At 40.3% G+C, this 144,179-nt stretch overlaps 1 protein-coding gene across 1 annotated transcript; it reads right to left on the bottom strand.

Annotated features, from left to right (window-relative positions):
* Nucleotides 1–41,774: 41,774 nt before the first annotated feature.
* On the bottom strand, nt 41,775–143,658 carry GAP43 (growth associated protein 43). The gene is made up of 3 exons (XM_004761397.3): nt 143,361–143,658; nt 88,792–89,401; nt 41,775–42,479 (listed from the first exon to the last, which is right to left on the bottom strand). Exons 1-3 carry the CDS (start codon nt 143,388–143,390, stop codon nt 42,391–42,393), a joined length of 729 nt encoding a protein of 242 aa, XP_004761454.1. The 5' UTR covers nt 143,391–143,658; the 3' UTR covers nt 41,775–42,390.
* Nucleotides 143,659–144,179: the final 521 nt, after the last annotated feature.

Here is a 144,179-nt window from a genome sequence, read left to right as displayed (position 1 = left end):
TGATTCAGCAGGGCCAGTAGTCAAGAAGGGATGATGGAATGGGTAGAGGCTGCAAAATGGGTAGAGCAAGCACAAATTGGGACCTTGCCTGTTTCTTACTACCTCCATGGGAGTGACTTACAGGATAAGCTGATCTGTTCATCCCAGAGCTGCCCACCCAATTGCTTCAGAGAAGCTGACAGGAGCTGGTAGAACCCTGGGCCAGCAAGGTGAGCCCTGCAGCCGTGTTAGGTTCCACATCCAACTTCAAAGCATAAAGATGGCTGGTGTTTCTCTTCTGCTTTCCAAATCTCATACACTTTTCTCTTGTGACCAGCCCTAGCCTAGAAACAAAGGGAATTCCTGGAATATGGTTCCAGGTCAGCCAAGTAGACATAGCACAAAGCCACTATATGTACACAGGAATCTTTACAAATGTAGCGTAAAGGTCACTGTATTATATAAGAGAAAGCAGTATATTTTGAATATTAAAAAATAAATTAAAGCTCTAAAGTCTCAATAATATCCTTTTAGATATTTATCAAATAACTTTCCCAGTTGGGGGCCATGGGAATTCAATGGGATCAGGATCAGGAAGGAGAGAAGTACTGTGAGTGATTCTATAGTGTGGACTCCAGGAGAGAGGACAGGCTACTTTGGATAGAGCCACACAGTCCAGGCCTTTTTGCCAGAAATTAAGACAAGGGAAATTCAGCAAGGTCTTACAAAATAAATGAAAAGAACCTTCAGGAGTTACAAAGAAAACTAAGATGCAAAGAAAAATTGCCCATTCCCATCTGTCTGGCATAAGTACCAAATACAGAAAAGGCGAGATACCAACAGTGATGCTGGATGATGCTTAACATGTTTGAAGACTGTACTTTCAGTTCTGACCCTCGCAGCCCACCCCTCCTCAGGACTTCTCTACTTCGAGGACTGACCCACCATCTACGCAACTTGTTAAGGCAAAAATCTAGGAGTCAACCCTGACCCTTTTCTTTCCCTTAACCCATCAACTAGCTTTGTCAACTCTATCACCAAAATCCATTGTGAATATTTTCAACTCTACTGCCACCACCAGAACACAACTCTGATCTATTGCTATAACTTTCTAATTGGTTTCCTGCTTACATTTTTCCTTTTCTAGTTCATTCTCCATACAATATCCAAAATGCTAATAAAAAAGATGAATCAGGGGTGCCTGGGTGGCTTAGTTAAGCATCTGACTCTTGATTTTGGCTTAGGTGATGATCTCAGGGTCATGGGATCAAGCCCTGTGTCAGCTCCACCCTGGGCATGGAGTCTGCTTAAGATTCTCTCTCTGCCTCTCTCTCTGTCCCTCTGTTCATGTTCTTTCTCTCCTTCCACCAAAAAAGATGAATCATACTACATATTAAATGCATAATATCTATATTTATTATATTTCTTATCCTGGATATCAACATGAGGTTTGTGGGACAGAGCTAAATTATCAGAGAGGAAATGTGCTATAGTGGAAAGTGCATGGGCTTTGCAGTCAGAGGGATGGGTTCAAATCTTAACTCTACCACTTACCTGCAAAGTGACCTTATAGAGACAAGAAATCTGCCGCTCTTAAAGAAGGGTGACGTCTAATTTGGGCAATAACACCAATCTTACAGGATCTTTGTAAGAATAAAATGCAAAGTGCTCACTTAAATATCAGTGCCCTTCCCTTCCTATACCCATTGTTCTCTACTTTCCATCACCTCACTAACCACAGGAAGAGTCATCCTTGAGTCCTCTTTGATCTCCAGCCCCATCCAGTTCAACAATCATTGTCATTAATATGACAGCAATACATATTAGGAATTGCAATACACATGGAGGACCTATATGTTCTAGGGCATGTCATATATATTATGTAATGGAACAGTCCCAAGGAACAGATGCCTGCATTTCTGGTTCCCTGGTCAAAAGCACATTGTTTTGACAAGGATCCCAGAGAACTTTAAGCTGATAGAAGCTGATGTTCACCCTGTGGTGATCACAGACTTTTTGTTTCAGACTTGCTGATTCAAAATTAAACACATAAATAAAATACCATAATCCAATCTGCCTCCTAGGTTTCATACCAAATAAATAATTAAATAACGAGTGAGTGGTTTGAAAGCATAACATGCTGAATAATGTAATGTGTTAAGGGACCAGGTCCTCATGAGGAAGTTAGAGCCAGAATTGGCCACAGGCCCAAAATGGGAGCTGCTAATCTTTATATAGATATAAAAACCACAACACCCATTCATTGAGACTTCCATACCAATGGGCTCCAAACTTTAGATCATGTACCCAATCTCGAAAAAATCATTTGAGCATGTACCCTCAAACATATATATTTATTTATAAAGTAGGTACTTGCATTTCTGTATGAATGTAATTAAAACCATACACAAATAATACATATTTTTAGAGGGTGAAATAAAAATATATAAATAGAAATCTAATATTTTCTTTTTGTACTCTATTGGATCAGCTCACACATTGGCCTACTTTAGAAACCACTGGTTCAATGAACAGACCTATTTATTTTTCAAATATGCCAAATGTTACAAAATATGCAATTAAACAAGTAAATTATCTTGGATTTTGGTATGACCAAGGAGGAAGGATGAGAAAGGAACAGTGGGTGTGTGACCCTTCACCCCATCCCCGCCCCTATTAGCCACCCCAGTTAACCAGGGTGGGGGCGAAGTCCTGTGAAAGGGTAAGATAAACAAAGACCGCACACAAATTCCTTTCGGATATAAGGCACTTCCTCTTTACATAATTAGACCATGAAAAGGGATTCCAAGTTTGGAAAAATGGGCTAAAGACTTGTATTTGATACAAGTCTGTATCAGTTAGGACTGTGGCTACTCCCACTGCTTTGGGACTTAAGGTGAAGCTAGAGTACAGGGTCTGATTTCTAGCAGCTACTAAGCACCTGGGTAGCATGCACTGGAAGTGGGGGGTAATTAATACTCTATGGGGCTAATTTTGACCAAGGACAGACAGAAGTTGGAAGGTGCCAGCAGATAAAACTCTCTTCTTCCCCCCAAGAGACTGTTCTGAAAGAGTTTGGACCAAGCGGCCCAGTCTAGAAGACATCCCACATGAACAAGCCTTAAACTGTTTTCTTAAGAAGAGTGGCTAGCTCAGTAATGTGCCAGTTTGGAGTGACAATCTGGTCATACTTGGAACTTCCCCTCACATAACAGCTCTTATGCTGAAGTATCCCACCTAAGATCTGTATCAAGTGTCCCCACAACTCTAGCCATACTCTTTGGACCAAAGGACACTGTTTTGTTTGTTTGTTTGTTTTAAAGGTTTCATTTATGTATTTATTTGAGAAAGCAAGAGACAGAGAACACTTGTGGTGCAAGGGCGGGGGGTGAGGACGAGGGATGAGATGGGGGCAGCCAAAGGGGAAGGGGATGGAGGGAGAGACTCTCTCAAGCATTCTCCCCTCCGAGGGCAGAGCCGACACAGGCAGGCCCGAGTTCACAACCCTGAGACTGGGACCCCTGCCGAAGCCAAGAGTTGGACCTTTAACCAACTGAGCCACGCAGGTACCCCCAGCCCGCCCCCACCCCAATAGGACATTTTTGATTCTTTTTCCAACGCTGGACAGCTGCCTATGGTAGGTCAAAAAGAAAAGCTAGGTCAGGTTCCTTTCCTGGGAATTCAGGTTTGGGCAACTCAAGTGAATGATGTTTATTATCTGTGGGTGCTGAGTTGTTAGTCCTGAGGGCTAAAGTGGATGTCATGGTGGCAAAGCCTCCCTCGTGAGAAGAAAATAGCAGACACATAGTGACAGAGGTGTAGGGATGCCAGAGGGAGCCCAGAGAGAGACAGATAAATCAGCTGCCTTTGCCTCTTTGCAGTTCCCAGACACATTTCCCCCAAACTCCTGCTATTCTTCATTTCTTGTATTTAAATTATGGGAGTCATCTCTGTACACTTTTTTCCTTGCACCAATATATGTGGTTCTCTGTTCCCTCCAGTGAACAATGCCCCTGACTAAAGCATGACTGCAGCACAGTATCTGTCATAAGCTTAGCTCAGGGAACAAGTGAAGCCTGATGGGTCTGCAATACATTCATTTCTCCAGACACTATAAAAAAATCTGCCTCTGGATTCAGTCAAGCCAGCAGACAGCTGCTAACTAGATGAATTTTGTATTGCCAAACCCTCTCCAAGCCTTATCGGATAGTGTTTTCTGAATTGTGTCTAGTGTGTGATACTACCAGTCTTTTTTTGAGGGGCTCTTCATGAAGCAGCCTTATGAAATGCTTTACTGCAAACTTGAGAATGTTGTTGAGGAATTTGTTCAGGGTTGCATGTCTTTTTCTATAAAAAACCCTCAGGAAAGATATCTTCATAGTCTAAGAAATAAACATATTCCTTGCTTAGAAAAATTTGTTTGCTAAGACCTTATAGTCTAAGAATTTATATAAATGGATGCTGGATAGCTTGGAATAGGAATCTATTTTTGCATTAGTTTCATTTTTGATTCTAATTTATGTCTTGACCCACTGACTAATTTTTTTTTCTCATTTGCTTCTAATATATGTTATTTTGATGTATGACATATAGCCATGAAGCCACCTTAAATCTTTTTACGAGTAATGCAGATATAAAATACAGTATCCCCAATACTGGTAATCCAGAAAGCAAAACCTGTGATATTATTTATGATAGCACACTTGAAAAAATTAGAACGATTAAGATCACACAAATTGTTAATAATTCTTAATATGAGATGAGCATTTTTTTTTTAAAGATTTTGTTTATTTATTTGACAGACAGAGATCACAAGTAGGCAGAGAGGCAGGCAGAGAGAGAGAGGAGGAAGCAGGCTCTCCGTGGAGCAGAGAGCCCGATGCAGGGCTCGACCCCAGGACCCTGGGATCATGACCCGAGCCGAAGGCAGAGACTTTAACCCACTGAACCACCCAGGCGCCCCATGAGATGAGCATTTTAAGGTAACAAGTCCCATGAGTTGGCTGAGTTTCAAAATCTTATATTTCTACATTAGGGAGCTATCAAAGGCAGCATTCAATACACAGAGCATCATTACGGAATAAGCTCATGGAAAACATCAAGAAACCAGTGACAATCCATTATAGTCGGTGTCACATTGATCTGCAATGTTAACATTGGTCTGGGACTCCCATAAAAAGCGTGGTGGCATTCAGTAATAAAAAGAAGACAATGTAAAATTACCTTTATCAATATGGTCTGCTACAAAGCTATGTTTGCTAATGCAATTGAGTGACTTTAGGAAACCTTGTTAACTGTTAATGTGAGCACCCTTTTTTTCTTTCCAATGCCTAAGGGAAAGATCAAGGTGACCTTTCTGAAGGCTCTGTAAATTCATGGCAAAACCATGCTTTTTATATTTCCTATCAATTTGTTAAAATCCTTCTGTGCTTTGCCAATTTTCCTCTCTGGTTTTTTCTTCTTTTTTTCTGTCTACAACTATCTTCAAGTTATTTCAGTTCATGATACAAGGAAAGGAAGCTGTTCCACCTACCCATGGCAGACTTTACAATAAGGTGATGGAGCCTAATCTTGTATGTTGAATCTGATTAAAGAACAAACCCTATTATCCTTTCAATGCAGCTATGTCCAAATTTGAGCCCATAATCTTCCCCGATATACCAACCCTCTTCTGTCCCTTCCCCTATTTTTGATCTGAGACATTGGAAACTCAGGTTATGAGTGTGATTTCATAAGAGGAAAAGAGAAAGTGGTCTCACAGGGATAGATTTTGGACTAACCTGTGAATTCTGAAGTCTTCTAGGTACAGGGCATAGAGAGAATCAATCTACCAATTCACAGAATTTTAAAGCTTCCTGAGGAAGAAGGACATTAGAGACTACCTAATGTCCTTTTAGGGTTAGAGATACAGACTCTAAGAAGTATGACAATCCCTCCCTCCATGGCAGTTTGTTGCAAACTGAGAAATATGGGCCACGTGGGCAAAGGTCCAAACACTTGAGCAGAGAATTCAAGGCATGGATGACTATGCCCCTATATCTTCTTCTTCTTCTTCTTTTTTTTTTTAGTTTATTTATTTGACAGAGAGAGAGAGAGATCCCAAGCAGGCAGAGAAGGAGGCAGAGAGAGAGAGAGAGAGATGCAGAAGCAGGCTCGCTGCTGAGCAGAGAGCCCAATGCGGGGCTCGATTCCAGGACCCCGAGATCATGACCTCGGCTGAAGGCAGAGGCTTAACCCACGGAGCCACCCGGGTGCCCCGCCCCTATATCTTTAAAGACTCATTTCTCACTTTCTCCACACTCAGTCTCTCAGAATGCAGTATGCATATCCAGACTTCTGAGGCTTTGCTGATTCTATTCCTTCAGCTGGGAACATTCTTTCACCTCATTTCTGCCTATTAAAATCTAACTTTTTTAAAAAATATTTTACTTATTTATTTGACAGAGAGAGAGAGAGAGAGAGAGCATGTGAGGGATCTCAAGCAGAGAGAGTGGGAGAAGGAGAAGCAAACTTCCCACTGAGCAGGCAGGGAGCCTGATGCGGGGCTGGATCCCAGGATCCTAGGATCACAACCAGAGCCAAAGGCAGACGCCCAACAGACTGAGCCATCCAGGTGCCCCTAAAATCTAGCTTCTGATTCAGATGAAATGCCTTTTTATCTGTGAACATGTTCCTGATTCCCCAATAAGATTATTCTGCTTAGAGAAAATATAGAATGATGATTAAGACCAGATCCTTTGTTGAGAGGAAACAAGATATTTGTACAGTCTCAAAGTAAATATCCAGAATATTAATTAACTAATTGCAAAGGAAATTTTTATGTTAGAGAAACTTAGCAGACACCACCTTAACCAAGTGTTCAAAAAGCAAGTGTTCACCGGTAATAAGATATATTGGCATCGTGCCCTCCCTGAAATGAGGCTCTGAAAAGGACACACCATCGCTTACATGATATTCACGTCCAAAATGCATAACTTCCACCTACTTGTGAGAAAACATCAAGAGGCGTTTTACAAAATGACTGACCAGTGCTCTTTGGAAGCACCAAGTTGATGAAAGGAAAGAATAAGGATCTGTCACAAACTGGGGGAGACTAAGGAGACACAAAACCTAAATGCAATATGTGATCCTAGACTCAGTCCTGGACCAGAAAAAAGACATTAGGTTAAAATTGGAGAAATTCTAATAACGTCTGTAGGTCAGTTAAAAATATTCACCAACATTCATGTCCTGGTTTCTCCCAAGGGCACTGTAGTTATGCAAGATGTTAACATCAGAGTAAGTGAAGTGAATATGGGGATTCTTTGTACTATTTTTGCATCTATTCTGTGAGTCTAAATTTATTTATAAATGAAAAGGTTTTCAAAAAAATTTTAAGGAAAAAAGGGGAAAAAGCACATTCCCTGAAGCCAGTCGGCCTGGATCTAAATCCTGGTTTACCACATATTAGCTGTATGACTTTGGGCAAGTTATACATTGGGGTATTGATATCCCCACCCTTAAAACAGAGGTAATAATAGTATTTACTTTACAGAATGACTGTGAGGACTAAATGAGTTAAAACAAATTAGTGCCTTAAGACAGTGCCTGGCACTTAATAAACGCAATAAGTGTTGGTTATTTTTATCATTTCCCCTGTATTATATTTGCTTTCCTCCATGCTTCCATAATATTTTCTGTCATAATCGGATCATTTAACACACAGGTGGCCTTACATTGCAGACTATCCCTAGTTTTTAGAAACAAGCTTACCTGAGTTCTGATTTATGCTTGACCATAAATTTAGGAAAATTATATATAAAAATGGATATGAATATAATCTCCATAGGGTTTGTGACATTGTGATAAAATGTACATGAAGTGTCTAGCAAAGCCCACTGATTCGTAGAAAGCATTTAATACACGTTAGCTGTTTCCACTTTCTTTTCCTCTAACAAACTATAAATATATCTTACTCATCTTGACAGGCTTCATTCATCCTAGAACCTTCTCTTCCAATACACACAGAAATACACAAACATACCATATACACATCACATAAATAATACACACACAAACACCCCCCCACACCAACTAGCACAACAGTATGCACACAGTAAATGCTAAATTCGTGCTTTTTAAAATGAGTAAGTTTACCAGTATTTGGAATTGCTCCTTAACCCTACACTCTTTTTTTTTTCTCCCTAGGAATGTGACCCACATTTAGTCCCAGAGGCTACAGTCCTACTGACAATATGATTTCCACCTCCCTGCAAACTGTGGTTCTACATTAATAGAGAGGAAGGGAATGCCAGGGCGAAGATGGGGCCATCAGACAAGCTCCTGCAACAAATTACAATATGGAAACAGAGAGATTGGGTCAGTTAACTCTAGAAGCTGGATCGGGAGTATTCTGTTACTCAGACTGAGAGCCCCTTTTTAGAACAGTGATTATAGATTATAAGTAGAGCAGAGAAAAGCCAGTCTGCAGGGAAGAGAAGAGAGCAGTAGAAGTGAGAGATTGAGTCCCTCGAAGGAAAGAGAAAGAGAGAGAGAGGGAGGAGAGAGAATGAAAAAGAGAGAGAGAGAGAGAAAACAGCTTTTTTGGCTCCTGAGAGTTTGTAGTTCTTGCTACATATCCAGGGGAAAGCACATTCCGCCCTTGTTAGGATATGAGGACGTAGAAGGAAATGCAATACACTCTCTCCTATGCTTATGCTAGTTTGAGTGAGCGTCAATTCTTTCTAACATAATATCCTAGACCAAGATAAAAGCAAAAGTAATAGCTTTCCTAAATATCCAGCTTTCAGTTTGGTAGAAAAATGCATTTACTTATTTCTAGACCTGTCTCACCTTTACTCCAGTGCGGGAAGATAATAAACTATGTCTATAAAAATCATATAAAGATTGACAAATTCCAATTTTAAAATGTCACAGTAAATGCTTGTATAATCCACATATGAATCAGGGCCCCAAACAGTCCAGCCTCATGTGGAGTGGTATTCAAAGGAACCATAAATCTAACTCTACAAATCTTGGAAAATGGTGTAGATTTTTTTTGTGGGTTTTCATATAGGGCCCAGTCAAGGGGTTTTATGTAAACTACTCTCCAAACTGGGAGGTTTTTGAAAGAGAGAGATTTCTCCTAAAAATCATGCTGAGTCAAACAAGCATAAACCAAGACTAACTCAAGCAAACCAGATAGATGGTCATCCTAGCACAATGCCATCCAACACAGAGACCTCTTCTCAAATATTCTATTTCGTTATGCTTTTCTTTCCCCACATGTGCAACATCACAGCAGGCTCCACATCACTCCTTCAGTCCAGCTGCCTCTCCCTATGCTGCTCCTTTTACCCTCTTTCTTTGCCCTCTGCTGCCCCAGCTCCCTGTGGGAAGGCCCTGCCCCCATCACCACCCCGGGCCTTCTACCCTGACCTGTACCAAGCCAGCCTAGAGAGCCTGGAGCACAAAGTCACTGCACATACCAATTCCTCCCTTGCTTCCTGACAAGAAAGGCTACTAGTACCCTTGATACATTTAGTTTCTGTGGGTGATATTTTACAAGAAATATTTAATTAATAAAATTCTCAACTTTGTTACATTTTTCTTGTACTTCACATTTACACTTCTCTGCAAGAGAAAGATCAAATATTGGATCTTCAAAGAGACTTTTCTTGACTATCCTTTGACCTATTTTATTTACTTCATTGTTTTTAAAAGTATGTGAAAATGTTAAGATTTAGTATGCTTATTTATTTCTGATTTCCCTCCACTAAAATGTAAGCCTTCTGAGGGCAAATATCTTGCCTGCCATATTCTCCTCTGGGGCCTTGGAACAGAAGTTGTGCACAAGGTCCAAGACAAAGCCTTCCCTGGCCTTTTCCCCACATCATTAAAGGGGGAGGAGAGTCTCATTCTTTTGATATCACACCCAGCTTCCACAGCACTCCTCCAGTCTGTCAACAGGGTTCATGACTGGCCATGTACACTCACAGAAAAATAATCTCTCCACCAAAAGGGATCAAAAGTAAATTTATACAGTAGGCCTACAGTCAAAACTTTCCTCAGCCTTCCATCCCAGCATCTGGAGTCAAGAGAAATGTGAATTGAGACCAAACTCATGATACTCATTAGGTATTCTAATTCCATCATTATGGGGGGGGGAGTGGACCCTAGAAACATACTCTTCCCTTCTCCATACACACAGAGCCTTGTCACCCCTGGGATTAATTTTAGCAGGTCTTTCATGTCTCTTTATGTCTGTAAAAGAAAAAGAAATTTCCAGAATCCAGGTCATTCCTCATCTCCTGAACACTAATTCATATTAGACTGTGTACATACCCTAGTCAGTCCCCTTTCCCCCTGACTTCCTAACCGTATTAGTCAGCTTTCTTTAGAGAAACAGAACTACTAGGAGATACACATATATAAAGAAATTTATTTTAAGGAAGTGGCTCATGCAGTTATGGAGGCTGGCGAATCCATAATTTGCAGTGTAGGCCCCCAGATGAGAGATCCAAAAGTGCCAAGAAGGCAAATGAAGACTGAAGGCAGTCTGTCAGATAACTCCCTTTTGCTGGAGAAAGTCAACGTTTTTGTTCTATTCAGGCCATCAGCTGATTGGATGAGGTCCACCCATATCATGGAGGGCATTCTACTCAAAGTTCACTAACATAAAAGTAGATCTCATCCAAAACACCCTCCAGATTGACACAAAATTAATCATTGCACCACTTCTCCAACTTCTGAAATCCTTTCACAGGTCTTCTGGAATTTGTGGTTATTATTAACAGAAGTTCAGAAGTTCCTTACCATAAAAGTGTTCTATGAATATCCCTCTCTCTTTTTCCTCTGATGTAAACCCTACTCATTCTTGAGGATTCTGCTTCATCTGCTGCACTCTCAAGTTCTCCCCCAAAGCTGGTATCACTGAGACAAGTCTGAGTAACTGTTCCCCATTGCTTGCCACTTGTAGACCATTCTCCCTTTCTTTTCCCCAACCTCCCCACACCCCGAATTTCAATTACATGACACTAGGTTACAACCCCCTTACCAACACCAAGCCATTTCCCCTCATTTCTCAATGATTTGCACTCTTGACTCATTGTAATTCTAATAATATGAATGCCTTTATTCCTTTATGATTTCAATACACACTAGATGATCCTTCCAATACTCTCACCTCTCAGGTTTTTTTTTTTTTTAACTTCTTTTAAGAACATCTTGTTCTTCCCCAAACTCAGTCACTCCTACATTATCTTTCATTACCAATAACTGTAGACCCTCTATAATCATTTCCTTGCCTCTTAGGCTCTATAATTTTCTTAATTTCTGCCTCATTCTCTCTGGTATTCCAATCTGCACTACACAGACTACTAGGTGGTCTCCAAACTTTGATCCTACCACCACACTATCGTTTCTTGCTCCCTTGATATCCTTACTCTTCTCCTTACCCAGCAAAATTCTGCAGTCAGTCACAAAAATCACTCCCTTAATCTTACTTTTTTGCTTCCGGGTACATGCTTACCTAAATTCCATGCTGGACTCTAACTCTTTGCCTACCCCAACTGCACCTGTGCCATTGAACATAACTGGAGAAAAATACACAACCTCACTAACTTGAAATTTATGATCTTGAATTCCAAGTGGATCCCTATTACTAGTAGGCAGTCAAACTGTATAATTCACTTCCCTCTCCCAATGCATGTACAACTATTCAGACTTTTTCTTCTCTGACTTTCAACATTTCCTTACTCATTCTTACCTCAGATGATTACATCACTCCCCATTTTCCTGAAAACATTGAATCAATCAACAGAGAAATACCCAAACATTCCCATCACACTATCACATACACCCATCTACCAGCACCTGTACCTACATACACTACTTCCCTTCCTATTACAATGGATGGCAGGTCCATACCCTTATACAAAGCTAATTTCTCCTGTATAGGGTCTAGATCCTATGCATTCTTGTCTACTCAAGGACATTGATCTAGAAAGTCCTCTTTTCTCTCCTAATTCATCAAATTATTTGCTCTCTGTTGAATTGTTCCCATAGCCAAATAAATATGATGCTCCTACTCTTGTATCCCTCAGTTCAGATTCCCAAAAGAACAAAGATAAATGGTCAAGTTTAGATTGACTTTCCAGCTATGGCAAAGGAAATAAGGTCACAGAATTGAAAGCTGGCTTTTAGAAGACTAGGAAAAAAGTGTCTGCTTAAATGCCATTAATGTACATATCATGTGACTATTTTTCAGCAAGAATTCAGCATAACAAATTATGGGAAGTTCAGGAACAGGATGATTAGGAGGAAACAGAAAAGGGATAAAGAGAAGGTACCACAGGAATAAATAGATAGATTCCCAAGTCCAGGGAGCCAAAGCGAAGTATTTAAGAAAGACATATCAACTCTAGACCAACTGGCAAGGGTCAGGATCTATGAAGGTCAGAAACGGCCCCTAAGTAGAATAAGAGGTAGAATCATATCAGAAATCCTGGAAGAGAAAGATAAAAATAAAACTGGAATTAACAAATACATAAGTAATTTTTATTTTTTTAATTTTTAAAAAGGGTTTATTTATATAGCAGAGAGAGAGAGAGCACAAGCAGGGGTAACAGGAGGCAGAAGCAAACTCTCTGTTGAGCTATAAGCCCAACACAGGGTTCAATCCCAGGACCCTGGGATCATGACCTGAGCCAAAGACAGATGCTTGACTGACTGAACCACCCAGGCACACCTATAAGTGATTTTTTAAAAGTAAGTTCTAAACATAGTGTATGTTGGAATAATGTTTGCTATCAAATGAGATTTCTTCAATGGAATCACCCAATGAAGAATTACTACCACAATCAGTTTCAAAACTGGTTCAGATTATTACTGCAAAGCTGTCAGGGCAAAGGTAGGGCCAAAACCTTTAAGCACACAACTCAGTAAGCTTCTCTAACACACAAACTAAAAGATACAAAGAAATTGTCCTACAGTACCAAACAGGATCTGTGAAAATAGGAGGAAAATGAGTTTCAGTTTGAATCAATGCTAACTAGGTCATGTGCGGAAAATACTAGAAGTACCATATAGTGAATGATCAGGCACACATATAACGATGATAATGAAAGAAACCTTGAGGTGTCAGTGGCAGTCAGAATTGGCCAGTTTGAGCTACATAACCCCAGAGGAGAGGAAACTCTGTGCTTACCAGGCAATCGAGGGAGGTTGGGTTTCAGAAAGTGCACTCTCTCCAGAGCTTTAGCACTGCTGAAGTGAGATGGAATTACATCATCAAAATAAGTTGAGGGACTCCTGGGTAGTTCTCTCCATTAAGCATCTGCCTTTGGCTTAGGTCATGATTCCGGAGTCCTGGGTTCGAGAACCTTGAGAGCCCCGTGGGGCTCCTTGCTCAACGAAGTCTGCTTCCCCTTCTGCCTGTGGCTCCCCCTGCATGTATGCTTTAGCAGTCTCTTACTCTGGCAAATAAATAAAGTCTTTTAAAAAAATAAAATAAAGTCGTGTTTTGGCTGAGAGGCAGTGGGTAGAGTCAAGACATCAGCAATTCAGGACTAAAGACAGAAGCTTTGGTTCAATACCCCCAAACTCTTCTCATTTGTTAAATTCATGTGTCCCTTGTTTCTTCTTCTGAAACAAGATGGAGGATTATCCTCGGTTTTTTCTCCTTAACTGTTTACGTGAAGATCCAATAGATCAGAAGTCAATTCCTGATATTCTGTTACCACTTTCAGATTGTGGAATTTCTGAAAGCTGTTTTATCTTCGAGAGGAGGCTGGTTATGGAAGTGTGGATAAAAGAAATGGCATTGAAGCGAATGCTGAAGAATATTAGGAAATGAAGTTGAGGGAGGGCGTTTCTGACAGATGTGAGAATGGGCGAGATGTATTTCAGGCCTGACAAGAAGGCTGATATGGCTGGCCCTAAAGCATATTTATTAGTCAGGGGCTTCTTAGTTGCAAGAAATATAAATTCACTCAAACTAGCTTAAGTTAATATGGGTTTCTTCAAAGAGCTAGAGCAATTCATGAAACCCGAGGTCAGGAAGACCCCTAAGCTTCCTGTTTGTGTAGAACTGAGACAGACAAGATGTGTAGATGAAGAACCAAGGCATCCACTTTTGTTGTTGGTGTTGTTAAGAGACAGACAGAAAGAGGGTGTGCGTGGGCAGGAGCAGGGAGTGGGGAGGCAGAGGGAAAGGAAGAGAGAGAGAGAATCTTAAGCAGACTCCATGCCAGTGGGAACTGGTGGCAGGTCCCAACCTTAACGACCCTAAGTTTACGAGCCACAATCGAGAGTCAGAAGTTCCACCTGCGGAGCCACCCAGGAGCCCCAAGTCATCTAATTTTCATCTCTCTCTCTTTCTAGGTGGGCCTCTGTCATACTTTCCTGCATTTTGGTTCCATTTGCCTGCTTCTGTCTGCCGAGCATCCTTTCATCCAGCGCTCAGCATCCAGGGGCCCTGAAAAGCTGAGGTGAACTGACAGCCTCACACCCCTCTATCAACATTACCATCTAGTGGGTAATACTAGATAATCAACAGCGTAGTTGCTACCAAATCCAGATCCCTTGGACTGAGGATGTGATTGGTCCAGTCCAGTCAGTTGTCTGCCCCTTGTCCAATCATCTGTGGTCAGGTGGGTGGGGCCATGGGGCTAATCCGGAAGACTCAGCACAGAGTTTTACAGAAGGAGGTATAGAGGCAAGTATATAGGAAATGGTGAACAAAATGAAAGTTTTTTTTTTTTTTAAGTAATTTGAGCCTTTTTCAATGAAGGCCTTGAATGCTAGACTGAAGGCCTTTCATTTTTGTATGACAAATAATTTAATCCACTTATTTAAACCCATAATTTAAGCCGTTTAAGCAAAGAGAATTAAACAAAGGATTGCTATTATACAATTACTCCAGCAGCAGGAGAAACTGAAGAAGGGGATGACTGAAGCCACAAAGACCAGAGTAAAGATGGCAATAACCTTAGCTTGGCATAATAAGATTTTAAGCTGACTGATGGCAGTAAGAATAGAAACAGAAAGAAGGATTTGAGAGGATCCTGATAGAATTTGTTGCAGCCTCGTTGTGGGAACCAAGATAATGTATATGGATGCATGTTAAGAACAGAAAGGGACAGCATAAATGTAGCAATAAATGTGTCCAAAAATAATGAGAAGCATGCAGACGATATTTTGATAACAGACAAGCATTTGAAGAAAATCCATGTGATAAACTCTGGCAAACTATTGGAAAAGCAGGTCTGGGGCTGAGGGGAGACTACAGGTAAATGACAGGGAAGAATCCTCCTGGACTTGATCATTAAAAAAAGGGACTGCGTTTCCTTTAAAAACACTGGTAGGAAACACAGGAGTGTCTAAGGCGAGTAAAATCATTTTCATCTATTTATTTAAAAATTGTAAGACTCCTTTCTCTTACTTTCTGTTCCCAAAGAGCATAGGGTACCTTTTCTGGCCTTATCATGAGAATTCGGCTAGAGCTGGGAAAAAGAACTCTGTCTTGCTGGCCTTAAAGTGATTCCTCTTCTCTGCACAAAAGAGGAAGAAATGGGCATGACCTCATATAGCTGCCTTTCATGGTCCCTCGCTAAATTTTTGATTGTGTAATTTCCCTATTGCAGGATGATTATGCATGGCAGGCTGATTCAGGGGCCATTGTCTGTTTTGAAATGAACCCCTAGAGTGCACTAATGGGATTTTATGCCATTAATGCTGAATAGAGTGGGATGAGAAATCACTTTTCTGATATGTCTGCTTCTTGCTCTCTGGGCTCAATGAGAACACAAGTAGCTACCGTGAGAAAGAGAATTTATGGAGACCTTGGCCCCTTCTGTCCTCTCCCTAAGCTCCTGCAGTGAATTAACATAGCCTCACCTTTCCAATCTTTTTACCTTTTCTGGCTTACTTCAGGATATCAAATCATCAGCTCCAGTTTATCAGGGCTGGGCAAGTCATCCATCACCTTCTCTAGAGCCCACTTTATCCAGAATAAAAAGCCTTGTGCCATGAGGATATTTTAAACCAGAGACAATCAGCTTTGTACATCCAGCCCTATACCAACTCCTTTTTGAAGACTTTCCTTTGCAGATTTTCTTTCTCTGGTCCTTCTAACTCTGAAGAATCTGTTTTTGTGCCCTGTGGTCAAGGAGGAGAGATGAGCTAAGCCATAAACTGAATTCTTTCTACTTCCTTTGTCTTGCTCCCATGTAAATCACCCTCCAACTTTACCTGACAAGAGCAAAACCCGAGAATGTGACTATCTTTCCTTCCCTCTTTTCTTGTAGTCTAAGAGCGTGTTTGTTTTCAGTGGGTCCACATTAACAGAATTCTTTTGTGACAAAACAATCCCATTGCTTTGAAGAGTTTCCTCCAAATTGGTTTTGTCTGTATCATCACACCCACTTGGTGTGGGGGGGTGGGGAAAAGGCAAAGGGGTGATTCTGCACTACCATCCAGAGCCATTTGTAAAAATTAGTCCTCTACTGAGAGGAAGGAGGAGTTGAGAATTGCAAGGCTAGAAGGTCAGCTCATGTGAGAGCTTCAGAGAGTGTGCTCCTTAGAGCAAAGGAGAGATCCTGGGCCTAGCTAGGACCTGAAGAATCAAGGATGAAGCATATGGCTATTACTGTTATTGGCAGAGCTCCTGCTGTATGGACACAAAGGCCATCTCTGTCCTGCAGCTGTCAGTTCCTGCCTCCTAACATCTATTCCCACCACGCTCAACGGGGGGAAGATTCTCTTCACTCTTTCTTCCACGTCCCGGGAAAGGTGAGGGGCTCCCAGCTAACTTCTAGATGGTATTTAATGTAATCCTAGAAACAACTTGAGATGGAGGCAGAACAGAAAATAAAGCTAAAAGCTGGAAAGTAACTCAGCCAAGGTCACACAGCTCCTGAATGGGAAAGAAGTTTAAAATCCAAGCATTGTGTGACTCATGCCCCTTTTTACTACTCTACACGGATTTCAAGCTTTTAAAGTTAATGTAAAATTTTATGGGTAAAAATGGAAAACCTGATGAAGGGATACATTTTAATTATATACATATAACAAATGCTAATTCATGGAGATCTTTAATTATAGAATTTATACGTGCAGTTTTCTGAATTTTATAAAATAATAGTGCTAATTAAGCACTCAATTGTATAGGCAATGATCCATGTTCAGGGGGAATTTGAAATAATACTAATATTAAGACAATTCTATTTTAGGGTGGGATGGTTGGTTGATAAATTGAGGTGGCAAGTAGAAATAAAACTTGTCTCCCTTCTCTGTATGTTTTTCCATATCCAGAATATGGTGAAACAAAGGTAATATATTTCGTGCCTATAGGAAATTGAACTGAGGAATATGCGTCACCACAGAAAATCTAAGTCAGGAATAATATCTTTATAAGATATGTATCAAATGCCACCTGGAAGTGGTCGTTTCCATCCTGTGACAGAGGCATTGCAGCAGTGGTGAGAATTTACACTGGTGTTCCCCAGGAACGTTCCAACCTTCTGCCCGATTTTCACTTCCCCTGGATAATGGCTGAAATGATTAGGCTTCTGGTTGGCTCTGTGAATGTGGAAGGCAAGAGGGCAGAAACAAGACGCCTCCTCGATGATGTGCCCCTGTAGAAGAATCTGTGGGAAGCAAATGAATACCTGGTAATTGGGATGATTCTGGGCACATTAGGACGATCTCATGGTAGCATGGCACCATCTGTGAACACTCTGATAAACATTTCACTCCTGGAGAGTGTGCAGGCCATTGGATAAATATTTTCATGCTCTGAATAAATGTGTGACTGCTATGGCCTCTGTCCTCACCCCGCCCCGCTACCTATTAGCCATGCTGGGAGAAAGGGAGGGGGAAACATATATATGTTCGTATGTATGTGTGTATGTATGCTTATATATGTACATAAATGTATATGTTATACATTTATATGTATATAATACATATACATATATATGCATATACATATATACAATATATATGTTTTACATACCTAAGTATAGGTATGCATGTGAATATACACACACTTCCACATATATGTAAATATATTGTTGTGCCTACAAAAAAAAATGGAAGAAAAGAAAAAGACTTTTATGCTCGAAAATAGAAAAAGGCTCTGAAATAGATCTCTGAACTTGTGAGTTCTGGACTCTACCTGCAAGTAGGGCATGCTAAGCCACTGGACAGCTCTGCAGATATGAATTAGTCTGCTTTTGCTGATAAATGTCATGGAGGTCATGTTTCAGACAACCAGGTGGGAACTTTAGTTGTCCCAAACAAGTTTCTGCCAACACCACCATCCCCTCAAATATTCTGCGTTGAGTCTTGTTGTCCCTAAATGTCAGAGGATGACTTCTAGGTACAGTAAGCAATTTAAGCTACAGGATTGTAGCTCAGGAGAGATATCTAACTTCAAGACACCGTTTTTGAACTCATCGGCATGCTGGAAGTGGATGAAGCAATAGAAGAAGAGGAGACTGTCAAGGGAGGATGTATAGACCGGGAAGGAATGAGAATTGCAGACAAAATCTGGAAACATTAGTGCTGAGAAAAGGTAAAGGAAAAGAATAATGAAGAATACTGGAGCACCTGGGTGGCTCAGTGGGTTAAGCCTCTGCCTTCGGCTCAGGTCATGATCTCAGGGTCCTGGGATTGAGCCCCGGATTGGGCTCTCTGCTCAGCAGGAAGTCTGATTCTCTCTCTCTGCCTACTTGTGCTCTCTTTCTCTGTCAAATAAATAAATAAAATATTTAAAATAAAAAAGAATAATTGAAGAATACTGAAATGATCTTTTCAGAGGTAAAATGTAATTAGAAGAAGTCAAAAAGAAAGAAGGTTTTAGGAGGGTATATGGTAGAGATCAAATATATTTTTTATTCTTCTAAATAATTAATAAAGAGAGAAAGCATCTCAGTAAAAATGCCAAAGGAGATACTAATACTCTTTGGGTACCTCCTGTGCATCGAGATAATCATTTTGCATATGTGTTGGAACATGAAAACGTTTCCTGAACTTGGGTTTTATGGATAATAATTATAAAAATTCAAGATTTAAAACTTTTTTAAAAATGTGGAGCCATATGTATATTTCCTGAGGTATCGCGGATCCTAATTTTTTGACTGTCAGAAACTTGCACTATGACCTGGAACAAATCACTTCACCTTTCTGGGATTGTGTTTTGTCATCCTTAAAATAAAACAGAGGGTTTGGAAATATCTCTAAGTCTCTACCCAACTCTACATACATTGATTCTGGTAAGTGCCATTATAGAACATTGCATGCTACAGACAGAAATATAGTCTAGTAGTTAATGAGTTTATGAGCTAAAGATCTAATACATATGCCAGTGCATTTATTTACTTATCTGTTGAAGGACCTTGTGGAGATTATTAAACTTTTCTGTGCTTTAGCTTCTTCATACATAAAAATGTGGGTAATAATAATAGCTCCTGCCTTCCAAGGCAATTGGAAGAATTAAATTAAATAAGCTAATGCTTATAAGGGCCTTAACATTGTTCTTAGAACACAGTAAGTGCTCAATAATAATTTTGTATTTGCTGGCAGTGATATTATCATAATCATCACAGATAAGGCAATTAGGAGCACTGGTAACTTTAAATTCTATTTCACAATCAGGACTCAGCAGGAAAGAACCAGGCCAGTAGAAGAAGAGCTGCTTCAGACTATGCTTGATTGAGTAATTAAAATCATAGTTTTAAAAGTGCTTAGTTAACAGCCAATGAGTAGGCAAAAATTTTAAGCATTAACGTTTGTGCCATATTCTTTCTTTCCCTATCCTTGCATATGTTGAGAAATCAATCTGGATTTCAAGTAACAAGGAAAGAAGGTAGTAAAGACCTGTGCATTACATCAACACCCTGTATTAGTGATACAATTGACAATTTAATCAAGGTTTCTACTCATGATGGTGTATGTAAACTTGGGCCACAACCCAGGCTAAAACCACTCAAAGCTGTGGCAAGGTTTCTCTTTGTTCTATCAAAGATTTGTCATCAAATATGAGCTCCAGTCAGTTCCTGACAGTAAGCTTAATGGTGAGCACCTGTACTGTGAAAAATGCTTCCCAGATAAATGCATATTTTAAAAAAATATGTGTATAATATCCAACTTCCAAATCATTCAACCCTGTGGGAGAATTTAATGTTTTTGCAATTTAAGAAGGATCTGCCCAGATTTCTATGTCCCATGATTCCTTCCATTCTAAATCTATTTTAGGATAAGACAGGCTGCTGATAAATGATGTCAACAAACCTACCAAGGCCTCCTGAAGAGGAGGTAATTTGGACCATCAGAGGGAATCTTCATGACACCATATACACCTGTTTTATTTGATTTATCTTTTTTATTCTTTTTCCCCATTTAGCTGGGAATGGTACTGCACAGCAAAATTTAGAGTTGTGGTTCTCAAAGTTGATTGTGTATTAGGATCATCTGGGGATGTTTTTAAAATATGATGTCTCCAGGCTATGCTATATACCAATTAAGCAGGAGTTTCTGGAGCTTGAACTCAAGCCCAATAGTTTTTAAGGTTACCCAAGTGATATAATGTGCAGCCAAGCTTGAGAACTAGGGTCTTTGAACATTGCCACTCAACCTGACGAAAATCTGATTCATTACTTTGTGTATACAATGACATATGTTTGCAGGGACACCTGGGTGGCTCAGCTGGTTAAGCATGGAACTCTTGATTTCAGCTCAGGTCATGATCCCAGTGCTGTGAGATTGAGCCCTGTGTTGGGTTCCTTGCTGGACACGGAGCCTGCTTAAGATTTTTCCTGACCCTCTGCTTCTGCCCCCACTTAAAAAGAAAAAAAAAGAAAAAGAATAATTTGAGGAGCTTGTTATATAGGCCAATCCCAGGTTCCTCTACCCCTAATTCCTGGTTCTTTCTGGGATAGATCCTAGAAGTATAAATTTTTGTTAAAAGATTTATTTATGTATTTTAGGCAGGGGTGGGGCAGAGAGAGAGAGAAAGAGAAGGAGAGAGAACATCTTGAAGCAGACTCCCCACTGAGCGTGGAGCCCAACATGGGGCTCAATCTCAGGACCCTGAGATCATGACCTGAGCTGAAACCAAGAGGTGGTCACTCCACCAACTGCACTACCCAGGTGCCCCTAGAGATGTGCATTTTTTAACCAAAGTCACAGGCTTGGGGTTGGTCTATTTTAAAGTTACAAAAGCCTGGGCTTCCCCCCTGGGTTTTCTGATCCAGAGAATCAAGGTAAGTCTTAATATACATTAGTAAGCTCTTGCTTCATAATGAATCACCTCAAAATGTAATGACTTGAAACAGCAACCATTTATTCCTGCTTAGAAGTATATGGGTGCTGTTTCTGGTCACAGCTGGTTTCACCCATGCATCCACAGTAATTGAGTTTTGGCTTTGCTGAAGTTGGCTGGAGTCTCTTACATGTTGGGGACTAGCTATCTATTGGCTGTCTGTTTTTTGGTTTGGGATAGTCTTGGTTCTTCTCCATGTTTTCCCTACATCCCTCTGCAAGGCTGGCCCTGCTCTTCCACGGCAGAAAAAGGGCAGAGCAGTAGAGAAAGCAGAAGCTTGCAAGACCATGCATTACAGTACACATACATGAGAAGCATCTCTTCTACCATATTCTATGCTTGCTGTCAAAGCAAGGGTAAGGCCAGTCCAGATGTCCAGATTGAAAAACAGATTCTACCTCTTAAGAAGAGCACCTCTAAAGTCATATTACAGAGATCACGGACACAAGGAGAGATCGAGAGCGGCAACCATTTTTGCAGAAGACAGACCAAATATAGGCATCTATTTCTTTAACACTATTCCATGTTATTTCATGAAATTGTCACAATAATCTGATGAAGTAGGTAGTATTAGCCTTGCTTTACTGGAAACAAGGGACCGCAGGCATCCCAGAGAACAGTGAAACCATTGTGAATGATGTGTTGGGACACATTTCAGGTACAACTTGCAGATAAATATTTTAACTTAAATGGAAAGCAGAAGAATGAAGTCATTACCAGTTTGGCAGGGAGAAAGGATTAAAGTGTAAATGTGCTGATTTTGTGAGATGGAGCTATTTTATGGAAGAAGTGGTTGCATTCCAGATTCTGTTTCATTTAGTCTCACAGCCCTCTTTTGAGCCCTAATCCTGATTTACTTTATCAGATTTGGACGCAGTGGGACATATGCCCTTGATGTAGCCATGATCAGCTCATACGTTCAGCTCTGTCTCAGGCCTCAGCAATGGGAACCTGGAGGATTAGACTCATTTGACCTTTGGCGAGAAATTGCCCTGTGGTCTAGTTAATTGAGTTTGCAAGGAAAACTATCAAGTTCTATCCCAGCTAGAATGATGATATAATATTGTTCTGTGTTTCAAAGCCTCTGTAAGAAAAGTTAACTTTTAGAAAGGGGGAAAAAAAATACATAGCAATGAGGGACAAGAACTATGCTTCTGGCTCTGCACCAGCCCCATTTAACCTGCTGTGCCATTTCCCATCTCTGCCTCTCTTATCTTAGTAGTTAAAGCAGGAAGCTACCCCCTCCTTGTAGAATTGAGGGGGGGAAGCTCTATTTTTATATGGCCAAGCAGAACTGCCTTTTCAGCATAACAGGGCAAGCAAGCCGAATGGTTTCTCCATTCGGAGCCAGCTAAAATCATGGCTCATGGCTCATTTTGAGACGTAATGTCAATTTTTACTTTTCTACCTTAGAAGTTGTGTTATAGAAGAATGGTGTAAAATAATTTAATGCTCTTTTGTACTTATCTGACAAAAGTATTTTATTTATTTATTTGACAGAGAGTGATTAAAAGTAGGCAGCACGGTAGGCGGGGGGATGAGCAAGGAGCCTGAGGTGGGACTTGATTCCAGGACTCTGGGATCATGACCTAAGCTGAAGGCAGATGCTTAATGACTGAGCCACCCAGGTGCCCCCTTATTTGACATTTTTTACACAATTAATTTGGTGGCAACTCCACATTGGCCTCTTGTGAGAGAATGAACTTAATTTTTCTGGTTTCTGGGCCTGTTTTCACTGAGATAGCAACATAGCACTGGATATTTGGGGGGCTTGGGTCAGAGGTCATAGGTGAGAGGCCTGTCCAGGCTTCATTTCCTGTGAAACTGTGAGATCCTCAGAAAAGTGTCTTGTGTCCCTTATTGTCTCATGGCCTAGTTCAGTGCCTGATACTTAGGCGAGGAGTGTAGGACACTGGATCAGAGATTGCGATCTGGAAATGGACTTCCCAAGTTTGGTTTCTGTGTCTTTCACAGGTTGAGAACTTCAGGCAAGTTACATAACCTTTCTATGCCTTTCTGTGTTCATCTAAATGGCAATAAAAGTAATGTTTACTTCATATTATTATGAAGATTAAATTTGGCCATATATATAAAATACTTAAATGAATGCCTAGAGCACAAGTACTCAATAAATACTAGTTATCATTGCTCAGTAAGAGGTGGTCTGTGCTCAGTAAATAGAAAGAAATGTTATAATAGTATCATATCATTTAACTATACATTAAATTAAATGGAAGAATTTCTTGGGGAAGGGAGGACAATTTTTAGAACCTAAAGAAACAGTATTAATAAATAGTTCAGGGAATTTTTTTTTCTCCCCCTGGATGCTGTTTTGCTATCTTGCTTGCTACTCTACCTTCAAGTTTTATGTAGTTTTTCCTTTGTGCACATAAATGCAATTTCCTAGTTTCTTCCTGCAGGAATTCTTCCATATCACATGATTTATAGTCTGATTTCATGATATTTATATAAGCTTACAGAGAGCAATTAGTATGGTTTTTACTTAATTTATGCTCTTAATTTATTTTTAACTTATTTGTTTAATTGGGGACTATCATGGGTTCTCCAAGCTTGCCATTAGAATATGTATATTCTGCTTGCAAAACACTTTTTTTGGTTCACTTTTTAAAAAAATGATATTAAGGAGTGGAACTCTCAAACTTCCTTTAGCAGGAGAGGAAGAATAATAAAAGGAGCTTGCGCTTTGGAATCAGAGTGGACTTCAAATCTCAGCCCTTCCAAGAGAGGCTTAAAATTATTTCATTTCTCTGAGCCTCCATTCCTCCATCCCCTTCTCTCTCAGAAAGGTTTATATTTACTTGAAAATCTCAAGATCGTTAGGGTCCCTGGCACATGATGGGTACTCTGTAAAGGACAGCTACTAAAAGGGGCTGGCCTTTATTCTAAAAAGAAATTCATGTTTGGTAGATAGGCAGTAGCTTTTAAGTGAAAACACTATATATAAATTGATCAGAGTATTGATTGATTGGTTGATTGATTGATTGATTATCTGCTTCCACCTCGGTAAGCCAAGATTAAAATCCCTGGGGGACCCTGCTATGCTCCTATATGATGGCTTTGTCACTCCTACGACTGAGAGGGGCACATGGTTTGTAGTAGGAAGAACTGGACGAGTGGGTGTGAAGGTAGAGCAGAGGTCCAGAGGCTACCCATGAAGGTGCTATTTTGAGAAATGTGAGGTCAATTCCTTTTTTATTCTTGTTTGCTGACCCTTCACCAAGCCCCTTCCACGGAGACAATCGCTTAATCTTCTTTTGAGCCTTGGAAAACTCTTATCTAGTGGGAAAAGTAGACATAGGCCGAGAAATGACAATCACATCCCTTGTCCCAGAATGGGCCATTTCCACACTCCTTTTCTTTCAGATCTGGGGAGAGCAGGCATGATTCCTGGGGAGACAGAGCACCTTCCCTCCCCTCCTGGAGCTGAGACTAAGCACCCGCCACACCCACCAACCCACACATCTTCTGCACCTGCTTCCTCTCCTTTCTCTTCGAGGTCTCTTTCCTAATGGAGGAAAAGGTGAGCATGGAAGAAACTGCTAAAGGCCCATGAATATTTCAAAGGGAAAAGCCAAGGGACTCCATTAAACCTTGTACACTCTTCTGTAAATGGGGAAAGAGACTGAATAATGAAATGCTCAGAGCTGCTAAGGCGATTTCAGAGCAAGACAGGCAGATATGAAATAAAATGCTTCTCACCATGACAAATCCTGCATTTCCTCTCTAGCCTTCCCTCACAGCCAGTTCTTCTCAGACTTCCCACGTTCATGTGCCCAACCACACAAAGCGGTGTGGGAGGTCATATAGGACAGTGGTTAAGGACAGACCTTTCCAGTCTGAGAGTCTCAGTTGGAATCTGTTTTCTCACATTGACTGGCTGCATTACCCAGGACGGTACTTCACTTGCGTGTGAAGATGAAAAAAATCAGAATCAGGGGGACAGTGATAATGATGCCCACTTTAGAATAGAGTGACGAGAATCACGTATGACAAAGCACATACACCTCAGAGCACAGATTATTCACCTAGGAAATGATTTTCCTTTGAGTCAAGTATTCCTCTTCTACATTCTTTTCCTAAGTGCATAGAAACTGTCTTCTCCCAGCTTCTTAACCAAACTCCAGCTGTGCAAAACCTCTGCCCATCGGTCAGGTCAGGGGCCAGCCCTGGCATTTCCTGGAACCAGCAGCCTGTCTGCCTGACAGATGCATCTGTCGCAGCAGACCCAGTCCTCTGTCTAATGGCCCTAGGGGAACCAGGCTTTTAAGCCTACATATGCATGCAACAGGCTGGACAACCTTCATTAATAGCGTCTGCGCTGTCAGAAATGGTTAAATCAGCAGGTGCAGAACAGGCGATACCTTCTGCTTTCTGGTCTGGTGGAAAAATAAGCCTCTCTTCTTCCCCTTTCTTGAGCTACGTCCACACAATGTAAAAATCACTTCTGAATTGTCCAACCATCCACATTTGTCATTATCAACTCAGAGTCCAAGTGGGTATCTCTTTTAAAGGCTGGCATTGCTAGAGTAGAAGAAATGGGAACTATGTTCCCAGTGATGAGCACAGATACTGACTGAGCTGTTTTGGAATCAGTTAATCAGTAAAGCAGCCTTCAGATTCCAGAATTTTCTCCGAATCATTGAAAAATACTGCGGTTCCTACTCACAAACTGCTTTCATCCCATTCACGCTACCAGAATACCACAGACTGGGTGGCTAATGAACAACAGAAGTTTATTTCTCACAGGTCTGGAGGCTGGAAGTCCAAGTTCAAGGTGCCAGCATGGTCAGGTTCTGGAGAAGATGCTCTTCTGGATTGCAAACTGTTGACTTCTCGCTGTGTCACTACGTGGCAGAAGGGAGCTCTTTTGTAATAGCACTGATCCCATTCCTAAGGGTTCTCCCTTCATGACCCAAGCAACTCCCAAAGGCCCCACCTCCTAATTCCAAAACATAAGATTTTCAACATAAGAACTTTTTTTAGGTGGGGAGTGTGGCATAAGCATTTAGTCCACAACACAAACATTATTACATGACTATTTATAGTCTTGGTACTGGAAGCTGGCAATGCAAAGAACATTTTAGTTGTCCCTGCCCTTAATGTCTTGGAGTCTAACAGACAACTGAATTTAGTATCTAATGGGCAACTAACCAGCAGACAACAAAGCAGGTGATTATAATGTGGTGGAGGGCTAGCACAGAAGTTATGGCAAGACATATGTGGGAGGCCCCCTAAAAGTGGATGGGAGAGTCAGGAAAGACCTCTCAGAAGTAGCAGTGGTCGAACTGAGTCCTGAAATGTGAGTATGAATTAATCAATTGTTTGGTACATGGCACAAGTTTCCACTTTCTTCAAAGAAAGTTCTTTCAAATAAAAGACTACATACTTGATCTCCTATCTCATCTTTTTACGAAAATTCCCCCCAGCTCTTCTATTGAAAATTAATCTCCACTGTTTTTGATCTTCTGTAGCTGATTCATGTATATCTATAGTTTAAAGCTAAAACTGGTATGCAATTATTTCAGTTCTTTTCACTCCCATTGGAATTGTAGTCTTCTTAAGAGTAGAGGTTTTAGCAAGGTGAATTTTGCATTTCTAATACTTCCTGTAAGATTTTGTCAAAGGTTGCCCATCTAGAAGACAAAAACCATGGATTCTACTTCCGGTTCTGAAAGTATTGGCATGACTTACTGAAAATCTCCTGAATAACAATTGCCAATTTCAGGCGCCCCATCCATAAAATGGGGATGATATCCCTCTTTTACCCACCACATAAGATTTTGTAATGTTAAGGGTAGAATACTTATAAAATGCTTCTTAAATAGTAAACTACTATAAGATTGGTTTACTGAGCATGTCTCTTGATAATTGCTTTTTATTTAATATAATGGTAGGCATTCTGTGCATTGTTGTCTGCATTACTCAGGATAGGTGAGATTAGGCTGAGTAATGAACTTCTCCAAAAATCTCAGTGACTGAAACCAACTAAGGAATACCCTTAGTTATTTAACTTGTTCCTCTAGGCATGTGTGGGAAATGCTATATAGTTACTCAGGGACACAAACAATTGCCCAAATACCTTGAATGCTACCAGTTGCAGAGACATGAAAGAAAGAATTTGAGAGTCTCCCGGTGGTGCTGGGTATAATGGTCCACTGCCTTTTAGTAGCTCAGAGTGTCTTGAAGAAGATGGACAAATACTATACCATGACTATAAAAGAAGAGGTGACTTCATGGAGCCAAAGGGCACAGAGAGTAGACTGATTCATTCCTTCAAGAAACATTAAACACCTACACTGTGCTTGGAACCAGGGATCCCAAGAACCCAATTCCCGCCTTCAAGCATCACCTGGTCTTGACTAGATAAAGAAATAGACAAGAGCATGAATTAAGTGCCACTTTTGTGCCAAGCTCGGGGGTATATTTCTGATTTAATCCTCATCGTGATCCTATAGAATTGCTAGTATCCCCACGTTTCGTGAAACCCAGCCAACCCCAAGGTCTCTATGTTATGGTAACAGAGCTGAAATTGGAACCATATCTGTCTATTTCAAAAATAGTGCTCTTCTACCACGGCATATAGACTCACTGGTCAGAGAGAAAAAAATGTGTGAGCAGCAAATTACAGCATGGGAAATATAACAGCAGGAATAGTGTATGTAGTGTGTACTCTGTGGGTCCTGGAGAGGCAACTAAATGCCTGGGGAGTATCTGAAAGGTTTCTCCGTGGAGGTGACATTTTAGCTGGGGTTTTTGAAAGATGAGTCAATATTTGTCATGCAGAAATCAATTCAGTCTAAGTAGTAATAAATGGGGCTTAAAGAGGCAAACAGCCAAGTTGTTTATCTAATGTCAAATGTTCCTACAATCACACATTTCCATCTGTTTTCCTTGCCACCAGCATCCTTCTAAATTATCAGATTCATAACCCTACAGCCACCCTCCATTTCTCTCTCTTTTTCACCCTTTCCATCCCATTGGCAATCTATCCCCAACTTTGGATAAATTCTTCCTTGTGTTATTTCTCAAGAGTGCACTAAAAAACCCAATCTCCAAGAAGGTGGTTGTCTGGAAGACAGGAGCATTGGCTGGTGTAATCATGAACATCCTCTCTGCTTACCTTGCTGAAATAGACATGTTTCCCCATCGTCTTCAGAGCTGAAGTCAATGTCATGGAAGCAGGGCAAAGCAATTTTTCTTATGCAGCTTCAGACACTGCCAATTTAGCCCTGCCTGGCGCCAGCACAGGGAGAAGGAAGAATGAAGTATGATGGTTTTTCTGAAGGTATAAGATAAAGCTGGAATAACAGTAAAGAGAATCCTACTCATAATAACAATGCTTCAGCATTTCCCCACACAGGTTTCCCTCTTTCAGCTCCTCATAAAAATGTAAGGAAAGATTTTTTTTTAAATTCCTTTTTCTTTTGCTAAATTAACCAACTTAATGTAGAAGAGATGGAGAAGAATAAGTACAATATGAATATATATTTTAAGGGATCTGGATTTATGCTCTACTCAATCTCTTAACTTTCCACTGGTTATACCAATCAGAATATGCTCTTTTCTTTTTTCCCAGTGGTCAGCATTATAAATTTTATCAGTAACAGAAAATCCAGCTATTCTTTCTTTTACTTATGAAGAAATATGAAATAGAGACCAAGCAATGAGAAATGATCTTGAAATTTCATCAATTATGTATGATTTAGTTTGCTAGTACTTTGTGTGACTTGAGAATCTCTTGGGTTAGGGCTTAACCTGGTTAAGAAAGATTTAGCCAGCAGGAGACCAAGGATGTGGAGGGAGGTGCCATTCTGCAGGTAGCATTATATTTCCTCAATTTTTTAAAAAGATTTTATTCATTTATTTGACAGAAAGAGAAAGAGAGAGAGAGACCACAAGCAGGGGGATTGGAAGAGGGAGAAGCAGACTTCCTGCTGAACAGGGAGCCTGATGCAGGGCTTGATCCCAGAACCCTGGGATTCTGACCTGAGCCAAAGGCAGACACCCAATGACTGAGCCACCCAGGTGCCCCCCCGTTTTTATTTTTATTTATCTTAGTTAAAGAAGCAGTTATTTAGAACTATTTTATTGGTCTTTTGTGTAAAATGTCTGTTCAAGTATTCTGGCCAGTATTTAATTGAATCATATATGTATTAAATTTAGATGATACAATATTATATATACACATATATATGTATTTTAACCACTAATCGTAAGAATTTTTTGTCTATTCTGGATACAGTCATTTTTCAGGTTATATTTTTATGTATCTGAGTATAACAATGAATTCTTATAACTCAATAGTGAGAATACACATGAAATACATAAAAATATATATAATATATAAAAATTTTCTCTCAATCTTCAGCTTGTCTATTCATTTTCTTTATACCATCTTTCAAAGATCAGATGTTTTGACGGAATTCACTTTATCAATTTTTTTCTCTTATAAATCATACTTTTTGTGTCCTGTATAAGAAATCTTTGCCTATTCTACAATTACAGAAATTTTCTCCTACATTTTTAGGTATTTTATAGTTTTAGTTTTTACCTTGCATCCTAAAATGCAGTTTGGATTAAGTTAAATTTTGTATATGACTTGATGTAAGAGCTAAGGTTTATTTTATTCTATACAGATATCTATCAGTCTAGTGCCCTTTTTTGAAACAACAATCCTTTCCCCATTGAATTACCTTGGCTTTTTATAAAAAATCAATTGAATATATAAGTGTGGGTCTATTTCTGAACTCTATTCTCTTCCTTTGAGATATGGTAACACCATACTGTCTTAATTACTGTAGCTTTATAGTGAATTTTAAAATCAGGTAGTACAAGCTAGTTCTTTTTCAAAATTACACTACATTAGGCCCCTTGCCTTTCCAAAAAAATTTTTAAATCAGCTTGCCAATCTTTCCTTAAAAAAAAAAATTTGCTGGGATTTTTATTTTTAATCATCCATGAAAGGCAAATCAAAAGTATAGTGAGCTACTTCTACACACCCAATACAATGGCTTAAATATAAAGACATAACATCCATCGTTGGTTGGCGAGAGAGGATTTGGAACAAATGGAATTCTGCCAACGCTGATGATTAGGATGAAAATAGTGTAACCACTTCAGAAAACAGGTCATCAGCTCCTTAAGAAATGAAACTTCACTTCCGACATGATCCAACAATATCAGTCTTAGTTATTTACTCAAGAGAAATGGAAACACATGTTAACAAAAAAACCCTGTACATAAATGCTAATAACAATTTAATTCATAATAGTCTCAAACAAGAAATAACTCAAATGTCCAACAACAGGTAAGTGGGTAAACAAATTATACTGTATCTGTACAGTAGAATAATGTTCAGCAACAGAAAAGTCTGAACTACTGGTACATCTGGTACACTAAGCGACATGGATGAGTTTCAAAAATATGCTGCTTGAAAGAAACCAGACACTATGCAATTCAGTTTATGAGAGAATCTAGAAAAGATAATTCAAATATATAGTGATAGAAGAAGGATCCATTGGTGTTGGGGAGTTGGGATAGGGTTGGAAATGGACCAGGAAAAAGCTAAAAAGGAATTTGGGGGGGATAATGGAAATGTTATATATCTTGTCATAAGGATTACAAATTACACAGGTGTACACATTTTTCAAAGCCAATTGAACAGTAAAGAGTTAAAATATGTGCATTTAATTACATGTATATTATACATCAGTGAAATTGCTTTTATAGTTAATATTTTTTATTTTTTTTCCTTCTTGAAACACTCTTCTTTCTCAAGAATTTTACACCTTCATGGTTTTTCTCCTGCCTTTCTGGCTATTGCTTCTTGGTTTCCCTTACTCATTCTCACATGTGAATGCTCCGGAGCTTGGTCTGAGGCATCTTCTCTCTTTCTCCAGGTCAATTGAATATTCTCTATAATACTTAACTTTTATAGCTCCTGCTTAGCTCTTTCTTCTATGTTAGAGACTCCTAAAACTATTTGGCATCTCCAATTAAATGTATCATAGGCATCTCAAAATTAACATATGCAAACTAAACTCATTTAATCTTTCAAACCTGTCTCTCCCTCGCTCTTTGCTTTCCCAGAAAATGGCACCATTGTATGCAGTCGCTAATGACAAGAGTTTGAGAAATATCTTTTATACTTCCCTTTTCCTTACTCTCCAGATAGTCTGTCAGCAAGCTTTGTTGAATCAGCCCTTAACCATATCATATGTACTGATCACCATTCTCCAGAGAAATAGAGCCAATACGGCACGTGTACAGAGAGAAAGAGATCGATGATAAAGAATTGGTTCACATGGTTGTGGAGGCTGACAAGTCCAAAATCTGCAGGGTGGCCTGGCAGACTGTAGATGCTAAAGGGCCAATATTCTACTTTGAGTTTGAGAGCCATCATGCTGGAGGACCAGGAATAGCCAACTTTCCAATTTGAGTCCAGTCTGTTCAGACCTTCAACTGATTGGACAGTAGGTTGAAGGTCTGAACAGATAAAAAGCTTGACCCTTCCCTAAGTAAGAGAGAATTCTCCAGCAGACAGACTGATATTTACAGTTTTCTTCTTAAACCACAAATCCAGTCTCTAAAATTTCTGTAGGATAAGGTTCGTAAACATTTTTGTTCCTTAGATCCTTTGGCAGATGACTAAGCATATGCATCTGTTATTCTCTTGTACACTGAGGTCTGTAAAGGTGGCTACTCTAGGAAGGACTTCTTTCTTCTATTTCTTCACCAACAAACTTCCACATCACTAAAGACTAAATGTCTCTAATTTCTCCCCCTCCTCCAGGAAGCCTTCGTTATTGTCTACACAGTTTGAGTGCACCTCTGCCTGGTTTTCACAGCACTGTTCCTCCACAGGAGGCATCACAACCTTGCACTGCCCTTGTTTTACCTTGACACCCTTTGATTTTCTGGACCACATCTTATTTCTTGCAGTATCTTCTTTGTTTGGGCAGTACAAGTGTTTAACACATTTCTGTGGAATCAACCCATGAAGACTTGAACCTGGAGTAGCTTCTAGACTGAGCGTGGAGAAATAGAAGAAGTGATCCCATGTTAGTTGCCCTGGTAATAGTGTTAAAGTAACAGATGGGGTCTTGCTTAATACTACACAACATGATGTGGTAGGTCCTACTTGGGCCTCAGAAAGACTATTTGGAGAAAGTCAAGCTACAGATTGAGCTAAAAGGGGGAAAAAATAAAAGCTAAAAGCTAAAAGGGGGGGGGGAACTTGACTTTGTCTTTTCAAATATACAAGAAAGCCCCCTTCCAGGCAGGCTTTGGGTGCTGGCTAATCAATCCTATTTTAAGGACAAAATGAGCTCTTCCTCTTTCCTAATTCCTTTGGAAGAGATCCAGGATAGACACTAATGGCAACTGATTCTGTATTATAGCTGTTAAACTGAGCCTTCTGTGTTTTTGTTTTATTTTTGTTTTCAATTTTTAGTTTCTTATCTCATTTTCTACATATTATCAAATTATCATATACATGTGTATATATATATGTACACACATACATATTATATTTATGTGTTGTATGCATACATACATACATATATTCTACTCTGGGCAAGAAAAATATACTAATTTTTATTTCATTCAACACCCACTCTATTTCAGCATAACAGTAATATACCCAGAGTAAATGTTTTAAAATATTTGTTCAACTTAGTTTGTTAATAGCAAAGGAATCATGTTCATTAAGATAAGTAATTACTTTTATACCATATGTTGTTTTGATATAAATTAAGGTTTGATATTTGAGAGAGACACCTATGATTTCAAGAGTAGATCCCATTTGAGATCCTGTTCTTCTAAGAATATAGCATGTTTTATGACTCTAAGTCAGAGTTTGGGGCTGGAAAAAGTATCATCGGCATCCCGAACCTCCCTTCCCATCTCAACTCTACATTATCATGTGTTCCTCCTCTGTAGACATAATGGTGTTCTCTCTCAGCATTTTCAATTTATGCATTAAATCTTGAAAATATGTGATCAACATGCAGTGGGGGGAGTGATATATTATATACTTGGATAACAAATCACCATGTTTATGCCACAGATGCGAAAATTTCCAGGGGCCAACAGAAACCAGGAGCATCGCCCAGGGGGTTACTTACATGGAGGAGGTAACTGGAACTGGGGCAAACATAGAGGGCTTGGTATATCAGGAATCTTCTAAGTTGTACATGGCAGAAATAGAATTCAAACTCACGTAAGCACAAAAGGGTATTAAAACAGATAACTGAAAAGTCCAAGAGTAGTACTTGCTTCAGGCATTGTTAGAACTAGGTGACCAGATAATGTTACCAGGACTCTGTCTCTTGCCATTTCTTGGGCAAGCTTTCTCCACATGATGAACAAACAGCCATTTATAAGAGAAAAATCCCAGAGGAGGACTCTGGTCATTCTGGTGCCTAAGCTAATTTCCAAAAACAGGAGATGTGATGGGCTGACTGGCTAGGCCTGGTTCTAATATCTATTCTCCATTGAGGAGAAGAAAGAAAAGATCCAGCATCAGCTGCATTCAAATTAAGTAGCATAGATTCAATATAAGGAAGAGATAATCTATTACAGGAAGAGTGTGAAAAGGTGTGATGGAACATTGGTTCCACTACAAATGATGTGAGAAAGTGGTCCATGGATGAATGCTATAGTTAGGAGAAACCAGTTTTAAAAGTGAGAAGGTCAAAAAGTATGTGCTAAATTCAGGGAGCAAATAAAAGACTTAAGTAAATTTTGTGGTTGCCATGTTGAGAGCGATAACTCATTTGCTGTTTACTGAGTTTCTATGCAATGCCCTCTTGTATTAAGAGCTGAAGACAGAAATAAAACAGTGGAAGTTCTTAACTTCATGAAGCTTACATTGTAATGATGGGAAACAGGTGAATAATACAATCGAGTAAAGGATATCGTATTTATTATTATTGATTGATTGATTGATTTTAGAGAAAGAAGGCATGAACCTGAGTGGTGGAGGGCTGGGGAGGGGCAGAGATAAAGGGCAGAGAGAGAGAATCTTAAGCAGGCTCCACATCCAGCATGGAGCCCTACATGGCACTCGATCTTACAACCCTGAGATCATGACCTGAGCTGAAATTAAGAGTCCCGTGCTTAACGGACTGAGTCATCCAGGCACCCCAAGGAAATAGTATTTTAAATGGAGACAAGACTTGTCCCCACCCAAAATACTTTCACAGGAAAGGGTAATAGAAAATATTGAGTGAGCTGGGCATGCAAGGCTTTGGTGAGAAGATGCTGTTTGAGAAAAGACCTGAAAGTAGTATCGGGGGAAAGGACATTCCCAGCAGAAAGCGACAGCAAGTGCAAAGACAATGATGCAGTAGTGGAGGGCCAAGATGCAAAGTCAGGTATGGAACAAGCAGGGACAGGGGAGAGACTGTAGCCAGAACCTCTCAGCCATCCATTATTTAGTGCCTGAATTGCAACTTGTAAGATTGACAGGGCCATTGCTGCTCCAAGTTCATCCCTGGGTGTGATATGTGAGCGTGCTGAATTCTCAGAGAAGTACTTCTTCCTCTTCTTAGACAAGAGCTTTACTTGTAACTTGGAGCTCCTATGGGAAGTTTACAAAACTAAAAGAAGGGAAAGGGAGGTAGAGACTGACAGGCAAGAATCAAAGTCTACTTCTTCATTTATTTGTTCACCCATTTGCGTGTTCTTGAAGCATTTACTTGATAACCACTTGCTATTTTCAGACACACTGGTAACCAGAGTATAAAACTGAGTAGAACAAAAATCCCACACCTAAGCGGTCTATGGTCTGGCAGGAGTCGTCTACACAGACAGGGTTGGCTACCTTGGCAGGGGGTGGGGGAGGAAAGCAGGATTCATTGGCCCAGGCTGATAGGAGGTCAGAAAGTCAGCAAGGGCAGCTCTGCAGAGCACTGTTGGTGATCTCCCGTGGGAAGGCGGGAGCTGCCTACCCTCCCGGGCTGGAGGTGTGGTTTTCTCTGGCTGCCTGCTAGGCATTCCCCCTCACTCGCTGAACCCCCTAGCATCTCCAGCCTTTTCTCTGCCTCCACTTACTCGAGGTAGAGTGGAAGGGCTCCAGAGGGTGGGAAAACAAGGACAGAGAGACACAACATTTCTCCTTTTGTTTCTATCCTGCTTCTTCTTTTTCCAACATGGTGGAAAAGAGTTTTTTTTTTTTTTTTAAGATTTTTTTTAAAAAATTTATTTTTTGACAGAGAGAGAGAGAGAGGTCACAAGTAGGCAGAGCGAGAGGAGGAAGCAAGCTCCCTGTTGAGCAGAGAGCCAGATGCGGGGCTTGATACCAGGACCCTGGGATCATGACCTGAGCCCAAGTCAGAGGCTCAACCCACTAAGCCACCCAGGTGTCCCAAAAAGAAATTTTTAAAAAGCAGTGGTCTCCCTTCTATGCTTAAAAAAATTCCAAACAAGAGAGATACCTTTTTTTTAATCCCTCAGTATAACATGAAATATTCCTCTTTTTATCTACAGTTTAAACATATATTTGGGGACGCCTGGGTGGCTCAGTTGGTTAAGCAGCTGCCTTCGGCTCAGGTCATGATCTCAGCGTCCTGGGATCGAGTCCCACATCGGGCTCCTTGCTCCACAGGGAGCCTGCTTCTCCCTCTGACTCTTCCTTCCACTCTGTCTACCTGTGCTCGCTCTCACTCACTCTCTCTCTGACAAATAAATAAATAAAATCTTAAAAAAAAAAAAAAAAAAAAAAAAAAAAAAAAAAAAAAAAAAAAAAAAAAAAAAAAACATATATTTGCACTCATGGTGAGTTAATAAATGATCATTTAGTTCTCACAACACTTAGTAACCATTAGCTCCAGGTTCTAAGAGGCCCTATTGGATCAGCTTCTCTGCCAAGACCAGATTTGAACCGACCAAGTCTAGTTTCAAGGCCCAGCGCTTCCAAGGCAGTAAGGGATGGTGAAAGCTCAGCAAGCATCGCGAACCGGGGGTTTAGTTTGGCAGGCCAGCATTCTTCTCCTTTACTTTTTTTAAGTTTATTTCCAGAGTATTTAGGTAGGGCATGAATTCTTCATTTTGCCACAGCCCCGACCAACTTCAGACCACTTTATATTGCCTATGTCCCCGTGTTTTACCCTCTCTCTACTTTCTCTTGAGAGTGAGGAAACATTGTAAAGTAATTCTATTCTATTAACTTCTTAGGAATATTAGACCTTTAATTCTGAAGTCTTCATGGCCTCATCCGCTCTCAAGCCTTACAGTCCCTGTGTGTCCCTAACAGCTCACATAGTCACAGCTGCCAGTCAGCAGGAAGTGTCTGTTTAGAAAATGACAATTCCAGCATTCCCTTTGGGAGCCTCAAGCCCAGGATCAGGCTGAGGCAAGTGAGGTGTTTCCCCCAAGCGTGAAAAAAAAAAAAAAAAAAAAAAACCCTCCATAATTAAGATAAATCACATTTTAATGCAATATTTGAAAACTCAAAATGAATGCAATGATAAATGCATTAGGGATAAACAAAATATCAAAATTTCAAATAAAGATGGGTTTCTGTTTGTATGCTCACAGCCCTGCATTATTGCAGGAGGACATCAGTTCTTTTCAATTAACCCCCGTTCCTTAGCCTGACAAGGGAAAGCAGACCATGGTCACGCGCAGGCAGGTTAATGAAGGGTGACAATGGTGTGCCAACAGATTGTGCAACCAACGTGAGACTTTGTATAAAGTCATGTCCTTGATTGTAGAGATTTATTAGCCTTCGCCCTTGGTTCAAAAATATAGGAGGTGCCTGGGGTGGCTCAGTCATTAAGTGTCTGCCTTCGGCTCAGGTCATGATCCCAGGATTCTGAGATCGAGCCTCACGTCAGGCTTCCTGCTCAGCGGGAAGCCTGTTTCTCCCTCTCCTACTGCTTGTGTTCCCTCTCTCACTGTCTCTCTCTGTCAAATAAATAAACAAAATCTTAAAAATTACATAGGATAATGTTCTAATAAGTGTATATGTATAGAGCTGTACATTTCCCCCTTTACCTCAGGCATCCATAAAGCACTGGGAAGCAGCAGTGGGAACCAGGGATTTTAAAGTCCTCTGTCAGTCATTTAGCAATCTGTCTGAAAATGTCTGTCTCATGTGAAGTACGAATTTACAAAATATGTGCAGCATGAGCCCATTTTAAATATATATATACATATATGTATATATATAGAGAGAGAGATAAATTGATACGTGGATAGAAAGGGAAGAACACAGATAAGCAGGCAGACATTATATAAAGCTGTATCTCTAAAAGTTAAAATGCTCAGTTGTGGGTGGAAAACTGGTGAGTATTTTTATCTTCCTTTTCTTTTTAATATTTTTTACCTCTCTACAATGAAACAGTATTATTTGGGTAATTAAACAATAAAATTATTTTAAGATTCTTTTGACAACCCCATGTACTTTCACAGTCTGATCACATGTGATACAATGTTAACCTGTAATGTTTTTCTTGGTATGGAAGCATCTCGTCTCAACAAAAAGGTACTTATGAAGGTACCATCTGCAATACTAAGTATGCTGTAATTACCAACAGTGACCCATACCTGTAAAATAACAAATCAAGTAATCAATCCACTGGAAAATGTACACTCAAAATACATTTGCCGCCTTAGTAGAATTCTCCAAGAGCATTTAGTAGCTCATCATTCTCATAGCTATACTCTTGCCTTCATTGCTGATGATGGTGAATATTTTTCCAGGAAAACAGGACAGAATTGCAATTATGTCAGAGTAAATATGTGACTGAAAGAGGTGGTGGGTGCGGATGCAAGCCTTACCAACATGATAGGCAGGCATGAGTTTTAATCCCCTAGGAAAAAATTTAGGTGGAAGTTTTTTTTGGGGGGGGAGTGGGGGTTGTTTTGTTTCATGTTTTTGAAATAAAGAAAGCCCACATTTCTAATGCTTATTAGCTAACATTTAGCTAGAAGGGTCACCAATCATTAAATTATTTTTATAGGCAGCTTAGCAGAAGCTGTGTTTCCATGACAACAGACAATGTATGGAAAGGTTAAAAAAAAGTTAATGGGATTTGTGGTGATCTCAATAATACTCTATGGAAATCATTCATTAATCTGATTTTCCTATTTCTCAGGCTTCTATGCCAACCGCAGAACTGGATTTTCTGGGCCTGGCTGATGTTGGAAATGACACATTTTTGAGAGCTCCAAAGTGTCTTTTTTTTCCTTAGAAGTTGAGACAGAGTTTAAGAATCCCTCCCTGATCTCTCTATGAGCTGAATATGGGCTGGGACCACTGTAAAAGAACCCCAGAACACCTAATACTGACCAAAAAAAGTGAGGGTCTGGTTGGAGCAGCAGGCACAAGTTTATCACATAATTTGCTCATAATTAAATATTATATGAGAAAAAGAGATACCAGCCTGCTTTCCAAATTCCTAAACAAAGTCATGGATGGATGATAGAGGAGAAAGAGTGAATGCTGGGCAAAGTGTGAGTAGAATCATAGGAATTGTATTACATCATGACTGAACATTTTAGACCCAAATAATACAGCTCAATCAAAAGATTACTTCATGTAGACACAGCCATAGTTTTGCTCTCGGTAGAATATTGGGAATAGTGCCCACAATATGGTTTTATTACTATCTGAAAGATTCACCTGTTGATGTTGAGGCTTTTCTACTTGTCTTCAACCTAGTTTTAATTTTTTAAAAAGATTTATTTATTTTGGAGATAGAGAGAGCACACAAGCTGGGGGAGGGGCAGAGGGAGAGAGAGTCTCCAATAGACTCCCAGCTGAGTATGGAGCTCAACTCAAAGTTCAATCTCAAGACCCTGAGATCATGACCTGAGCCAAAATCAAGAGCCAGATGCTTAAGTGACCAAGCCACCCAGGTGTCCCTAACTTTCTTTTAACAAAAGTATGAGAACAATTCTATACCTTTATTAATTTACTTTTCAGAAAGTTTAAATCCTTGAGAGGTACAACATCACACAGATTCTGTGGCCAGTGGCTTTAGCAGGAAGGTTGTTTTGGAATTTGGCACGAACCATGCCATTCTTTCCATGAGCACAAGTTACTTTTCCCCAGATTACTCTGGTTTTGTTTATTTTGCCACCAGGAGTCACTGTGCTGTTCTTTGCTTTGCATACATAAGCACATCTCTTGCCTAGATAGAATTTGGTTCCATTGAGTATAATCACCTTCAATTTTAAGACAAGCTGTGTGCTCCCTCTGGTTCCAGAGACCCCACTTATAGCCAACAAAAAATGTCCTTGAACTGGACTTCCAGACATATTTGTTTTTTTTTTTTTTAGGAATCCTGTTCCCTGCAGGCCTCCACAGGTTGCAAAATGGGGGAAAGAGAAAGGCCAACCTAGTTTTAATTTTTATTTAAGTACTCCTTTAAGTACTCCAGATGTAGATGCTTTAGAATCAACAAATTATGTTGCTTTCTGACCAGAATTTAGCACCTATTTATTTCTGTATCTTGGTCTGTACTAGTCAGTATCACCCTGACTTTGTATGCATTATGGTATAAGTTTGAGTCACATTGGTTTTGTGTCAGTGTGAGGACTGCAATTATCCCTCGTATATCCTTTAGGATTATTACAAGCTTCTCTGATGTATCCTCCCCCACCTTGAAAATTCTACTAAGGAACCAAGAGTTTATAAAGCAAAAAATAGATATTCACATGTGAAAAAACAAAATCCCAACTCTGACACAACCAGTAAGATCACCAAACAGTGTATATTAGTATAGACTTAAAATGCAGGGTGACCATGGATTCAGGGGAAGAATTTTAAAATTATGCTTTGAAAAGGAAGTTGAACCATGCTAAGTCACAAGGATGTTACTTTTAAGTATAGATTTGAGGAAGAACTGAAAGCATTTATCCTACCAAAACAATTTGAAGGTAAAAGAGAATGCCTCAGTAATATACTGACAATATGACTCCAACCAATGGATGACCTTCTCCAACACTTCATAATCTCACACCTGTTGAGACCTTAATGAGATTATGATTGAGTCCCAGGTTCTTGCTCCAAAGTCTTCTGTGGAAATCACACCAACTCAGAATGAAGTAAAAAAAAAAAAGCTCTTAAGTTGTTAGGATATGCTTTTTGACCTTTTTCTGTGTGGCTGCTTCTCCCAGTGAAAATTTCACTCATTATCAGTGACAAAAAAAGACCCCTTGATCCAGTGAGGACTCAACCCTTATGTGACATCAGCTTTCTTCAAATAGGTTCCAGCTCCACACAGAGCTGAGTAAAGTTACCAGGGTGTAGGTTGTTCCTCCTAAAATCATTTATTTCCATGATCTCCATTATCGTAAAGGCTTTAACACAATTTTCTTTTCCTTGTCAGGGATTTCTATGTGTAAATAAGTATAGGAAGCTTAAGGGAGTCCACTGGCCATGACTGTCTATGAGAAGACTCAGGGTCAAGGCCAGGTAGGACTTGTTAGGAGTTTGCTCTGAGATTGATTTGGGAAATTTAGAGGGAAAAAGAATAGCAACAGACACTTCAGGATTTAGGAACATTGCTGTTTCTCATGAGAACTGTTTACCTTCTGATAGAGAGTGCTTAGAAAATGGAAACTAGGAGATTTGGAAAGGATGGATGTGCTAAATGTATACCTTTTCTTTATATAATATCACCACTGCAGGAACAATGATTATAAATGATCGAGAATATGGCAGCTGCCTTGGGAGCAGAAGTATTAACTTATTAAAGCTGAAAAAGATACAATGTGCTATCAATACTTGGATTAAAATAACTCATCTAAACAAAAGTCAGGAGTTTTCAAAGAGTTCTATCTGTCTCTATAATCTTCAATTTAGCAAAACCTAGAATAACCTTCTACTGGATACTTCTCCAGAGTCATGAAAATACTCTAGGGTGATTTGAGTAGAAGCAAACCTTAGTGCCTGTTATGGGTTGAATTGTGCCCCTCTTCCCCCAATGCACATGTGACCTTATTTGGAGATAGGGTCTTGACAGGGGTTAATAAAGTTAAAATGAGGTCATTAGGGTGAGCCCTAATCCAATAAGGTTGGTGTCCTTAAAAAAGGGTAATGTGCCCATAGAGATACCCACTAGTGATGCGAAGAGACACTGGAAGAAGATCGCCGTGTATATGTTGAGGAGAGAGACCTGAAACATTCTTCCCTCCTCACCCTTAGAAGGAACCCACCCTGCCAAGACTTTGATTTTGGACTTCCAGTCTCCAAACTGTGAGAAAATAAATTTATGCTGATTAGGCTACCCAGGCTGGGATACTTAGTGATAGTGCCCTAGCAAACTAACACAGCCTCCAACAATCCCATCAAGGACCAAAGCAATTGATCCTGACCAGAGTCTAAGGCTTGGTCCTTCTTTTCGTTATCAGGGTCATTGATGTCAGACTGGGAGGACAGAAAGAAGATGAAATGTGAGGCACCAATATGTCAAACCAGCTAATGAGAAGGTGGAACAGAAACACAGAGCCACTGGAGTTTGCTTACTCTCATGATTTATTAATATTCAGATTGAAAAAGGAGCCTTAGAGCCGCAAGTTACGCTAATTGGCACATTTGCTTTATTTATTTATTTGTTTATTTATTTATTTTCAAAACAAACTGGGTTTTTGATTTTTTTCCTTTTTGTTCATTCCATCACATTTAAAGGAGGAAAAGAAAAATGGTTTTGAATTCACTCGATATTTTGGACTCCTCAGATGAACGGAACATTGCACACACACTTGGAACAGAGAGAGATAGAGAGGAAAGTGGACTCCCACAGGGCCACACGCACCAGATCAAAAAACTTGGATACAGTGCAAGAATTTCCCAAAATGATTGGATCATCATTACCAAAAACTCGCCATAACAACACCAAGAAACAAAAAATGTTTAAGCCACACTGTTTGACTTGGGATCTTTCCTGCTTTTTTTTTTTTTTTTTAAATGTTTGCCACACAGAGAGAAAGAGGGCTAGTGGGTAGGAGAGGACAGACTCACGGATGTGAGCAGGACAGGAAGGGAAACTTCAGAGTGGAGTTGAGAAGAGGGTGGGGAGAGACAGGGCTCAGGAGAGGGGAGGGTGGGGACGTGGAAAGCCATTTCTTAAAGTTCAGGCATGTTCTTGGTCCGCCTCACGTTCTTCTCCTTTACCCTCATCCTGCCGGGCACTTTCCTTAGGTTTGGTTTCATCTACAGCTTCTGAGGAAGAAAACAAGGTGGGGAGGGGGAAGAGGGGGTTAGTATTTTGTCTCATCCGTTCATATGATAATGCAATGCATTTCTCCTTTTCATACCATTTCATAAGAGATTTAAGATAAAAAGAGATTTTGCTACCCCAGTAATATAATGTCCTAGTCCAGAAGATGGTACCTTCAGGAGGCTATTCAGTGACTAGTATGAATGAGCTCAGGAACAAAGTTATGTATTGGGGGAAGGAGCCACTGAACAGAAATTCCCGTGGTCTTTAATCTCTCAGCCTTGCAATCAAGATATCCATATGTAGGCTCTTCAACTAAGGAATCGGCAACAATCTTGTATCTCTTCTCCATCAATGTCAGGCTAACTGTGACAGAGTTTTTGTGGATCACTGACAGCCATCCCAACTCTCTTGCCTCTTATTTGTGGTGTTATAAAGGATGGGAGGTAAAATAGTTGAATTTCCAGATCCCCCTGAAGCTAGGGTGTCCATGTAACACAGTGATGGCCAATTATATAAAGACAGAATTCCTTAGGGAGGATCCCAGAGGATGTGGTTACCCTTTATTTTCTGCTCTTCCTGATGACACAAATACCAATCAGCACCAGGTAGTGTGGCAGCTATCTCATAATCATGAAGACAAAAACTATACACTAAGGATGATGGGGCAGAAAGATGGGGGAAAATACTGTCACTGAGTGACCTATCACTCCTACACATCTTTTCCTCAGACTTCTTCTTCTTCTTCTTATTATTATTATGAGAAAAATAGCTGACCTCTAAACTAAACCATAGTAGTTTCTAGTTTCTTGCAGTAAAGAACATTCCAACTGAATATACTTATCCATAAGGCAAGGTGCTTGCTTTGCTTAGCAAGGAAGCCTGCGTCTTTTTGAAGCATAATTTTTCCTCAGGAAATAAGCAAATTTTGGGGGCGCCTGGGTGGCTCAGTGGGTTAAGCCTCTGTGTTCAACTCAGGTCATGATCTCAGAGTCCTGGGATTGAGCCCCATATCGGGCTCTCTGCTCAGCCACGATCCTGCTTCCACCTCTCTCTCTGCCTGCCTCTCTGCCTTCTTGTGATCTCTGTCTGTCAAATAAATAAATAAAGTCTTAAAAAAAAAAAAAGAAAGAAGCAAATTTTCTAACTCTTCTGCCTTGTTTCCTGATAGAGTCAGTCAACAGATTTCATATTACAGTCACTTTACTAATACGCCAGCTAGTAGGAAGAGAATTCCTTTGCTTCATAATCACCTGTGTTAGCAACCTAAACTCCCCGTTGTTGGGTGTCCTTCAGACTACCCCCAGGCTCAATAATTTGATAGAAGGACTGACAAGATTCAGTATATAGTCCTATTCATGTTATAACTTATTACAGTAAAGGATATAAAACAAAATCAGCAAAGGGAAAAGTTGCATGGGGTGAAGTTTGGAGAAAATTATGCATAAGCTTCCAAGAATCCTTTCCCTATGGAATAATCCAGGATGTGCTTAACTCCTCCAGCAATGAACTGTGACATGTATGAAATGTCATCCACTAGGGAAGCTCTCCTGAGCTTAAAATACTGAGTTCTTACAGGAGGCTGGTCATGTGGGTACCCTCTACCTAGCATGTCCCAAATCCAGACTCCCATAAGGAAAACAAATGTCCAGCATAAACCGCACTGTTTGCAAAAAGAGTTAGGCACAGTAAAGACTCTTAGGGAATGGTGAGAACTCTCTCAAAATCCGAGTTGCTAGATGCTGGCCAAGGATCAACTTCACAAGCAGCCTTACTAAAAACTGAGAAATGTTGAGATTAGAGAAATCAGAGCCTTATAGGAGACCATTAGAAGAGTTTATATAAATGTACGTCTCCTTCAAATCATTCAGCTATATATTTATATTTAGATAAAGCTCAACATCCACATTCAAATAAGACCACCACTGGAAATACATTTTTGGAACTCATTCTTTGCAACAAGCATCTAACGATATTCTTTTAAATCCTTCAGTAGCAGAAAATGTTTCCCTCCTTGAAAATAGATTTGATTTTTAGAATCAAATGAGGCTGGTCTGTTAAATAAGGGAGCAGCTATGATGGATTATTTTAATGTTACAATGACTCATTTTTTTAAAGATTTATTTATTTATTTGAGAGAGAGAAAATGCAATTGAGGGGTAGGGGCAGAGGGAGAGGGAGACAAGCAGACTCCCCACTGAGTGGGGAGTCCAGCGTGGGGCTCAATCCCAGGACTCTAAAATCATGACCTGAGTCGCAATCAAGAGAATGATGCCTAACTGGCTGAGTCACTCAGGCGCCCCTATAATGACTCATTTTTTAACCAAAGTTTTTAAGTCTGATTTATTTTGGGGATTTGTCATTGACCATAAATTATTTACAAAATGTAATTATTACAGTTTTAAGTCTACCTACCATTACTCATAAAGATATTTTAAGGCTATAACCTTCTAAGTTGAACATTATTGGCATACCAATCATATTTTCCAGGAAAATTTTTGTATGAAGACTAACTCAGTTCTGATCTTTTTAATACTCTATGTACCAGCATTGTTTCCCACGGATTACAGAACTTCGGTGCACTAATGAATCAGCTGATTTTCTGCTGGAAGAAAGTTTTCAGGTTTATTTCAATGAGGTTCATTTATAGCAATTTGGAATTCTTTTAGAGAATTTACTTTGTTCCCGAGCGCTGCCCAATATGCCCAAAATGGTTCATTATCCTTACCACCCAGAGAACAATGTTTTTAATGCCCTCTTCCAAACTCAGAAGACACAGAATATTGATTTAAAGTGGCTAGAAGCATATAGAAGGTTCAGTTGTATGAAGAAGACAAGACTTTAAGCCTTTCTTTCTAAAATAAAAACTTGGAGCTATGAGGTCATTTTGAGTGAGATTTAAAAACTTGAGAGGAAAGGTAGAACCAGGAGAGGGAAGGTGAGAAGTACTGTTTGTAGAATAAGGAAACATTCCAAAAGGGAAAGCAAAAGAACAAAGATTCAGGAATCCTGAGAAGCAGCCACACTTTCTGTCCTCTGTTCGAGTGGAATCAGGTTAAATCCTCCTCAATTCCCATACTTTCTCCTGTCACCCTTTGTCCTGGCCTGGGAGAGAGGGTAAAAGTGGCATCCATCTGTTTATGGTGACAGCAAGGGCTGTTGTCCACCCACTACTAAAAGAGCTTCGATATCTACATGTTCTTTCTTCCCAAATCTTCAAAATATTTGAAATATAATTATTTATTCATTTACTTGTTCAGTTGTTTTTGAACACCTGCAATGTGTCATACATTCTTCTAGATGTTAAGAAGAAGAGGTGAAAAAAACAGCAAATACTCTTGCTCTCACTTAAACCTTTCAACAATACGCCTTTAACAGACAATAAAATCCATAATCATAGAGCTGGCAGGGAGAAGGGTCTCAAAGAACATCTAGTCACTACACACAACTCTTCAAGGCTAACAACAATATCATTTTGCTCAACTTTGGACTCCCCTGTGTTTAGCACAGAACCTAGTGCAGAAAGGGCTCTCAGTAAACATTTTTTGAAAGACAGAATGAATGAACATCCTCATTTTATAGGTGAGGAAACAGAAGTCCAGGTATTTCCCTAAAACCATAATTCTATGTTTTTCTCATAGCCTACCCAGGACTAAAGCCTAGAAGTTCTACTAATCTTGGTGTCCCCATTTTATCGGGTGGCCAACTTGACAGAGGAGGTCAAGATCAAATCAGTTTTATCAATTCAGCATCAGAAACGAGTAACTAGGGTCCACAGGCTTTTAGTGACCTATGAAATTTCTGAGATTAAAAATGAATTATTGGCTCCAAAATTTGAAATAAAAACCATAAAATTAAAACTGATGAAGTTCAATTATTTGACTGCAAAAGGGAACATGTCAGTTAGCTGGAACTCAATTTAACTGAATACATATAATCACATATACATTATATTTTATATGAGATGAGAGGGTTTTTAAAATTTTTATTTACTTGATATTACTGAATAATGAAAAAAGAGGTCATCTTTGTGTTAGACGGGATGACTGGCTGGTAGAAATAAAATGTGTCAAGTCAGTGGATTCAGAGAAATTTATATAGGCCAGAAGGAAATTATGAGGAGAAAAATATGGAGGAAGGAAATAATCTAAACTAAGAATCTTTTACAACCACAAAAGTAAGGCAAGCTAAGAACTCATAATAATATTTTTTAGGACCCACACAAAAACAGAAACAAACAAACCAAAATAAACCTATACCCTAATAAAGGAAATGGTAATCAGATGTGGAGAACAGGCCTGTTCTAGCTAGATTCACTTTATGGGAGACTGTGTATGAGTTTGGGCAAGATTTTAACTTTGGACAAAAGGGAAGTTATTAGAAACAGAATCCGAGCTATGCATAAATGGGTCCATTTGAGCCTGAATACCAGGAGAACAGGATATTGTGAACTTGTTCCTTCTCTTTCCGATACCAACTCTAAACAAGTCACTGTAGTTAATAAATCATGTTGACCATACACTTGCATATCTACAGTTTCATACATGTTCTATTCAACAGCCTCACTGCCTGGAAAGAAATGCAAATTATGATTTTGCTGACCCATTGTATCAAGTGTTTAGCTAATATAGTTGAGCTCTTACTATATGCTCACTCAAAGCAGTTCTGTAGGTAGTTGTGTCATGTCATTGAATGACTGCAGCTCTTTAATCATCCCATTTGACAGCTGGGGAAGCTGAGGTACCGGGAAATGAAGCAGCTTACCTAAGGGTGGACTGTTTGTCAATGGCAAGCAGTAAATTTCAAACTAGGACAGAGATATCTAGGCAGCTTCTATTTTAGATTGCCTCCACCACCCTTATCTTTACCCAAAAGGATGGGTGGGCTCAGAGTGGAAACTAGAGTGGGGGGTCCACGGGTACCTACGCCTGCAGCCTACAAAGTCCAAAAATTGGCCTTAATAAAAGCAGCTCAGAATGCAGGGAAGAATCTTGATTAGTCTTCAACAATATGAAATCTGGTCTTGGCACTCTCTGGCACTAATTACATAATTGTAAATGCTAGAGATGAGTTTATACGTAATCTTTAGTATTTTGTGCAAAAACTTTGATCACCATGGTGAGTGTCAGAGACAGATGAATGGCTGAGGCCAGCTGGTCACTCCAATTATCATGATCCAATTAGGGTAAATAATCACATTCCCCATCTAGAGGATCAACCTCCCTCTGAGACAGTTACTGCTTGAGAAGAGGCTGCGGAAGCAAACGATTGTACCGGGTGACACAGAACAAGCAAGTGGAAGTGAATGGGCCCGGGGCTAGCAAATAAGGAAAGCGTGGAGTTGTTCACATGATTGTTGAAATCCAGAGAGTTAAAGGATAGAAAATGGTTTCTCTCTTTTGGGTTGGCTCTGAAGAGCATTTTTGCTCATATTAAACATGGAAGCCCAATACTATGGTTAAGACATTATAGGAAAAACAAGATTAAAGGAATTACAGGTCATTCACAGGAATCACGGGCATTTCAGGTGACCAGTAACTTATTCTCATTAACAGACATAACTATTTTCTACCTAACGATGGCTTCTTCCCCCAAATCAGTCTTCACTGAGGGAAATCAACTCCATAAATTCAGTTTTATAGTAAGGCAGAATGTATCCCCCCCAAAACAAACAAATAAAAAACCCCAAACCAAAAATTGGTGATGCATTTTAGCAGTCTGGTCTAAAGGGGGAAAAAGTGGTTTTAAAAAAAAAATGAAATTGGAAAATTTTTTATAATTATTGATATTAAATATATTAACTATTTAAATTCTCAAAAATTACATATAGTCAATTTGAACAGATGACATTCACATCTGGTAAAGAACTGTAACCTTCTCTGGCATTGCCATTTTAGCCTTGACAAAACCATTACTCCCTTTTTTTTTTAAAGATTTTATTTATTTATTTGACAGAGAGATCACAAGTAGGCAGAGAGGCAGGCAGAGAGAGAGGGAGAAGCAGGTTCCCTGCTGAGCAGAGAGCCCAATGCGGGGCCTGATCACAGGACCCTGAGATCATGACCTGAGTTGAAGGCAGAGGCTTAACCCACTGAGCCACCCAGGCGCCCCCAAACCATTACTTTTCAGACCCAAAGACCTCTTAGAAATGATATGTTCATTAGGGAGCTCCATAAATTTTACCATGTCTGTGTTAAGAGGAAAATTACATCACGGACAGTAGAGTCATGTATTCTTAATATTCTAGAGTTGGAGACACTAAAAAAAGGAAGAAAAAAAATGTTTTTATTCATTCATATATTCAGTGAAAGGTCCCGAGCCTCACTATGTGTCACACACCATTCCACGGGTTGCAAATACAGCAGTGGCGCTACAGCAATGAAAACACCAAGTAAGAATTTCTACCTTCCTGAGATTCATATGCTAGTAATCACTAGCATATTTCCACGACAGTAATTACTCTCATGTGTATTGCTTGTTGCAGAAGGAGTGGTAAAGGATAAAGTTGTAACTGGACAAGAAGAACTCAGCCCAAAGGGGCATCATTTCTCTTGGATTTGAAAAGTGGAGTATCTTTAATAAGTCACCTAAGTTTCAAAATATGGAAAACCCTGACAGTTTTCACATTCTTGATCCGTAACCACCATTCCTGGGAAAGATCAAGACCACATTAAAACAGCGAGAAAGAGGGAAGTCATTTGTATATGCACTTGAAACAGTGTGGTGGTGGCCTTAAAAGACTAAGGGGGACCCACGTGGATGGAGTCTCAGTAGTCCTTGAAAGACATGCCAAACTGGTTTTCTGATCTTTATCAAAATCCAGTCTAGAAGACACTCTTGACTTTCGCAGCCCATTCATTCCTCGAAAGGGTTGAGAGTAGCACGTCTGCGTGCTGTTGGTGAGCCAACAGCAGGAGCAGGTGCGGCCGCCTCTGCCCTCGTGCTCAGCCGGGCGGCCGGCTGCAGGCTGCAGAGTTGCTAGAGGGATGGCGGTGTTCCCAGCTGCCATCGCCTACCCTCAGCTCTAATGGCCCTGTTTACTGGCTCAGATCCAGGCCCCTCCACAGCCCTACATTACTGAAATTAGGTTGAGTGGATTTCCGAGTAAAACATTATCTCTTGGGACCTGCCCAGCTCTCCCCAGCCTTGTCAACATTGATTAAATAGAAGCTGCTATCATCCTGGGGCCATGCCCACAATTACTCTACCAATCACACTGGGCTGCCGTGTTTGCTTTCCCTTTTTATTTTCACTTTTCTTGAATATTAAACATTACCACCTCGAAGGCTCAAAAGAAAGTAATTAAAAAAAAAACATTCTGTAGCTAACTTGCATACATCCCTTTGTTGCTCACATGGTCTCGCTAAGAGCAAGAGCTATGGACCAGATGTCAATCTGGAGCCTAGGATCGTGGCTTTGTGGTCACTTGCATCCACATTTTGAACAACTTTTTAAAAACTATATTTCACAGTTTAAATTCCTTTAAAAGCAGAGAGCCAGTATACACCAGCAGAATGGTGTAAATATTACCTATGCCCCCATCTCTTGTTTTTTGACACTTTATGAAAAAGAGGATAGTTCTATTGCTTATAACACTGTTCACTTGAGGGTTTCAAAAAATAACAAACAAAAATTTAACCAAGGAGAATACTCAAAGGCAGCATGATGGTGGGGTCCCAGTAAACATACATACACATGTTTACGTGTCTTAAAAGTTTAGGCCTAGGATGAAGCTGATTTGTATTCCAACCTTGACTTTGCACCAAAAAGCCACAGGATCTCAGAGAAGTTACTTTTTCTCTCTTTGTCTCAGTTCCCTAACCTATAAAAAATACAAATAATATTGGCTCCCCCACCTTATTGCAGGTTGTTTAGAAGTTGAAAGAAAGCATTTGAGAAGGCTTTATAAAATGTAAAGGGTAGAATGCAGTATGTTGAGACTTTAATCCAAGCTGTAAGATTCGAGTGAAAAACACTCATCAAGTTTAACATTCTCATCTCAGGAGGAGGGAAAAATTTCCCAAAAGGATAAAAAACTTCTTTCCCAGAAAAAAGATTAAGAAAATTCTCCCCTAGAATGTTCCTGTAGTCTATGACTCTGATCAGAAAATAAGCATACAAGTGGGGCGCCTGGGTGGCTCAGTGGATTAAGCTGCTGCCTTCGGCTCAGGTCATGATCTCAGGGTCCTGGGATCGAGTCCCGCATCGGGCTCTCTGCTCAGCAGGGAGCCTGCTTCCCTCTCTCTCTCTCTCTGGCTGCCTCTCTGTCTACTTGTGATCTCTCTCTGTCAAATAAATAAATTTAAAAAAAAAATTATCAAAAAAAAAAAAAAAAGAAAATAAGGATACAAGTGACTGATTATTTAAATAGCTATTTAGTTATAGAGGTTGGGAAAGAATCTAAGACATTTAACATTTGGAGCAAAAGTTATTTTTTTAGCCTGCCTTCCTTTCTTTTTCCTTCCTTCCTTCCTTCCTTCTCTCCCTCCCTTCCATCCTTCTTTCCTGAAAGAAAAATGACCCCAGAAACTTTTTTGAAAAAATTTAAAACAAACGTCAAAGAACATACAAGTTGACTGGCTTTGAAATCTTCTTAAACATTTTCTCTATAAAATGTCTGCCAAACAATCAAAATGAGTGCTCTATCTTCTTCCCCCATTAGGAACATGCAGAAAGATTTTTATTTTTTTTAATTGTAATTTATGTGGCTCACATAGTTGCCCTTAGTCATTTCTGGGACAAGATGGAATAAATATATAAAATTAAACAGTGTTAACATTATTTCTTACTGTTTTCACAATGAATGAGTCAACTTTTTTTTTTTTAAAGATTTTATTTATTTGTCAGAGAGAGAGAGGGAGAGAGAGCGAGCACAGGCAGACAGAATGGCAGGCAGAGGGCAGAGGGAGAAGCAGGCTCCCCGCTGAGCAAGGAGCCCGATGTGGGACTCCATCCCAGGACGCCGGGATCACGACCTGAGCTGAAGGCAGTCGCTTAACCAACTGAGCCACCCAGGCGTCAACTTTTAAAGGTTAAAAATGAAAACAAAAATTGAGGGGATTTTCACTCTAGCAAAACCATCAGGTAGATTCACCCCTTCATTCTTCCCCTTAGCTAAACTATGTGCTGAGCTGGCAGTTGAATCTGGAGATCCAGTGAGACACTCTTTTCTGTTAGACCATTAGTCGGAGGGAGGAGTAGAAGATGGGGAGTCAGCACAAACAATGATGGCTCCTCTGACACTGAGAAATTTGGAGAAGGGCCATGTTAGGAATGAAAAGGTGGATGTTGTGCTATTGGGTGTTCCTAATAGTGATGATCAGAAACAGGTTAGCCTAGAAACGGAGTTTTTTCTCTCTTCTGTAAAATTGAATATTTTTTAAGGAGTTCAAAATTCCATCTGATAAGAGTTCAACTCTCTACTGCCCCTTTTCACTTTATAGTATCCCAGGTGAGGAGCATCCTAGCTGGGAGAAAGGCTTAGTTGTGTCTCTCTAGCCTTTACAAATTCAATGGTCTTAGAGGCCAGGCAGATAACATTAATGTGAAAAATCTGGCCACTGGTAAAACCAGTGGTGGTCAAAAGGCATACAAAATTTTTAAGACACACTCACTGGAAAAATAAAAGAAGGCAGGGTATCTAGAGTAAGACTTTTTAATTGTACTAAGAAGATATATTTGTGGACTCTGATTTCAAAATGAAAGAGGTTCCCTTTAATCAGAATAAAAGTCGTATTTGTCTTCAAGAACCAACTTTAAATCAGGAGTATTGAAGAATAATGCCTCTTCCATTTTGCTAATCTTACATTGCAGTTTTTGACTTACAATGGGGTTGTGTCCCCAGAACACCACTGTAATTTGAGAGTATCATAAGTCAGGCTTGCATGGGTGGCTCAGTCAGTTAGGCAGCCAGCTCTTGATTTTGGCTCAGGTCATGATCTCTGGGTCCCAGGGATCAAGCCCTAAGCAGGGTTCCACGCTCAGTGGAGGGAGTGTCTCCCTCTGCCTCTCCTTCTGCTTACTCCTGTAGGTACTGTCTCTCTCTCTAAAATAAATAAATTTTAAAAAAGAAAGTATCATAAGTAAAAAATGTATTTAAATACACCTAACCACCTGGGTGGCTCAGTGGGTGAAAGCCTCTGTCTTCTGCTCAGGGTCCTGGTATCAAGCCCGGCATCAGGCTCTCTGCTCAGCAGGGAGCCTGCTTCCCTTCCTCTCTCTCTGCTTGCCTCTCTGCCTGCTTGTGATCTCTGTCTGTCAAATAAAGAAATAAAAATAAAATCTTTAAATACACCTCACCTATTGAGCATCCTTAATTATCCTTGCCTATCAAAAAAAAAGCTCAGAACATTTACACTAGCCTACAGTTGGGCAAAATCATCTCACAAAAAGCCTACTTTATAATAAAGTGTTGGATATCTCATGTAATTTACTGAAGGCTGTGCTGAGAGTGAAAAACAGAACGGCCGTGTGGGTCCAGAGTAGTGGGAAGTGTATCTGTTGTTAACCCTTGCGATCTCCTGACTGGCTGGAGCTTCAGATCGCAGCTACCGCCCAGCATCACGAGAGAGGATTGTACCACATACTGATAGCCTGAGGAAAGATCAAACTTCAAAGTATGGTTTCTACTGAATGTGTATCACTTTCACACCATTATAAAGTAAGAAATTGTAAGCCAAATCATCGTAAGTCGGGGACCATCTGTATTCATATTTCAAGATTTTTTTTAGTGAATGAAGTAAAAAATAAGCCATGCCTATTTCAGATTTTATAAATGGCCTACCGAAGCAAAAAGGGGTAGCAAAAAATTAATTCACAGCGTTATCTCTCCCTTTGCTTGCCATTCAAGTTTTTGCTACATCTCTATACCCCTACTTAGGCCTTCCAGATGTCCTACGTTCCTTGGACCCTCTCAGATCCCCTTTGCCATCTCCCAGCTGCTGGGGGTGTTGGCTGCCAATGGCCCACTCTTCTTCCTTGAGTAGAGGTATGAAGTGCCTGAAAGGTGATGCCCCGTTTGCTCCCTATGACTCTGTGCCCTTGTTTTTGGACAAAACAGTCTGGCTGTGGTACAGTTTGTACTTCAGAGCTCTCTGTAGGATCAGGTAGAGACTTCACTTTTCATGAACCCACATCTTTGACTATCTTCTTCTTTTGGTATCTCCTCTTTCTCACTCCCTTCCAGATTTCCACCAACAAAGTATTCATACAACAGTTGCATCGCAGGTTCAGATTTTACAGAATGGGACCAAAGTTACTCCTTTAGCTAAAACGTAAGGAGGCAGGCCAATTATCCCAGTCAGTGTGCACAGCCAAGTCCTCAAGATTTGAATCAAAGTTTGCTGTTTAATTTCCCCTCAGGACATAGCTCAAATGTTGTTTCCCCACCTCCAAAACAATCCTAGGCATAATTAGTCAGTTCCTTCTCTTTATTTATACAGAAATCATATTGCTTGCATTATGTATCAGTTTGTGGTATCCTTTAAGTCTTCTTGACTACGTACTAACTTTTCAAAGGAAAAGGATACATTTGCTAGAATTTAAACTTCACAAAGGCAGAGATTTTTTTTTAAGTTGGTCTACCTTTTATTAAAACCATGTTCAGACAATTATAAACAAAGTAAATAATAAAGGACTTCCCTTCATCAGAGAAGACCACTCCCACCAACCCACACCCCTCTTGGTTTTTTTAGGTTTTAGCATCCAGGTTAACTTCTCAAGAAAGTCATTCATGATCCTGTAGACCAGTTCCTCTGTAATGATCCTCAGGCAGAGATTTTTTTAAAATTTATTTTATTCACTAATAAGTCCTACATGCCTAGAAAAGTACCTGGCACATATATACGTTTTAGTGAATCAATTCTTTTACATTAACCCCAACTTTTGGTATCATACTTATCACAAGATACACATTTAATACTTATGGGGAAAGAAAATATGGAAAAAGGGAAAATCCTAAGAATGCTTTGTGACATGGAGATAAAACCTGTCTTGCCTCAAGCAGAAAACTCTGGACCTGTAATGTTTGAATTGCAGGGGCCTGTCTGAATTTCAAAAACATTGGATTATGAAAAAGAACCTCAACATTATCCTGGCTCAGAGCCAAGGAAAGCATTATCCCATCGTCCTCCTCTTCCTTCTTCTTTTTTTTTTTTGTTAGCTTTAATTTTATGTTTATCTTCTAATTTTATAACAAATGACTCATGTTAAAAAAAAAAACCCAAATGTAAAAAATAGATATGTACTAAAAGCATAATTATTTTTAGATGATGGCGTAGAGTAGTGAATAAGAAATCTGGTTGTAGAGTCAGATATTTGCATTTCAATTCTCTGACACTTACCCTGACTTTAAGTGAGTTACTTCACCTTCTCTAGCCTCATTTTCCTTGTCTGTAATTGGTGGTAGTATTGTTATCCATCTTACAGGGTTGTTATAAGATTTAAGTAGGTTAATTATTTAAGGTATTTAACAATGAATGTCATATTTCAGTAAGTGCTCATTAAGTGTTGACTATTATTACTAGTGACTGAACAGGAACTAACATTGGTTTAAGGTTTACTATGTGTCAAGCAGTATATTAAGGGGTTTCACATATAGGTATTCAATATACATCTTCCCTGGCTTTTCTATTTTCTCATCAGTGGAAATAATAGTAATACCTCTCTCATAGACTTGTGATGTGCATTAAATGAGAGCAAACGAGACTCTCTGCCACTACCTTGCTTACCTACATGCCTAAGAAATGAAAGTTACCGTCTCTCTCTCTTCACTAATTCATGCTTATCTTATCTTAGTACACAGATCCATTTTTTTTTTTTTTTCCAGATAACCCAAGAAAGGGAAGGAAAAGTCTGGGACTTATAAAGTTTTTTGCTGGTAGAGTGGGAAAAAAAAATAATTCTTTGAAAAAAGGCTTTGTTTTTTTTTTTTTTAAAAGATTTTATTTATTTGACAGACAGACATCACAAGCAGACAGAGAGGCAGGCAGAGAGAGAAGGAGGGGAAGCAGACTCCCTGCTGAGCAGAGAGCCCAACATGGGGCTCGAACCCAGGACCCTGGGATCATGACCTGAGCCGAAAGCAGAGGCTTTAACCCACTGAGCCACCCAGGCGCCCCTGAAAAAAGGCTTTGAAATCAAGGGCCAAAGTCCCGAAATGATTACAACAGCAAAGATGACAACTGATCAAACTTGAAGGCCATGATTCTATGAAGAATGATGAAGGAATCAAGGCTGCTAGATAGTAATGTTTCGAAAGTCAGGAACTTCTCTGCTATTGCTTCTGCTTAAAAACAGAGCAATCTCCTAATTTCATACCCAAGAATAGCAGCTAATTGATTTCAAAAGGAAATAACCTTATCTTTGGTTTTAGCTCATTTGATTCCATAAATTTTGTAGCAAAAGTTTACTGCATTGAACAAGAACTAAGTCATCTCCATCCCCCAATGTGTAGAAAATCTTGCCTCCAGTAGGCAACTTACAGAGGGGATGGCAATCCTCCTGGCACAAGACATCATACCCAATTTTCAGAAAAATTTCCTCATTTGGTAATGATCACCAAATCCAAGACTTGAAAGAAGCCTAAAATTTTTTGTCCTTTAACCTTAAGGATATAATTAGATATAGTGAGATTTTTCAAAATTTCATTATGAGAAAGATCTTTTCATTTCCTGGAAGGCTTGTGGTCATCTGGGGACAGGGCATATGTTGGGTGATAAGTCCTTGGTGGGGAGGCTGTGTAGAGACTGTTCTGATGGGTTTTTCTTCTTACCTATGCACAACATTCTCTCATTTCTGGACCTTCTAAAGCAAGGAATTATAGCAGACTTCAAAGGATAGAGTAAAGATGGAGTAGGAAGGGCTGTTCTCTTTTAAAAATTCTAGGCAAGGAAATACTGTACTTTACGGAATCTTGTTAAAATATGGTTAACCTAGTATTCCCCCACCGAAGTTTATCTATAATTTCTCCTGCTGCATTCTGGAGAAAGTTTATAAGTTTTAAAAAATCAGACCCTTAGGTATTTGATATTAATTATTTAGATCCCTACTTAGGAGATGGGAAAAATTAAAACCGGCTTATCATTTGTTGGTCATTTTTCATGAGTCTACTTCTCAGCTTTTCTTTCTCACAGCTTTTCATTTTCATTCAAACAGGTTGCTTAGACATTGTAGCAGTCTTTTCAAGTTTGTTTTTCCTTAGGCATTTCTCTTATAGTCACCAGAGATCTCATCTAGTGATCAGTTATGCAAGTAGAGTCATTTGTGTCTGTCAAACCTTAAGAAATGTAATGAACACTCTTCTGGGCTATACCGGTTTTCATTCAAAAATTCAGCTAATCAGGGGTGCTTGACTAGCTCAGTCAGAAGAGCATGCAACTCTTGATGTCAGGATCGTGAGATTGAGCCCCATGTTGGCTGTAGAGATTGCTTAAATAAATAAAATTTTTAAAAAATAAAAATTCAACTAATCATTTGTAATATTTTAACACAGGCTGAGGTAATATGCCTATTACAAAGATTATATTTTCAACATTTGACTTTAAAAACAAAAACGGATCCTAGGTTGTCAAATTCCAAGATCTAATATTTGATTAAATGATTTGATTATTTGACTCCAGGGTTAAAATACAGGAACCAAAACTAGACATAATTGTAGTTCTGTCAGAGTCACTCCAACAATGACTATAGCTGCCTAAAATTTTTCCTACTTGTGAATATCTATTGCTTAGGTGACATTTAGATTTAAAAAAAAAAAAAAACACTACTTTTATGAGTCATATTAAGCTTGTGCCTTGCTGTGCCTCGCTATGATGTGTTTGGGTGGTACTTGAGATTAGCTAAACCATTATTTAACTTTGTTGCTTAATTTTCCCTTATGGCTGTAACTATACTTTAGAACTTTAGAAAATTAAAGGCATGGCAGTTGCTAACTTTATCAATGCAAGTGCATCAGCCACATAATTCAGGACAAAAATACAAAATCTCTATATATATTGTCATAGCGTTAGCTTGTAACTGTTCATAAAATTACAGCATAGTGGAAGGTGAAGGAGGTCTCAGAGGTTATCTGATCGCAGTCCCTCATTTCCTCTGACAAAAACTGACCATGGAGAGAGTCTCTGTGACTTGCCCAAAGTCACACAGCTAATTAGAATTCAGACCCTGCCATAATACCATAGTACCTCTCACAGCCTTTGGGGATGAGTGGATTCAGCTGCTAAATTTTAACTTGCATCTCTCCCCAGTGGTCCTAAATGCACTCCATAAATCCATTTCTCCGCCCCCTCCCTAATCTGCTTTTACCCCCTTCCCCCTTTCTCCCTCACTTCCCTTCACCACTCCCTACCTCCATTCCTTTTCTCTTTTGTGAAAGGAAAGGCAACTCAATATAATTGCTTTAAAGGTTACCAGAAGTACTTTTAGATACTCTGGACATTTTCAGAACCAGGACTAAGGATTACTGTTGTATCAAACTTCAATAAATTATGTACCAATTTTGAGGGGCGAAGCAGATACTCTATGCAGAGAGGAATAACATGGGGACCTCTAAAATTAGTAATAGGGGCTGAAAAGTTATCATCAACTAGGGTAGGTTTCATAAACTAAATCACTAAAGAGTTACCAGACAGTAAAATCTAGAATTGCTAAAATTACTACAAATGCTGCCATATCTAAGAACCTGTAAAAGACCATTACTATGTCCTGAAGAGGAAAAGAAAATCCATGTCATCCCCTCACCTATTACCCCCTTCACTTCCCAATAAAAGCAGTGTTAAAAAACCAACTGAGAGGGCTTTAACTCAATCTTGAAGTTAATTTTTAAAATATTATTATAACAAGAAAGCCCAATAAAAGGTGTTTGTGTTATATGCTTGCATGTGGGTAAATAAATGCAATCCCCATCCCTTACTGGGACAATTTGTTTTGCGCTCATTGTGTGTGTTGGCTTCCTAGGGCCTGTCAAATTACGGCACTGCCTTTGAGTGAAAAATTGCTTTAAAAATCAATAGCACTCACTGGAACACAACCAGAACTATATCGAAAAAGTAATATTTGTATGTGTACTGATTTTTCTCTCTTTAGTCAAAGAGCTGAAAGTTCTCTACTTAGTGGCAAAGAATGTAATAGCTTTGTCTATTTGAGGACATTGGGACAAGAAGCAGTTAAAGAATGAAGATTCGCAGTGAGCCTCCAGTTTGCCTGGGATAGATATACAATCATGTGTCCTGCCATCATATAATTCTCCCATTTGAAAACTCAACCCACCAAAGGCGTTTCTCTCTTTTCTCTACCCAATGTTTTTCTCTAAGAAAGCCATTTTCCAAGGCACATCTTATGTCTAAATTCTACCTTCTACTCTCTTCCTTCTTCCAAAACCCTATTTATCTGAAGGTAATCAGACTACATACATACAGAAAATGTTGAGTAGAAAGGGGCTTTGGAGACCCTCCAGCAATGCCTCACCTTAAATACAAGAATCCCCTAAAACACTCCTAGCAGATGGATAACCTCTGCTTCAGCAGGCCATTCCAATTTTAACAGTAACTTATTGCTGATATCCAGCTAAAATCTACCTCCCTTCATGGAGCTTTCTATTCTAGAGTAACATGGAACAAAAAATACATATATATGTAAATATATATACATATGCACATTATATATAATGTACAAGACATTCCAAAAACAAAAAGATAACAGCCTCCTTGTTCGAGAAGTTGACCAACCTGTTCTTTTCCTCCTCGATCAAACTGTATGAAAAACCAAGTTTTAGTTATGCTATCATTTCTTCATATCATCTTTTATTTTTCTATAAGCTGTCTTTAACTTTATCATTTTTCTGATAGTACTCTCCTCAAGTTCACTAAAAAAAAATATTCTAAGTCATAAGGTCTTTTGTCATTTACCATTGCTCTAGAGCTTTTTTTGACAACTATTTCTTTTGACAGTGTTGACCTTTGAGATTCATGCTCCAGAATATAGTGACAGTTAAGGAATTCCCCCACCCTTTTGTTTTCTGAAGGCTTCCCACCCTTTTGTGATCCAGAAAATGGCCCACTGCAAAACACCCTTCTCCCCATGATATGCTGTACACACCTTCTCATGATTCCCAGAAGATGCATGGGTGACTCCCTTGTTTACCTGTAATAAGGCCATAGTTCTTCCCCACCCTCTTTGCCTGTACCTGGTAACAAAGCCAGACACAGACCCTCCAACTGCCCCTTTTTTGTCTCATGAGTAGCTGAGATTATAACTGTTTGTCTCTTTGAAACAAGCTACACACAGAGATAAACAAATCCTGTTCGGCTAACCGACTATATTCCACAGACTGCACAACAACCCACGTTGTAAATCACCCCACCTGTAACTTGACTAGACTATAAGTCTAAGGGAAAACTATTCTCCACCAAACCACTAGGATCTTGGGAGGTAGAGTATCTACTGCAACAGCTTAAATACACTAATCTCTTTAATTGTTGATGCACTTTTGTTTCTTAAAACATTCATTTTTTCTTAACTTTAGTGAACACTGTGTTCTAGATTTATTTCTGTTGTTTCCTAGGTTTCTCTTGCCATGATGGGTCTAGTTTTTATTCCCTGTCCCCTAACATGACTGCAATTCAAGAATCAAGTCTACATTTTTCTGTAGACTCTGCAACAGAAAACATTCTAATGACTTCAACCCTAACCTCATAACCAGGTAAATGCCGAATTTATAACATAACCATCATATTACTAATCTTTATATATCATTGAAAACATATAACAAAATTTTAATAACACATGGCCTTATATACATTAAATTCCAATTTCTGCTGCCAAATATTTCTCTATGTCCTTGGATCTACTCCTGGTTCCAAACCTATATCTCATTCTATATTGGACATCACACAATCACTATTACTACAAATATAACCAGTTTGGCCTTATCATTCCTTAAAATCTTCTCTTTATATGGACCTATTTATATCTGTTGATTGTTCTTTCTTGCAACATTTCTCTCTACTTAAGACTGTGAAATGGAAAAAAAAAAAGAACAAAAACTGCATTTATACTTTTTTTGGGAAAAATGTGCCAAACTCAAAGGCAATAGAGACTAGTCATGTAACTACTGCTTGGACATGGAGCCAGTAGTAAGGAATGGAAGGGAGTACATGTGGGTAAGAGTAACACAATATTTGAAGTATACGGATAAAAGCAATAGTCAAATAGGAGGTCAACAATAAAAGTACTCAACAAGTGTTGGAGGCCAGTATAGATAGACCATGAACATGTGGGGAAGTTAACTAGCCAGCAATGGGTCCCTCTGATCATGGATCCATGAACAAGTTTCCCATTTCTAAGAGGATAAATGAGAATATGGCAGAGACTTAGTCTCAAAGGAACCAGAATACAAATGAGATGAATGAGACAGGGACTTAGGTAAAGCACACCAAGCAGAAGTCTAGTTAGTGGAACTGTTCCCAAGTAGGAGACCAGTTATTGATGTTTGGGCAAACTTGACTTGATGCTAAGCTAATTAGGTATAGTGCTCTTTAAATTTACCTAATCTAGGAATGAGAATGGCATCAATTCCAGAACCAGGCATAGAACTCAACCTGAAAGACAGATGATGTAAGTGATGTCATTAGTGAGGCCCTGGAAGGGTATATGGCAGTGTACCAGGCTGGCATTTCAGGGGGCAGTGGAGATATTAAAGTCTGAACCAATGCAGTCATCTCTCAGTGTCTTTCTGTTTCCAAGGTGGCCCTCTTGAAAGTATCTTCCCTACCACTGATAGTGGTAGCTAAAATCGTTACTTAAAGCCAGCAAATGATAATGTGAAAGGGAGAAGAGATGGTTCCTGCCCCAACAAACTATCTGACATCATGGAGTCTGAAATAGGGGACATGTCTTTCCTCCTGTTTTATTTATTTTTTATTTTTTATTTTTTAAAAAATTATTTGACAGACAGATCACAAGTAGGCAGAGAGGCAGGCAGAGAGAGAGAGAGGAAGAGGCAGGCTCCCTGCCGAGCAGAGAGCCCGATGTGAGGCTCGATCCCAGGACCCTGGGATGGTGACCTGAGCTGAAGGCAGAGGCTTTATCCACTGAGCCACCCAGGCGCCCCTTTCCTCCTGTTTGAAATAAGAATGTACTAAATCAAAATTTTTTTTTGGTCATAGTCTCACTATAATTTTGTTTAAACATGTTCGATGTTTGCGCTCTGACCCATGTCCTTGCCATCACTGCTGCTTCTGGTTACAAAATTTTCAAAGAGTAGTACGGAGGCTTTTTAAAAAATATTTAAATTCAATTTAGTTAACAGAGAGTGTATTATTAGTTTCAGGTGTAGAATTTAGTGATTCATCAGTTATATATAACACCCAGTGCCAAATGCCCTCCTTAATGTCTATCACCCAGCTACCCCATCCCCTGAATTTGTCTCCTATAGTTAAAATCTCTTACAGTTTGTCTCCTTCTCTGTTTTTATCTTATTTTATTTTTCCTTTCCTTCTCCTAAGTTCATCTGTTTTGTTTCTTAAATTCCACTTATGAGTGAAATCATATGGTATTTGTCTTTCTCTGGCTGACTTATTTCACTTAGCATAACACCCTTTAGTTCCATCTATGTCACTGCCAATGGTAGGATTTCCTGCTTTTTGATGGCTGAGTAATATCTCCTTATAGATATCACATCTTTATCCATTCAAGTTTTGATGGACATCTGGGCTCTTTCCATAGTCTGGCTGTTATAGACATTGCTGCTGTTAACATTGGGAGGGGGCGTGCCCCTTCAAATCACTATTTTTGTATCTTTTGGATAAATACCTAGTAGTGCAATTGCTGGGTTGTAGGATAGCTCTATTTTCAACTTTTTGAGGAAACTATACTGTTTTCCACAGTGGCTACACAAGCTTGCATTCCCAGCAACAGTGTAGGAGGGTTCCCCTTTTTCTGCATCCTTGCCAACATCTGTTGTTTCCTGAGTTGTATATTTTCGCCATTCTGATTGGTGTGAGGTGGTACTCATCATGGTTTTGATTTGTATTTCCCTGATGCTGAGTGACACTGAACATTTTTTCATGTGGGTAGAGAGGTTTTAAACTCATCCAGGGGCCTGGGTCATCTGGTCTCATGTTGAGACGAAAAGCAAGAAAATACTAGGGATAGGAAAGATAAATTAGGAGTTAATTTTGTTTTCTAAGTTAGATTATTATGAGATCTTAGAAGGAGAATTGGTAAACTCAGGGAGATGTAGTAGTAAATTTGGGGATAAAGATAGCACAGAAAATAGTCAGAAGATGTGGGAGAAAATGAGAAAAAGATTTTTGACTGAAGTAATTAAACTATAAATTATAATATAGAAAGAAATTCTATGGATTATCAGTACTGGCCAGCCAAGGACTACCAAGAACACTTGTAGTTGAATGAAGTTGGATTTATTGACATGTTGCTCCAAGGGAGAACAAAGACAGTGGGAAGCCATGAGACATCACAGTAGGACAAGGTTAGAAGGGATTTATCTGGACTTGTGCTAGGGGGTTTGGAGCTGGATTCAAGGAAGCAGAGCTTTGGTCTGAATTGGACCCCAGGAAACAGGGGTCATTTTATGAGTGGGCATCTGGACAGATGTTTCTCCATCTTCTAGAAGGAAAGAAGGAATGAGGTGGGTATCAGCCCTCCCATTAGCCAGCTAGGGAAATATTTGGCCATTTTATGGTTTAGACAATGCCCCTAATTAGTCTGTGTTCAGACGTGATTATTGTGGTCTTGTTTTTGTCTTGAAGCATCACACAGACTCTGATATTGGCATTCTATAAAATTGGTTACTTCAACAGGAGAATATCAAGGTCTGTCTGTGAGTGCCAGGCCAGCTCCTAGTTACCAGGAGCAGCTTTCATTCTCAGAAGAAATAGGGAAGATCAAACTTGACTCTTCCAGATCTGATGTGTCGCTGTTAAAGCCCTTCCTTGTATGTGCCTCTTTCCCGCTCCAGAGTTTTCCATCTGGTAATACCCAGGGATATATGATTCCCCCGAGCATCAGAGAAAGAGAAATTACATTGATTGTCCAGAGACGGTGAAAGGTTCTACCTCAATTCAGGGCCATCAGCTGAAGACTACGCTGAAATGCTTTTACGAGCTCTTAAAGATGCTCATGGCTCCCAATGGACTAGTGGCACTGTTTTCTAATTTAAAATATTTTGATTAAATAAAATCCTTTGTGAAGAAGAAAGAGAAGTCAGATCAGGGTCTGCCACCTCAGTTGTTTTTGCACTTCATTGATAGGACAAGACAGCGAGTTTGGCTTTTCTACCCCTCTCTCTTCCCCTCCTTCCTTTAATGGCCTGTCAAAAGGAACTTCCATCCTGTGTTAGCATTAATGCCTGCTGTAAATAAAGAGGAAATGGGAGGAAAGAGGAGGAGGGAAGATAGGGGTGTGTAAGATAGAAGCTAGATTTGCAGCTCAATTGCAAGGCATCTTTCCGTGTCTAGACACCAGCTGCCTGGTAACCATGGAAACCCACTAACTTTGGCTGATGGGCTGAGGAGTAACGACTCTCAGGAGATCCGGTGGGAACATGGTGGTGGGGGTGGAGGAAGGAAGGTGGGAGTATCGGCAAAGAGCATTAGAGTAGTATCAGAGAAAGCGAGAGCAAACAAAACTCTCTCTGTGAAAGGGTGGCATTAACCTTGTTACTGGTTTTCTCATGCACATTACACACATGGTGACAAGGCACAAATCTGCCATACCCAGCAGGTGTCAGGACACAGGTTGTTAAAGATGAAAAGCTGAGCTGGAATGATTATATTCCCATCAGCCTCCTGCCAGTGCCGAAGTATTTCTTCAGTAAACGAAAGCTTTCCACAGTACACAGACACAATCAACAATTGTCTGTGGAAGTCTCGGGAGTAGGGAATTCCAATCCCCAGGACCGGCTGCCACTTTCACGAGCCCTCGGCAATGAAGATTAATCACAGCCCTTTATACCTGATGTGTCCTCCCTGTCCACGGCTCCCGTTTTCCCCCATGATGTGCAAGGTTTGGGCTGCTGTTCAAATCAAGGGTGGTCGTGAGTAAGAAATGAGGAGTTACCAATCTTGAACAAAATCATCAATCATACTAATATATTTTGTTCTTTATTCATAAACAGATTCCTATCATCAGAGGTTTCCAATCCATAGATTTTAAAGCTTTCCAGTTGCATGCTATTATCCTGGTTCCTTCCACCACCCATTCCTTCTGTATTGGGCTTTTCAGGAAGCACTACCCACACCCTCTCGTCACCTCATTTTGTTCCCAGCTCTCCCCTCTACCCACATCTCCATTCTACCTCACCACAGCCAGACAGACCCCCAGGGACCTCTGGGTTCTTTGCTCCTGCAGGACAGTCCTTTCTCACCAAAGCTCTTCACAGCAAAAGAGACTCGATTTTCTTGTCTCCTGGTGTTTTGCCTTTACTCAGGCAACCTTGCCCACCTAAGAGACTAATAGAAGACCTGAAGGTTTTATTAGAGGTATCTGGACACAAAACTGCTTTCCAGTTGTGCGAAGCTTATAGATGGTGTGAGAGTTAATCCTTGCCACTCTGATTAATCAAAACCAACAGAGATGCCTGGGTGGGGGGGAATATATATATATATATATATATATATATATATATATATATAGTCTGCAGATCTGTATGCAGTGGTTTCTTCCTAAAATGCTCCTGAGTGGGGGAAAAAAAAAAAAAAAGCCCCAATCATTACCACATCGAGCTATAATCAACATTAGGCAAATTCAACATACTTGAAAAAGGGCTACTAAGGGGTAAATGCTGACTTAACTGTAATTTATGATAAACAGAACATTTCAATCCACTAGGGACTCTTTATTAGACATAAAAGCTTCCATGACTTTGATTGGATGATTTCACATGAGAGAAAGGCAGCTCACTCCCCAGCAAAGGTGTGTTTTTGTCAGCTATTTCCAGTCAGGGCAGAAATCCCAATGGTTCTGAATTGCTAAAATGATTCTCTGCTTTTAGAGATGTGTTTCTGTGTGGGGAGATGAAACCGATTTCAGCCCTCTGACCTGTGCTCCTTATAGGGAATGACTGTGAAGCAGTGAGACTAGGACAGGGGGCTGGTCCCCTGGTACCACTGACATAGGCCAGGTCTAGTCACTGTCCAGCTGCCACCATCTCTGGTCAACAGGAGGGACAGCATCACAAGTGAGAACTGAGCCAGCAAGGAACTCGCAGGGCCAAAGGGAGATGGGGGAACACCCATCCAGGGGGCGGAGGAGAAGTTTCTTTAGTGGCAATGAGGAGTGAACCAGCTGAATGTGAGAGTGATTTAGGGTCATCTTTGCCACCCAAGCATTGACCATTGGGATAACTCAGCTACTTTGTTTGACTAAGTAGGTATCCTCTCCCTCACCCGATGAATTGCGCATGCCTATTGAGCACTGGCTACCTGTTCTAGTTGCTGCGGATACAGCAGTGTACAAAACAGTAATGGAACAAACATTCCCCTCTCCTTGTGGAGCTTATACTGTAAATAGGTAAGTGGAACATATAGCACGTCAGGTGCCAGGACAGAGAGAGAGTTGTGGGGGGAAGGGGCATAGAGAATACCAGGATGAGGGTGGGGTGACAATATGAAAGAAGGAAATTCTCCCTGAGGAGGTGCATGTGAAGAGAAGCTGAGGAGACCTCGGGACTGGACGATACGAGCCTCTAGAGGAGGAAGATTTCCAGGCAGAAGGCAGAGGAAGTGCACACTCCCTAGCTGGGTGCACACATGATTGCTGGATATGTAGCAAGGGCATTAGTATTGCTAGAACAGAGCAAGAAAGGGAGAGTGAAAGAAGATGAAATCAGCAGGGACCTAGGGGGATGTTAATTGAGGAGGGCTTTGAGGCCATTGTCAGACTATGGCTTTTGTTGAAGCCGGGTGGGTGTTAGAAAATTGAAATGGGCTCAGGTTCCAGATGAATTTTGAAGGCAGAGCCAACAAGATTTGCTGACAGAATTAATGTCATTAAAAAAAAAATCTGGGATTATTCCAAGATACATGGCCTAAGCCTCAGGAAGAAATGGGCCTGCTACTTCCTGAAATGGAAAAACTCAAGAAGGCACAGGTTCAGGAGAAAAGGCAGGAGTTTGGTTTTCAAAATATTTAGTTTTGGGTATTTATTATATATACAAGTTGGGTTGCAGAGTAAGTAGTAGTCTGGAGCAGGGACCGAGGTCCTGGCTGCAGACGGAACATTGGGATTTATCAGATTGTAGACAATAATTATAGCCATGAACTGGGAGACATCACCAAAGGACTAGATGTGAATGGAGAAAAAGAGGTCCAAGACTGAGCGGTGGGGTACCCCAGCATTTAGAAGCCAGGAGATGATGAAGGAAGGGCCAAGGAAACTGGAAAGGAATAGACAATATGTGGGAAAAATCAGGAAGAGGTAATAGGCAGGAAGAGGGGTAACGAAAGCATTTCAAGGAGTAGAAAGTGATCAACTATCAAATGCTGTCGCAGCCCAAAGAAGATGAGGTCTTAGAATGGGCCGACTAGATTTTACCCAAGGAGAGGTCATTTGTGACTTCGGCAAAAGTTGTCTCCATGCAGGTGGGAGGGAGATGGATTGTTGTGCATTCCAGAGAGATCAAGAAGAAAATTGCAGACAGTGAGTATAGACAGCTCTGGTTAAGAACACAGACTCATGGGCTAGACAGCCTGAGTTTAAATCTGGAAACTACTACTTCCCAAGAAGTTTGTTTTTTGTTTACTGGTTGTTTTTGTTTTGTTTTGAGAGGTGGGGGGGGGGGGCGAGGGAAAGGGAGACAATCCCAAGCAGTGTTAATGCTCAGCAGCACGGAGCCTGATGCAGGGCTGGATCCCATGACTCTGAGATCATAACCTGAGCTGAAATCAAGAGTCCTATGCTAAAACCAATTGAGCCACCCAGGTGTCCCTCCCAACAAGTTGTATAACCTTTCAGTACCTTGATTTCTCTATCTAGACTATGGGGATACAGTGCCTACCCCATAGGGTTGTTGTATCAGACATAAATGTACGGATGATATGCTAAGTATTAACTAAAACAGTCCTTATCACTGATTTTCTCAATCCTCAATAAGATAGGGACCTATTGCTGGTTCTGGAGACTAAAATCATAAAAATTGTTTGAGCAACTATGATGAAAATTCTGCTAACCCTGATCTATGCCTAGTGCTCTATGACAGATTTGGATCGAACTCCCTCAAGGGAATGTCATATCTCATTTTCCACATAGTGTAACATTCTGGTTTAGCAAAAACAGTTTAACAAAATACACAGTGATCCAGAATATTTAATGAGTTTGAGCTTTTCCAAGCACTAATATTCTTTAACTCTGAAAGATTCCCAAAGATTTTTTTTTTCTGATCCCATTAAGCTTCAGTGGTGGTTCACATAAAGTACTTAGAAATATACAACACTCAAAAGTCTTATGGCATTGATGAGTCTATGCTACAAGAACAGTTCATCTGGCATTCTGTCAGACAGACATCTTTATCAACTAACACTTCTGCATTACAATAAAAATTGACATTTGTATAATGATCCTGAAGCATTTTATGACTATGATTACTACACTTCTAATGTTGTGTATATTTTATGACGTCCCAAACCTTTCCCAAATGGAAATCCAATTATAACCCAGATGGCAATTATTAATCAAAACATTTGATTAATCAGAATGTCCCATTCCCCAATCACATTGGAGAACACAGAATTTACTGTAAATGTGGTGTTCCTTTTCTATCTTGAGGACACCGGAGTTAAATAAAATGGGAAGAATAAAAGTAATTATATAGAGGGAGTAGGAATGAGACCCTCGTGTACTGAAGCTCGCTAGCCATGTGGCCTAAATTATTTAAGTTCTCTTACTTCCGTATAAGGGACAATGATGCCGCCCAATCGAGGGTCACAGCAGACAGCCTGGAACAAGAGAAGTAAGTGTTCTCTGTATTGTTACTGACAGTACTTTTATTATTGCTGCTGCAGTTGTTCTAGGGTGAGGACCTAATAAGCAAGCGCCAGACCAAAGGCCGAGCAATTCAGAGCTATCAAATATGCATTGGGTGGAAATATGCATTGGCTTCACATGTTAATTAAGGCTTGAGTTAATATTAGAAATATAGAGTCGCCATTGTCTTTGTGAGGAAGCCTCAATTAATTATAGGAGCTCAAAAAACATACAGGGTATGTGATATATTCATATGGATTTACTCCAGAAAGATGGCTCTCAGGGTGGGGCTGGGAAAAACAGTCTCTACTCCGATTTCTGGGCTGCCTGTAAGGACAGCCACAGCCACTCAAGGCTCCAGGGATGCTCACACAGCCTCCTGAATGACTGCACTCCCCTAACTGACAGGGGGACAAATGGCTGCTGTCTCACCACACATCTCTCCTTCCCATCTCCTCCACCCTCCTGCCAGCCAGCCCACTAGGCACGTGCCAGCAATGATCGCTGGGATCCTCAGCTCCATTAATAAGCCCTGCAAGGCTGATAATTGGGGATTTGTGGAGCCTGCAGTCTTTCAATAAGCCAGGTTGTTATGGAAACCAGAGGCAGACCTCCATGTCCATGCTATTGATCCTAAAAAACATAAAATAAAATAAAAGTGGAGTGTTGGAAACGATCATTACATCCACTCTTCCCATCGTTTTATTTCAGAAGTTCGCCTCCAATGTACACCCAGGAGAACTCACAACTCCTCTCTTGTGCTTTCCTGCTCAGCACTCCCCCACCCCTTTCTTAATTACAACTGGACCTGTTTTCACCTCTAGCAAAAAATCAGCTGAGCAGGGTACTACAGGAACATCAGAGTAGACACTCTGAATTTGGTTTAACACCATGGCATTAATTCTGATTATTTAAGCCAAGAAATCAGTGATGAGTATCAATGTGCTATACCCACCGGTAAAAAAACAATAATTGAACGGGCCAAAAAAAAAAAAAAAAATCATGGCCTCAGAGTTTCTCACTGGCCTCTCAAGAGTTATTGTTCTGTAGCAAGAAGGCCACCACCCACAATGAGTCATGGTATTGTGTTCGGTCCTCGGATCGAGCCCTGCGTCAGGCTCTCTGCTCCGCGGGAAGCCTGCTTCCTCCTCTCTCTCTCTGCCTGCCTCTCTGCCTACTTGTGATTTCTCTCTCTCTCTCCGTCAAATAAATACAATCTTTAAAACAAAAATGAATAAATAAATAAATAATTAACTGACCACCTCCTTACAACAAAAATTCGATGACTGCTTTCGGCTCCTGAATTCAGGCATGATGCCAGAGCATACCTGACTGGGATAGCTGTGAAGAGCACTAAATGGATCCAGCCTGGAGGCTGCTGTGGGCTCAGGATCCCGGACACCGCCCCCACATTGCAGAGACCCAGACACCATTGTTTCCTGATGAACTTCCCATCTCTGCCCAGCAGAGGGCGCCAGCGTAATTCCGTTCCCAGAATTGGGTGCAATGTTAAAATCAAGAATTACTCTCCAGGAAGAAATGACTCCAGGCGAGCCACAGAGCAGATGCAATCTGGTGCAACTTATTGTGACTGGGTCCTACTTTTACGCCGTCCTGAAACTAATTTTTATTTTTCAGTCCTTCGGAAATGATTAAACAGTCCAAGTGCTGTTCATTTAAACTGCTTTAAGAGGTAAGCTAAAATTACTTATGAGGCTTTGCAACGAATTAGTAAGTGTAGATTGTGCTTTGTATAGCTCTTGTAGAAATATCAGAGTCCTTCGTGGAGAAAAATAATATAATAAGGCACCCTCTATTCATTGGCACCATCAAGTCCTTTGGCCACTTTGAGGCTTTTTAATAAGCAGGCCCAGCAGATCCACCGTCCCCACATGGACACAAACTACTAGGGAAAGTATCCTTACCAGTACTCTGCAGTGTTCACTTCTTTCCTTTGGACGCTACTGTCCATCCTGACCTCTGAATTCCTTCTCTGCAATTATAGCCCTCAGCTTGCAAGTAGATACATTGTTTTTTACTGGTCCTGTTTTTGTTTTAAGATTTTTATTTATTTATTTGACAGATAGAGATCACAAGTAGACAGAGAGACAGGCAGAGAGAGAGAGAGAGAGAGGAGGAGGAAGCAGGCTCCCTGCTGAGCAGAGAGCCCAACGTGGGGCAATCCCAAGACCCTGGGACCACGATGACCGGAGCCTACGGCAGAGGCACAACCCAGTGAGCCACCCAGGTGCCCCAGTTTCTTTTTTCTTTTAAGGCTCCCCATTTTTTTCCCCTCTCAACAGGACTGCAACTTTGGTAACAGCAGATATTCGGTTTTATACATCTATATCCCCCATTGCCTAGTGTAGTATGGAAATGATACATACTAAAAATAAAAATCAGTTAAATTACGTGAAAACTCAGTTGTTGGGCCAGCTGGGTTTCCTGTCTCTACTCTTGTACTCATTGTGTGACCATGGGCAGACCATGCAACCTGAATCCCTGAGCATGTTTCATCTTTCATTAAAACATATATCTCCTAAAGATAGTTTTGAGTACAATGGATCTTAATCTTTTTGTGTCATGGTCCCAGCTGAATGTCTGATGAAAGACAAGGACATACGAATGTCATCCATATACACACACAATATAACACGTTGCAAATGATTTCAGGGGATTAAAGGACCTTCTCAAAGCCTCCCCCCCACCATTTCACAGGTCTATGTGATATTTTAAGTTTTCTTGTAGGTCTAAGAATGTAAGACTGAAATCCAAGATGTTACAGTTTATAAGCTGGTATCTACCTAGAAAGAGTGTATTAGCAATTTTCCTTAAGGGACTCCAACAGTTTCTGTTGAATCCCTAGATCACAGTTTCCGAGGGACCAATTACATGGAGCCTAAATTAATCTTAACATCACTACCTGTGGCCTTGGCTGAATTCCAGGCTCAATCATTGTTAATAATATAAGGACTCAGTAATCTTGCTGAGCTACATGGTAGGCCAAATAGAATAGTCTCTGACTCCCAAAAGAGGCTGCAAATCATTATGTGCCTCTCTTGCTGGCCATAAAACATGTCCTATTGGCCCATTAATTTCCTTTATAAAATCAGAAGTGTAATGCCACGGGGAAAAAAGTTTCCTGATAGCTTTAGCCGAAAGGAACCAGAAGCAACAGTCACTTTCTATTAGGCACTTACTATGTGTTCAATACAATACCATAGTGAGCACTTCACACGTGATCTATGTAATGCTGAGAACCACCAAGTTCAGTAACAAGGATATTACATTATTTCAGAGACAACAAAACTGATGTTGACCTAGTGGCATAAAGCTGGTTAGAGACCAGGTCTCTCATTCAACCACAGATGGGTCTAATTCTAACACCTGTGATCTTCCCCTTGCACTGCAAATCTCTAAGGAAGAGAGTTGGCTAAATCCAGGGCTGTCGCAATTCTCTGCCTACTGTTGCAGTATCCAGTAAGCATACTTTTTCCTTTTGTAGTACTTATATACTCTTTGAGATGCTTTATTTTGGATTGAAAAAAAAAAAAGATTCTCTTTATTTATTGGATGAAAAAAATCTTTTGCACTGTTCTACCTATGGACAGCTGACAGACAATCCTTGTTTCTGTCACCTCCAATTTGAAGATCTGCGTAAGGGATCTCCATATGGGAAGAGGGGAGCCTCGAGAACCATTTATTTCCAGTTATCAGAAGAGAGGGAAGGCAAAATGATATTCATTAAGGAGCTATACTATGCCAGTTTCTCTAAATATGTTACATTACTAAATTCTCACAACAACTGTTTGGACATCATGTTATTACCTCCATTTTAGGAATGAAGAGACAGGGGGTGGTGGTTAAAAGAATTATGACAGCCACACAGTAAGAAACCTGGGGATAAACCCAGGACCCAGTACTGTCTGTCTATGGCGTGTATTACATTAAAAAAATATTTCTGAAATATGCCTTGGAATCTATAATGGGTTTGTATGAAAAAAGCCATCCACTGAAACTTGTGGGGTAATGAAGCTCAACTCTTTTTTCCTTCTGCTGCCTGGAAGCAAGAAACACCTTGGTTTCTTGGTGGTAGAGGCTGCACTGGGGTGGGGAGACTGATGCTGTAGAGGATCCTAACAACAGTGAGCCCAGGCTGGAGGTTCGGGGGGGCAGGTTCCTCCTTGGGGACCAGCCCCCTCTGTCACTTAGATCTGCTCAGAGACAGAAAATCCATTTGCTAGGGAGCTCTTCAGGCCTGCTCTTTGTGAAGTCAAGAACAGAGAGTGCTGGAGATGGAAGATACTTCCAAAACCATATCCTTTTATCAGAGGGGAAGGTAAATGTGTCCTACCCATTCCAGAGCACATGATCGATCTAAAGCTGCAGGGCCCCCGTCTCCTAGTGCTGAGCTCTGTGCCCCTCCTTTGCTGGACCCTGTCTCCCAGTCCTGCCCCACCCATGCTTCATGCTTTCCTCTCTTCCTTTTCTCTACCTATTCTTCTTTCTCTATTTCCTTTCTTATTCTTTTTGGTCCCCTGATACTTTCATTTCCGGTCCTCATCGACTTTTCGACTCCCTTTTTTCCTCTCCTAGTTTCCAGCCTCTGTTCTTTTTCCCTTCCACTTCCTCTCTCCTCTTTGTTCACTGAAGGGTCCCCACCCATACCCTACCTGGTTTTTCTGGGACCCCGACTTCTTCTCATACTTCGGCCAATTTCCCTTCTGAGCCAAACCTCCAGTTGCAAAGTGTCTGGGTGCCTGGCTGATATTCAGAAAGTCATCGAATGGAGGTGCCTGATTTATAAAGCTCAACGAGTTGGGCTGTAAGCAATACAATTGGATTCTTGGCTTAAAAACCCATAACGTTTATTGTGGGTCTTCGAATTTGAAAACTACAATAATTCTGTCCTTTTCTCAAGCTGCTTATGAAGTGCAAAGTCACTGACACAGGAACACGCGGGGTGCGTGCTAGAGACATTACAAATATAGTGTGGCTAAAGAAGAGTGATGAAGGGCAGAGTGGAAAAACATTAGATCAGAGAGGTAAGCAGAATTCTGATCACACAGGGCCTTAGAGGCCATGGTAATCCTTTAGATTTCACTCTAAAGGTATACATTTGTAGCTTTGTATGAGCCGTCTTCTAAATAACCCATTATACTGGGAACCCTGGGTGGCTCGGCTGGTTAAGCATCAGGCTCTTGGTTTCAGCTCACATCATGATCTTATGGGTCATGGGATGGAGCCTCACATCTGCTCCACACTCAGTGTGGAGTGAGATTCTCTCCCTCTCCCTCGGTCCCTCTCCCTTAAAATAAATAAGTAAATCTTAAAAAAAAAAAAGTTTAATTAGAAGTTATAAGAAGAAATCAAAGCCCCTCAAACCCTAAGCCTAGATTATCATGGCAAGATTGAATCTACTTTCACCCAGCTGGGCTGTTTCATACGGTGATCATTCAAGTGATTTGTAATCATTCAAGTGACATTTAGGATGTTAATCTCTGCAGTAAAATAAGAACTGGCCCCATCGCCCATGGGTGTTTCCCTTTTAGGCATCCTTTTAGACAGAGGTATAAACAGTTATTATCCACCATGGCTGAGGAGTAGAAAGAAGAAAGTGGCATATTATTTTGGAATTTTTGAGACAGATTTTGGGCTTAGCTTTCTAGAAATATTTTTTTTGGTAGATATTTCAAAACTGCATGGATGGAATTCCTTAAGTGGTATCTCATCACAGAGGATGTTTTGTTTATATAATTATCCTGAAAATTGGAGTAGAACTAAAAAATATTATTGCATTATTAATCTGTTTCTTTTTCTCAAAGACCAAGAAGCTACAGATGCAGAAGTTTTATTCAGCCTTGGTTAGTAACCCCGGGTGAGTCCCCTGACTTCCATTTGTTTACAGTTTGCAATATGAGCAAATGCTTATAGATTTCAACCATTCGAACAACTCCTATTTAAATTTGAACAACTAGAATTTGAACAATTCCTATAATATATCTGGGAAGAGCGTCTGTTGATAAAATAAACAATTCAGGCTACACATAGAGTGGACACCTGAATGAAAAGGTGAATTCTGAATTATGTTCAGTGGCGTCTGAATCATGCCAACATTCAAGGACTTTTGAAATTGACTTTAAATGGGGACGCCTGGGTGGCTCAGTTGATTGAAATTGGCTTTAAATGTAGAACAATAATTTTCAGTTATTATTAGTTAGAATGTCAAAATTTTACCAAGAGCCAGAAAAAAGTTAGTGGAGGAAAAGGGGATTATGGGATAGTGGAAGACCCAGATCCTTGCTCACCTGATTCAGCAAGACAACCCAATTTCCAGAAACCACTTCTGAGGGGCTACCCCATGGGATTTCAGGGCTCTAAGGAACACAGTCAAAATTCACTGATTTAAGGTTTCAAAGCAAGTTTTTTAGAAAATAAATTTTCCTTAGATGTCTGATTTACAAAATAAATTTGGCATCCCTTCAATACTGTTTAGAATTTTTAAAAAATTAAAAAAAAAAAACCACCATGCTGAGAGGCTACTCAGACCAAGTCTATCTGTGTCTAAACAGTTAGACTATAATCAGGGGGGTGTTATGTTGACCTTCTAAATAATACACATAAGCTACTACTAAATCAACATGGCTGCAGGGTCCATACTCATCGTGAAAACCAGCTGCAGGACTGAGAAGGTCAGGTCTGCGCCTGACATTGGCCATTTTACTGGCCATGTGTAAAAAGACAGTAAGAGAGAGATTTCTTAATGTATTTCCCATTTACAGGGGAAGGATAGAAGCAGAGTAAAAGGAGCCCTGGGCCTCATTTCCCCCTGCCATTCTCAACCAGATAAGCTAGGTTTGGGGGTTTCGTGTACATACATTTGAAACTCATTTGAACAAACGGTACCCGGGCTACAAATTTTTTAAAACTTCTGTCCTCAATAATTCCTCACGAGTCTGATCCCACCTTCTGTGGCTTCATGGTGTCACAAAGCTCTGCCTAGGAATAAAAGCACCATGCTCCCTAAAAATTAATATGAGGAAAGGAAAGAGGCAGCGTTTCCTCTGCATTAAAGGTCAGAAAAGCCAGCATGGTCATGATTCAATCTGAACCCTGAATTCACCACTGGAAAGATAAAAAGTCTTTCAACTAATTAAAAAGATGCCGCTGAGATCACACTTTTGAGAGCAATAAATATATCAATTCCTTCTGTAGCAACTATTTTCCTAGTTGTAGAGCAGGTATGATTCTGAACTTCACCCTTTTCCTTAACCTTTGGTAAGTGTACAGTGCATAACAGAAATCAACGCAAATGTTAAAACTAGTTCTCAAGGCATATGTTACACACACACACACACACACACACACACACACAAGTTTGTGAGTGCTATAGATAGTTATTTATGCGCTTCTACACCAACACACTGGGAGCTGATGACTACTGCTCCAGTATTTTAGTCACAAAAAGTAAAGTATATTAACTTCTAAAATATATTCATTTGGGATATGATGAAACTGGCTCCCGCTGGCTACTGAAAGTGAGCTGTTAGCATCACTTCCCATCTGTGTGTTCAGTGACAACACATTGGTAGCCTGAAATCAGCTACGATGGGAGTATTTATACCACTGAAATTGGCAAATACTACAAATCAGGGCTTTTTCAATTTTGGTTTTTGTTTTGTTTTGTTTTGTTTTGTTTTGGAGAGCCAGTTTACTAGTACATCACTGCAGATATCTGATAAAGCCATCAATCATGATCATTTATGGTTTGGTTTGTTTGCTTGTTTGTTTGTTACACTGTAACCATATCCATGTGCAATCATCAGGAAACTCGGGGCAAATGGCCAGACAATGACTACAATGAAGATAGGGAGAGAGTGGGAAAGAGAAACATTATTCTATAATACCTGAAAATGTGATAAATGTTCCTTCTAACTCATCTTTCAAACTAATCCTCTGGTGGAGACTTCTGATGTGAGGCAGCCGGAGTTCCCAGATTAATAGGAACATGAAAAACTATTCATTTATTGTGTGATACTCTTGCAAAAGCCTGCTCTATCAGAATGTTAGGAAAGGAGAGAAGGGTTTCAGCTCATAGAAGTTCAAGAGCAATATGCAATTTAACAACTGCACCCACCTTGTATCCAGGCCACACTCAATGTAGCACAAAAACAGTGTTACATCTTAAAGATCTACCTTTCTGCTGGGCTGAGAAACATCCATAAATAGCTAATCAGAGAGTGGCAAGATTTTGCTTCATTTTTACCCTCTGCTTTTCCTTTAAAACTGGCAAGAAAGAGGAAACTGACCTGTGTTTTTCAAGGGAAGACAGGTTCTTTCCACCTAACCTAGTTAAACTTTCCACGTGAAAGGAGAAAGGAGGGAAACAAACATCTTCCCCCTGCTGCTTTTCTTTCTAGAATGATCTGATTACACTGGTGGGAAAATGCTGCAAATACATGGCTGAACTCCGTGCTTGCTCAGCCCTTTTGACTGGACGAGAGACAGTTTCATAGAGTAGTGCCCTGTCTTTCTTTTTTACCGAATCCGTGAGAGTTTATATGTGGGAAGAAATCTGTTCAACCTTCCACTCCAACGTTCCTTATGGTCTGTTGCCTGAACGGCTCCCAAGCCGTACACAAATTATGTTTATACTGCTGTGGGAAAGGAGACTAGGCAATAAGAGCGGGAAAGCCTGTTTTCTGGTCTCTGTCCCAACACTGTGGGCTTGGGAACATATTAACAATTCATCCTATAGTGGGGCACAGCAGGTTCAGGAGACTCTTAACACCCTGTGAAGATTACTTAAACATGTCAGATGAGGAAAAGGAGCCAAGGAACCTGGCAGATCATTCCTTCTCCGGGTGTACCTGTCACACACTGGCACGAGCCTCACACAGGTCACTCATGGGGCTGGAACGAAATTAATCACCTGCTTTCAGAAGGAAGCAGCTTCGGTTTCCTCTAGTTTTCAATATGTTTCTGAACATGAGGCAAAATGCTCACTCTGGTCTCCGAATGGCTTGAAATCTAGCTACCTCAGGGATGACGTATGCCTCTGAATAACAGCAAAATTTCCAGCAAGCTCTATATTCAGCCTCCAAAACAGGAGAAAGGTTGACAGAAGCACAGCTTCCTGGTTAAGCACTTAAGAATCTACCTAGAGGTTGGCATGTGACACAAACGGGAATTGTCGAGCTGTTTTAGAAATAGTGGTGATCCTGAGAGCCTCTGTCCGACATTTTGATTCCACAAAAGGGTAAGCTCACTCCCAGAGAATGCAAGGAAGTTGCTACCCCAAACATTCAGGTTAGAATCCAGTCTCTTAGGTCAGTTTAGGGGTTTTTCTATTATAATACCATTTTTCACTTATTCTTAATTCATTCATCAAATACTTACTGGCTGCCTCCTATTTCCCATTGTTATAGGTGCCAGGGACTCGACAATAAACAGAACATATAATGGAACTCTGTTCCATGGAGAACAAAGAGTTCCATGAAGATGAACTATGGATTCATCTTCAATAGCTGCTGCTGAATTAGGACTTGAGTTATTTGTATTTTTGTGTTAGTTCAAATGAAAGGTAGTTTCTCAAGTATTGGGTTGTTTTTTCTTTTTTCTTTTTTTTTTTTTTTTTTTAGTAGATACATCTTGTCCTTCAAGACTCAGCAGAGGTGACCTCTGCCCCAGGAAGTCTGCCTGGGCTCTTTTCCCCTATTTAGCCCACACAGAAGTCTCATTTCCACACACTATAAATTTCATCATAGATAGCCTCTGTCCTGACTCCTGGCTCCCCCAACTCACTGTACACTCACAGACACATTCCAGGGACACCCCCACCAGCAGAAGCAGGGCAGGGGTGCTCTCCACACAGATCCTCTGAGAGACTCACAGGCTTTTCCAGAGCCATCTGCCCCCTCCCCCTACTCTTGGCTTCTTGATGGCCTTAGGAGTGGAAAAACATGTAGTTCATTGTTCTTCCAGATTTTCTCTGACAGCCTGAACTCATGGGCAGTGCTTTCCCTATATGTCAGATCTGTGTATGTGTGTGTGTGTGTGTGTGTTTGTGTGTGTGTGTGTGTGTGTACATACGTGCTAGTGAGTTGGCAGAAGAGTAGGCTACAAGCATAGATACATGCCTGTATATAGATATGCTTAAACATGTCTAAATTACATTTTTCACCTCTTCATATCCCAAAGAGAAGATTCTTGCAAAGCTATATAAATGTTCATCTCTACTCTACCTGAGAAATACACACATTCACCATGCATCAGCAAGAAGGAACTATTTTAGGGGAATGCCTTCTGGTTTCTATTACAAAATCCAGAAGTTTCTACTAACTAGTACTGAAAAAAAATGTAAAAACAAAACAAAAAAAAAAACAAAAAAAAACCCTAGCCTCAGGACTTACTTGACTATATATATGCCTTCAGGGAAGAACATGATTTATAAGAAAAAGCAACTAGCTTTCCCAGGGTACTTTTTCCCCCTTGAAGATACCTTAAAGATGGTATTCTATTCCAAACAGAATAGTATGAGATGATCCAACTGAAATCTTTTATCTTTTACATTCCCTTAATTTGTGAATTTGAATATTGAAAATATGCATAAGAATTACTAAGTACTTACAACTAGCCTGTTCCTCACCTGCACCAGCTCTTCTTGGAATGTTTGAGAGCCCAAATCCAGCCACTTAGGTCTGTTAGCTAATTTCACTCATGGTCTAAGATTCAATTTCTGTGGCTGTAGAATGAATAAAAGAATTGAAGGGACACTGTATTGAGCCTATCCATGTAATTCTTATGCTTTAGTGACACTGTCCTGACAAAATTTTTTAAAATGCTTATCAACGACAATTGTCTGTCAGATATGCAGCCATTGCTCTACACAGGAATCCAAGGCTCTGTGCACTCTTGGAGCTGCTATAATTGTTTTAATAAATAAGACGGGTATAAAAATAAAAAGTGAATTAAGTCTAAGATGACAGTGAAACTATTAACAGCAAATTATGGCCACTGTAGCTATAGCTTTCCATCTCAGAGACAGGGTCAGGAGAGATAAAAACGAGACTCTAACAATATCAGAAAACATTATTGTCATCTCCTCATTTTCAATCTCAAGTATAAGGTGGATTAGAAAATTTCATTGAGTTGGTTTATTTTATTTATTTATTTATTTGTTTGTTTGTTTATTTATTTACTGCAGTCTCCTGGGATTCCAGTGTAACCATAAACTTTCTTAAAGCTGACTCTTCCTGGATTCTTTGTCCCTCTATTTAGACTTATTATCTGCCCTGTCCCCTAAACCCACTTTCTAATAGTTTAGAAAATAAGAGACTGCAGGAAAGCAAGGAGGATTGACTAAGAGGCCATGTGGCCACACTTGAAAGATACTTCTTCAGTCTATCCCTGCATACCTGCCTTTTGGAACTAGAAGGTGGAGTGGACCTAGTTGAACACACTTACTTTGCAGGTGTGGACCCAAGCCCAGAGGTGGAAGGGCTGGCCTGGAATCACAGCAGAACCTGAACGAGGACCCAGCTCTCTTGACTATAGGTAGTGTTCAGTCTATTTATGCTGAAAATACAGAGCCCTTGCACCAAATACTGCCCGTAAGATATTGGATCTATTAAAAACATGGATTTTATTCATCATCTTCATGAAAACAACTTATGGGCCATTCTTTTAAATAAGCCCAGAAATAAATTATTTGCTTAGAGAGCCAAGCTTTATTACTGTGAGATCGATAACTGGCAAAAGCTGTTTTGAAAAGGCAGAGATTCAGATTTTCTTGCTTATAGGAATTGGTCTGAGGTTCAGCACCTGATTCAGTCATTGTGTTATGACACAAAGTTCACACATGACTAAGAGGGTTGGCAAAATGGACACATCCTCTCACACCCCTCCCTCCTCTTTCTGCATGCTGTAAACCATATCATCTTGGGAGACCTTCAAGGGCTCAGGTTTTGTAGCTTGAAGTAGCACCCTTGGTTTCCTTATTCCCCTCCTTTTATGTCTGGTTATAGAAAGCTTTCCATTCTTTATTTAATGAAGCTATGACTGTGAGAAGAAAATAAGAGTAATGACCACTCAGTGCTTTCTAGTCCATTAAACTGAGTGCTCTTCTCTCTCTCCATGCTTAGGCAAATGGACTGTGTAACCCTTGCTGCTCTCAGTTCTGTCTCCTCCTCCTCCTCTTTTTAATCCTTCTGGGATCTTGTGTGCATGTGTATGTGTGTAGAGAAAATATGTTTTATGAACATATACTAGCATCTGAAAGTAATCTGTATTTTAAGAAATACTCTTTCATTTTCAATTCCAAATATAACTCTACAGTTTAAAATTAGCAGAGCTACTTACATGCCTCTCTGATTATTAGCTTCCTTTATGAGGGGATAGTAATTATTTAATATGAGCTATGAAAGAATAGATGAAAGTTTTCAAAATGTGAGTTTCTGGACTCTAAAACATCTCTTCTTATCTTTTGTCAGCTTACATTTTTTAAAATTAAAAGCAAGAGTGATTGCTCTCCAACCTGCTCTCTCTACTAAGTTCTTCATATTATTTTAGTCACAAGTAGAAAGATACTGGGGTCCTTTAGAAATGTACTTGCCGGGACGCCTGGGTGGCTCAGTTGGTTAAACGGCTGCCTTCGGCTCAGGTCATGATCCCAGCGTCCTGAGATCAAGTCCCACATCGGGCTCCTTGCTCGGCACGGAGCCTGCTTCTCCCTCTGTCTCTAGCCTGCCACTCTGTCTACCTGTGCTTGAGCTCTGTATCTCTCTCTCTCTCTAAGAAATAAATAAAATCTTTAAAAAAAAAAAAAGAAATGTACTTGCCAGGGCACCTGGGTGTCTCAGTGGGTTAAAGCCTTTGCCTTTGGCTCAGGTCATGATCCTAGGGTCCTGCATTGGGCTCTCTGCTCAGCAGGGAGCCTTCTCCCCCACCCCCCACCCCACCTCTCTGCCTACCTGTGATCTCTGTCAAATAAACAAATAAAATCTTTTAAAAAATGTACTTGCCAAAAAGGAAATAAAAGATGTAAACAGAATTTTAACATACTAATTTTGACAAGACAAATTCAGCGTAGAGATAACCTAGAACACATGAAATTACTTTCATCTGAGATCTGAAAATTTCACTTTCTTTTTTTTTTTTAATTTTATTTTTATTTTTTTTAAAAGATTTTATTTATTTATTTATTTGACAGACAGAGATCACAAGTAGGCGGAGAAGCAGGCAGAGAGAGAGAGAGAGAGGGAGGGAAGCAGGCTTCCTGTGGAGCAGGGAGCCCGATGCGGGGCTCGATCCCAGGACCCTGAGATCATGACCCGAGCCGAAGGCAGCAGCCCAAACCACTGAGTCACCCAGGCGCCCCTGAAAATTTCACTTTCTAATGTTCAGCTCTCCCAACATATTCAATGGAGTCAGTAGTACTTCTGTTAAGAACAACCAATTTCAACTGATTTTATAGCTCTCTTAGGCTAATGAGAGTAGTACTTAATAATTTTCAAACTAGGAACCCCAAACTCAGAACTAGTTTAATATTCTGAATAATTTTGGGGTGATGGAGCTATGAGGAAATTATGGCCAGGAGTATGGGTAATTACTAGTTACTCATCTGTAAAAGTGATCACTCATGATTCCTGGACAAGAGCCTAGAGGATCCAATTATACAAATGAAAGGGACGTTCTTAGATTAAGACACAATGTTGGGGTTCTTGGATCTCCTCCTTGTCTTTGTTTGTTTGTTTTTTGGAATAGTACTTGTAGTGGTCACAGGGTTCAATGTAAGGCTGAGCACCTGGTTCAGCTACTTGCTAGCTGTTGAAAGTGATTAGGTGCTACAATCTCTCTGAACCTCGGACTTCTCTTCTGTCAAAGTACTTATACCACAGAGTGCTCTTGATGACTAAATAGGGGTAACCCCCATGTCGCAGTCAGCACAGGGTCAGACACTTGACAAATGCTCCTTAAGTGCTAGCTGTTATAAAAACCATGCATTTTAAATCTTGAAAAAACCTTAAAAGCCAACTCTCCCTGCCCCTTCTCTTAAAACTGGAACCTAGAGAGAAGCAATGACTTGCTTAAAATTCACAGCTGGTTAGCAGAAATATTGAGGTAGAACCCTAGTCTCCTTATTCTAGCCCAGTGTTCTTTCCTCTGTATCATCTTACTGGGCACACAGGACGCAGAACAGCCCAGAAAGTTCTGGTTGGTGCTGTCCAACAATAATCAAAAAATGTCACAACTGCTAAGAAAAAGAGAAAATGCAGGAATTGATAAAACTGCACCTTAAAAGAGATGTAAAGAGCTGCAAGGCTAGGGCGTCTGATTGGCTCAGTAGGTTAGGCCTCTGCCTTTGGCTTAGGTCATGATCTCTGGGTCCTGGGATCGAGGCCCGCACTGGGCTCTCTGCTCAGCAGGGACCCCGCTTCCCCCTCTCTCTCTGTCTGCCTCTCTGCCTACTTGTGATATCTCTCTCTCTCTGTCAAATAAATAAATAAAATAAAAAGAAAGGAAAAAAAAAAAAAGAACTGCAAGGCTAAAATTAAGGTGACGATATAGAGTCCTATCAGTCTGACCCCTGGTTCATCACTGGCTGTCTTTGGGCAGAATAGGCATTACTTTGCCCCTATTCTGAGAATATAAAAGCAGAAAAGAAAATATTTTCAAGTGCCATTGGATCATTGTCAAGAAAACGCAATAAAAATGATTACTCGGGTAATATAAAAATGCTCCATAAAAACTTAATAATCAACAGTTTTAAGCAGCATGCCACTGGGTATCTGACAGGGTGCCCATGTTTTATAGACAACATTTATGGACTTGTACAACCCAAATTTTTACTCTTTATGAGTTGTGTATAAATTTGGAAAATGGTTGAAATCACATTTCAAATCAAAACTGCTTATGATCATTAGAGACTATGGACTCTGAAAAACAATCTGAGGGTTTTGAAGGGGCAGGGGGTGGGAGGTTGGGGGAACCAGGTGGTGGGTATTGGAGAGGGCATGGATTGCATAGAGCACTGGGTGTGGTGCAAAAACAATGAATACTGCTGAAAATAAATTAAAAAATTAAAAAAAAAAACCCTGCTTATGAGGCATCCTGACATATAAGTGTAAATATCCTTGGGAAATCTCACAGTGCTTGGTGGAAGAGGACCTGTCCTTTGGAGAGCTAAACATGTTACGGATGGTTACCCTGGGCTGTAGGGAAACTTAGTTTGGAGGAACAGAAAGAACTGCCCCAAATACAGAAACATGGCCTGGACACAAGTATGATTCCAGAATCTATAAGTTTTGCATCCATTCTTTTGGCTAACAATTTGGCAATAAAGACACATTATATAGAAACGTTTTTTAGCATGCTTCAAATTGCATAAAGCACTGTCTCACTCACATTTTGTCCCATGGTGCCTTGGCATACAGAAGTAGTCCTTACCTTCTTCTTCTTTTTTTTTTTTAATTTATTTGTTTTATTGAGAGAGAGAGCAAATGGGAGAGAAAGAGAGCATGAGAGGGAAGTGGTCAGAAGGAGAAGCAGATTCCCCGCCAAGCAGGGAGCCCGATGCAGGACTCGATCCCAGGACTCCAGGATCATGACCCGAGTCGAAGGCAGTCACTTAACCAACTGAGCCACCCAGGCGCCCCAGTCCTTACCTTCTTGAAGAATTTAATTTAGTTGAGATTATTATTATGATTGTTTTCAACACCATTCCCTAAATTTCACCCCACACCCACTACTAGATCGAGACTCCTTAAGATCAGTAGCCATACCTTACTCATCTCTGTGATCTTAAAGCCTAGCACAGTAGAAAGTTAATATAAATGGAAGGAAAAAAACAAAAGAGGAAGGAAGGGGAAGAGGGAAGGAGGTAGGAAGCAGAAAATGGAAAAGGAAAAGAGGTGTGACAATGACAAAACTCCCCTGTTTCAACACAGGAAAAGATGCTCAGCATCACTCGTCATCAGGGAAATACAAATCAAAACCTTGATGAGATACCTTACACCTGTCAGAATGGCTAAAATTAACACAGAAAGCAACAGATGTTGATAAGGATGCAGAGAAAGGGGAACCCTCTTACACTGTTAGTGGGAATGCAAACTGGTGCCACCACTCTGGAAAACAGTATGGACGATCCTCAAAAAGTTAAAAATAGAACTATCCTGCCATCCAGCAATTGTACTACTAGGTATTTACCCAAAGGATACAAAAATAAATATTTGAAGGAGTACATGCACCCTGAGGTTTATAGCACCATTATCAACAACATCCAAACTATGGAAAGAGGCCAGATGTCCATCGACTGAAGAATAGATTAAGAGGAGGTGGTATGTATATATAACAGAATATTACTCAGCCATCAAGAAGAATGAAATCTTTCCATTTGCAATGACATGGATAGAATTAGATGGTATTATGTTAAGTGAAATAAATCAGTCAGAGAAAGACAAATACCATAGGATTTCCCTCAGATGTGGAATTTAAGAAACAAAACAGATGGCCATATGGGAAGGGAAAGAGAGAGAGAGAGAGAGAGAGAGAGAGAAATAAGCCATAAGAGACTCTTAACCATAGAGAACAAACTGAGGTAGGTGGGGGATGGGCTAAATGGGTGATGGAGGTTAAGGAGGGCACTTACTGCGATGAGCACTGGGTGTTATATGTAAGTAATGAATTGTTAAATTCTACTCCTGAAACCAATATTATACTGTACGTTAACTACCTAGAATTTAAATAAAATTTTGAAGGGAAAAAAAATAACTCTCATGTTTTGAAGGTCATTACTGGTGACTCCAGTTAGAAAGAAGTAATGAGACCATGGAAATAAAATGCAGCCAAGTTCAACATACAGAAAACCTAGAGTAATGCAGAGTTACACCTCCCACGAGTATTAGTCAAGTACCCTGTGGCAACCACCTCTTCAACCTCTCTGATTTCTAGCCACCTGGCTGTATTACTTTGGTAGTACTTTATCACTGAGTATGGCTACAGCCGAAATTTTGGAGTCTTCTACTGGGGGAAGTCAATATAACATCCTGGAGAAGAGACACAGAATTCCTTCACTGAGAGTCCAATGAGGAGAGCGACACTATCCAGCAAGAGACACCAAGGACATGGACATGATCACCGAAGTTGGTTTGAAAGTTCTCTCCTCATGGCTAAAGGGGAGCACTGTCCTAGATATGCCTCAACACTCCTCCTCCTATATAGGAATTGTCATCAGAAATACACTGAAATCTTTTGGTCATAGGCATACCGAAAGATAGGCAGGTAGAGAGGCTAACCAGCTGGGGCTTTTAAAAAACAAAAGGAAAGAAAAAACAAACCAGCTCCAAAGGTTCATGTAAATGGCATCTACGTGTAATAAAGCCATAAATAGTAAAGGAAGTAAAATAACATATTTATAATTTACAAAGCATTGCCATTTGTATTAAAGCAGTGATCAGATTTGGTCCAAATTTTTTTTACCCTCCTGCTGACAGAAATTATTGTCCTGAATTCTCTCTAGCGACTTGTTTTGCCCCAAACCTTGTTTCACATTCTCTGCTTGTCTCTCTATACATATCCAGGTACCCACAGAATCCTACAGCAACCCAGGTTAGACATCCACTTCCAGACAGTGTAGCTCAATTGGAAATACTGTTATTTTAACTTGGATTAGAATGAAATCCAATGGTAGATAGAAGAAAATGTGGCACAGGGCTCCTGGGAATTTGGGCCTGTTATGCTGTGATAGATCTCCCTGTCACTTCCAGCTTCTGTGATTCCTGAGACTCACCACATCTGGGTAATTTGTGCTTGTCACATACAGCAGGCAAGACTAATAGACACATCAGTCCAGAAAGAAGCTACAGACAGCATTTCAGAATCTAACCAAGAAGACAATACCTAGCCAAACTCAGAAACAATGTAAAACAAATCCTCCTTCGTAATTACCTTCAAGCTGAACTTCACCTACACTTTCAATTACTTTTCAATGAACATATTAAAAATTAGACTAATTGAGACATTTTTTCAGTTGGTATCTGTAAAACTTAGAACAGAACACAATCTCTGTTTGCTTTCCAAAACCAAATGCTTTGTTTGATCAAATAAATGGATGAGTAAGCAAGGTTGCAGGAAGAATGAGAGTAAACAAATCATTACCTATAAGTGAAATCTAGTCAATTTCATTCATTCATTCATCATGTGACATTTAATAAGCATGTACTACATAAAATAATTCATTAATTCATTCGGAATTACCATATTTTGCAAAATAGCAAAACTGAATTTCCTTAAAAATATATTTTAGACTTCTCATTGATTCAAGTTCTCCTTCTTTCTATTAATCCAAATCATGAGCACATACCTAAAATCGCATTGTCTTTGTTTATTCTCATAACTTTAGAAATTCCAATTAAAAAATATAACTCCAACCATTCAAATATTTTGTTTTTAAAATCATGATTAATTTCTAAATGTATGAGAACGTAATTTCCAGCCATCATATCTGAGATTATAACCTTAAGCCTAAAGAGAAGCAGTTAACTCTCTTAATTACAGGGAACAAACTGATGGATACCAGAGGAGAGGTGGATGGAGGGATGTGTGAGATAGGTGATGGGGATTAAGGAGCACATTTGTTGTGTTGAGCACCAGGTGAGGTATGGAAGTATTGAAATCACTTATATTGTATACCTGAAACTAATATGACACTGAATGTTAACTAACTAGAATTAAAAAAAAAAAAAATTAAAAAACCAAATCAAAACAAGAACAAAAAAGTAGTTAACAGGGTTGGTTTTGCTCAGAAAATTAAAACCAACACCCCATTCTCTATCACCTGCCTTACCTTTTCTAGGGAAACACTCCCATCTTTTTAACCACAAATTCCAGCCCCTGGGGCAGGTATGTAGTTAGAATAATGATTTAGAATGAGTCACTGGTAGAAAGAGGTGTGTGATTTGTTTGGAGCTAGAGAATGTTAATAACAATAGCAATGAATATAGTCTGGCTTCTTACTCACAGAATTTTGAGGGTAAGATGAAAGACGTAGACTTGAAATATACCTAAAATAATCACCTGTCAGTTGTAATATCTAAGTTAGTATCTGACATGCATATCACGGCAAATGTCCAATGATTACTTTTTCAGTATAATGGTCAGATGCCAAACATTTCCCCATGTAGTAGGTCCTTTCTCAAGGGCACAATGTGGTCCAGTCCAAATATAGGTCCTTGGACAGGTTATGGGTTAAATTCACAAAGTTCGAAAGGAGTGAACCCAAACTTTCAAACAGGCAAAGAAGCAACTTTATCTTTAAAGTCTTTGAGGCCGATAGGTATTCATGGGTCATATTAGACTAGAGAACAGTTTTGGAGACTGTTGGCCTCCTTCCCTACAGTTGGATGGTTAGGGTGAGGGATGGGTCTAGTCTCCGGAGGTGACGTTCTATTAAATCGATCTCGCTCAGGGGATGCTCTATTCTAATTTGGCACAGGCTCTTTGGGCCATAATAGTGAAATCACTCCAGCTTTCAAGTTAAAGCTCCAAACCGAAGAGAATCCAGTTCATTTTTGTAATCATAGTCAACCCTCAATTATTTATGCATTTGGTATAAAGTAGTATCTTCAGTAGTAAAATGATAATTTATGTTTGACTTCACAGCATGTTCTATATTTGGGGTTTTTCTTTTGTTTTTGGCAACATCAACAGACTTATTTTCCTAATTAGTTTGACCCTGATTGAATGTTACAATTAACATTCTCTGAGCGTACCCACACATACCCATACTACTCACCAATTGATGGTGGGGAGAATGCCCAGAAACATACTGAGGGATAGGCAAAGGTGGTCTGAGATTATGTTTTTGCTGCCAGCAATTCACAAATAGATCATCTGGATCAATAGGGACTTGGCTGTACTTTTAACCAGGCACTTCCAAGAGCCAAATAATCATATTAGCTAATTCCCATCTATAAAAATATATGTAGCCTCTGTAATTACTTATTAAACTAAGTGCATCCAGCACACTGAATACTTTTCTTTTTTTTTTTTTTCTCCAACAGGACTACCTAGTTTTACTGTTTATGCTGATTCAGCTAACAAGATAATTGCCAGATCTCTCCAGTAGCCGCTCCGCAGATCTGCCCGAGTTCTCTCTCAGGCTTGGAGGTACTGGGGAATGTAAGGGGCCAGAGTCAGCCCTCTGCCTTAGTCACTCTGGGGAATTAAATGCAGCTTCCCTGGATTTCCTGAAAAGCTTTCTAGACTTTTTCCCTCCCCACCTCCCATGTCCCTGTGGCCCACCCACCCATGGCTCGGGCCCTGGCAGCGGCTCACCTATCTTCTCCTCGGCTTGGCTGCTCTCCACAGAATCCGTAGGAGGCTGGGCTGTTGCCTTGGCAGCAGCATCCTCTGCAGCAGGGGTGGTGGCAGCAGCAGCAGCAGTGACAGCAGCAGGCACATCGGCTTGTTTAGGCTCCTCCTTGGCTGGGGCGTCTTCGGCCTTGGAGGACGGCGAGTTGTCAGTGGAAGCTTTAGTGGCACTTTCTGTCTCAGCAGAGCCGGCCTTCTCCTCTGAGGGGGCAGGCGCCTGGGGGGCTGCCTGCTCTATGGCAGCATCAGGGGCGCCCTCCCCCTTCTTCTCCTCCGAAGGAGTTTCGCCTGCCTTGCCAGATTCCTCAGGCTTGGGGCCAGAGGCAGGGATCGCGTCAGTGGGAGTGGGGCCTTCTCCCTCCTTCTTCTCCACGCCATCGGCCACGGGGGCTTCCTCCTTCTCATTCGCTTCCGCCTCAGCAGCTTGGGCATCCCCCTTCTTCTCTCCTTTGAGCTTTTTCCTTGTTATGTGTCCACGGAAGCTAGCCTGAATTTTGGTCGCGGCCTTATGGGCTTTATCTTCAGGTTTGATGCCATCTTGTTCGATCTTTTGGTCCTCATCGTTTTTTTCAACCTTTGTGGAGAAGGGGGGGGGTTAAAAAAAAAAAAAAAACACAGAAGAAGAGGTGAAGTGATGTTCTGTTCCTTCAGATCACAACACTCAACGAATATTCATTAAGTGATTTCTTTTGTGTCGGGCTCCATATTTGAAGTTACGGGATCAACAGTACCCTGGATGCGAATCAAGTCTTTCCTCTCTCCTTGATGGGGAAATTGAGGAGAGCACAGATTATCTTATGGGAAAACTAATGTCCTTTTGGACTTTCAGAATCACGGGCGTTATTTTGTATGGATTTCTTGGCCCAGCTCGATGTTGCTCCATTACCAAACTTAAGCCAGCCTTTTATTTTGGGGATGTAACTTGATCACTCAAATTACATTCATCCTAGGTTTTAATCAAAGAGCTCCAAAAGATATTGTGTTTCAGAGTTCCTGAAAGAGAACTTGTGAAAAACCACATGATGGTTTAGAAATTATCGTGGGAAAGTCTATTGGTTTCCCCAAGATTTCAAATCTGGTCAGGAAATCAACAGATGGAGGCACAGAGTATGATAAATAAAGGTTTAGACAACAGATCCATCAGGGTTTAGTGCAAGATGCAAATGAGTTTCAGGGCTTGGAGGGCTTTGTTCAGAATGTGACCACTCAGAATGCTGGTCACAAAATGATGCCTAGTTTCACCTGTGTGTGTTCTAACATCAATAATCAACATAGAGACCTTCAAAATTTGAATGCATAACATGGCCATTATTTTTGAGTTAAAAAAAACAACAGAATAGAAAACACTGTTTCCACATTTGAAAGAGTAGCATATATTCACTGAATCACAATTTCTTATTCCCAAAGCAATTTAAACCCAAAATTAGTTTTATATTACCATTAAGGGAGTCATCCTGATACTGAAGGCAAGAGACTAGAATCCAGGTTTGTTTGTTTGTTTGTTTTTTACCATTTGTTGTAACATTTATAGAATAATATGTGCTGTAAATAATTTTTTTCCATAAGGAAATTAAATGAGAAGATAGGGAGAAAAGGTATAGTCATGGAAAGAAATGTATAAGGAAGTACATGAAATTCTATATAACTACATTGCTCACCATGGTGCCCTAATGTGGTTACTTATAGTCTCCATTCACTTCTTCCTTTAACTTTGGAACTTTTAACCTTTGTACACTTGTGTGAGCACTGTTCTAGACAATGAGGAAATACAGTGGTGAACAATGCAGCAAATTTTCTTCAAAAGAATAATAATAGAAGAGTAATTATCATGTAACAAGTCCTGTGTTTGGCCCCAGTTTTGGCTTTGGCTTGATCTTGGCCTTTACTCTAGTTTAGGAGGTAAACCACAGCAGGCCAATGCAAGGGTATATTTTCTATCTGTCATACCCGCTCTGCCCCAGTGACCAAGATCCTGTGAATCATGACGTGCGTCTGTCTGACATCCTTCGCACAGGCATGTGGGCCCGTTGCTATGTAGGTTCATCAACATGTTAGTGGATACACAAAGGTATTGAAAATTGGCCACACATGAGAGTAAAAGCAGGACTGACAATTTTCCAGTAAAATTTAAGACAAGTTTCTCTTCGTCCTCCATTAACAGTACTTGAACCTGTACATAGTATGAAGGAGTTCATGAAAAGCATTTCGGAGAGGCCCATTCCTCTCCCTTCTCGTGGGACCATGCTGCGACACTGTTAGGTTCTCTGATGCGCTACTACCTTCCCTCCATCCTGCTGCTTTTGATAACTCCTACTGGGAGGCACGCAGCATAATCTGGGGCACAGGAGCAGCTGTCCCTGCCAGGAACTCTCAGCTCAGAGATGGAAGCATAACCCTGTTAAATTAACAGTTGTGAATAGAGCATAGAGCCAAGATGTTGTTAATTTATTTTACTCTATCTTGAGTTTTCTGAATGAGGCACAGTCTTATATGATAGGACATCTGCACTTGGGCATTGATGCCAAGTGGCTCTTTAATACAAATACTGCTCCTTGGAGAGTAGACAAACCAAGTATTTCAGAGTGGGCAGGTGTGCATAAAAAAAGCTACAATTTTACGGTCCCTTTTTTTCTTTAAGAAACACAAAGCAAAGGGGATGAAACTTTTAAAAAGCTGGAAACATAAAAAGAAGGAAGCTGAGACTCTGCATGCTATAATGAAGGAAACTTCACATGGATAAAGCACGAGCTCCTCTTGATTCTTCCCCCGACTGGGCCACTCTCCTTCTCTCTCTTTTTCTCTTTTAATTGTTCAGATTATCTCCCACTTTAACTTTCCAAATGATCAGGGCTGGAGGTTTGTACATAGCATCTATGTTAAAATATCTATTTAGAAGAACTCAGACTATGGTTGGGTGCCAAGATCGTGGGATGACCTTCACTGGAACAATTCAAGAGCATAAGGAACACAAGAGAAGAAGGGGTAGGTAGGAAGGGAGAGAATCAGGGAAGAACAAAGTTAGGGGAGATGTGAAGGCAAATCTTGTAAGAGCTGGGCGGCCAAATAGACAGGTAGAACCAAAGAGGTGCTGAAGATATTCCGTAGGCTTGTAGCTCATTCTGGAGAAACTGCTGGACCACTTAACATCATTAGACATTTAGAGAAAATGGATTTTACAGATTGGTTGGAAAAAAATCAAACTTATAAATGTTTTGGAGAGAGGGAAAGAGGCAATGGAAGGGGAGGAGAAGAGAGAAGAGGAGAGGAGAGGACAGAGGAGAGAAGAGGGGAGGGAGGAAAGGGAAGAAACCAATCTAAGATAAGGTCAGACTTAAGTGATTGAATAAAAATATCCAAAGAAAAAATATTTTAAGTAAAACCTGGGTCTTAAGCTAGAAAGTACTAGATTGTGAGTGTGCATGTCTTTCTTTTGTACTTGAAATTGATTCTATTAATATGACTTAAAATACAGGTAATACAGGTTATTTTCTCATAAAATTCCTTTCAGAATATTAGAGGTAAGTGGACTAAGAGTATATTTTCTTGAGAGAGAAGCAAGAAAGAAGAGGATGTTTCCCAAGAGTGGCTTCAGGATAATCCCAACGTGTCAGGCCACATAGATTTTTTCCAACTGGAAATAGAAGAACTAACCCAAGACAAAGGTCATTTGAGCCCAGAGAAACCAGAGGTCACTCAGCAAATTCAGCACAACTCTTTCAGTTTCTAAAAATGGCTCCGTGAAGTTAAGTGACTTGCCTAAATTTATAGCGTAAGTGAGTCAGTGGCCCACCTTGTATTTGAACTCCGGTCATCTTCCCTCCAACCCAAGTTTATTTTATTGCATTAGTAACCTGGAATAGCTTAGGCTTTCTTGTGACAGATAATCCATAAAGCATCATGTCAACACCACCATTCACTTACTCATTTAACAATACTGAGTACCTATGCTAGGCACTATGGACACACTAGTGAACAGATGGTACTGTATCCACCCACATATGATTCTTTTTTAAATATGCTTTTTTTGGGGCCAGGGGGGCGGTGGTGGAATAACCTCATGCTGCCTTTACAATCAGTAGTTTCCCAGGGATTCACATTAGACATCTGACCTTATGCCCGTTTTATAAAGTAAGGCCAATAGTCTACAAGTGAGTTCTAGATGAAGTCTGGAGAAAAGAGGATCCTGGTAGTCAGTTCATAAGTCTCCTCAAGAAGACTTACTTTGGGGATGACTGCCTGGTTCAGTTGAAGAGCATGCAACTCTTGATCTTGGGGTTGTGAGTTTGAGCCCCACATTGGTTATAGAAATTACTTAAAAATAAAAAAATTAAAAAATAAACATTTGCTTTTTCAACTCAGTCCTATGACAAACTTTATGCTGAGCTCTGAGGTTTTCTGAGGGAACTTCAAAATTCTTTCATTTTCTTACATGGGATTGTTGTTATCTGTGAATTAACTGAGGAGGACATTCCAATGCAGTGCTTTATATGTAGAAAGAGTCTCACTATAAGTAGCAATAACTTTTTTAGGAATCTTCACTTCTATAGCTTATTGCTTTTATTGACCAATTTGTTTGGGAGCCCTGTAACTTAAAGTCCTAAAGATTTCAAAATATGTGAAATCTCTACTTTTCATCCAATGCTGAAATCTTGAATGAATATTGGTCTGAGGATGGATCCCATCATACTAACTCATTGGAATCCAATCAAATTTCTCAACCCATTTGGTGAAAGGGCAGTAATTTTCAACCGTATTTATGAATCACAGGTAACAAAGCCAAACACAGATGCAGTTATTTAATATCCAAAATTGTTGCCCTGGTTAATAGTTTACTTTCCCCTGGGGAAGGTCGGGGTACAACTCAGGATTCATTCTAAGATGTCCAAACACTTGCACTTATTAAATTGCAAGAGAACTTCAGGCAAAAATCTATGAATGCCTGACTTTCATAACTAAAATAACATCATATGTTCAACTGGGACATCTCAATTCATTCAATGTTTTCCAGTTATCATACAACTGCGTCAACTTTCCAAGCACAGAAAAACTGGGCCCGGTATCTACTTCTGCCAGCCATAAAAACTACTATTAAAATACTTCAAAATTGCTCTTAAATGTGATTGAATTATAAATGCTTTTTAAAAATCATTTTTGTGTACTAATTCTTCTAAGAACATCTTTAATAAATCGAAATATTTTCTGAGCAAAAAAATATTTCTAAGAAGCAAAATCGAAGGGCCAGAGAGATCTTAAGCAACAATTTCTTTATCATACTATAGTTTTCATGCCTATCAGGATCTTATACAGTCCTTAAAGGAACCAGAATAAAGTATTGATGATATATATAAAATTTGGCAGACATCTAAAATGGCTCACTTTATTTTTTTATTTTTTATTTTTTTAAAGATTTTATTTATTTATTTGACAGAGATCACAAGTAGGCAGAGAGGCAGGCAGAGAGAGAGAGGAATGGAAACAGGCTCCCTGCTGAGCAAGGCCCTGAGATCATGACCTGAGCAGAAGGCAGAGGCTTAACCCACTGAGCCACCCAGGCACCCTTCACTTTAGTTTTATTAATAATTTATTGAGATAAAATTCATATAGAAAATTTCACTTTATTTTTAAGCATAGTTTATTTTAAATATAGATGGCATATACTTTAGAAAAAAATGCCCAAGCATTAAAGTTCATGCTAACGTTTCTGTATTCCTTCAAACCTAGTCAAAGATCAGCAATCCAGTGAAATGCCCCTTAGAGAGGAGGAAAAGGAAAATGGACCAACCTCCCCTAGTTGTGAAGATAAAATGCCTTCAGGTTTCTGAGCAGTTGTAATGAAGAAAGGTTCATTTAAAAGATGAATTAAGGGGTGTCTGGGTGGCTCAGTGGAGTAAGCCGCTGCCTTCAGCTCAGGTCATGATCTCAGGGTCCTGGGATGAGCCCCGCATGGGTTCCCCCACTCCCTCTGCCTGCCTCTCTGCCTACTTATGATCTCTGTCTCTATCAAATAAATAAATAAAAAGCTTTAAAAAAAAATGAATTGACGCAGCTGGGTTACACAAGGTTTCCTCAAGGCTCAGTCTGGTTTGAAGATTTTAACTAAGGGTGTGAGGCAACGGGTGGGAGCAGAATACAGGTGAGCACCATGAAATTGTGGGTATTTTTGCCAACAACTGGCATCACATTTTTTAAACTCTGATTTTCAGGGGCACCTGAGTGGCTCAGTGGTTTAAACATCTACTCTTGGTTTCAGCTCCCAGCAGGGTTCCAGAGCCACATCAGGCTCCTGACTCCTCAGGGAGTCTGGTTCCCCTCTCCCTCTGCCCCTCCCCACCAAAATAAATAAACAATTCTTAAAAACAAACAAACAAACAAACAAAAAACTCCTATTTTTCAGTCCAGAGCAAAGTCCTTTTTTTAAAGTTTCTGGTGAGGTAGGAAATATATAATGACTAAGAGCATGTAAGACATCAAGAGTGATTTTTGCAAATCCTGGCAGACTGGTAGTGAGTTTTTCCCTTCAGGTTAAGGGTGCTGCATATTACTATAGCTCCAGAGTTATAATACATGAACAAGAAATGCTTATTGTTTGCTGACTAAATAAGAGAACTAAACATCCCTTTTTGAAAACTGGAATAGTATTGTTAACTTTTCAGATAATAGTGATCAAGACATGGGTCTTCAGCTCACTTTCACGTATTAGTTATTGGACACGTGCAGCCGACCTGCTATGGAATACGAGGTGGCAAATGCAACACAGTGGAAGGTGCTACTGGAAGAGAACTCAGTTTCTTTTCAAAAGATTATCTTTTATTTTATATTATGAATTTGTAACGCTGTCCCACAAAGACAGAAAGAAGAGGTAGAGGGCATAGGATAATTGGTGGTTTCTAACAGACAAAATTCGGCATGTGAAAGACCTTGCCCATTTTGCTCACAGCAGGATTTCCAGTTTCTAGAATAGTGTTTGGCATATGGTAGGTGTTTGATTAATATTTATTGAATGAACCCAAAATTTGAACATGTTAGTGTCATTTCAGAAAGACGGTGACAGGCAAGGAAGTCTGGGCTTCCATTTTGTCAGCTTTCCTTAAAATCCTTCATTTCCCAGGGATGGAATTCAAGAGCATCTGACTAAAACAGGCATGTGTCCCCCAATACCTGAGTGTGTGACCTCATACGGTGAGGCTGAACACAAAGACAATTACAGAAATGAATGAGTAGAAATCAGACATGAAGAGAGATTACAAACCTATAGAAAATGGCATTGATAATAATTTCAAAAAAGAGGCGCCTGGGTGGCTCAGTTGGTTAAGCGACTGCCTTCAGCTCAGGTCATGATCCCAGGGTCCTGGGATCCAGTCCAGCATCAGATCAGACTCCCTGCTCCACATGGGAGTCTGCTTCTCCCTCTGACCTTCTACCCTCTCATGTTCTCTCTCACTGTCTCTCTCTCAAATAAATAAATAAAATCTTCTTTAAAAATTTCAAAAAGGCACTTGAAAAAGGCAATAAATCTAAGATAAAGACAACTGATTCATAGTTATCTATGAATTGGCTAGAGTCATACCAATCAAATTATTTTTCTGATATATCTATCTCTGATTCTCCATTAGTAAAACAGGTGAAAATATGCACTGAGGATTGTAGGAGACTCCTCCCCTTCCCCTCTGTTTATACTTAATCTGTATAATGAGCTCCAGGGCCTATGATTGTGAGCTGGGGATGACTATTAATCCCTTAGTTATTCAAAGAAGAAAGCTCTCCCTCTACAAGCTGCGGAGAGCCCCAAGTTGAGATGAGGCACATACTTAATGCTGGTCCATCTATCAGGGCATGTGATAGACAGAATTCAACAAAACTCTTTCAGAAATCCTTTGAGTACAGCAAACATGGTGCCCAAGCAAATACTTGCTTAGAGTCAGGTCTGTGAGGAAGGCACTCCATTCTTGAGCAGTAGGATGAGCCCCTCTGACAAGTTTGTCCATTGTAGTTCACTACCTGTGTAAGTATTCACTACCTCTACAAGGGGCACACTGAAAGGAAGGAAAGGCAGGCAAGGTGAGGGAGACACTGAATTCTGCTCTTGGAGAGGTCTCCATGCCTGTGGGGACCCCTGAGCAGGAAACAAAAGGGAGACACTCTGCAACAAGTACTGAAAAGACGGCTCACACAGGGGACTGAGAGGGACTGGGAGGCTTCTCTACTAACACCTGGGCAAAGAGGGAGAACAGCAGGCAGCCAATACATTAGGGAAAATACAGAAAAGCAGCCAATCAACAGACAGTCCCTCATACCACCATCACAGGTGAATTGCTCCCAGGTGTGAGTTCCCAAGAGCAAACCATGCCCCAAGCTGCCAGAGAAGCTGCTCAGAGCCCAGCAGGAGGAAGAGAAGCCCTAGGGCCCAGGAAACCTGATAGAAAACTATCCTCTTTCCAGATAGATACACCAAATGCCTCTCGTTGGACACTCAGGAATACAAGACACAAGAAGTATTTAAATAAATTACTATATTCTTCCTTTTATACTCAATAGTGATTATTGGTCTTTTACTTCTTTTTATTTATTTATTTATTTATTTATTTGGCAGAGATCACAAGTAGGCAGAGAGGCAGGCAGTGGAGGTCGGGGGGGACAGGCTCCCTACCGAGCAGAGAGCCTGATACGGGGCTTGATCCCAGGACCCTGAGATATCATGACCTGAGCTGAAGGCAGAGGCTTTAACCCACTGAGCCACCCAGGCACCCCATGGTCTTCTACTTCTTAATAAGCCTCTTTCATAAATTATATTCTAAGTCAGTCGTACTTGACGTATTTCATTCAATGAATACATGAATGAGAGAGACCTCTCTCAACCACTCTAATACACAGCCTTCCTCTTGATCTACTTACCTTGTTTTCCTTCTTTGTGTTTATGATTACCCGATGTATTTTTATTTCATTACTAACTGACTCTTTCCTTGGACTATAAATTTTTGGAAAGAAGGACCTTGTCAGTTTTCTACAACACTCAAAACCACAGTAGCTAAAACAGTGCCAGCTCGTGGTTGATGCTCCAAAAACATTTATTTGTACTTGTTGTGATGTGACTCTATGCCACACTGTGCCAGTGACCAGAGGACATGTCCAGAAGCAGCAGCCTGCTGACTGGCCAGGTGTACTTTCTCCACTCTGGGACACTGACGCTTGGCATCTCTCTCTCTCTCTCTCTCTTCTTACACATAGAGCGAGTATACAACATTTTCAGTTAGTATGTCAATCTAGTCCTCATCATAATCATGTGAGGAACACATCGTTGTGCCTATTTTATAGTCATGGTAACTGAGGACAGAAAGGGACCTGTGTTATCCAGCCTCGAAGCGACAGGACCCTCCCTCAATCCTACTCCTCACCCAATGCATTTTAAAGAACGTAGCAAGCCAGGATTTCCTGGTATTTAAGAGTACAGGCTGTAGAGTTCAATGTGTGTCAGGTTGGATCTCAACTCTGTCACTTAATCCCCAGCTCCTGAGTTTGGCTGGTCAGCTTCAGTGTTCTTACCTATAGGACCGAGCAGGAGAACAAGTCTCTCACACTGGATTGCTGTGAGGATCACATGAGTGAGGGTCACATGAGCGAGGATGACAGATAAGGTTCTTAGCACAGTCCCTGTCATGTTCAAAAAGGGCTAGCTGCAACTTTTTCTCATGTTGATCATTATCATTTTCACTATCATCGCACAGTAATTTTTTTTTAAGATTTTATTTATTTATCAAAGAGGATGAGCGAGAGAGAGAGAGATCATGAGCGGGGGGAAGGGATAGAGGGAGAAGGAGACTCTCTGCAGAGCCCAATGTGGAACTCGTTACCAGGACCCCAGGATTATGACCCAAGCCGAAGGCAGATGCTTAACTGAGCCACCCAGGAATACACACTTAATTTCTACATTATCGTTAAACTAAGTTAAGACATATTAATAAGCTAAGTACTATAGAGGCCCAAGACAGGCTGCCCCCAAATATACCACACTGGCATATTAGTTATTTTGAACTGAAACTACTTGGGAAACAACAAGTTCAAGGACATTCAAGTCCTTCTCTGTCCCCCCTAAAAGCAGGAAACAAATCTCCTATATGAGAAATACCCTCCCTGTACTAAGAAGTAATATGATATCTTTATCACCAGAGATGGGGACTTTAAAAGTGAGAAAGCTGTTGTTATTATTATTTTTTTTTCCCCTAACCTATTACCTCAGCCTAAATTCTGCTTAGGATTCCTTTTTAAAGTTCCCAAACACCTGTTGTCTTTCTCCTGTCAATTTCTCACAAATTTATCATCTCTTTGTCTAAAATGTATGAAAACTGCCCACCTTGGTCATTTCTTTGGATCTCAGTTTCATTATTGGGCCTCTATGCACATGTAATAAAGCTTTGGGTTTTTCTCATGTCTCATGTTAATTTAATTCTTAGTCAAGCTGAAGGACCTTGAAATGTATAGGAAAAAAATTTCCCTCCCTACCATACTGATGAGGTTTGGCCCGAGGACCTTATTCATTTCCGTGATTACTGGTATCCTTACCCAGGGAGGACAGAGTCCTTTCCTTAACTCTACAGTGTTCCAGAGCTATCTATCCTCAAAGAGATAAGCAGAAATCTGTCTAAAATGTGCCACAATACTCAATCCACTTCTTTTTATCCTGGAGAAGGGGGGAGGAACTATTCCCAGTGTCAAGCATAAACCATAATCCCTCTCCTCTGCCACCGAACACACACCAATCCTCCCTAACTATATCCATCCCTTAAACCTCCACATAGTCCAGCATCTGGTGATGAAAATTCATTCAAAATTCAAGTCTATTCCTTTTCAAAATATATGCCCTTCACTTGACAACCACCCTTACACACACACACACAAAAAAAAAAAAAAAAAAGAAAGAAAGAAAAAAAGAAAGAAAAGAAGAAAAGAAAAATCTCATTCAGCTGCTATTTCATATATCTATCCTGTGGATCAAGCTCCAGGCCTTACACATCAGTAAAACAATTGCCTGCATAGGTTCTGAGGGCTACGCTCTTTACTCATGTCTGGTCATACTCCTACCTGATAAAAGCTGTGGATGGAGCTGCCTGACATTTTGTGGGGCTTAGCTTAGGAGCATCTGGTCCTGAGGAGAGAGGGGCTTCATGATTTGGGATTTTCAGCTCTATCCAACACAGCCCCACTGGATAGTTAGTAGAACACCTCTGAAAGTCATTGTACTTCATTTCTATTAAGTGTACATATGTGTCATCAGAGTGCATGTCATTATAAAATCTAGCTGATGAGAGATGGACGAGAACTAGGACTCCATCTGCTAAGGAAAAAAAAAAAAAGACAATAACTTGAATTTTTGTGTTACTGGTTATGAAGTAATTTCAACTTCATAAAACTGTCCGTCTAAGCTGAGCAAGTGTGCTATTCCTTTTGCAAAATGAAGAATCTGAAACAGAACGGAAAGGCCCACAAGTGGTAGAATGGGTCTTAACCACAGGCCTCCAATCTCCTACATTTTAAGGAATGTAAAAGAGAATTCAAGAATTCAGCACTAAACACTCAGAAGGAATCATCAAAGAAGTAGCAACCCTCACATCAGCATGTAGACTACCCACAGCTCTTCTCACTTATCAGAATTGGTCTGTATGTCAGATCTTGGAACAGAGGCAGCTCCAGAATCTCTAGGTACAAGGGGATATGAGCAGAGACCTGTTTGGAAGGGGGGTTAGGTGATTTTGCCCGAAACTGCACTCATATGGCAAGTTTCTTACCATAGGTTTATTTATATGAGGTGGCTGCTGGGATGATTTTATACGGCCACTGGTACTGATCAGCAATAGTTTGCACAGGCCTTAATGAACCAGCTCAGTCACCAGGTAAATGCAGGACTTGAGAAAACTTTCAAAAAGCACAAGTATGGGGATGTCTGGGTAGCTCAGTTGGTTAAGCGTCTGCCTTTGGCTCAGGTCATGATCCCAGGCTCCTAAGATGGAGCCCCTCATGAGGCCCCCTGCTTGCTGCTTCCCTGCTTGTGCTCTCACTCCCTCTCTCTCTCTGACAAATAAATAAACGAAATCTTAAAAAAAAAGAAAAGTGCAAGTATGTTTTCGCTCTGATTTTAGAAGATATGTTGTGGTATTCTTCCATGTGTGAGAAAAACAATGGAGTATTTTTTTGGTGGGTGCAGCAAGAATGTCAGGTAAAGGGCACAGAGTTGGAGGACAAACAGATTTCCATTTAATGGGGTTTCTACTCCCAAGCTACTAGATGGTAAACCATAACTGAGTCTAAACTTGCTCATGATGTGTTTGTCTTTGTCATTCTTTCTTTCTTATCCCTCCCTTTGTTTTTGGCATCTAGTTCTCTCATGATCATTAGTCACTGACACCCACTGATTACGAGTTCCCTGGCATGGTTTTGGTGTCAAATGATTTGAGTTCAAATCCTGACTTGGCCACTACTCAAATGTATGACCCAGAGTAAACTGACTTCTTTAGAATGCACTGTCTTCATCTTCAGATTGGGATACTATACCTACTGGGCAAATTTTCTTTTTTTTTTTTAAATGACCTTTCTTTCTTTCTTTCTATCTTTCTTTCTTTCTTTATTTGACAGAGATTGTGAGAGAGACAGGCAGAGAGAGAGAGGAGGAAGCAGGTCCCCTGCTGAGCAGAGTGCCTGATGCGGGGCTCGATCCCAGGACCCTGAGATCATGACCTGAGTCGACGGCAGAGGCTTAACCCACTGAGCCACCTAGGTGCCCCCCAAATTTTCTTTCAGATGAAAGAAAATAGTATTTGTAGTGCCTGATACTTGAGAACTCCATAAATAATTGTTCAGAAGAAGATATTATGAGTGAAGTGAAAACTACTACTTTCTGGAGACTAGGGACCAAGTGCATTATTTGATAAATATTTTATGATTTTCTCTCTTTGATAGCTCACAAAGGAATTTTTTTTCAGGGCTATGCACATTTCATAAAAATAATAAATGCCTCCCTCCAAAACAACAACAACAACAAAACCTTTTAAAGGCAAAGATTATAAAATACCATCAGATCTTTGAAGGAAATGATACTAATAATAAACTGAAAAAATTATATAGTACTATGTACCCCGTACTACAAACAGTTTATACACACACGCAAATATATTTATTAAATGTATTATATATGTTGACCAGCTTAATTCTAACAAGGTTATACAGTGGGAACTATTATTTTACAGGTAAAGGTACTGAGGCACAGGGACTTTAAGTAACTGGTCAAAATCATACAATTGGTAAGTGGCAGAGTCAGGATTTGAACTCAAAAGATGTGTATAGGTTGCACGTGAAATAAAATCATCCCAGAAAGACAGGGCTGATCTGCCAGGTGTTCCCTGCAGTCTCCCAGCAAGGTGAAAGGTGGAGAAGAAGATGGGGAAATTCAGAGCAGGACTTTCTCAAGGCCACTACCTGCTAGGGCTGGGCTAGTTCTGAGTGTCTAAAGGACCAGGCTTCAGAGCTGTCACCACAATTTCATCTTCCCCTTTCAAAAATCTCTTTACAATAGAAAAGTACAAATACATTTTCAAAGCTAGGGCTGTGATAGTGTGACCTCATCACCCAGGTGATGCCATGACTCATTTTCCTTGTGAAGATGTTGACAGGGAAGAGTCACACTTGAGATGTTGAGAACGGCCCAGAGACCAGGTTCCTTATTAATTCTGGTATTGGGAGAATTACCCAATTCAGGGTATTGGGAGCAGGAGAGAGAAAATATCAGAGATCAGAAAAACCAATACTGGGGAAAGTGGTAGGAAGAGACTCCAAGTCAGGAAGAACAGCTATTTAATTACATGAGAAAAAAAGAAGGGGTTGAGCAGGTGGTACAGAGCAGGTTCTGTGACTTATTCCCAAATCTGAGGATTTAATTCAGCCAGAGTTCCTGAATTAGACAATGCCTTTTCCTTGAACCAACTACTCTGTGTTTTCTCTCACAATTGTAGTGAAGCAAACAGGGAAATCCATCTAGAACATTCTAGATGCTCTAGAACATACTAGCTGCTCTGATGATAGTCTCAAAAACTGTCATATACTATTTATGCCACATAGTTCATTGGAGGAATTTAGTAACAGGGCTCATCATGGCACAAAGAACCAGCATACCTCCTACTTTTTGGTTCTGTAGGGAGAAACACTGCAACATTTAGGGCCATCAAAGAAAGTTCCTTCTACTCTGTTTTTGAAACGAGACAAGACAAATTCTACAACTTCTGAATTAGTCTGTATGAGCCATACAGGGATTTATCATAATGTGATCTTTGAGCCAGAATAATTAGGCTGAATTCATAAAAATAAGGAAATATTAAGTTTGATTCTGAGGTCTTGAGGTGAATGAAAATTCACCTTTCTTGTTGAGGCATAGATAGCTATGAGGTATGCCATAACCCTCTCATAAGTGGTATCATACAACCCAGAGAGCCACACAGAGCACCAAGTTTTCCCAGCACTGTGAAACTGCAAAAAAATGACGGGATTTTGTCACAACAGAGAGGATTTGGAAACTGTCCTGAGCTTCAAAGTCCCACGAAGGTAGTGTGATGCTTCCTTCACTTCCAATTTACTCATTGGAAGTCAGTGATTCCCCATATGCCTATGTCTGCTCAGGACTAGACCCAAGACTACAAATAGAAGATTCAAGGGCAATCCAATAAGCATTTTCCCTTGTGGTTGGGGCAACTCACGTTGGGGCAACTTGACAGCTCCAAGCTAGAATAATTCCCTACTTTCTACCCAGGCTGAACTCACAGTTTAAAGTCACATATAAAAGCCCAGTGAGCCTGGGACCCCGACTGCTCTGCCAGTTGAATGTGTGACTTGGTCTTGGAGCTGTAAATTCGAGCCCCAGGCTGGGTGTAGAGACTACTTAAAAATAAAATCTTAAGGGGGAAAAAAAAAAAAAAAAGCCAGTGAGCTTAAAAAAGTATAACTGCTTTGTGCCTCTGTGGCCTTGGTGTGTGTACAGTCTGGCTGCCCATGGTGTACAAGCAAGCCAGGAATAAGCAACAGAAGGCTAAATTCACTGTGGAGAGTTAAGGGAATAATGGGGGTGGCTGGCAACGGGAACGGAGGGGGTGTACAGGGAAAACGCAAACAAAGATTCTCTTTTGCCAAGAGTCTGAAATTCCACCGCGGAGCAAGATTTTCTCATTCCCTTATTATTCTTATTCCCTGAAAGCTGAAACTACAGACACTCTCCGCTACACATTTTATCAGATGAAGCGAAAACAGAATTACAGTTTTACAATTTGTTCACTTCTGCCACCCCAAAACACCCTCTCTGCCCCTCCCAAAACTCTTAAAATATTCCTGTTGCTTATCCTACTAGACAGAAATGCATTGTTTTAGCATTCGAGAAATTCATGGAATGGACCCAGTCTGCCCTTCCAACTTCTTGCGTGAGCATACCCTTTACTTTAGCCAAGTAACTGATATGCTGCTGACTGCACACGCGCCTCACTCCCAAACTTCTCTGACTTCACTTATAATATGCCAAACATTTCTCTGTCCTTTGTCTGCTGAAACCCCACCTGCCCTTCATGGCTCATCCCAACCCTTACCTCCTTGGCAGGAGGAGAGTTTTCTCGTATCACCGTAAATGAACAGTCTAAATTTTTTTTGCAAAGGGCCAGAAAGTAATTCTTTTTTCTTTCTTTTTTTTCTTTTTTGGTTTCCTGAGCCATATGGTGTCTGCCACAACTCCTCAATTCTGTCGTTGTAGTGTAAAAAAACTCTAGATGCTGTGTAAATGAATATGAATATGGCTGTGCTCCAATAAAACTTTATTTGTGAACACTGAAATTTGTATTGCATGTAATTTTAAAAAGGGTCACAGAATATCATTACTCTTTTGATCTCCTGTCAACCACTTAAAAATGTAGGGAAAAAAAGCAACAACACATTTTTAGCCCATAGATTATCACTTACCAATCTTGGGGTAGGGTATACTTTTACATTAAGCTCCCACAGCATCCTTGGTTGTATTTTCATTAACTATTTTTATATTGCAGTTATTGGTGGACTTATTCCCCAAACTCCTTTATTTTATAAGATCTTTGAGGGCAGGAGTATTGTCTTATTAATGGAGGCTGTGATATTGTGACTTTTATTAAGAAATATATATATTAGGTCTTTCTCCCCATTTCTGGCACAAAGTTCCTAAAACCCTTGAGTTGCCCAAGTTGTTCAAAGTAAAGGCAGCTTTTGTTATGTTAATGAGGTGACTTGAGGAAAGCACCTAGAGACGGGATAGGTGGCTTGAAGAAACCACCAAGTGATTGGAGGGTTGGAACTTTCTGACCCCTGGGAATAACCTGGGAACCTGGAGATTGAATCTATCACCAGTGGGCAGTGATTTAATCAATTCGTCTTAAGTAATGAAACCTCCATGAAAACACAAAATTAGAGTTTCAAGAATATCCCGGTTGCTATATACATGGAGGTTTGGGAAGAGAGGTGTCCTGGGAGGGGGTATGGAACCCCTGAACCCTTTCCCCAAACCTTGCCTTGTGCATCTTTTCTGCCCAGCTGTTCCTGGGTTATACCATTTTATAATACACTGGGGATCTAGTGAATAAATGGTTTTCCCCAGTTCTGCAAGCCATTCTAGCAAATTAATTGAACCCAAAGAGGAGGTTCTGGGAACGTCTGACTTACAGGCAGCTGTTCAGAAGTACAGGTTAACAGCCCAAACTTGCCATTAATGTCTGCAGAGGAAGGTAATATTTTGGGACTGAGCCTTTTTAACTGTGAAACTGATGCTATCTCCAAATAAACAGTGTCAGAATTGAGCTGAATTTTACTCAGCTGGTGTCTGGGGCATTGCTAGTACAGGGCAGCACTCCCCCATCCCCAACTGGGTTCAGAACCCTTTCAGAGGCTAACATTTATAGATCACTGTGTGTCAGGCACTGAGCTAAGCGTGTTACATGGAAAGTCCCATAGCAACTGTGTGAGGGAGGTACTATTATTTTTAGTGAGGAAACGATATTATTATTTTTACGGGTGAGGAAATAATATGGCAGATTGAAAGTGAACTCATAGAGCAAAGGCAGAGGCCCTCCCAGAGCAGGCCAGCTTCAGGGAACTGAAAACTGAGTGACACTGAAGCTTGCCTACCTTAGAAGTGTTTCTGTCCTGTCATTCCTTCGCTGCCTGCTCAACTCAAAAGGGACACAAAGACACTGAGACCTGAATCCAGGTATCACACACAGCCCGAGAAGAAATGCAGGGCAGAAGTGAGTGTTGGGAATAGAAGAGCCCCAGGGGAAGGGCCATGCCTGCAAGCCACTCACAGAAGAGCTGCACTCCCAGAAGGATCAAAATGAGCTACAGCTGGGCGGACGCTTGTGGGAGAGGAAAAAAAAAGACTTTTTGTTACCGTCAGAGTTGAGTAAGTTGTTTATGTGCGAAAGCTTTTGTGGAACCATGTTAGATGGTGCTAAGTCACTAGACAAAAGATCACACCCTCCAGCTCAAGCTACCTGTCTCCAGGGATTGTTTCTAACAGTCTCGGGGATGAGTGAGGACAAGGGAGTGAAAAGCATTTAGATGAGCGGAAGGAACACAGTGACCTGGTATCAGGGGGAAAGGGGGCTTCTTAAATTCCCAGGGCTGTTCTATCCGTGAGAAAGAAGAGTGAGGACGAAATGCTGTTTGCCATTCTGCAGCTTAGCGCTCAGACCTACTTGGATCCACAGTGTCCGTAGGGCCAGAAGCTGAGAGGCCGTGCACTTGAGCCACACCCCGCATCTACTAATCAGGATCCGCATTTTCACAGATCTTCCACACATCACAATGTGAAAAGTACTGGCCTACAACCTCCAGACCAAACAGGCCCGTCCCAGGAAATCTACAGTTTCTTTTGAATATTTCTTTCGACAAAAGTATAATTTCAGAGGGGCTTCTCTTCTCTTACAAAGCACAGAGAAAGCTGCAGGTAAAGTAGCAGAAGCTGTGGCCCTGCCAGGAGAGCAGCCCTCAGGAGAGCAGGGCTAGAAACATCATACAGCCCAAACTTGCAACCTCACGGAAGTCCCTTCCCTTCCTTGGGCCTCGGCTTTTGCGTCTGTATATGAACGGGGTTGACTAGGAGATCTAAGACCCAAACATTCTAAGTATCAGAGTCCTAGTTGTGTACAAATGGATATATGCTCCATTTTCCTATTTCCCTAGAAAAGAGGGTCACAGCGTAGTTGACTATCATTCAATCCTACTACCTGGTACGGATAGGGTCTCCCCCACACAGTCACTTACCTTCTAAAATTAGCCTTATACACTGAACATTAATGAGACTAAGACCATCCTCAAGATATGCCAATCTCCAGAGGGAATCACCAAACTGAGTGCGCCCAGGGTCTGTCCACTGACCAGCCTCCCATGAGTCTGCGCAGTTCAGGATGACTTTGCTCACATGCTTCTGGGAACTAGTCATGACCTGCCTCATCAGGAAAGCAGACATCACCTTCCTCTGGCGCCTAATTTCAACCCTTTCAGAAAGCAGGAGCACATCATTGCTCAATCGGCCAAAACTTGACTCTTCCCCACCTTCCCAAAAGCCTTGATGTGAGACAGTGAAGCTATTCTCAAGGACATCTTACTCTACAATTTTTAAGGCCTCACTATCAGTCTGTGTGGAAAATCTGAATGAAAGTTACTGTCCTAGTTGGGGGGAAAAAACAAGACTGCTAAAAATAAACAAATACAAGATCCAAGTCACTCACTCTCTGCCACAGTTGGTTTTAACCTATTTAAACAAGAGAAAGAGGTCAGAAAAAGAGAGAAAACTCTAAGTCCCATCAGCTTCCTACCCTCATCACTTAGGTCTTCCTCTCCAGGTTGCTTTACAGTTTCTGACCCTAGGACAGGGGCCTATTCAGGCCCTAGAAGCGCTAACGCCACACCCTGGTTCTCCCCTCCTCTTCCTTGGAGCTTTCCTCTCAAGTGGACCTGAAGTCACAACCAGAGACAAAGCCCATTACAGACTAAGTGTTCAATATTTGATACATATTTTTGAAGTAAACTTCTAGGCCCAACATGGAGGCACTCCTGCCTGGGCGCCATGTCAATAACCTGAAAGTTTTCATGTCCCTCTAAGTGCTCCACTTGACCAGAAACATGGTATATCCCGTCAGACCATCCATCCCCAGGCTCTGTATTTATTTCCGTATTCCTCATTCTTTATCCTATAAAAGCTTCCTTTCATCCCATTTTGCAGTTCCCTGGGACCCTTGAAACCAGAGACTGCAGGCTTCATGAAGTGTTAAATAAAGTCTGTTTGTAACACCTAAATTGACTTGCTTATTTTTAAACAATATATTAGATGAATGAACAAATACATGGTGGTACCATGTGTGTGCAGGTTAAGAGAAAATCTCCCATCAAGTCTAAATTCCGCCACATCTCCAGAAGTCATCTAACTTCTTTGGGCCTGCTTCAAGTCACCATCCTTCCCCAATTGTCTATGGAGCTCCATTTCGTCGTTGGAAATGGTGAGCTCAAATGAAGCAGTCTAGGAAAAAAAAAAATTTTTTTTTTTTTTAAATCATTAAGGATTATTGTCTCTGGCTCTGACCTAGCTGGTTTTTCACTTCTGTTATATTCTAATGACAAGGCATTGCTGCTCAGCTTCCAAAGCTCTTTTGCTGTCAAACAGAAAGCTCTCCTCCCTTCCGGGTACTGGAGAAACAGGCCCGCACAGCCCGAGGAATGCTAATGTGCTTTTTGCAGCCTGCAGGCAAGGAAAACTGGGAGGGACACGACTTCCAGTTGACCCACCTTTCACTCTTTTCCTTCCCCACCCGCAGAGTAACCTTGACGCGACTGAGAGCACAGTCCCTGCAAGCCGGCTGCTGAGGCTCCTGCAAGGGAGGGGTGAACGCCAAAGCCTAATGAAGGGCGAGGGAGGGAACCCACGCCCCCCACTCCCTCCACGCCGTACTCCTCCACCGTGGCCAGGCCCGCGGCTTTTTGTTCTCTGGGCCACCGAGAGCAACAATTACCACCCAAACAGGAGTTTGCGGAGGTTGGGTAAAATAGCATTCCCTGGTGCGTTGGAAAACAGGAAACCGACCCACGAAGCCTGGCTTTAAAAGAGGGGCGGTGCGGTCGGAGCAGCGCTCCACGATCAGGTGCCGCCCACCGCGTCCGAAGCTCCGCCCAGAGTCGGGGCGGTGGCGCGGGGCGGGGCCGAGGAACGGGGCGGGGCCGGCGGTACAGCCGGGGAGAAACAAAGGGATGAGGTCACCCGGAAGAGCGGCAGGAGGAAACGCCTAAAGGAGACGGAGGAGACGCGAAGCCGCGCAGTGGGAAGGAAACCTGAGTGCAAGTGCGGGGGGAGGGGTCCGCGTGACAAAAGCTGAGCGAGGACGCCCGACTCGGGAAAGGGAGGCCAGGCACACAGTTGTCTGTGTGCCTCGAGAAACGGAGGGCGGAGAAACCAGGCAGAACCAGCTTTTCTGAGGAAAAATTTTAAAAAGTTTGCTTAAATCCTCGCTGCTGCTCCCCGGCATGCTGTTCCACAAACTCCCACGATTTCTGTCAGTTCTTTAAAAAAAAGTCTGGGGTGATCTAAGGATGGTTCCTGAATCTGGAGGAGTGTGGGATGTAGTTTGTTTATATAATTGTGTTGATATGATTATTTTTCTGTTGAATGTCCATACCTTTACTAAGAATGTAAGAGGTGTCCACCCCCCCCCCCCAAGAGATTAAATGCCACTAGACAGAGGCACTGGAGGGAAGAATAGGAAAAAGAGAACACACACACCTAACATGCGAACGATAACCCGGGCGGCAGAATTCTGTAACACCTCCTCGTTTTGGATCATCAGGTTAATACCCGTCACCGTGACCAGGATATTTTGAAGGAAACAGGCCAAAGGCTAGTAAGGTTTGTTTGAAGGAAGACTGAAGACTTGGTTCTGAAAGACCAAGAAATGCGGTTGGAGTAAAAGTTCAGGAGGCACCGCCACCCACCCGTGGGCGCGGCAGTGAGTGGGGAAAAAGAATTCCTGGCCTATCTTTGGTTTTGTCTGGGCGGACAGTGAGGCAAGTCCCCGAAGGAGCAAGCCCCTGTATCTCTCTGTACAAGAATATTAACTAATAGTCTAGGCCCACTGTTGTGCTTGGTTGACCCCGCACCCAACTGTAAGGTCATTGAGGAAAAGGACTTCGGTTAGCCATTTCTACACCAGTTCCTAGCATAATTGGTAGGACAAAGTGAGAACTCAATAACTATTTGTGGAGTAGATAACTGAATTACCAAAATAAGACTGCATAATCTTACCCCTTCTCTATAAACTGACCAGTACCCAAGAGGCCTTGGATCAGTTTTGCCATCTGGTGGTGAATACAGGTAATTGACAAAATCGCTTACCCATCCTTCTTTTCTTCTGCCTGGGGTTGGTAAACAGGCAGCGGAAGTTTTTCTCCTTAGACCTAAGCAACTCACCTCTCCTACACTTCCACTTCAGGTCATCACACGCTCGCATAAACCACTCAATTCCTCTTTTTCTCGCTGCCCTGACCTTACCCCACTGCCAATACCAATGGTATTTCTCCTAACTTTTATTTACCCAGTCAGCATTGGCAATTTCCTTTTAACCACCCCTCTTTTCATTCCTCGAGAGAATCCCATTATGGGGGTGCTGGGTGGCTCCGTCAGTTAAGTGTCTGACTCAGCTGAGGTCATGATCTCAGGGTTAAGAGATCAAGCTCCACGTGTAGGCTCTGTACTGAGCCTGGGGCCTGCTTACGATTCTCTCTCTTCCTCTCCCTAGCCCCCTTCCCTCTCTCCTTCTCTAAAAAAAAAAAAAAAGAGAGAGAGAGAGAGAGAATCCCATTGTGACCCAAAGTTGCCTAATAAACAAAAATTTTGCTATAGTTTTCATTCCCACTGTTCATTGGGGTAGCAAAACACCTTACCAGAAAAGGGAAGTTTGGGTATTCCTTTTTTCCAATGAAATTAGATATAAAAAACTGGTTCTATTACCTTCCAAAACCCAGTAACATTATTGTTTTCTCCTGTGCTTCCATTACAAATGTACTGAATTTTAGCTACATTTGGCTTAACCTGAATTTTATAGACAGGTCTAGAAATCTTAAGACTATTTTACGTTATTTCTCTGGAGAAAGCATTGTATATTTCAGGTTTAACATTGTATTTTTGAAATACAATCCATTTGTAACTAGGAAAGTGCTTGCTTTTCTAAGAAGCTGTTTTCCAAAAGGCTGTTCTACTAAGACACTAACCCTTTTACTTTCTGGGAAATTGGGAAAGACTTATGTTTCCTTTTTTTTTTTTTTTTTAAGATTTTATTTATATATTTGAGAGAAAGAGAGAGCGATTGAGCGTGCCGGCACATGTGAGCCGTGAGCCTGGAGGGGAGGGGCAGAGGAGGAGGGAGAGGGAGAAAGAATTTGAAGCAGACTCTCTGCTGAGCAGGGAGCCCAGATTCCAATACAGGGCTCTGTCCTTCGAGCATGAGATCATGACCTAAGTGGAAACCAAGAGTCAGATACTCAACCAACTGAGCCACCAGGATGCCCTAATACTGTTTCCATTATATTTCCATGATTACAAAATTGAGGTTTAGGGCAAATTAAATGATTTTGCTCCCAAGAAAATTTCAGATTAGCAGAAAAAGTGCTCTTTTATCAATACTAGGGGTTTTCAAACTTCCGCATACATATTTACCACCCTGAATGCTTAAGTAAATCAGGTTCAATGGCCCTGCCTCCCATGATGCTCACTGAGGGAGTTTGGTATAGACCTAGCTGCAGAGCACCTGAAATGCATTTTAATAAGTACACCCACCGATTTGGACCAAATAAGGGCTCCAATCTGACCCACACTCCAGTTTGGAAATAACTTCCTTGATATTATTGAAAATGTCTGTATTAAGCAACAGTGAGAATTTTCTATTCCTACCCCATTGCCTCCTGATTTTAGAGACAGTTGGCACTAACCCACGCATAGGACCAAGAATTCCTATTCTAAATTCCAGTGTGTGCAGACACAGTGAACACAGACGTGAAGTCTGAAGAGGTCATCAAACCATGTCATTTCACAGCCACGGGAACTGAGGCCTAGAGGTGAGGCATCAGAGGACTAGAGGTGATGCAGAGCTGGGGCTAGCCTGATCGCCTCCTGTGTTTTTGTTTGAGTCCTGAAGGCCGCAAAGAACCGAGAAGGCTGAATTTAGAACAAAGTAGGTAACAGAATTAGATCATTAGTGTCAAAAGGGATGCTTTGGCCTAAGGCAATTGGTAGGTATCTTTATAATCCTTTCATTCTGGTCCTGAATGATCCAGATTAGCAGACTAGATCATTCCTCTGTTACATTTCAATCACAGAACCATGGTTTGGTGCGGCTGGGTAGTTTGTGTGGAATCATGAATGCAGAAAAGCATAGCCTGAAAAAAGAAGATTATGCTTCTGCCCCAGAAGCAAAATTCCCAAGTCAGCATAATGTCATTGCTTATTATAGTTTGTAATGTAAATGCAAATTAACTAACAATGTTTTAGCACATTTACTAAGTTGTACGATACATACTGATCTGCAAAGTTTTGGAATATGTGAAGGTACAGATAGCCTGGGTCCAGGAGAAATCACATCTTTTAAGCACACACTGAATCACTGTATAACATTCTACACATGAAATTTGACACATTTTAAGAGGAAGATAATTTATACAGAAAAACAGTAGTGAGGCTTATAGTGATATCCGTATCTGTGATAACAGAACTGTTCAATAAGCTATTCCAAAACAATAAGCTTACCTTGTTCAGTGTGTGTTTTGTTTAATTTTTAGAGGTCTGAATACTGATATCCATATAGTCATATAAATATACATTCTCAGGGACAGCAAGTATTTTTAGTATAAGAAATCCAATAGTAGAAATAATTTCATCTATTTCTTCTTCTATCCAAGGTAACATAGGCTTTTAAAATAAGGAACTATTGAATTCTACTTGTCAGGGGAGGATCTAGGGACCCCCAATCATTGACAGCCCCTGCAATGGTGAGTTTAGGAATATTCTGGTGTTCATAGGTCAGAAGTATGATCACCTTGATGCAATCTGGTTTCACTGAAGTCTGGTTTTTATATCTTAAATGCATAGGTTTCTAATTACACTTTTTCCTCAATACATATTTCTTGCCTAAAAACTTTAGAATCAAATATTTGTTATTACCTTCTCTGGATATGAAAACTTGTCTAATATCACTAGGAATTTTTAAACCCACCAAACAACCTGAATTATTTTCTGGGTGCCCCAGGACATCCCTGCTAGATGCCCCAAGGAACCATTGTACTCTTTAAATGTAAGCACATTCAGTTACAAACACTAAAGAGACCTCCATACTGAGTGTTCCAGCTGCACTGCACTGTGTGCATTTCTGGAAAGTGGACTTGATATTATTTTCCCCCAAGAAACCACCAATTTACACATCTGTTCTTTGCAGCAGTGGATATAATTACTACGATGCTGTTCATAGGCACATGACCCTCTGAAGGGGCACTGGTTAAACATCTGTAAACAGGGATAAACATCATATTGTGTCTTTTTCTCAAGCAATTTGAGTAATTTTTGCTGGAGGGGAAAAAAACCACAACACAACACAACATCTTTTGTCCAGTCAATGTTCAGCGGTATCTGCCTTTCTGAGAGTGTGACTGTATGAGATTGCTTTGCCCCCAGGAAGGCAGATTGTGCTGAAGTACTCTTTTGACTCAGGAACACAGTGTTCAAATAAAATAGGGCTTTAAAAAAAAGACTGTGAGAGAGGTGTGCTGAAGTAGTATTGGGTTTGCTCACCATTTCCTCAGATCTTCCTGGGCAGAGTTGAGCTCTTCAACAAAGAGAGAGTTTGTATTTCCTAAGTCTCTTTCTGCAGAGAAGAACTTTTCAGATAAACTTGTGTGATTTGCTATTTCATCCACTGCAGGTGGCTAAGGGGACAAGTATGTGATTTGCTTAAAGTCATACTAAAAATGAATATAATAGTCAATATTTGAATCACTTGGTACTTTCCTCTAAGCACCAATTCTGTTTTATATAGTTAGTGGTCAACTGAAAAATTAAAGTGAAAACAATGGAAAACTATTTTACAACGGAGCAGAAAACTTAAAACAGGTAAGAGTCAACTGAACTGAGTTTTCCAGCCTTAAGAATGGCAGAATTATCTTATCGCAGAAGCAATTCATAAATGCTTATATGCAGTGGATTTGGGGTAGAGGAAAAAGTGGACAGGACAAAGGGAGTGGTATTTTCTTTTTGCTATTGCTCTGAGCATTTATTTTGGGAAATATTCTTTAGGAGTAATTTTTAAATTTCAAATGTTAAGTGTCTGAAAAGTGAGAAGTGAACCTACTTTTTTCAACTTAACCTACAAGCAAAGCATTTAAAATTTAAAGTGTTTTTAATATAACAGCAATATTTTCATTTGGATGGAATTACCCAAACTCTAGGACTAGTACTAAGTTGAGGCCTAAGAGATAAGGCCCAGAGGTTGCATATCTGTAAACAAGAGATTTCAACTAGATGGTCAAGTCTTTTCCAGCCTATTAATTCTAAGAATCTATAAACCTACTCCTAAGAGAGGAGTTAAAGTAGAGGTTACTCTTAGTAAACTAACAGCACAAAACACAAAGCAAGAGGAGAAACCATTTCTCAGACCTTCCTTAGCTTCCTTTAACACTAGAAAAACTATCCCATAATTTGGTCAAGAAAAAAAATAAGGAAATGCAGGTCCCCTGATGTCAGTATTTTTCTAAATGTGGTGTAGAATTCCAGTGTCCAATTCTTAGTTCAGCCTTACCTCTCATTTGGTTGTCTGTTTAATCTAACCTAACTCTGGACCCTTCAGCTTGCCTCATAAATTTTTTGACTTCTAGCTTCTCTCTACCACAAGTTATGAATAACAGGACACATTCAGTGTAAACATGTATAATGTACAGAATCCACTGTTTGGGGTCCCTGGGTGGCTTAGCTGGTTAAGCAACTAAATTTTTTTTTGGCTCAGATAGTGATCTCAAAGTCTTGAGATGAGGCCCCATGTGGGACTCCTCACTCAGCGGCAGAGTCTGCTTGAGATTCTTTCTTCCTCTCCCTCTGCCCCTCCCCGCACTCCCTACATGTGCTCTAAAATAAATATATAACATCTTAAAAAAAAATAGAATCCACTGTTAATAATGTTACAGAAATTCTCTTATGGGTATATTTACTAGCCACCATTTTGTCTCAAGATGGTGATCTGAACACAAATCTTCGTATCTACTAATTTTTATCAAAATCTGTCAACCTTTCAAAAGTAACAACAATGAGAGATATATACAAAATATTAGCAACTTCGTTGAAACATCTTAATAATTTACTGAACACTAGATCAGAATCAGGAATATAGAGATGGAAAAAATGCAATTCTTGCCCTCAAATGATTTAGTGTTTAAGTAAACAAGCAATAAAATGGTAATAAGAAATAAAATAAAAGAATTAAATAATACAAAGTAGCAGAATTAAATAGGTGATACAATTAGTATGTGCTTTAGAAATTCAGATGAGAAAATCATCACTGAGACTGGAGGAAATACCAGAAAGAGGGGATTCCAAAAGGGAAGATGGGTTTTGGAGAAAGATGATGGGTTCAGTTTTGATCACAAAGGTCTGGAAGGAGAATTCAACTAGAGATACTCAGTAAGAAGCATCTTTTTAAGTTTTATTTATTTATTTGACAGACAGAGATCACAAGTAGGCAGAGACACAGACAGAGGTGGGGAAACAGGCTCCCCGCTGAGCAGAGAGCTGAATGCGGGGCTCGATCCCAGGACCCTGACATCATGACCTGGGCTGAAGGCAGAAGCTTAACCCACTGAGCCACCCAGGCGCCCCAAGAAGCATAAACTCGAGAGTCCTTTAGGTAAAGGTGATCACTGAAGGTAGGAAGGTGAATGAGATTTCTGACAAAGAAATTAGAGATAAAAGGTCAGAAAGATGAAGATCTTGTTCTGTGGGTTATCTGTATACAGAAGACAGGAGGAGATAGTTGATCCAGTGAAAACCAGGCTGGATAAGCATTGAGAAGAACCAGAATGGGAGCCAAGAGAAGAGTGAATCCCAAGAAGGTGTGTCCAGCAGAGTCTAACACAGTGAAAATGTTAAGAGAAAACTGAGAAAAGGTCTTCAGAAATGGAAATGCAGAGGTCACCAAGGACATCAGACAGCAATTTCAGAAAAGGAAGGAGGGTGGGAAGGACCAGTTACCTGTGCTTAAGAGAAGCATGAGACAGATAAAAATGGAGGAAATTACTATACTCTCTGGTATATCGGTTGATGGAAATAGAGAAACTAAAACCTCCCATTTCTGCATCGGTCAATGAAATGGAATGCAGTGTAGAGAAGGAAAAATATAGAATTTTCATATGAAATGAGTTTAAGATGTGTTTACTTTTGATGATAGGGTCCAATTCGGTGTTCCAGCATTCAGGGTTGATGCTCCCTCACCCTAGATGTAGTAAAATTTTTTTCTACCAAACAAACAAAAAACCCAACCAACCAACCAAACCAACCAAACTAAAAACTAATGAGATTACCTTCAAACACTAAACCTAACTTTTCAAACAAAATAAAATATGTATGTCTGAGAGGAAGAGAGAAGGAGGGAGGGACTAAGACTCCACTTTGTAGGAAACTAATAACGCTACAACTCCCAGAACTCCGCTACAAATCCTATGTTCCTCTTATTGTGGGCCTCCTGGTATATGAGTTTCAAATAATGAAAGGTATCCCCGTGTGGCAGAATTGAATTTTATTTTCTTTCCCTTTACTCTTTATGAGGAATAAGACAAGATTAAGAAACACTGACTTCTTAAATACAAAATAATCTATCAAAGTTATGCTACAGGGAGTGAGGCAAGGTTACCAAGCAAATGTCAGTTGATTTAGATGCACAGCTTTGAAAACTGTAGGGACCAAATGTCTGAAGCTTCTAACACTGACCCTCAAGAATAGAGCAGGTACAAAATTATAGAGATCTAATATCCCATCTCAAGTCTGGGAAGAGGTGGAACAAAGGGCTAGAAAATGGGGATGAGTGAAAGAGAAAAATAAGAGAGTCCAGAGAGAGATGGGCACTCCCAGATGCCTGCCCCAAGGAAACTCCTAATGAACTAAAAGGAAATTCAGTGGAAAAAATAAGTGGTTTACCTCATCCTCTAAACTTCAGGCGTGTACCTAATTAGTATTGAGATTTTGTTCTTGGTTGTTGGTACACCTTAGCGCTTTCCCAGATGTTATGGACCTAGCCAAGAACTCTTGCCAGTGGAGGCTGGAATGAGTTTCCCTCTCTTTCTCAGGCAAATACACCTCGTAAAGGAAGCACTTCAAGGACTGTGAGGATGAAAATGGCCACAGGGTGAAGACAGTGTAGCTTCTTGTTAGCTTCCTAAATTCAGTGTTTTCAAGATGGCTCCACCTCTCAGTAAGGCACTGGCTCCTGACCTCACATGCTTCAGAATCATCTGAGGAGCTTGTAAATGCAGTCTCTCCTCCAGAAAATTGCATTTTAAAAATCTCTAGGTGATGCAAATTCATAAACCACTGGGAAACATGCTGCTTAATTCACTCTTGTTGCTTAGTAAGCTCTCCTGACCGTGTTTAATTCTCATTTTCACTCTGAGCAACAGACCGAAGTTCTTCACAGAGAAAAAAGGAAGTGGTGTTATAATTTTGACAGGATACCCTGAATATACACCATCCCAATCCAACAAATATTTCATCATCTTCTATTTCCCTTTCATTCCAAAAGATATTTCTCCATGAGGAATCCTCTTGAAATTTAGTAATTTGAAACTGTCTGGTCATTGATGTCACTTTTGTTTCCTGCTTTAGCATTTCAGACTTCCCTTCTCTATTCCTCTTTCTTTTTTAACATAGATTTCTCCCCAGCTCAAAAAAGAACACTCTTTTACTACAATCTCATCTCTCTCCCTCTGTTCAGTGCCAAATTCCTTGTGTGTGGTCTCTGCCAATTGCCTGTATTTCTTCCACCTCAGTCCCCTCCTACGTCCCTACAATCTGGCTCTCATCATCACCATTCTACTGAATTGCCCACTTGGAGGCTATCAATGGTCCTCCCACATGCAGTGGTCTATTCTCCATTCTCATCCCTCTTGATCACTCTGATTTAATCATGCTGACCATTCTATTTTGGAGCTTTCTCCTTACTGGCTTCTTTGATTCTGTATGCTAGTTTTTTACTAACTCATTTCTTTTCCTTCCTTCCATCCTTCCTTCCTTCCTTCTCTAAGATTTTATTTCTTTGAGAGAGAGAGTGCAATAGTGTGGGGGAGAGGCAGAGGGAGGGAGAGAGAAGTAGACTCCCTGCTCAGCGTGGAGTCCAACACAGGGCTCTATCTCAGGACTCCAGGATCATGACCTGAGCCAAAGGCAGATGTTTAACCAACTGAGACACCCAGGTACCCCTATTTATTTCCTTTTAATGAAGTATCTTCTGGCATTGAGGGGACAGTAAGCCTTTCTCTCAGTTTTTTTTGTTTGTTTGTTTGTTTGTTTTTGTTTTTTTTCCTAACTCTCCTTAACTGAAGCCCATGGAGCTGAATAAGATTCCAATCATCCTTTGAGTCACTTGCCCCTGTCTCCTCTCTTGCCACTTCTGAATCTTCAATTAAGCATTTTTTTCTGGATACCTTATTCATACAACCCAAGCTAGAAACCAAAACCATGGTCTTTCTTAACAAACCAGCTTTTAACTTTCCAGTTTCATTTCCCTACACATATATGAAAAAATACTGGGCTCTGAACTCACCTTCCCACCTCCAGTCTCCCCAGGTAATGTCAAGTGCACTTGTGCCCTAAGTACCTCTTCTATAATGTCACTCCTTTAGCCAAAAGCTGCTCATGACACAACTTTTTTTACCAGAAGAGGCCATTTTTTGGGGGGCGGGGGTGGGGTTAGGCCTCATCTACATGCCTGTTTCCCTTTCTAATTCTTACCATCAAACACTCTTCACTTTTCTCAGGATAGTCCCCTCAAAGCTCCACAATTTTCCCTGTGTCATACCATGTAGCTGGAATACATTTCTCCTCTCTCATCTTGGCCACTCTCTACTTTTCCCATCCTTAAGTCTTCATGTTCTGCTGTCTCTTCCAACAAGAATCTGTCATAACACCTGTGTCCCTTAATTACAGACTGCTTTATTTCATTATTTTCATGAGTGCCATTCCTCAGTTTGTATATATTTCTTAAATATCAGTCTTCTTTCCTCTCCTAAATGTTGGGGTTTACATTCTCTTGGCCATCATAATATGTCCTCTTAGAGTTAGGCCCACAGCAGGGGCTCAGGAAACACAAGTTGGTTATTACTTTTCTGGAAAAAGATATTTAATATAGAAAACAATGTGAGAGAATATTTCTAACATATCATCTGATATCAAATTGCAAGTGAGTCTCAGTGGAGAGGTCTCTTGTGTTTAGGGTTTTTCCTGATTATATTGTCAATATAAGAAATGGCAATCTATTTAGGTCACCACAAATACTTCTGAGGGCTTATGTTTAATCCAAGATACCTGTTGAGCTTTCCCTCTTTTGTCTTGAAGTATTTCTACTGTTTTCCATTTCTTCAGAATGATCTGAAGCATGTGCTCAGTCTCTCTCTCCCTATCTCTCCTTATACGCTTTCTGAATCTCCACCTACAGCAGTCATTCCTAAGTCCTTGCTACATGACCAAGGCATAGTATGCAAAGCTTGAACACTATAATCTTTAGGTCTTCTTCCTTGGCTTCTATCTTTGACCAAAAGCCATAGGCATAGGTTAAGTGAGCCTTTCTTGGCTCCAGTATGTAGCAAAAAAAAAAAAAAGAAAGAAAGAAAGAAAAAGAAAAAGAAGAAAGAGAAGAAAAGGAAAGGAAAGGAAAAAAAAGATAAAGAAAGATAGAAAGAATGACCCACGGCAGTAGTAATTAGTTGTATAAGGAAAGCAAACCTGGGAATGACAGTGTTGGAAGTTTCCACTGTGCATATAAACAGTTGGCATAAGCAGAGTTGCTTGCAGGAAAAATCTTTATAGGTCACAAATGTTGGACAGATTGGTGGCCTAGGCCAGACAATCTGTTTATCTAAGGCTGACTTACCCTTGGCCCTGAGTTTCTGGACCCTGACAGGGAGGAAATATTAAGAGAATCTGAAATCATGGTCTAATCTTATCAAGAGGCATAATCTAATAGCTTTGATTTTAGTATCATATTTTAAATTTAAAAGTTAGTCCAATGTTTAGTTTTTCTAAGTTATTATTGAACCAATGTTCTGATAAGTGACAACTGACCATTACCTTAGAGCCAATCTAGAAACCTCAATAATCCCGAAAATTTCACACTTGGAGTTTGTGTGTATATGTATGTTTGCATGCCATTTTACTTTTCATTTTGTGGGAACTCTTAATGCCTTAATTCTTGCCAAGGCCAAAGCTGAAAAGCCTTAAGAAATGTTTTTCTTGAGATGTTTCTAAGCATTTTACAAATGCAGCAATTTCATTTTAATACTATAGATTTATTCCAAAGCTTAATTTTTCTATGCAAATAAAACTAATGTGAGTTAATGAGGTTTCATTCAATAAGAAGGGAAAGTGTTCTGAAATACATTAAGAGGGTTAGGGAAATTCTTTGTAGCAAAAGGAGACTAATACTCATTGGGTTACAAATATAAAAATTTAGCATTTTTCTCCAATCTCTGGGTGAATATAGAGTATGGTCAAGTACAGTGAAGTTTGACAGGACCAAGAGAAGGAGAAGGACCAAAGGAGAAGAGGTCACTAAATTAACTGTTCAGCACATTAAGGAGTCTCCTTTGATCTTTGCATCTGACTTTTTAAATGATGAGAGGTAAGCATATTTTTAGTTGGGCCTCTCTACTCTTGTAAGTGAGGTTAACCTAATTTCTCTCATTTGAAGAGTGTTGTAAATGAATAGCAACACAAGAAATGTTGGAGATAACTCCAGCAAAGGTTGAACTCCAACCTAACAAGAATATCATGAGGAGGAATTAATGAATCCCATAGAGGGGACAACCATCTGTAATTCATATGTTCAGTCTACATCTTTTAGTTTGTAGTAAGCACTCAATAAATATTTCCTGATGAACAAATGAAGGATTCATGGATGAGCTGACTTCTAAAGTCTCTTCTAGCATTGAGACACTATGAAAGAGGTAAGTGATCTAGTGATAAACCAAAATAATATAAGAAACAGTCACACATGTGCCTTAAATATATCTTTCTCTGGGGAAAGGTGAAAGATTAAATAATAGCTTCTTTAGGCTTCCTGCTTTCACAAGACTGTCAGAATGATCCAGCTAGGCTGAAGACACCCTACATTAGCAGAGTTATCATCATACTTCTGTCTGGAATAAAGCCTCTGATGAAAACTGGACTCTGAGAATGCCAGTGAGGAACTAGATTTTGATTCAAGATCAGCTTATAACCACGGAAGTCGGTGCCTGACATGGTGCTGTTTGCCATTACACATTTTAATCTTCAATTCCTACAAAATTGAATTTCTTCTTAGAATGTCTTGGGATGTCTTTAAAAGGTTCATTTAAAAAAAATCTCCATTTATAAGTCACTGATGCTGTTAAAAGTTATACACAGAATTCATCAGTAAACATAAAGGATTTTTCTTTTTTCATTGCAACTTGAATCTTTTCTAGGAGATCTTGCTATTTTTATCTTGGAATGTTTTTGCCATGTTGGCTCTTTGAAGATTAACCTGGAATGCAAATAGGACATGCGATGGATGTTCTATCTTATTCAGTGTTTAGAATGCCTCCTGGTGTCTTACTTACTGCTACAGGTTTGTTATCCTTTCTCAACCAGTGTTTGAACCCCTCCCACTCTCACCCATTCATCACCCTGATAGTCCTGTCCAAAGACTATCAGGTAAAATACAATAATCAGTCAAAGCCAGATGGTGCCAGTGGCAAAAGCAAGCATTTCCCCTTACAGCGCCCACAATACATAAATAACTAATACCGTCACATTGACAATTTAATGAGTATAAATTTACCACAGCAGGAAAATCCTCCCCAAATATTTAAACAATTAAAATGTAAGAGAAGAAATAAATAAGCATTCTGTAGTGGTAGGCAGGGCCAAATTTTTCTTTCATTATTCTCAGCAAATCTACTGTATCACGTGTCTGAAACTGACAGATAGGCAGACATATACAGGATGCTACTGAGCAAGATTCAAGGACAGAAATCAAGAAAGATATGGAGGAAGGTGGAATGGAGGTATTAGCTATAGCACACTTTAGCTTACTGTTATTATTGCATCTGAGCAGAATATAAATTCATTCATTCATTCAAGAAATAGTTATTGAGCATCTAATAAGTGCCAGGCACTGTACTAGGAGTCAGAAAATATCAGCAACTAAGAGTCAGGATGTTTACATGGCCCTGGGATGAGCTGATAACAATAAATGAATACCTTGGGTGGATACAAGGGCTAGAGAGTAAAATGAAAAGTATAAAAGGGTCCAGAAAGCGTGTGTTGGGGTGGGTGCTGCTTTATATAGAGAGTGAGGAAAGAAAGTGTCCTTGATGAGATCTACACAGGTGAGATTCTAGCAGAGCCATAAGGAAGTCAGGAAGTGAGTCAAGAGAATAGGTGTGAACAAAGCATATCAGGCAGAAGGAACAGCAAGTGCAAAGTCCTGAGGCTCTTGCAGTAATCCAGGTGGAAAAATAGTAGCTTGGGGCTGATTTCTTAAGTATTGGGTTGCATCAGTCAAACTCTGGAGTGCAAGCAATAGAAACTAGACTACGTTGGGACAATATTAGAGCTGACATTATTAATGGGAAAGGCAGAGAACGCCACTTGAAAAACAGGCAAGAAGCAAGCTAAATCCAGGAAACACAGACAAGCCAAGACCACCGACTGGTTAGGACATCAGACTATGGGCACCAGAGCCACCAGATCCTGGATGCCCACACCACTGAGGATAATTTAGAATTGTCACTGCATGTTTCCATTTTTCCTTAAAGATTCGAAGTGTCTGAGTGATCTTGAAATGCTCTCTTTCCAGTTGCCGAAGTCTGAGGCAGGCTCAAATTTCTATTCCTATTTTATTGGCCATGTCTGTAAGATAGGCTAATTTTATCCCTGAGTTCTAGACTCTAAGAACCAATATATATTAATTAGCCTTAAAGAGCACTGAGAGTGCAGAGTGTACAAAATCTAAATCAGTGACATTAATAACTCATTTTTCAGTTAACCAATGAATGTTCATTAAACCTCAGACATGCATAGACATGCACACACATACACACATGCACACATGCACCCCAAATTCCAGAAACTGGCCCTTGATGAATTCCTACCAAAAGATTCTGAGACATAGGATTTATTTGATACAGATACAACACCATCATCAACAAAATCAACTATAATGAGCAGTAGCTGACATTAAGTGCTTATATATGCCAGGTGTAGTTTTCAGTATTTATATGAATTAACACACGTAATCCTTAAAAACACTTTAGAGTTCTGTAACTTAAGCATTAAAACTTGTGAATGTTCTCTTACTCATAAAACTCACCTTCCAGGCCTCCAAGGCAAGTTGGGTACTCATATCTAATGAGAAGAAGCACTAGTTTATTCCTATAATGGGAAGCTTCCCTGAGCAATGGAAAAATACAACTGAAATTTTTAAAATTATTTAGGAGCACTTTCTAGAACACAGACTTTAAAAGAGACACACCTAGGTCTATCAAATACACTTGAGGGTAAAGAGTGTTCCTTTTTAAAAAATTACTTCTTTATTTCCAGCATCTCACATAGTTTCTGGCTTAGTACATGATTCATAAATGTCTGCTGAATGAATGAATGACATCCATATAATATTTGAGGAAAATATTATCCCCCAAAATTCATCCTGATAAAGAAGACTAATTGAAAAATAAGATGAATGAGTCAAAAAGTGGACAAAAGAAAAATAACTTCGTCTTCATTTATAGAAGAATCCTGTCTATTGATGAGCCACATAAATGCTCACAACACAAATTTGGAATATTTAGGAATTTGTACATGTAGAAATTGAGAACATGATCCTCTTTCATCCTCTGAAAGAAGTAGTACTGATATAGGAAGGAATTTCTGTTCAGCCCTTCCTGTGCTGAATGACCTCGATCACACAGCTTCCAACATCTGCACCCTGAAGGACTGGATGTAGATCAGTGTTTCCAAAACTCTGTTCCTTAGGCTTTCTCAGAGAGATCTCAGAGGAAGGAGAGGGGTGCTGACCAGACAGATCTCTGAGCCACCAAACTCTGTTTAGCCACCATCAGCATCTTTATCTGTTTTACGTATTTGAGATTCTTATAAATATCTGGGACAAAAAGTTTCTGTGGCTAAAGAGAAATTAAATAAACAACTACATAAACTGTAAAAATCCCTTTTGTTCTACTAGTCAATGATAACCATCACCATCAGACATATAATGAAACTTCCCTGGGAGATAAATAAAAAGAGAGTAGGGTAAACTGCAGACCCAGAATGTGCAAATATTGTACAGTGCCTCGTGAAATCTAAAAGAGAACTCAGAAACAACACTGAAGTAGTGTCTAGGGAAACAGCAAAGGACAACACACAAATAAATAAATAAAGTGTATAAAATGCTCTCTCTCTTTCTCTGACTATGTATATGTGTGCATTTTATTTATGCAACATATACTCATATACACAAACAATATGGAGGAGGAGGAATTACTAGGGAGGTTACTATAGTGATTGCAGTATGGAAGCAGATGGGGAATGAGGAAATGTCTGAAATGATTTTATAAAGGTGATATTGCAACAGAATATTTGGAGGCAGAACATGGTTTGGCAGAATGGAGGAAAAGAAAATACTTTAGATGGAGAAAATAGCACCACTTAATTGTAGGTGGTAATAAAACTTGTATATACAGAGTGCCTTGAAGGGTTTGCCATTATATCCTCTAGTCTTCTGGTACCAACAGAGGTATAAAGTCTATAGGTCAAATTATAGACCTTCCACTGGAATCCAGAAACTCTCTTATCTCCAGTGTGGCTGAAATTTGGTTTAATCAGAACAACCCAGATTCACTGGCTATTCCTGGAGTATAATAAAATTATTGGCAACGGGGCGCCTGGATGTCTCAGTCGTTAAGCATCTGCTTTCAGCTCAGGTCATGATCCCAGAGTCCTGGATTCGAGTCCCACATCTGGCTCCCTGCTCAGTGGGAAGTTTGCTTCTCCACACCTCTGCTTGTGTTCCCTCTCTTGTTGTGTCTCTGTCTTTAAAAAAAAAAATTATTGGCAACTTAAAATCTATAGTGGCCTGACAATGCAGTGTCTCTGGGTATACATCAACTGAGAAGCTCAGAGCCTTGATGGGAAAATGGTTTTCCACCCTATTAAGGGCTCTGTTGAGAGAAAAGTCTATGCAAAATTCTGTGGAAAGCAGAAACAAAAAATATATGGCTAGATTAGTGGGATGGAAAATGAATCCCCTTCTAGAAATGGTTCAAAGTGGCTCTACCTACATGTGGTAGGTCTCTCAAAGATCCACCATATCCCACCAAACCAAACTCTTCGAAGTTGAATACTTGCTTCTCTCATCCACTCACTCAGCAACCCAAACTACTCAAGCATCTTCTCCTCCCACATAATCACGAAAATAATAAAATGTACAACTGAGAAAAGTGACTCATTTTTTTTTCAGCTGAAGTCTGTTTCATCTTGCCTTCCTTATGTTCACCCATTCCCTAAGCAGGCAAATTATATTCTTTTGGTCCTTCCCAAATATGATTTTAGAGTGAGCAATTACCCCAACCTATAAATGAGATGTGTTTCCAAAGTTTGTTTTGCAAGTTAGCAGCTTAAAACCTAGAATATCATTTCATGAAGAAATAAATTTGAAAAAGTGTTGAAGTTTTCCAGACCAAAGAAGTCTATTTAATCTCTATATTATTTAGCTTTGGTTTAAAGGGACCCCTTTGCCCCCTTTAAAGTGACCTTTGGTTTAAAAGGACCCCCCTTCCCTAGTAACCGTGGATCCCTGCATGGATCATTCTTCTCCCTTCTTGATTCTCATAAGTATTCTTAAAAAGGAGACAGACTAAACTGAAGAACATTTCTCTCTTTCCAGAATCCCAAGAGAGAGCCCATTCCTTTTCAGCTCCATTCCCCAGAAGAATATTTTTGTGTGTGAGATACATAAGTTAGATGTTGATAACTCAAGGATTACCTGGCCATTTGTTTCTTCCTTCCCCTGTAGGAAAATGGACTAGTATCTTTCCATTTGTTTACCAGTTTGGGGGATAAATACAACATCAGACAGATGAATGCTTCCATAGTACATATATAGAGACCAGAAAAAAAAAATTAAACATGCATATTTTTTTCTAACTAGGAATTTAAAAGAATGAAAAGAGAGGGACAGTGTGTACATGTATATATAGATATTTAGGTCAGATCATTAACAAAGATGAAGATATGAAAACTCACCAAGATTCCTGTGGGAGCAATACCAGAAGACACCAGTTTTAGGCATCAGGAAAGGGCTGATATTTAGCACTAGGCTTAGGAGGCAGATTAATGGGTGAAAAAGACTATAGCAATATATTTTAAATGGCTATCTCAACCTTAGCCCAGATCATAAGAAGTTCATAGCGTCAAGTATGGCTATCTTCCTGTCAATGTTGAAGTATCTCTCTACAAAATGGTGCCTGTTATTTGCTGAAGCAACCAGCTGGCACTACTTGGGTGAAATCCAAATCTGTGTGGTATTAGTTCTGTGAGATATCTATTAGGTGCCCAATTATAAACCATGCCAGAGTGAGCAGGTTCCATGATTGATCAGTGGGAACTGGGAGACTTTTGCCTTAGATCTAACCAAATTTTGCCATCACATACTACTCACTAGACACTGATATTTGTCCCTTTGCATAGGCTCCATTTACTCAACTTTTATTCAATGGGAGTCTAATATGTGCAAAGCATTGAACTAGGGCTATCTACACATAGGCAATAAATAAAACATGATTACTACCTTAAAGGAGTTCCTGGTATAGTAAAAGGGATACACATTCATGTAAATGATTATTTATAATAAAGTCTGTTGAAAGTTGTAGCAGAAATGTATACTAACACAATATGGCAGAAAGGTGAGGATCATCATATCTGCCCAGAGGATGAGAGAGTCTCCACAAAGAAGAAACCACTCCAGCCACGTTACGGAAATAAATTATTAGTGTGTTATATAAAAAGAGAAAGGAAGACATTACAGGCAAAAGGAACAGTGTTTAGAAAGAAGGAAAAGATGAAACAATATGGCCTTAATCCGTGAAATTATACAATTGAAATAGAGTGTAGATGTGAAGAGTGGTAGATTTTGAAGTTCAAAGAGATATGCAGGGACCAGAAATTTAATGTGTTTGTTTGTTTGTTTGTTTACATCAGATTGAGGGCAATCCTAAAAGAAAATAAAAGAAGTGAGGTGATCTGCTAGAAAGTTGACTTCCTGGATACCACTCAGATATATTTGTCACAGAAGACCTCTCAAGGAAAGGCCAGAGAAGGAACATTCCTGGTAGAGGGAGTAATCCATGCAAAAGCCTTGAAAAATTAATGTTGTGTGATGAGTTTTAAAAACGAAAAGTCTAGTAGACCAAGAATATATGTTATAAGCCTTGGTGATAGTGAGTTTGGTTTTGATTCTAAGTGGAATGGGAAGCTATCAAAAATGGTTGTTTTGGGGTGCCTGGATGGCTCAGGGGTTAAGTCTCTGCCTTCAGCTCAGGTCATGATCTTAGGGTCTTCGGATCGAGCCCCGCATCAGGCTCTCTACTTGGTGGGGAGCCTGCTTCCCCCTCTCTCTCTGCCTGCCTCTCTGCCTACTTATTATCTCCCTCTCTGTCAAATAAATAAATGAAATCTTTAAAAAAAAATTGGTTGGGGGTGCCTGGGTGGCTCAGTGAGTTAAGCCACTGCCTTCCACTCAGGTCATGATCTCAGGGTCCTGAGATCGAGCCCCGCATCGGGATCTCTGCTCTGCGGAGAGCCTGCTTCCTCCTCTCTCTCTGCCTGCCTCTCTGTCTGCATGTGATCTCTCTCTGTCAGATAAATAAATAAAATCTTTAAAAAAATAATAAATTAAAAAAAATTGTTTAAATGGTTGTTTTTTGGTTGGTTTGTTTTTTTATTGGTTTTCATTGTTTTTGGAGAGAGAGAGTATATGGGAGGTCAGGGCAGAGGGAGAGGAAATCTTTTTTTTTTTTTTAATGATTTTATTTATTTATTCAACACAGAAAGAAAGGGAAGGGAGAGAACAAGCACAAGTAGGGGGAGCAGCAGGCAGGGGAAGAGGCAGGCTCCCCACTGAGCAAAGAGCCTGAGGGCTCCATCCCAGGACCTTGGGATCAGGACCTAAGTGGAAGGCAGCCACTTAACTGACTGAGCCACCCAGGTGCCCTAAAGAGAGGATATCTTAAGCAGGCTCCACACCCAGCATGGAGCCAATGAGGGCTTGATCTCAAAACCTTGAGATCATGACCTGAGAAAAAATCAAGAGTCAGACACTTAACCAACTAAGCCACCCAGGCAGTCTAAAAGCCTGCTTCCTCCTCTCTCTCTGCCTGCCTCTCTGCCTACTTGTGATCTCTGTCAAATAAAAAAAAAAAACTTTAAAAGCTATCAAAGTTTTTAAGTGAGTCACATGATCTGATAGACTCTTTATAAAGGACCACTCTAGCTACTGAGGAGAGAACAATTGTAAGGGACTGAGGTTAAAAGGAACGAGATTAGAAGGGAAAGCTATTACATTTGAGTTTTTTGTTTGTTTGTTTTAAAGATTTTATTTACTTATTTTGCAAGAGAGAAAGAGAGAACCTGAGTTGGGGGGAGGAGCAGAGGGAGAAGCAAACTCCCTGCTGAGCAGGGATCCAGATACAGAACTCAATCCCAGGATCCTAGGATCATGACCCAAGCTGAAGGCAGATGCCCAACCAACTAAGCCACCAGGATCCCAAAGCTATTGCATTTGTCTCCATGAGAGATGAATGGGTTAGCAATGACAGAGGAAATGGAGAAAAGTGGACAGAGCCAAGACATATTTTTGAGGTAGAGAGTGAGGGAAAGGAAGAATGAAAGGGGCTTTTTACTTATAAAAACTGGAAAAAATAGTGGCATCTAATGATAAAAGAGAGATGGGAGAAATGAATTAGGATTCTGTTTCCATTTAAATGACTGGATAAGAAAGAAGAGATTTGGGGACAAGAAATGATGACTGATCTTTAAGGTTTGTTGAAATTGGGGATCCTGTTGACTGTAAGGAAAAGATTTCTATGGGCCAATTAGGTATAAAGCTCTAGACCCCATTAGGTAGGTTTGATTGAAAAGCCTAGAGAATTTGAGACCCACTAGTCCATGCAGGTGTTGTGGGTAGGAATTAGATTACTCATGGAGCTTCTGCTGAGAAAGAACATGCAGGAATAAGGACAAAAGCCTGGGTAACATCAACTTTTCAGTTAGTAGAGAAAGAGGAGCCAAGGGGGGCGGGGAGATAAAGAATATGCAACCAAAGGTGCAAGAGAGGAAAAATCAGCTAAAACAGGCATTATGGAAGCCAAGAAAGTAAAGATATTCAAGAGAGAAGACATGTTTCATGGTTTCAGATGTCCCAGCAAGATCAGATAGTTCCACTTGTCTTTCCCAGAGTTTACTGAGACTTCTGTTCGTATTTTATACTGCCTCAGAGTCTAATGCAGAGCTATGGAAGAGGAGATATCAAGATGTCAATCGGTATGTGTTTCTTGAACTAGACACTGAATTTGATAACTTACCTTCAAAGAGTTTGTAACTAGTTGGGAGAAATCAGGTACATATAAATGCACATGGTCAATTCAGTGAAGCTCTGTTTAATATGGAAGACAGGTGGTATATGCTACTGAAGATCTAAGAGGGGAAGAAGTCACAGAGAACTGTGGTAGTCAGAAAGGCCATCAAAATGAGATAACTCTTGGTTCAGGACTCAGATTCAGTGGGACTGAAGTAGGCAAAAAGGGGTCTTAGCAAGTAGTGGGAATGACAGTGAACAAAAGTATAGGCAAATGAATACTTAAAGTCATATTAAGTCAGGCTGGAACAGGATGCCAAAGCAGGGGATCAGCTTAGCTACAGAACATGTTATTTTGTAAGTTGGAAGGCCTTAGACACAACTTAATCTTATATTCTTGTTTTATATTAAAGGAGATGACAATCGAGAAAGATTAAATTTGTTTAAATCCACAAGCCTAATCAATGGCAGAAGGAGTAGAAGGTAAGGCAAGAATAGGAGACTGGTTCCGGATTCTGAGTAGCCCTTAAAAACGATCATAAATAAATAAGTTGGAATTGACTCTGTAAACAAAAAAATACACCGTTGACATTTTGGAAAAAAAGGGGAGTGAAATATAAGATTAACCAAAGGTAGTGTGCAAAGTCAATGCCAAAAGCAAGGAATTTTGGTGACTCTCCAGCCTTTCTCACCTGAGGCTTCTCATGTGAACCACAAAACATAAATAAATGCCTTGAGTCATGATCTTCTCCATTCTCACAAGGATGTTGTATTTCTAGTACCCGTCTAGATGCATAGGAAAGAGGTTAATTCATTATGTATAATCATGGGCCTTAGATCTTGGTTGTCTTTTAGATTGCTGGCTGAAAAAGGCTGGCAGAAGAAGGAAAGGACAGATGTGAAAGATACCGCAAGTAGAATTTGGTAGCTGATATTTTGGCTTTTGTGAGGGAAGGAAGATTAATCAGTTATTCTCAGGTTATGAGCTGGGAAACTGGGAATGTGCTGTTATCTCTCAAAGACATTATCAAGAGTAGAGGGGTCAGAGCTCTAATCTAGGGAGAAGATGATTAATTTAACATGAGAATTTCTGAGGCACTAAAAAAGAATAAAAAGAAAAAAAATTTTCTAGTATCTGAAAATCTTGATTAAAAGAAAATTAAATTTTCTATTGGTTTTCCTATGGTTCTTATACTTTGGTTCTTTATGGATGGATTTTTACAATATACCCAAAGTTCCGTCGAACAATATTGATAAAATATATTTAATAAGTTTCAGTTTGTTCATGAGCCAGTTTCCAATGTTACTAATGATAACATAGAATTGGAGAGGCTTGCAGAAAAACCGTAAGTATTGAAAGATATAGTCTTGCATAAAATAGGACAATACCTCTGATGACAAAATTGGCATTTGTAAGTCAAGAATCAAGTTTTGGGTGCCTGGGTGGCTCAGTTGTTAAGCATCTGCCTTGGGCTCAGGTCATGATCCCAGGGTCCGGGGATCAAGCCCAGTGTCGGGCTCCCTGCTTAGCGGAGACCCTGCTTCTCCCTCTCCTTCTGCTCCTCCCCCTGCACATGGTCTGGCTCTCTCTTGCTCGCTCTCTCTCAAATAAATTAAATCTTAAAAAAAAAAAAAAAGTAGGAGAAAAGAATCAATAGTTTCTTCCCACATAAGTGAGGATAAACCTGAATTTGGTCCTTAATGTGCTTGAACACACTTAAGTATACTAATGCCCAAACTTCCTAGATTCTTTCCTGAAGACACATGTTCTTGGTCTTACTGTGGGCTTATTGCATCTTCCAGCTGAAGTTCAGAAGCCATCTGAAGTCGGAGCCATCTGTGGTCATTAAAGTTCCCATGACAGTTTTTACTAAAGGGTTATGGCCCAGTTCCAAACTGAGTAATTCTGTTTTATAGCTCCTCCTCCCTTTTCAATTATAGTAATCTTCATTTCCTCCTCTATCCTGGTTTCACCCCAGAGGTGTAAGGCATGAACTTCAAGATGGAAGAAAGAATATGCAAGAAACTAAGTCTTCATGTTTTCTATACAGCTCTCAGTATGGAGCACAAATCTGGCTGAGTTATCAAAAGCTATCACCCCAGTGTCTTTCAATCAAAGGCAATCAAAGCCATGAGGAACACTGAATTTATATTAGCATGAAAGACTTATTCAAATGAATACTAAATACCAACCTGATTTCTCCAGAGTAGCTTTCCCAAGTGATCTGAGTAAACAAGTCCTTGAAAGGCAAGGTGAAGGGAAGATCGCAAAAGGTACTCTTCAGAACAAAATACCTTTGAACAAACCAAACCCCCACGTCGGATCCGACTAAAGAAAAAGCGACTTTTTTTTTTTTAAATGAGATGATATCATGCTCTCCTTCCTTTTGAAAATCTCAGAAGTTTTTAGAAATAATCCAATAAAACTTTGGAAGAAAAAATTCTCCAAATGCCTGGGTAAAGACGAAATGGGGAAGTTGATGATGGGTCACTTATAAAGTCTCACAATTACTTTACATTTCTCAAATAAAATTACACCTTGTTAAAAGTGATTTTATTAAAGAGAAAGGACCTTCCATGCATTGTCCACCAAATCATACCCAATGCCTATTACCCTTCCTCCACTAGAACCCTACATGTGAGTGTCTGGATAGCCAAATCGTGCAGCCCTCAATAGGACATGTACCTAGAAATTTAACTGCAAGTTGATTATTAGAAATTGAGAATTTTATTTTTAAAGAAATCCTGTTTTGATTGGCGGGGTGGGGAGGTAAATAATGGAGACAATTGCCTCTACTGGAGTTTCGATGGAACTGTGGAAGGCATCTTTGGAATAGCTGTTGGGAACCTGGTTTGGTAATTAGATTTTACTTCTCATCTTATACCTCAAGCAGGTAAGTTGGTTTCTGAACCAAAACAAAGACTGAGAAGAGAATTTGCATTCTAACAGCTCCTACTCTAGGCCAGTTCCTAGACCAGTTGTGCTACTGGATTCTGAATCCATTTAGATTTAGATTCTGAAGCAGCCCATTTTTGCTTAACCTTTGGAGATCATTTAATTAATTTATTTTTTATTTTCCTCATCTAGTTCTTTTATATGGTCATTAATGGAACGATCTTAGGGTCTTTCAAATTCTCATTTAAAAATAACATTTTCTGAATAGTTATTGGAACTGAGATTATAAATAATGGATGTAAGGCTAATTACCAAAATTCTACATTTAGAGCAAACTGGTGCATATGGAGACAACAGCTCAATATTTTAGAAAGTGCCAATTTGCTAAAAATAGATAAATATGATGATTATTGCTGGAATTAATTCAAGGACATTCAAAATGAGATGACTAATATCAAGGGGTAGCATTTCTCTGATATAAATCCAAGGGAGATGTTTTACACCCATTATTGCCCATCCTTTTGCAGAAATGGATCCCAAAAACTAAAAAATAAAAACTCGAGCAAAGCTACCCTATATGAAATTAGCAAGATTACATTGTAACTAGTATTCCTCTTAGACAGATAGTACCTGCCAGAGTTCAGTTCCAAGAAGACCTTGAAAACCCAGCGCTTATCAATTCCAGCTGTGAAGATTTGTCCTAACCTTTCTTTTTTATGGGATCAGTTGTCTGTGTGATGACTGCTTCCTTTTTGAATCATCAGGGTGATAACCCTACCAATAATAGGAATACGCAATACAGGAAAAATTAAAAGCAACCAATGGGAAAAATTAGTGTCCACCACATTTGAGGTAAGTGCCTCCTGATCTGGTTGGCTACCCTATTATACATATATATATATGTATATATATATATATATACATATATATATACCCATATATACATACATATATATGTATATATATATACACAGGAGACTCCTTCTCAGCCAATTTACTCTCTTACTAAATTCACAAGTGTGGGCATCCAGAAATTGTGTCTGGAGTGTGACTTGGCCCTTCTGCCCATCAGAGATCATTGGTCTATTGGTAACTAGCTGATCCAAGAAGAACCAATCAGATTCATTCATTCTAGTTCTTTCTCTGTATCCTCTCTCTCTTTGAATATGAACAGATCACACATACACACACACACACTCACTCAAACACATATATTTATCTGTCACTTAGAATTTTGAATTGTGAGATACAAAAGCTAAGGTTATTAGTAACTGAGTCTTTTAAATTCAGGTCTCCAGAAATAGAGTCTATGAATTCCTCTCTTGAGGTTCCCACTTTGACTCTGGTTTCTATAAGCTTGGCTATTCAACTTCTTAATTTTGTGTGATATCTAGTTTTCCTTTGAGAGGTTCCTTTTATAGATTTAAAGTTGGTTTCCATTACTTATACCCCATCAAAATACACATAAATAATAGAAGTGTGTGTGTGTGTGTGTGTGTGTGTAGAGAGAGAGAGAGAAAAAGAGAAACAGAGAGACAGACTGAGAGACAGAGACAGAGAGAGAGAAGTGGTGAGAGTGAGGGATTAAGGAGTGATACTGACCCTTAATAAACTCTAAACATAATCAAATATATGATTGTGGGGACACCTGGGTGGCTCAGTTGGTTGGACGACTGCCTTTGGCTCAGGTCATGATCCCGGAGACCCGGGATGGAGTCCGGCATCAGGCTCCCAGCTCCATGGGGAGTCTGCTTCTTCCTCTGACCTTCTCCTTGCTCATGCTCTCTCTCATTGTCTCTCTCTCTCAAATAAATAAACAAAATCTTTAAAAAAATATATATGATTGTTTTCTCTGGACACCAGCTTATTTTGAAATTTCTAGTTAATATGCCTTTCTATTAAATTCTATATAAGCCTGATATATGAAAGATTTTCCAAAAGAAACATGATATTAATTTCCCTATGTTAGACTTTTACTTCTAGGATAAACAGAATCTCCCGGACAAGCTTGATCCAGTTACTACACTTTAAAATATTTTCAAATATTATCCATATATTAAAAATTAAATTATTTAGGTTGCAAAATTCTACTGTCTATATGAGACTTTGATAAATTTGTTTTTATTAAATTGGTATTTATGTCTATCAATCAGGGACACAGGAGAACTGAAATGTCCTTTGTAGAGATCCTGAGAGTTTAGAAGATTATGTATAGCATTAGAGTTGGGTTGGAAAAGGTTCAGGATAGCGTATCGCTTCTTCTGATCAAGGTTAACTCCTGATGCATCGAGGAACCTTTAAATTGTATCAAAATGATGCTCAGGTGATAATCTTTGAATGCTGCTTTCCACCAATCAGGGTTCATCCCCATTGTCAGTCGCTCCCACCGGCCCCACATTCCTATTCTTCTGCCTGACTGGGCCCTCATGTGATGAATGTGAGCACAGCATGCCTGGTAATCTGAGTGCTGAGAACCTGGTTTAGAAGTGAGGTGGGGGTGGGGATGGGGATGGGGGAGAAGCAGCCAGTTCAGCTAATGCAGAAGAGAAGAAATCTAAATGGAAGGAAAGACTTAAACAGAAAAAGATAAAAAGAAAAATAGTGGAGATTTCTAAATGCATTTGAGCTGACCCTTGGACTTGAATGACAGTTTGAACATTGGCTTATTTAAATTCTGCCACTAAAGTCTCTCAAGGAAATGATAAAGCTATACCATGCTCCCATCCATTAGCTTGGTTACTATTTTTCTGTAGAGAATAAGGAGAGGTGGGAATGTGAATATATATATAAAATACACATACTTATGTGTATTTTATACAGAAAGCAAGGGTACTTCTTTACATAGAACCATGAACACTTTGGGTTTCAGTATGTGGAATTCCTCAGTCAATAATATCTTACACTTGAGAAACACATTGTTTGCAAAACACTTTTTTTTTTCACTTTATTTGAAACTTACACCAACCTAGTAAAAGGCAAGTCAAAATATGGAGTGTTCTTTTTATGGATGGATAAACTGAGGCTCAGAAAGATTAAGTTACTTACCCAAGGTCACACGACAAGCAATTGGCAGAGCCAGGTCTAGAACTCTGGGGAAGGGTTTATCTCACTACAAAGACATGAAACAGGACATTAAACAAAGAACATCTAAAAGAATAAGATCTGTAAATAATTAAGGATAGGAAATCTGGAGGGTCACACTCCCGTACTATAACCAGAACTCTCTGCAAGTGTGGCACTCTGATCTCAGCAGACAGGAAAGGGAATTCTAACTTTGACCACAACCATCTTGTGAGGAGGTCCAATCGAATTGAGTATGCATTTACACAAAGCCAGCTTTGAATAAGCTCACAGGAATAGTCTGCTCCAAAACATCTTCCCGAATGGCCCATTATCCATTATGATGATCTCTCCCTTCCTACTTTTTTTTTTTTTTAAGATTTTATTTAATTTTTTATTTTAGAGAGAGAGAGAGAAAAAGAGAGAGAGCACAAACGAGCAGGGGCAAGGGCAGAGGGAGAAAGAAAGAAGCAAACTCCCTGATGAGTGGGAAGCCCTAACCTGGGCTCAGTCTCAGGACCCTGTGATCATGACCTGAGCTGAAACCAAGCGTCCGAAGTTCAATCAGCTGAGCCACCCAGGGGCCCTTCTCCTTTCCTACTTTTATTCCTTCAGTGAACATTTTTTATTGAGAAGCTACTATGTGCTAGACATAGCTTAAAGTATCAATTTTGTCTAAAACACCTCTTTGGAAAGTTGGAAGGAGCCCTTTTTTTTTTTTTTTTTTTTTTTTAAGTTCTCTTTTCATAGCCTCATGCCTCAAACACTAGCATAGGCTGGTCTTACATAATCAGAAAACTCTCCCTGGACCTGAGAAGGGAAAAAAAGAAAAACTCAAAGAAAGAGATTGAAAGTGATTGAGAACGATGAGCAAGATATGGAATAAAGGTGTGGAGATGAGAAAACATTACCCAACTTTAGTGGTTGAAGACAAACTTAAGCTATAAACCATTTTGTCTTACTGCTCTTCTCAAGGCCACGCCAACTCAGTCAGAGAAAATAGACCACGTAGAGTCTGGCAAAGAGCATTTTCATGGAGAGCTGTGGTTGCAATTTGCCCTATATTAACCACAATAGGCCTATTTCAGAATCCAAATCCCTTCAGTCCATTCAAATGTAAGAAAGATAAAGTTGATCTGATTCTCATTCATGTAACAGACATTTGAGGGGCTACTTACCATTCAACCTCCTTTTACCTCTATGAGAGATTTCCCTTTGTGGAATAGAGTAATTGGATGCTTCAGTGGGAAGGAAAGAAACCCAAGTGAAGGTGAAATTGATTCTTGAGCACAGACCCTGAGGCACAAGCCAACACTTCATGTATTTTTGGAAGTTTGTGTATCAGTGAGGTAAATCAAGTAAGTACCAAGAGATTGAGTTAAATTCTATTTGGAAGGGTTGTGGAGCAAAGCATCACGTGTAAGCACTGTGGGAGTCTTAAAGGAAGGGCAGCAGAAGTCCAAGACTTGTAACCATGTGTCTAACCTGGAACTCTGCTAACCTCAGAGGGTGAACTAGTTTGCCGGGTTGCTGGGGGAGGAGGACACTGAAGGGAGGTTTCCAGGTAGCACCAGTTACAGTAGTTTGGAGAACCACAATATAAATGGGCTCATTTTGTGAATGAATGGGCTTTCATTAAAAACTGATGATTGTCATATTTATATGTTAATAAGAATCAGTGACGATTAGCTTCATCTCAAAATTTGATGCCAATAGTTTGAACAAAAATCTACTAGTGGTTGCCTGCATTTAGATACTCCATAATTTATGGGAAGTTTGTCAACCTGGCTGTGTATTTATTTAGGAAACATATTATCCACGGATAAAGCCAGTTACCATATGTGCCGAACATTGTGATAGGCCTGAAAGGAGAGAAAAAATTAAGATTCCACCCAAGCAGCTCACAGTAGAGATACTAGTTTACCCAAAAAAGGGCTATATAAATATGTAGTAAAACAACTGATTTAATAGTGATGCTACAAAATAGAGCGTGGTCGCAAAGAAAGTGGAACTTAACTTAGGGAGGTAAAGAACAGCTTCAAAGAGCTAATGCTGACAGAAGGAATGGGAGTTTTCCAGCCAGAGAGGGAAGTGTCATGTGGGCAGAGTATACAGTATGAGCAAAAGCAACAAGGCCTGAAATACAAATGTGGTATCATCAGGTTGGAGGAGCAGGTATTTGAAGATGGGACTGGAAAAGTAGGTAAGACTAGATCATGTCATCAATGGCAAAAACTTTGTATTTTAGCTTACAGTTAACAGGGGACTACTGTAGATGTTAACAAGGAAAATAATACGACCAGATTTGCATTAGGTAAAGATAAGTGTAGTGTTCTGTGCAAGGAGAATTGGAGAGCAAGGTGGAGATAGGAAGTCCAAGCAAGAAGCTACTGCCTTGGTCCAGATGAGAGGTAACAAAAGTCGGAACCAGGTTATTTGTGATGGAGTTGAAAGCAAAGGATGGATTCAAAAGCTTTTTTTTTTTTTTTTTTTTTTTTTTTTAACCTAGACTGAAAAAGTTTAGTATCTAGGTGTGAGGAAGGAAAGCAAGGACTTCCTTTAGATTACTCCCAGGTCCCTAGAGCTTGGAAGTTGGATAGGTGGTGTTATAGTATAAGGGTTGGAATTGGAGGAAGACTAAACGGTACCACACAAAAGACACTGAGTCTGGTTTTGTACCTAAGGAGTTCAGTGTCTCTGAAGTACCTAGACCTAGTGATATCCATGGATCAGCCACCAAGGAAAGATACCTAGTCTACAGGTTGGGGAATCACCCTGGTGGTTAAAACTTTCAACATGGAGGAGACCACCTAGAATTAATGTGTCGAATGAGAAAAGAAGAGGCTCAAGATCATTAACGAGAGAAAATTGATATTTGAGAGGAAGAGAGAGAAAAAGTCAGCAAGGGAGACTGAGAAAAGCTTATCTGAGAGGGAGGAGACCCAAGGCAGCTCTCCTGGGAGCCAAGGGAAGAATTTCAGGAAGAGGAACGGACCACAACACAAAATGCCAAACAGATATCAAGTAAGATGGAAACCAGTCACTGGAGGTGGTGTCTTTTTTAGAATATGAGAACAGAAGCGTGATTAAAGTAAATGCAAAAGTGAAGGAGAAGTGCTATGGAGAAGGAAACACACCTGAGCAGAAGGAACAGCTCACAGACGGGACGCGCGCACCCGTCCTGACAAACAGGTAATCCCAAGCCGAGACTCCTATCGCACAACTCGGAGAGAAAATTTTCTTACGTTTGTATTGATTTTTGTCTTCATATGAATTTTGTTTGATCTCTACCAAAGCCCTTTAGGGTCAGCAAGGTGGGGTTTTTGTTTGGTTGGTTGTTTTGTTTGTTTGTTTTGTTTTTCAGTCTTCATCTTATAGGAGGAAACTGAAGCCCAGTATTATGTGATTCATTCAAGATCGCAGAATGAATAAGTAGCATGACCTGAGGACTCTCAGCACAGTGCTCTTCCCAGCACCTCAGAGAATGTTAAGCAGACTTCAATACAGTGGTGCAGAGGCAATCCAAATGCACTTCAGAAATTCTGAAGGCAGAGCTGCCCACAGTCACTTTCTTGATTGATAACAGATATGCTCGGGTGCCGGAATGCCTCTGTGATAGCTAACAGATTAATTAATTAACTAATTAGATGCTGTATCTTCTCTGGAGATGACCTGCATATGCACATCCTCTGAAATGTTCCTTTCATATCAGAGGATGATTTTAGACTTGTCTTACTCTATCAATGAGAAATAGGGGGCCATTTGGTTAATCTATATGCACGCCTGTTGACTGGAAGACACCCCCGCCTTCTTTATGGGGTCAGGTAAAACTCAAGTATGTGGACTACTCAACCCCAGGCAATCACTGACAATTTCACCATGGTGGAGGCAAAGGAGACCCAGGCTACTCTCCCTCTCAGTGAACTGGAGCTCAGCCCTTTGGTCTAAAACATGAAAGGAGGTTTCTGTAGTTTTGCCAACTCAGCAAGAGAGAAAATTAACCCTACATTTTCTTATCCCCTTTGCCTCAGCCTGGGTGTTGGGGGTGGGGGTGGGGTTGCACACTGACAGCCGGAGGGAGCTGGGCTCATTGTGTATGCACCCTGGCATGGTTTAGAAGGAATTACAGTCACCAGATATGAACTCATTTCTAGATTTACCATGAATTTTCTAAGGTTCTCTGCAAGTCCAGATAATTTGGCAGGGAAAAAAAAAAAAAAGCCCTTAAGTGATTTTTTTCTTCTGTTTAAATTTGGAAATGTGTCATAGAAATCACCATTTAAAAAAAAAAATACAGTTTCAATTATATTAAGTAGAATGCCTCCATTTAATTAATTCACTTAGTCCCTGGGTGACACTGGGTGTGGCTCAGGGAGATTTAGGAGGAATCCGATTTATCACTAGGAGGAATCATCTGCACCGGGCAGCAAGGCGGCATCCTTCCACACCTTTCCAGCACCGCAAGGGAAACGGCGCAGTGAGGCTGGAATTCCAAACCACAGATCACAATCTCTCAGATGAGAATTATTTGTTTTATGAGGAAAAAAGCAGATGTTGGTGGGGTTGAGAAGTGGGGGATGAAGGGGCTCCTCGCTTGCACTGCTATTCTTTACACTTGGATTACAATTTAAAATCCTTATCTTTAAACAAAGGAAACACCTCAGTGTTCTGGCTTTGTGGACACAGATCACATCTTGCAAGTTTTTCATCATCTGCAATACGCATGGTAATTAAGCTATTTAAAGTTAGCCCCAAGATATTTGAAAATCAGAAACCAGTACAATCTCAGGGATTCTTTTATTTTATTTCCCCTTTGCCCACTCTTTTACCATGTTCTCATCGCCACCCCACTTGCATTCTCTTCTTCCTGCTATAATAATCCATAGTGGTAATTAATGGCTAATAAAGATCATTAACGCTTTCTTCTCACCCACTGGCCATGTATTACCACTCAGAAATCCAAGCAAGACTGCTTCTTTATGCCGCTCAAGTGGAAGAGGAAGGAAGTGCAGTCCCTCCAGCCCCCTCCCACGTCTCTGCTGGATTTCATGGGTGTGGCAGAGTTTAGACCTTTGCAGGTTTTTGCCCTTGTTTTATTCCCTGCTAAGGACTAGGATGATGAATAGATGGCAGAAGGATAAACACAACCGGGTTCTGCCCTGAACGATAGTGGATCATTTCACCCACAAGCAGGAAACCTGTGTGAGACTTAAGTACTCACACTATATAAATGCCAGTCGGTGTAGTGTGGAGCCCACGCCCTGAACACACCATTTCCTTCTGTCTGATTTAATGCTATCCTAAATCCTGACTTACGTGAATGAGACACAGGAGTACTCAATAGGGCACATGGCCATTTCACACAGAAGTACACATGTATCAAATGCATGGGCAAATATGATAATTTCCATACCTTTCATTTAGTTCTCTTGACTCTGATTTATGCTAAACCACATGCGGGCATGTGGGATCTGTGCAGACTACATGCATGACTGTTGTACATGAAGTATGCGAATGCTATGCACATTCACGTGTGAATTGCTACAACTCCCTAAGCACACAATTTCAGCTGTATCACTTTGCACATCACCGTGAACGCTTGGGACTGTTAGTGAGATAGAACCCAAGCGAAGGTAGCTGTCCCCCTTTTGGGGAAGGGAATTCTTTTAGCTTCAATTACCTTTCTAAAATTATGCTTGGTTTCTTTTGTTGGAGGGGGTGTGTGTATACTTATATGTGTCTACATGGGGTGGCAAAAAGTTGTAAACCGGCATAGTTTTCTAACCCAAATTAAGCCTTTTTTAATGAATAGCATTGGCTTCCTTAGGGCTCCGCCTTCCTAAATTTTATTTCCTCGGCTCACCAGTGGGGTAACCTCAGAACGTTTCCTTGACAGTGTGCTTAACCCAGCCACCTGTGTCCATTGCATTCATGGATTAGAATGGAGGAAGACAAGGAAAGAAAATGTCCTGGTTTGAGAAATAAGCCCGTGGAAGCATCAATCTCTGGAACCCTACAGCAGTTTAGGGAAGTGGTACACGTAAAACCCACATGCTTTTTTTCAAACACCCCCTACACACACCACACACAAAACCCTGGGGTGTCTGCTGCTTTGAAAATTTTATTTATTTGTTTGTTTGTTTGAACTTATTTTTTTTTCTCATGCCTCTCCATCCCTTCCATCCACTTCTCTGGTACTCTGCTTCTGCTTCCCTTCCCCTTCCTCTCCTTTTTCATCTCATCACCACCCACCCCTCCTTCCAGGGCGATGGCTAAATGTGCAAAGCTGGCAGGCTGTTTCTTCTGCGCTCCCCTCCACCCCCTTCGGATTCAGCGAATGTATTACAAATTGCCCAATATCCAATACCTGCACAGGAATAATGCCCAAATCCTATCTTTTGCACCCCACCCCTAAGGCAATCAATCTGCAAAGGGCTTTTTTCGACCAAGACCTGCCTCCCCTCCCACGAGTATGCACACACACGCGCACATACACTTACCCACATCTCACACCCATTTTTCTCTTTAACCTTCGCCAAAATCACTCAAACATGTTCCAATAAATGTTTGAAAGCTTCCTTTGGAGAATGCCAGGGCACTGTCGGTTGCTGCAGAATACTGAACTCGTCATTCCTCCCCACCCTCAGCCCAATCAAGTTTCTAAAATGTCTTTCAAGAAATAAGTGAGCAATTTGAAATAGAAGAGAAACCTGGGTAGTGGGGGAGGGAGAGAGGGACGTGGATTCTCGGTAAGCTTGTATGTGTCCCTCTTCTGATGAAAATGAGTCACCATGCTTATTATCCAAAATGTTAGCCCATCTCCGGTCACTGACAATCCCCGGAAAGGTGCAAGGGTAGGGAGAAGGGAAAAGACCTGATTTCCAACAGGTAACACTCGGCTCGTTTTTCCCGTCCCATCGGAACCCAAAGCTCCTAGGGGCGTGGTCCACCCTCTCCTCCGACCAGCTGGTGCACAATCGGCTACGATCTTGGGAAGGGGATTCTCCCCCTCCACACGGCCAGTTTCTCCCCCAGCCCCAGTAGTCTTTAGAATCTCCTTTAAAAAAAAAAAAAATCTTCCAAATCACAGTTTCATTCATTCATTGAAAAATAAATAAATAAATCCTCACATGTTTTTCCATTAATACCTGCGCCCATTTAAAGCTCATGCATGTACGAAATAAGGCTTCTTCCGCAGCACATGTGAGAAAATTGTACGACAGAACAAGCAACACTCATTACTGAATAGGATTCCTTCGACCCCGCTTTTTGCAAAGAATTTAAAGGATTGCCTCCCCATCTTGTAGGTAGAGTCCACATCTTTTCCCCACACCCCTTTCTGTACCCACACCCGCAAAACCAGACAGCTAAAACGCTAAGCATTCACTAAGAACCCCCCAAATCTTATTTCTAGCCAAACAGGCATATATTTTTTTTCCTAACCTCACCCTAGTTAGTAGCAGCGTTCCCCAACCAGAGCATGAAAGACAGAATGGAATAAAAGCTGGGATGCAACCATCAGTTACCATATGCTAAGGAAACGCGAGCACCATGGGCAGAGCAGAAGCAGTTAAAATATTTTTTTTTTCTGCCTTTACAGGGAAATATTGTCGTCTGGTAATTTCACAACAGCAAGAAGTAAAAATCTTTAGCTCTACCTGTTTGGTTCTTCTCATACAGCACAGCATGGTTGTATCGTCCCTTGCCTTCTTCCTGCCTTCTCTCCTTCCTCCTCTCTCTTTCTTATTCCCCCCCTCTCCACCTCTTTTCTGCTCGCTTGCTCACTCGCTCTCTCGCGCTAGCGCGCTCTCCCTCTCCCTCCCTCCCTCTCTCTCTCTCTCCCTCACACACACCAGGGCAGTTAGCAGCAACTGTAAGGTCCACAGCTACTGCTCATCGCACATGCTCGCTGGCTCTCGCTCCCTCTCCCTCTCTCGGGCTCTCTCCTCTTCTCTCTCTACCCCTCTTTTCTCCCCCTTTGACCCCCGTCTGTCTTTTTCTTCCCTTTCTCTTTCTCAGAATTGTTCACTAGCTTTCAATGACTAATCATTTCCCCAGCCCCCACCCCTATTCTAAACAGTCACCCCCTCCCAGTCCCCTGCCAGCCTCATGAATATTTAAACATCTCCAATCTGGACCCAATTACCCACCGACTTTCCCACTGCATTGAGAGGATGGTGGGGTGGGGGTAGAGACGGATATTCCAGCCAGTTCAGGAGATTGGATGGAATGTGTTTTAGGGAAGAGGGGCTTGAGGAAAGCTTGTATTTCTTTACTAACTCTTCTCTTTTCCAATAATATAAGAGCAAAGGACACCGTAGTCAGACTTGTACCAATATAAGTGATATTTGCTATTTAGATTTTATGTGCATTTAATAATTGTAAGGGTTACGTTCTCTCAAAAAAATGAATATGTAAATAGACACTTATGTATACTGTTCTCAGTCTTCATATAATCTAAAACACACATATATATA

Source organism: Mustela putorius, unplaced genomic scaffold (genome assembly GCF_011764305.1).
Source record: "Mustela putorius furo isolate JIRA1106 unplaced genomic scaffold, ASM1176430v1.1 tig00003834_pilon_pilon_pilon, whole genome shotgun sequence".
Taxonomy (NCBI): Eukaryota; Metazoa; Chordata; class Mammalia; order Carnivora; family Mustelidae; genus Mustela; species Mustela putorius.
The sequence above is the reverse complement of the archived record's forward strand: the minus strand, read 5'-3'. Positions and strand labels throughout refer to the sequence as shown.

Excerpts from the sequence above, each read along its gene's own strand:
- GAP43 (XM_004761397.3), bottom strand. The coding sequence starts at position 143,390 with ATGCTGTGCTGTATGAGAAGAACCAAACAG. Across the intron at positions 89,402-143,360 it reads GTATGAGAAGAACCAAACAG|GTTGAAAAAAACGATGAGGA; the intron begins GTAGAGCTAAAG and ends TTCTCCACAAAG. Across the intron at positions 42,480-88,791 it reads CCAAGCCGAGGAGAAGATAG|AAGCTGTAGATGAAACCAAA; the intron begins GTGAGCCGCTGC and ends TTTCTTCCTCAG.